The sequence below is a fragment of the Lactuca saligna genome, chromosome 4 (assembly GCF_052625555.1).
Source record: "Lactuca saligna cultivar CGN05327 chromosome 4, ASM5262555v1, whole genome shotgun sequence".
NCBI lineage: Eukaryota > Viridiplantae > Streptophyta > Magnoliopsida > Asterales > Asteraceae > Lactuca > Lactuca saligna.
In genome coordinates, this window is record NC_136420.1 from 239585793 (window position 1) to 239729971 (window position 144179).

Below are 144179 nucleotides of genomic sequence, written 5' to 3' on the forward strand. Positions count from 1 at the left end.
TTTAAACCCTTCCAAACCAACTTTGGGACTTAAATATGACTATATGGCTTACCAATTCGGACTTAGAACACCTTAATCATGGTTTTTGAGGAGTAAACATGACTTTAATACCCATGAACAAGCTTGGGCCGTAAACTCCTCATTCATGGAGAGTAAACTCAAAATCAAGTGTTTAAAAGCCATTTAAACACATCATTAGCCTTGGAATAAATCCTAGAATCAACCACAACCAGTTTGGAGGCCTTAAACATGATGAAATCCCCTCATTTGAGATTTTATGGCCATAACCCCCCAAGGAAAGGTTCCAGGGCCGTAAACTCATTTAGATGAGTCAAATGGTGCCCAAAATTCATCCTAAGGCTTGGAAAAATAGTTTGAATCACATGTGATTGTCCTAGCATCACCAAATAAATTAAGGACTGAGCATGGGGGAGTTTACGGTCATAAACTCCATGTTTACTACCGTAAACTCCAATAAATGGTACTTAAGTGAATTCAATCCATTCCAAGGCCCTAGAATTGATCCTAGCAAATTTTCCCAAGTCATATAAGGCCATTTAGCACCATAAAACCCACACCCACGAGTTCACGGCTGTGAACTCATATACAGATGGTCTTAGGGCCGAAAACTCCATAAGGGGCTTTAATCTCGAAGAGTAAACACATTATCCAAGCCATATGTGTCCTCAAATGCCACCCGGGTCCCTCCAAACGCTTGTAATGAAGTGTTTTCGCGATTAGAAGTGATTGTCCCTAACAAATAAATTATTCAAGTCCTAATTAGATAAAAATGTGTATCTTTTTATAATATATATAGGACTCTTGTGCATTTGCAAACCCAGAACTGACGTTTAGGATCCAAACCGACGCGTTCCTCAACCGGTGAGTTCATACCCCTACCGATTTTCAAATGTTTTCAGGAGGAATACAAGAAAACATACAAGGAAATCTTGTACTTAAACTTATTATTTTCTATTCAAATGTTTCGTATTTTGTATACTTTCAATACCGAAAATCATACTAATCGTTTGTTCGAATTGCAGAATGAATTGTCAAATTAAATGTGGATTCCTTTAATAGATGTTATAATCTAAGTTTCATTTTATGTTTTGTATAAGGAATCATACTAATCATAAACTAAGATTAATACTAATAGGATAGTACGAATACGAATACGAACATGAATATAACTAATAGGATAGAACGAACACGAATACGAATACGAATATAACCAATAGGATAGTACGAATACGAATACGAATACGAATACGAATATAACTAGTAGGATACAACGAATACGAATACGAATATGAATAAAACTAATAGTATAGAACGAATACAAATATGAATACGAATATAACCAATAGGATAGTACGAATACGAATACGAATATGAATACCAATATAACTAATAAGATAGAACGAATACGAATACGAACATGAATATAACTAATAGGATAGAATGAACACAAATATGAATACAAATAGACATACGAATACGAATACGAATGAGAATACGAATACGAATACAAATAGGATTAGGAATACGAATACGAATAGGAAATAACGCCTTTGGATGACGCCAAGACTTCGAATATATAGCTAGTGTACCCCTTGGGTGTCACCAGAGTTTCGAAATTAATTTGACAGTACGCCTCTGGACATTGACTGTCGACAGAGCTTCGAAAATACGTCTAAGGTACTCTTTTGGAAATCACCAGAACTTCGAAAATACTGTTAATGTATGCTTCTAAGTGAATCCAAATATTCGAAAATACCTCTAAGTATAGCAGATAATCAACAATCGAATGTAGGATAACTAAGATATCAGAATACTTAACTAATACTATAAGTAAGGTAGTTACCAGTACATCAAAATCTAAACTACTAATTAAGTATCAAATGGACAGCTAAACACTTAGGAAAATATGGGATTTTCCTGGAATAACGTAACAACTCGTAAACGAATTAAGTAAAAAAGTGATAACTAAACTGTTTTTACATAAGAAAATATGGGATTTTCTTGGATAACAACTTTTTCAGAAAACAAAGAAGGATCTCATTCTTTTCAAAACTAAATGGCTTATGAACTCACCAGCTTTATGTTGCTTTTCAAACTTCTTGTATTCTCAGGTCAGCATTAGACAGGTACACCGCCACCTTTTGGAGAAGACGGAGCATTAGAAGACTCATCTTTGTTTTTATTCATATGATATATGTATATAACACTTGTATAACTTTTCTTTCAAACAGATGTAAACAATTCTATGTAATGTAATGTTTTGTGTTTACTGTGTTACTATGTACATTGGATTTGATACTCAACGTGGAGTCCGCCCCGGAAATGTTTCCGCCTTCGGTTTTCAGGGTGTGACATACGTCCAGGAATATTCCAAGAATCTGTAACTTCCCAATGTATCTCCAGAAGACCTTCTGGGAATACCACCAGTACGCCGATTAAAGTTCAGAATCGACATGATTCCTGGAGCCAACCCTGTAGCCAAATCCCTATACCACTTAGCACCGACTGCAATTAAAGAAACCATCAGCTCTAAGTTATGGAGAAAGAGGTTTTTGAGAAAACCCAACGCTCGTGAGGTCCACTGCACCATGCATGACCTTGAATTAGGAGTAGTGGTGTTTGCCCTGAAGATCTGGAGACCATTACTTTTATGGCACCAAGTGTACCATCTTCATAAACCACAAGAACCTTCAACACACTCTCAAATCAAAGGAACTCCAAATGTGAAAATGACAATAGGTGGACTGCTAAATGAATATGGATGAAAAATCCATCATCATCCGGGCAAGGCCAATGTAGTAGTAGATGCCCTGAGACGGAAAGAATACTCGGTTCGCTGAGTAAAAATTGTTGACCATATCCATCCATTTACAATTGACCACACAAATCAAGGAGGCATGGCTAGAGGCCCTGAAACCCGAGAACATTGCAGGTGATGCATTGCGAGGAGTGGATAAAAACTTAGAAGTCAAGGGTGACAGAGCCCGTCACTTCATGGATCGAGTCTGGATACCGAGATTCATAAGATACATAGACGTTGTCATGAAAGAGGCCCCTAAGCCAAAAAACTTCATTCATCCCATTTTAGACAAGATGTATCTAGACCTAAAAATACTTTATTAGTGGCCAAACATGAAGGCAGAGATTGCCACCTATGTGGGAAAGTGCCTAACCTACGCCAAGGTCAAGGTAGAATACCAAAAGCCCTCGAGTTTGCTTCAGCAACCAGATATACCCGAGTGGAAGAGGCACGCGTAACCATGGACCTCATAACCAAGTTACCCAAGATGACGGGTAGACTAGACACCATATGGGTGATCGTTTATAGGTTAACCAAATCCGCACACTTCCTGCCACTAAAAGAGACCGATAAAATGGAAAAGCTAACAAGGACGTACTTTAAGGGAATTATGCAACTACATGGGGTGCCAATATCCATCATATCCGACCAGGATAGTAGGTTCACCTCACGGTTAGCCAATAACTCCAAAATTCCTTAGGAACTAGGTTCGACATGGGTATAGCTTACCACCCTCAAACAGATGGTCAAGGAGAAAAGGACTATCCAAACACTGGAAGACGTGCTTAGAGCTTGTGTGATAGACTTCGGTAAGGATGGGGGTACCCACTTACCACTCGTCGAATCCTTCTACATTGTCACCTATCACACTAGCATCAAGGTCTCACCCTGGAAGGGAATTGCACGTTTTGGCAAACGTGGAAAGCTAAAACATAGGTTTATCGGCCCATTCGAGATCCTTCATAGAACCAGCCCGATGGCATACAAACTATGACTACCACATGAACTCAACAACATATATCCCATCTTCCACGTGGCCAACCTGAAGAAGTCTCTATCCGACAAGACTCTTTTGGTCCCATTCGATGAGATCGAGATAAACGAGAGTCTACACTTTGTAGAGGAACTTGTTAAAATAATGGACAAGGAAATCAAGAGAAGAAACAAAGTCGTATACCAATAGTAAAGGTCCACTGGAACACCAAGTGAGGACCTGAATTCACTTGGGCACGGGAGGATTAGATGAAACAAAAGTACCCACATCTATTCCTCTAGTTGCAAGAACCCGTCCAAGATAAAAATTTCAGGATGAAATTTTCTCTAATGGGGGGATGATGTGACAACTGGAAAATTTTGGATTAAGCATGGTTTAAAATGTAGCTATATATAAGTACAACCACAATATGACCTTGTTGCAATAAAATTTTGAAAGCCAAAAGGGCATTAGTTGTATATATATATATATATATATATATATATATATATATATATATATATATATATATATATATATATATATATATATATATATATTCAAGAACTCATTTTTTCTTCAAGTGGTCCTTAGAATTTTGGTAACTTTATCCCACTAATCTGGTGTTTTGTTACACCTTCATGTTAGTTTCATATTATTTACACATATTATTATGTGTTAAACTTCTTAGGGTTAGATAATTTTCCCAGAAGTTCATCAACCTCATTCAAGTGTTTAGGCTTGGAATCTTCACATCATCTCTTCAAACAACCCACAAAGTCCACTCAATGTGAGTTCATACCCCCAAATTTTCAAGTTTTTCACGTTTTTAGGGTGGGGGATACAAGTAAAGTTTAGTTTTTTACAAATACTTGCGTATTTCATCTCTATGGTAAATATAAAACATTATTTGGATGAGATATGGTTACTACTCGATTTTATACAACTATTTGCGATATATTAGTTATGAAATGCAAAACTCACAAAAATAAAACATGATCTATGTTATAAAATCATTAGGAAAATTATGATATGCAAAACTAGATGGTTTTGAAGGTCTTTACCAAAAATATAGCTTTTCTAACAAAAAGGAGTACATTATACTTATTTCACCGTTTTGTGGGTGACAACCCAAAAATATAATGTTTTGACCTTACATTTTGAAACTAGACAAGATAATTACTATATATTTATATGAATGATATATATAAATGTTCTTGATAGACAAATATGATAAACTATAATAGATATAGTTTGGCAGTTAGAAAACTACATTATCATTTCAGAAGAAACGTATAATGAAGAGCCAATATATATGGTTTGGGCTAGGCATCAATGTATGGATGAGTTAGGGCATTTATCAATGTATTTTGGAGTCTTTTGTGTATGTTTGATGTTTTTGGTCTAGGAAGCTTTTGGTTAAGGTGTGACCGAAAACCAGTTTTTGGTCTGCTAACCGAAAACTGTTTTCAATCCTTGTCAGTATATATAGGTGTCAGGCTGTCAGGGTAGAACAACAGTTGTATTTTGCTAAGTTTTCGGTCCCTGAGTTGTATCAGACGGTTTCAAGTGTTTAATCGTCTGCAAGCTCAGTTTCATTCATCTTCTAGTCCATTTCTTCTTTGTTTTCTTATGCTTGATTAATCATTGGTGAAGATTCTTCCATCTACGACCTTACAATTGGTATCAGAGCTCAAACTGGTGTCAATCAAGTGTGTTTATTCAGTTTTCTGCTTCGCAATCATGTTCTTCACATTATTGGTCTCTTGAAGCCTATTTTTTTGCTCGATTTTTGAAGCTCAAATCACAGTTTGCATCGTGTGGAATTGATATCTGCTTGGATTTCAGCTTTTCAATTGCAATCTTATTGTTTTCGGTTTTACTTTCATCAACCAAAAATATATCCTCAATTGATTTTTGTTCAGATCTAAGTTGTTTGGAAGTTGTTTTTAAGGTTTCAAGTGTGTGGAAATCAAAATCGGATCAAAAATTTATGTTTTTCATTGAAAACTATTAGTTTTCGGTGCAATCTTTAGAAATCAAAAACTGTTCTTCGACCGAAATCCTTTGAATCTTTAGAAACCGAAAACTATTCTTCAACCAAAAACCTTTGAATCTTCAGAAACCAAAAAATGTTCTTCAACCGAAAACCTATGAATCTTTACAAACCGAAAACCCTTGATCCTTCATAAACCAAAAACCCCTTATCATTCAGAAACCGAAAACCTCCTTTTACTTCAGAAACCGAAAACCTTATTTTCAATTATCACCACTCAACCGAAAAACCTATTTACTTGATATTTGTATTTGTTTTTCAAGTTAATTTTTTTTAAATTAAAAAAAAAACAACAAAAAAATGGAATCACAAAGCATGTCAGCTCACCATGAATTAGATGCGATTATGGGAACCACTTCTCGAATTCCACGACTGTTATCTGCGGAAGGATTTCCAGAATGGAAATATCGGATCAACAAGTACATCAAAATGAAGGATTTCAAAATATGGCGAAGCATTCTTAGAGGTCCAATCCGCATTACAACTACATTGTAAGATGGAACCATAATTGATAAACAAGTTGAGAAGTACATCGATGATGATTTCGAGACAGTCGAGGAGTAGGAAAAGGCTCTTGTTACACTTACCATGGCATTATCTCCGGAAAGCGCTCAAGGTTTCCGTGAGTATACATCAGCAAAGGCCTTATGGGAAGCACTGATAGAAGTCTATGAAGGCAACAAAGACATGAAACAGAGTCGCCAAGACATGCTGCGACAAAAGTTCAATATGTTTAACTATGTCTTGGGAGAAACACTTGAGAACCAGTTGCAAAGGTTTATCACACTCACCACAGAAATGAGCTTTGCTGGTGTGATGGTTAAAAAATCGGAGATTACCAAAAAGTTGTTGAACTCTCTACTAAAATCCTGGGATATGAATGTCTCAGTGATTAAGAAAACCAAAGATTTGAACCGTTTGAGTTTGGCTGAAACGATGGCGATCATCAAGGCTTGTGATCTCGATGATAAGCAAAGGGAGATTAACCATGTCAATTCATACTCCACAGCAAATCTTGGGATCCAAACCACCAACAACACTGCTTTCTCAAGGTTTTCTACTCCTCAATCTCCTTAAGTTCATGTTCCTCAAGTTCAATCCTATGTGACTCATCAGCCCACTTCATACGTTACACCTCAAATGGAATACATTCAAGTTCCTCAACCTCAAACTTTAGCTCAACAAGTTGGTTCTAGTGTTGGTTCATCCACAACAGCACCAGTTCAATCCCATGAAATCAGTCCTCAAGCTTCATCTTTAAAAGAAAAGGAAGAAAATTTAGCCCCCGCCATTAGTTTGGTGAACTGCTACAATGCTTTTGTGGCCGAAGAACTCTCCCTACAACTCTCATTTGCTGACCTAGACCAGATCCATCCTGAGGATGTGCAAGAGATGGTCATTACATGGCAGATAGCCATGGCGGTTTTCAGGGCAAAGCAGTTCTCCAAGAAAATAGGAAAGAATAATTGGAGTGTGAATTCCGACAAGAAAGTGGGATTCAAAAAAGGAAAATTGCAATGTTAAAATTGCCATGAGCCTGGCCATTTTTCAAGGGAATGTCTAAAGCCAGATCAAAGAGAGAATTCTGATCGAACCATGGTGCCAATGACCTATGTCAATAAGGGATCTGCTTCAAGCAATCAGACTGCTAACTTGGAATTGGTGGCCCAATCCTTAAATTGGGAAGACCAAATTCAGGCTCTGAATATTTCAGGACTTGAAAATGCACATCTTGCCCAGATGAGGGATGGTGTGGAAGAAGAAACATAGAAGGATAATTAAGAAGAGATGATGAATCTTCAGTTTGCATTCAAGGTGCAAACCATTCCAGAGCTTGCTAAACCCAAGGTTAGTGAATTTGGTTGCTCTCATTCTTGTATTAAAACTGTTAAATTTTTGTGAGACCAAATTGAATTAATCCAGAGAGAGAACGAGGACATTAAATATGAGGGTTACATACTTAGGAAAAATCAAAAGCCTTTAAAGACACAATTAGAAAATAAAACAAAGGACTTTAAGAAACTACAAGAGGATTACAACAACAAATGCGAGAACTATGATCATCTCAAAAGAAAATTTGTTGTTGTAACCGCTGAACTTGACACATTGAAAAATCGCCTTGAAAAAGCTGAATTTATTTTTAAGAAATCCGATGGGTCAAGTGAAGTAGTTGCAAAAATAATAGAAGGACAAATGCAGTGGAAGGACATTACTTGTGGAAACCAAAAGAAAGTAGGATTAGATTTTGAGAGTGTTCCTCCTCCCTTTAATCATAATTACACTGCTATTCCTTTATTTCAAGAAGAAATTGACAGACAACCTTTCTTGGTTTATGGGAAGCCAACCTCTGAAAAAGCAACACAGTCTAATGATAAAATTTTGGATACTAAAATTTCTACGTTAAGTGCAGATGTGTTAGTAGCTCAGGGGGAGCTAGAAGCTGAAAAGTCTGAGTCGAATTATTCTTTGTCTTAATTTGGTGTTAAATTTTGTGATGAGTTTGTGTTAAACTCAAAAACTAATGTCTTTGTTTCTGTTGGTGTGTTGTTTTAGACTGATAATCTTGAAAATAATTATGTTTTTTCTGATAATGTTACTAAATTTGGTTCAGGTGTTTCTACATCTTCCACATTTTCTACACAATCTAGTGCTTGTTCTTGCAAATGTGAAAACGCTAGAAAAAATAATAAAAAACAGAAATTTGACAAGAACAGTACTCAATCTAATGATAATAAACAAATTTGCTTCAACTATGGTACTTCTGGTCATATTGCCAGAAATTGTTTAAACCGGATGTTTGTGCATCACATGACAAAAAGGGGAGAGAATGAGTCTAGAGGACGATCTTTAATTAGAAAATCCTCCAGAACTCGCTCTCGAGATGATGACTGGAAAACAAATCAAAACAAGAAAATGGTAGGTTTTCAAAAGAACAAACAGGTTTTCAATAAATTCACAAACAGTTTGCCGAAATCGATCCAAGCTAAGCCAAAGTCAATTTTGTCAAAGAATAGGTCTGGATATTCAAACTCTTCAAGTAGAAAATCCACCTGCTCAAAGCAAACTAAACAAAACTGTTTCAAAACCTAAATATCAATGGAAGCGAAAATTAAAATCTGATCAGTCATCATCCTCCTCTGTATTTGTTGAAAAAGAAAAATCAAAAGGAAAATTAAAATATATATATATATATGAAAGTTAAGGGTCAACCTAGGACTGTAATGACCTGTGTCCCCAAATCTAAATGATTCCGCTCATCGTGCAGGGACAATTGCGGAGGAATGTCGTCAGACCCTGGTCTGTCGACAGGGGCTGCTCCCGGCACATGACTGGAGACATATCGCAACTATTCAACATTCAGACATTTAATGGGGGGTATGTCTCCTTCACAGGCGGAGAAGGCGGAAAGATAAAGCAGAAGGGAACAGTGACCAATAGAGTGCTCAGTTTTGAGAATGTCAATTATGCTCCAGAGCTGAAGCACAGTCTACTGAGCGTCTCTCAAATTTGTGACAAGGGTTACTCAACACACTTCACCGATAAAGAATGTCTAATCTTAAAGTCGGGCATTGTCATCCCGGAAGAGTGGATTCTCGTAAAATCAAAGTGGGATGGGAATGCCTATATTATCGACATGAACAACAATGTACCCGATGAAGTCACTTGTCTCTTTTCCAAAGTCTCAGAACAAAATGCATTACTATGGCATCGCCGACTTGGCCATGCAAATGCAAAGAATCTAAACCATCTTGCTAAGAACGAAATGGCTCACGGTCTGCCTGTCAGAGATTTTATTACCTTTCAAAAATGTGTTTCCTGTGCTCAAGGAAAACATCATCGGAAACCACATCTGCCAAAGTAGGTCAACTCCATCAGTCAAGTGCTCCAATTGTTGCATATGGACTTGTTTGGTCCGGTCAACGTCCTAAGCATCAACCAAAATTGTTATTGTCTCGTTGTCATAGACAATTTCTCTCGTTTCACGTGGGTCTTCTTTCTGTCCAACAAAGTTGGGATCACCGATCTTATCAAGAAGTTCATTGTGATGATCTAGAACCAAACCAACAACCAAGTGAAAGCGCTTCATACAGACAATGTAACAGAGTTCAAGAACGCTGTTCTTGATCATTTTTGCGTTGAAAAAGGGATCGTGCATCAATTTAGCTCTGTTCGGACGCCACAACAGAACGGTGTTGCTGAGCGGAGGAATCGAACATTACAAGACGCCTCAAGGATGATGCTTTGTGATTCTAAACTTCTAGTTTTCTTTTGGATGGAGGCGATCAACACAGGTTGTTAAGTTCAAAATCGTGTCCTGATCAACAAAACCCAGATGAAAACACCGTATAAGATTCTCTATGGACACAAGCCATCTGTTAGCTATTTCTAAGTATTTGGCTGCCGTTGCACCCTTCTCCACTTGGAATCCAACCCAAAATTCAATGCCAAAGTTGATGATTGCTATTTTGTCGGATACACTGCTCGTACTGCTTACCGGGTATACAACTAGAAGACGAAGCTAATCGTGGAGTCTTTCTATGTTCGTTGGCTTGAAGAGAATGAGACGGATGCTAGGGTGGGTCCTGATTGGCTATTTGACTACACATCTCTATTCAGATTCTTTAGTGTGTTGTCTGATAATCAAGTTGGGTCTACCTCTATCTCGAAGACTATCTTTGAAGATGAAGATGAATAGGTTGTCTACAAACCACCATTGGTTTCTTCTGATCCTCTGGTGGTGTCTACTATTCTAATTGCTTCTCCTGAATCCTCAACAAAACAATTTGCTCTGAATGCTGATGCTACTCCTCTATCTCCAGTTGAAAGAGAGTTCATGAACCAAGATGCTTCCGCTGTCACTCAAAATCTAATGGAACTTCTCTTTCCCGAACAGATCGCAGATGAGTTTGTAGCAACTTCACCACACGAAGCCAGTACATCTACTGTGGATTCTTCAGCACATGACAGAGCTATTAATATTTATAATCTTCCCGTCTCATTCAATGACATCAGTCATGAAATCCCCTCTCGCATACAACATGATCATCCGATAGCAAACATCATTGGACAGCTGGGCGACGAAGTTCAAACGAGAAGCCAGAGTTGAGACGTCAACACATGTCTCTATTCTTGCTTCATTTCTCAAATAGAGCCCAAGAACGTCGAAATGGATTTGAATGAGCCTAGCTGGGTAGATTTCATGCATGACGAGCTCAATCAATTCCAAAGGCTCGGGGTTTGGAAGTTGGTGGAGCTGCCTAAAGGCAAGAAATCTCTCGACACTAGATGGGTGTTTCGGAACAAACAAGATGATTCGGGTTTAATTGTCTGTAATAAGGCGAGATTGGTGGTATGTGGGTTCAGAAAAATTGAGTGTCTTGATTATACAGAAGTCTATGCTTCAGTGGCGCGCTTGGAGGCTATTCGTATCTTCCTCGCTTATGCTTCTTACATGAACTTCACCGTATATCAAATGGACGTCAAGACGACTTTCTTGTATGGCAAGGTATATGAGAAGATTTATGTTGACCAAACTCCTGGGTTTGTTAACCCAAAACTCCCTAACCATGTCTACAAGTTAGACAAGGCTTTGTATGGACTGCATCAAGCTCCCAGAGCTTGGTATGCTACCCTCACATAGCACTTGCTCGACCATGGCTATTCCCACGACACTATCGATCAGACCCTATTTATCAAGCATGTCGGTGCAGACCAGATTCGTATCCAAATATACGTGGATGATATCATTTTCGGGTCGACGAAACCTCAACTATGCAAGGAGTTCGAGGACGTCATGAAAAAGTAGTTCGAGATTAGTTCATTGGGGGAAATGACCATGTTTTTGGGGATTCAGGTCAAACAATGTTCAGCCAGAATCCTGATTCATCAAGCCAAATATGTGGACGATATGCTCGAGAAGATCGGGTTTAGAGATGCTAAACCTGCTTTGACGCCCATGGCGGAGAGACCACTGCTGACTCTTGATCTTAAAAGCGAATATGTAGATCAAACATACTACATATCGATGATCGGATCACTGATGTATCTGACTGCAAGTCGCCCAAACATTATGTTTGCAGTCTGTCAACGTGTGTGTTACCAGGCTAATCCTAAACTGTCTCATCTTATTGTTATTAAAAGGATTTTTCAGTACCTCAAAGGCAGCCCAAAACTGGGTCATTGGTATCCGAAAAATTCCGAATTTGATCTTTATGCTTTTGCAGACAACAATTATGGAGGTTGCGAGCTTGACATGAAATCGACTTCAGGTGGATGTCAATTTCTCGGAGATAGGTTAATGTATTGGCAATGCAAGAAGCAGAATACTGTCTCGACCTCAACAGCAGAAGTAGAATACGTAGATGCGTTTGCCTGTTGTTCTCAAGTCATACGGATCCAACATCAGCTGTTGGATTACGGTTTGAATTTTTAAGAAACCCCTATATTCTGCGATAAGGAGGCTGCGATCCAAATTGCTAAAAATCCGGTCCATCACTCAAAAACCAAGCACATCGACATCAAAGTTCATTTTATCAGAGATTGTTATGAGCGTTCGCTCATTCGGCTAAAACAGGTTCACACTGATAATAATATGGCGGATCTGTTCACCAACCCATTTAACAAAGCTCGATTCGATGTGCTGGTAAACCTTTTGAAATTGATTCGCTTTGAGGATTAATTTTTGGTTAGGCTAGTTTAAATTTCCACATTTTAATTTTATTATCACCCATGCACAAAATTAGGGGGAGAAATAAACAAAAACAAAACAAACATTAGAAAATTAAAAAAATCCAAAATCAACAGAAAATCAGAAAATCTAAAAACATTACAAAAACAAAAAAAGTCAAAAATATTTATGAAAAATGATTTGATGGGAAGTGATATAAAACATGTGATAACGAGGAATCTGAATCTGTGTAAGGTACCAAAGCTAAACTATCTAGGCTCTGTGTTCAATGCACTGGTAGGCACGAAAAATTTAATGGTCATCACTAGGTGTAGATAAACTTAAGGAATCTAGAGAGTTGATAAATCTTGACCCAGATAGTTCCGTTTGGCCTAACAATATGATGCTTGGGTAGGTTGAGCAGGGAGATATACATGAGAATCCACAAGTCACATTAAAGAACCGGTACTAGAACTGTGGATTCACTCTTCATCGATGTACGGATTTTGTCCTTAATTCTGGTATTGATGGGGCGTCAGGGAATTCCGATAAAGTATGTTGGTAGGAAATTATTTTCTTTCTCTCCTACTATTAGTCATATGTTACCTCCTCTGTGTGATCGAAAGATCCGACCTGGATTGTAGCATATGCAATTCTATTTCTCTGCATCTTCTATCTATGCAATTCTTCCTATCTGTTAACCATATGATGTCTCCTTGCATGAGTAACAATCCGACCTGGTACACATCATATGCAACCTTCTTTTGAATAAGGTGTCTAAGTCCATAACTAATTCTGGTATGTACTTGACCCAACCCGGCATGGTCCATTTGGGTTGCATGGCACCATGCATTTGGATAGACTAAATGAGAGAAATAACACTTGTGATTTATTAATATATTATAAGTTCTAATATATTAATAGTATTATTTAATTAGTATTGATCAAGAATTATTTGGAATTAATTAAGTGATCATAAGATAACTAATTAAATATATGGGTTGATTATGTAAATCATCCGTAACTTGCATAGTGGGCTAAGAGGCTCCATGGATTATCAAGTTGGGTTAAACCCATAGGATGCTCCATGGATGCTCATGGGAGTTACAAAACCATGGGTCATGAAAATGAAGAGTCATGACACATTAGGGTTTACATGGTATAACCCTAGATGTGCCACACTATATAAGGAACTCATTCTCCACCAAAATCAGCGATACAAAGAGATAAGAGGGCTAGGCCGATTTTTCAAGTGTGTATATTCTCTCAAAATTCATTCCAAAAGCATTTGGTGTTGTGTGAAGCTTTTGAGGCATCACACTTAGGGTGCTAGGCTCACAAGGTTTCAAGGAATCTAACTCAACTACAAGGTATGTAATTCTAGCCATTCTTTTAGGATTCAAGTTCCCCATGTATGCTAGATAAGATTATGAACCTTGGAAACCAATTTTTCATGTATTTAGACAAACATAGTGTTGGACAAGGTGTCTAAGTCCATAACTATTTCTGGTATGTACTTGACCCGACCCGGCATGGTCCATTTGGGTTGCATGGCACCATGCAATTGGATAGACTAAATGAGAGAAATAACACTTGGAGATTATTAATATATTATAAGTTCTAATATATTAATAATATTATTTGATTAGTTTGATCAAGAATTAATTTAGAATTAATTAAGTGATCAAAAGATAACTAATTAAATATATGGGTTGGTTAAGTAAATCATCCATATCTTGTATAGTGGGCTAAAAGGCTCCATGGACCATCAAGTTGGGTTCCACCCATAGGATGCTCCATGGATGCTCCATGGGAGTTACAAACCCATGGATCATGGAAATGAAGAGTCATGACACATTAGGGTTTAACCCTAGATGTGTCAACACTATATAAGTAACATATTCTCCACCCAAAATCGGCTACACTAAGAATCAAGAGGGCTTGGCCGATTTTGAGAAGTGAGTATTCTCTCATAAGTTCTTCCAAGAGCATTTGGTGTTGTGTGAAGCATTTGAGGCATCACACTTGGGGTACTAGGCTCACAAGGTTTCAAGGAACACAAACAACAACAAGGTAAGTTATTCTATCTATGCTTTATGTTAAAATTGTTCCCCATGTATGCTAGATAGGAATATAACCTTGGAATTCAACTTTGCATGACAATTAGACAAACATAGATCCAAGGTTATTAGGGTTTCATGTACACTTAAGAAGTGTTAGAATGCTCAAAACCCATCAGTGGTATCAGAGCCTAGGCTTGTTTGTTCTTATTTGTGCTTAAAAGTTGAAAACAGAATCGGAAATTTTGTTGTCTGCGAATGGACTCGTCGAGTCTATAGGGGGGACTCGTCGAGTCCATGAGTGTCTTCAACCAACTCGGCGAGTCTGTTTATGCACTCGGCGAGTAGGGTCGAATGAGTGCAGAATTTCAATTCAGTTGCTGGAAAATGAATTAGAAACATTACCCTAAACTGTTTTGGTAATTGTAAACTTGTTTTTGGTGGTGTAATGTCTTTGCTAATTCATTTACAACAACTAGTTATCAAAATTACAAAGTTTTATGTAATTTTTGATTGTCTTCATATTCATGTTCTTGTTCTTATGATGTTTTAGGTGATCATAGGAATTATTTGTAACCTATTTGGTAGTTTAATTCTTGATCATAATGTGTTTTAATGGAGTCCACAACTTATCCTTAAGTTATGGAAAACCAAGAGTCACACTTGAGTTAAAACCATTAAGAAAACACAAGAGTTATAAAAATGAAGAGTCTTCATTTTATTACTCTATTAAACTCATAAGTTACAAGAAATGAAAAGTTTTGAAAGTTACAAAACTTGCCCTCAAGTTTTGGAACAAGTAAAGTTAAGTTAAAACTTTAAGTTCCAACCCCTAGAATTTTAAAAGTTCAAATTCAACCCTTATACTTATATTATGATGATTTAATAATATATATATATATATATATATATATATATATATATATATATATATATATATGTATAAGAATAAAGTCGTCTTACCGCTAGTACGCCTCATTCACGAAGCCGGTCTATAAGGTGGGTATAAGGTTGTTGCCTATAAAATGGTGACTTAATGGGTGTATATTCTCACCCACCGCTTGCTTGACTGGTGGAGGGTCGTTAGCCGAACGGGTAAGACAAGGACTTATAAATTCTCATTCAAATTATGATGAATATAATAAAGTAACTAAATGTTTATTAAATTCCCAATCTTAGTTACTTTAGGAAAAACGTGAATAAGGTGCTAATCCATGAAATTACACTTTACACTTTGTCTGAGTCGTTGGTGGAGCATGTGTGGTTAACCGGCACACTAACTTGGACTTAACAAGGTAGGTAAAGGGTGACTTAAGGTTTATTATAGTATCGGTGGAGCGTGTGTGGTTTACCGGCACATCGATTGAGTGATAAACTTTAAGGGTACCAAGTGATTTGCATGGTTACTTCACACCTCGTTTTGTGATCCTCGGCATCCCAATCACAAAAACATGGAGGGCACTCCCGAGATTGAAACATGCCTTTGAAAAGTTCATTGGATCTCAAAGAATCTAGGAATTTCTAAAACCAATAAAAACTAAATATTTAATATTTCGGTTTTCGTGGTGGAAATTGGTGAATCGTTATTCACTTACCTTTCAAATATGGTATAGCTTAGATTACGGCATACCTCTTCTAAGTTATATTATATTGTGATTGGATCCTAGCCTTAATATTACATTTGGGTGTTTTATTAAGGACTCTCTTAAATCTAAACTAAACTTGTTCTTCTTTTTCAGATGTCTTCAAATAATGCTTCTGGCTCGAATCCTAATGGCTCCTTTACTCTTATGAGTCTGTGTGGGAAAGTCACCTTTGATGGATCCAACTTCAATAAATGGATCAGAAACATCAGGATGATTACCCGCTACGAGGACAAAGAATATGTCCTTGACAAGGAGCTTAAGGAAATTGACGAGTCCACTGCAACTCCCCAGGAGATCGCTGACTTTCATACTCATGAAAGAGATGCAACCAAGGTGGCTTGCATCATGTTAGCCACCATGACAGCTGAACTCCAAAAGTCTTATGAAGATTTCTACCCTTATGAAATGCACCAAGATTTGATGGAAAGATACCATCAAAGTGCACGACAAGAGAGGTACGAAGTCATCTGCTCCATGATAACAACCATGATGAAGGACGGAGAGTCCGTCACGAGCCACATGCAGAAAATGCAAAGGTATGTGGATCGTTTGCTGAAGCTCAATGTGAACTTCCCTGAGGAGCTTGCAATAGATATCATTTTGCACTCCTTACCATCGTGCTATGATCAATTCCGCATGACATATCACATGAACAAGGAAGAGGTCACCCTCAGCAAACTTCAAGGACTTCTCAAGACCGCAGAAACAGGTCTTAAGGGGAAGTCGGTTGCTATCACTCCTACTCCAGACTCAACTCCGGTCTTGGCAATCGGGCAAAGTCGAGGGAGGAAGAGGAAGAGATCTTCGAAGGGTACCAAGGCTCGGACCCTTGATGGCTCTTCTTCAAGTGGAACCAAGAAAGGTTTCATTACTCCTTCTTCTGACCTAAAAGAGGCTGAATGCTTCTATTGCCATGAAAAAGCTCATTGGAAGCGGAACTGCCCAAAGTACCAGAAAGATGTGAAGGATGGGTAAGTCAAACCCAACCATGCAGGTATTTACACTATCATTTCTAATAACTCACCCCATTCGAAATCTTGGGTCCTTGATACAGGTTGCGGTATTCATATTTGTTGTGACTTGCAAGGACTAGGAAGAAGTGAGAATGTGGAGCAAGGAAGAATAAACTTAATCATGGGGAATAGGAAAGTTACACCTGTCACCAAGATTGGAGTTTATACTTTATCGCTAAGTAGTGGGTTAAATTTAGATTTGAATAAATGTTGTTATTCGCCAGAAATGGCAAGAAATATTATTTCCTTTCATGCATTGTACAAACAAGGTTTCACCTTTTCGTTTGATAATGAAGTTGGTTCGATTAATGCTTTCTTTAATAATGTACTTTATTTTAAAGCATTACCTTGTGATGGTGTGTATGAAGCTGTATCTATTGTAGATAACTTAGGAAATAATGTTTTGTGTATTGATTCTACTACTAATAATAACTTGGATAAAGCATCATTATGGCATTGTCGTCTTGGACATATAAGCAAGAAACGCATAGGCCAACTCCAAAAGGATGGAGTCTTGGAGTCGTTTGACCTAAAATCAAATGATAGTTGCGAATCATGCTTACTTGGAAAAATGACAAAGTCACCCTTCAAAGGCTCGTGTGAAAGGGGTGAAGGTTTGTTGGACCTTATACACACGGATGTGTGTGGACCATTCAACATGCCACAAGGGATGCTAATCGTTATTATTTGACTTTTACTGATGATTACAGTAGATATGGATATGTCTACTTAATCAAGCATAAGTCAGAGACTTTCGAGAAGTTTAAGGAATTTAAACAGGAATTCGAGAATCAATTGGGCAGGAACATTAAGATGCTTCGATCCGATCGAGGTGGTGAGTATCTTAGTTCAGAGTTCCTCGACTATCTAAAGGAATGTGGGATTGTCTCACAATTGACACCTCCCAGGACACCGTAGTTGAATGGTGTGGCTGAGAGGCGTAATCGAACCTTGTTGGACATGGTTCGTTCCATGATGAGTCGAGCTTCGCTACCAATCTCATTCTGGGGGTATGCCTTAGAGACTGCCGCCCATATCCTTAATCTAGTCCCTATAAAGAAAGTTGCCAAAACTCCTCACGAGATGTGGACTGGTAAAGTACCTAAACTAGACCACATCAAGATTTGGGGATGCGAGGCTTTCGTGAGACGCGAGACTCATGATAAGCTCGAACCCCGAAGCAAGAGGTGTATTTTCATCGGCTACCCACAGCAATCCTTTGGTTACCTCTTCTACAGACCTAGTGACAATGTGGTCTTTGTAGCAAGAAGAGGAGTCTTTCGAGAAAGAGAGTTTATAAGCCAAGGAGACAGTGGGAGGCAAGTTGATCTTGAAGAAATTCAAGAGTCAAGTGGTGATGGAACTTCAAACTCTAGCCCTCAACTTGAGGAGGAAACTCCTGTTGAGCCAATTGACGAATCTGTACCTCTGAGGCGTTCCACGAGAGTTAGGAGTGCACCTGAGCATTACTATGGATTCCATATTACTGCAGAAGGTGAGACACTTATTAGTGATGAGACACTAGTAAGTCAAGATGACCCTAACAGCTACGAGGAAGCCATGGCAGGCCCCGAGTCTGCTAAATGGAAAGAGGCTATGGATAGCGAGATACAATCCATGTATGGCAATCAAGTTTGGAACTTGGTTGAGAATGTACCAGGTCGAAACACTATAGGGTGCAAATGGGTCTTCAAGAAGAAGACCGACATGGATGGTAAAGTACACACTTGTAAGGCTAGACTGGTTGCAAAGGGCTTCTCTCAAATTCCTGGAGTGGATTATGATGAGACCTTTTCTCCGGTAGCCAAGATTAAGTCTATTCGGGTTCTGTTAGCCATAGCCGCATTTCATGACTATGAAATTTGGCAAATGGATGTCAAAACCGCTTTCCTTAATGGAAAGTTGGCTGAAGATGTTTACATGAGTCAGCCAGAGGGTTTTTTCAGTAACGAGTACCCTAATAGAGTGTGTAAGCTTGAGAAATCCATTTATGGATTAAAGCAAGCACCTCGCAGATGGAATCTTTGCTTTGATGAAAAGGTCAAGGAATTTGGCTTTTCTAGGAGTGAAGATGAATCTTGTGTATATGTCAAGGCTAGTGGGAGTATAGTTAGCTTTTTGGTATTGTATGTGGATGGCATACTACTCATAGGAAACGACATTCCAACCCTGCAGGAAGTAAAGTACTGGCTTGGAAAGTGTTTCGCTATGAAGGACCTTGGTGAAGCTGCCTATATTTTGGGGATAAGGATCTTGAGAGATCGGAGTAAAAGACTAATTGGACTTAGTCAAAGTACCTACTTGGAGAAGGTTCTGAAGAGATTCAGAATGCAAGACTCCAAGAAAGGAGAGTTGCCCATCCAGAGTAACGCCAAACTGAGTAAGACACAAAGCCCTAGCACTGAGGCTGAGATAGCAGAAATGAGTCGAATACCTTATGCTTCGGCTGTAGGTTCGATCATGTATGCTATGACGTGTACTCGACCTGATGTAGCCTTTGCCTTGAGCATGGTTAGCAGGTTTCAGGGGAACCCTGGCAAGGCACACTGGACTGCGGTAAAGACTATTCTCAAGTACCTACGAAGGACTAAGGACTGGGTCCTTACCCTCGGTGGGAGTGATGACTTGAGAGTTGTAGGGTATAGTGATGCTAGCTTCCAGACTGATAGGGATAACTTCCGCTCTCAGTCGGGCTGGGTCTTTACCCTAAATGGAGGAGCAATTTCTTGGAAGAGTTCCAAGCAAGAGACAGTGGCAGATTCTACTTGTGAATCAGAGTATATTGCAGCTAGTGAAGCGTCAAAGGAGGCGTTATGGCTGAGGAACTTCATTGGAGACCTTGGAGTTGTACCAACTATTAAAGAGCCAATGGAAATTTTCTGTGATAGTGTTGTTGCCTTAGCCAAGGAACCAAGGGATCACGGGAGATCCAGACACATCGACAGAAAATACCATTTCATCAGACATCGGATCGAAGAAGGACTCCTCGTGGCAAAGAGGGTATCATCAGATGAGAATCCGGCAGATCCCCTCACGAAGGGACTGACTCGGGTTAAGCATCTCCAGCATGCTCGGAGCATAGGGCTGAAGGATGATATTAGATTTAGTAGTTAGATAACCTCGAAATTTGTAAAGTGTAATTGACATTTGATGATGAATAAAAGTGTTTTATTTATGAGTAAAGTGTTGCTATCTCTTGTTGATCGTTTACTATATTTCTTTTGCATGTTTTGACTTCCAGAATAATTTTGTTTGGTATAACATATTATTCAAACCTCCACAGTCGGTCATATGTTGGAAGTAGGTATGAATCAAGATTGTCATGTTTGGTTGTAGAGGTCTTGGACAAGGCTACAACAATTATGAGTGCTCATAAGTTCTGAGCATTGGACTCAACCCACGCTCACTGGAATCACTTCATGGAATTCTATCTCGAGTGATCGTGAGACGGTAATATCATATAAGTCTTTAAACCTAGAGATATGATTTGTTACTTACAAGTTGGTTATGCATTGATTGTACGAAAAAAATGCATTGGTAACTCGATGTTATAAAATCGCGCTCTTATGTATAATTCAATAAGTAGTAGAACAAACATATGAGTCGAAGTTTATCTGTTCCTTCTTGGATTAGAAGCTGATATCTGGGCCCCTCGATGATTTTGTTTTGACCTATGTACCGGGCCCGGTCAGAACTAAATTGATGTGTTCAATAAAGTTCTTTGTCAAACAAATCGGAAATCGGGAAACAAATGTTGGACAATAAGTAAGACGTTGTTCCATGTATTTGTCCGACTGATATCTTGAACAGAGGATTATATGATCACTTATCTTAAATGGCGTACCATCATCTTCTCAGTTTCGAGAAATCTTGTAAAGAGCTACGATTGCCGATCGGTTCCTGAAGTCATACTTGCAGTAATAGTTATTAGACTTATCCAAGTGGGAGACTGTTGGATAAGGTGTCTAAGTCCATAACTATTTCTAGTATGTACTTGACCCGACCCGGCATGGTCCATTTGGGTTACATGGCACCATGTAATTGGATAGACTAAATGAGAGAAATAACACTTGGAGATTATTAATATATTATAAGTTCTAATATATTAATAATATTATTTGATTAGTTTGATCAAGAATTAATTTAGAATTAATTAAGTGATCAAAAGATAACTAATTAAATATATGGGTTGGTTAAGTAAATCATCCATATCTTGTATAGTGGGCTAAAAGGCTCCATGGACCATCAAGTTGGGTTCCACCCATAGGATGCTCCATGGGAGTTACAAACCCATGGATCATGGAAATGAAGAGTCATGACACATTAGGGTTTAACCCTAGATGTGTCAACACTATATAAGTAACATATTCTCCACCCAAAATCGGCTACACTAAGAATCAAGAGGGCTTGGCCGATTTTGAGAAGTGAGTATTCTCTCATAAGTTCTTCCAAGAGCATTTAGTGTTGTGTGAAGCATTTGAGGCATCACACTTGGGGTTCTAGGCTCACAAGGTTTCAAGGAACACAAACAACAACAAGGTAAGTTATTCTATCTATGCTTTATGTTAAAATTGTTCCCCATGTATGCTAGATAGGAATATAACCTTGGAATTCAACTTTGCATGACAATTAGACAAACATAGATCCAAGGTTATTAGGGTTGCATGTACACTTAGGAAGTGTTAGAATGCTCAAAACCCATCACATAGATCCAAGGTTTATTAGGGTTGCATGTACACTTAGGAAGTGTTAGAATGCTCTAAACCTATAAGTGGTATCAGGGCCTAGGCTTGTTTGTCAATACTTTATGGAAAATAGTGTTGAAAAATCATTTTTTTGTTGTCTGCTTGGGGGACTCGACGAGTCCGTTCGTGCACTCGACGAGCCGGTCATGCGGAATGCAGAAATTCGATTTGTGCTGCTGGAAATGGACTAGAAACATTACCCTAAACTGTTTTAGTGTTGTAAAACTTATTTTAGAAGGTGTAATGGTTGTTATAATCCATTTACAATGGCCAATATCAAGTTTTCATGATTATATGTGTTCATATGCACTTGAAATGTTGATATGAATATTCACGTTCTTATGAGTTCTTGATAGATCATAGGAGTTACTTGTTTATATGATTAGTTCATGATCTTTATGTGTTTTAATGGAGTCCGTAACTTTTCCTTATGCTTCGGTTGTAGGCTCAATCATGTACGTTATGACGTGTACTCAACCTGATGTATCAGGGGAACCCTGGCAAGGCTCACTGGACTGCGGTAAAGAATATCTTCAAGTACCTACAGAGGACTAAGGAATGGGTCCTTACCCTCGGTGGGAGTGATAACTTGAGAGTTGTAGGGTATAGTGATGCTAGCTTTCAGACTGATAGGGATAATTTCCGCTCTCAGTCAGGCTGGGTCTTTACCTTAAACGGGGGAGTAATTTCTTGGAAGAGTCCCAAGCAAGAGACAATAGTTGATTCAACTTGCGGATCAGAGTATATAGCAGCTAACGATGCAGCAAACGAGGCGATATGCGTGAAGAACTGTTGGATAAGGTGTCTAAGTCCATAACTTATTTGGTATATACTTGACCCGACCGGCATGGTCCATTTGGGTTGCATCTCATCCAAACTATTATGGATAATTTTATGAGAGTTATACACATATGTTTATTATTATATTATGAGTTATAATATATTAATATGAAGTTACGTTATTTAATTAGTTTTAGTCTTAAATTAATTATGAATTAACTTAGAGATTAAAAGGAAGACTAATTAGATTATGGGTTATTTGTTTTATATAGTGTGGGCTAATACTAATTTGTTAATAGGCTAGGCTTATGTGGGAGTCCATGGATGATCCATGGAGCTTTTAACCCATGGATCCTTGGAAAGGAAAAGACATGGGTTATTAGGGTTTCACCCTAACCATGCACACTATATAAGCATGCTTATGGAGCATGAAATGGAGCCTAAGAGAAAACTAGTGAACTAGTGTGTGTGTGTACATGTGTGTGGCCGATTTTATACAAGGCTGTATACTCTCTCAAAGTTTTCCAAGAGTTTGTGGTGTTTGTGATTCCATTTGAGGCACTCACACTATTGGTGCTTGGCCCTCAAACTCCTTAGAACCAAACTCACCAAAAGGTATGTAATCTCTTCTAACTCTTTTATGTTGAAATGTTCCCCATGCCATGTTAGATAGGTTATAAACCTTGGAAAATTATTATTTTGCATGTATTTAGACAAACATAGATCCAAGGTTTATTAGGGTTGCATGCACACTTAGGAAGTGTTAGATTGCTCAAAACCCAACAGTGGTATCAGAGCCTAGGCTTGCTTGTTTGATACTTGATACAAAATAGTGAAAAAAAAGTTAAAATCGTTGTTGTCTGCATGGTGGACTCGCCGAGTCCATTAGGGGGACTCGACGAGTCCAAGGCAAACTTCAACCTACTCGACGAGTCAGTTCATGCACTCGACGAGTAGGATCGGAAGAGTGCAGTTTTTTGACTTTTGCTGCTGGAAATGGACTAGAAACATTACCCTAAACTGTTTTGGTGTTATAAAACTTATTATAGTTGGTGTAATGGTTGTTCTAATCCATTTGCAATAGCATATATCAAAATTCCATGATTTTATGTGTTCATATAATTCTTGAATTTTTGATGATCATGTTCATGTTCTTATGAATTTAGAAAATGATAGGAATTATTTGCTGAATTGTTTAGAATTAATTCTAGATCATTGTATGTGTTTTAATGGAGTCCATAATTTGTCCTCAAGTTATGGATTTCCAAAGGTCACTCTTATTTAACACACACTTAAAACACATAAGTTACATGAAAATGAAGAGTCTTCATTTTATGAACCTTTAATTCATAAGTTATGAAATGAAGAGTTTTGCGAAGTTATAAAACTTGCCCTCAAGTTTTGGAATTTGTAAAGTTTCACACACTTTAATAAACTTTAATTCCAACCCTTAGAGTTTTAGTAGTTAAAATTCAACCCTTATACTATTTATAACATTAATGGTTAATTATTATATATATGTATAAGAATAAGTTGTTTTACCATTAGTAGGCCTCATTCACGAAGCCGGTCTATAAGGTGGGTATAAGGTTGTTGCCTATAAAATGGCGACTTAATGGGTGTATATTCTCACCCACCGCTTGCTTGACCGGTGGAGGGTCGTTAGCCGAACAGGTAGAACAATGACTTTAAATCCTCATTAAAAGTATAATGAATATTATAAAATAACTAAACTCTTTTAATTCCCAATCTTAGTTATTTTAGGAAAAATGTGAACATGGTGCTAGTCCATGGAATTCACACTTTGTACCTTACCAAGTCGTTCGTGGAGCGTGTGTGGTTAACCGGCACACTAACTAGGACTAGTAAGGATCACGAAGGGTGACTTAATGTTTGTCATAGATCAATGGAGCGTGTGTGGTTAACCGGCACATTGATTAGGTGATAATATTAAGGGTACCAAGTGAATTAGCATGGTTATTCACACCATGTTTTGTGATCCTCGACATCCCAGTCACAAAACTTGAAGGGCACAATCGAGATTGAAACATGCCATTGAAAATTTCAATGAATCTCAAAAGAATCTAGGAATTTCAAATCCAATTAAACCTAATAAATCATTTTGTTTTCATGGTGGAAATTGGTGAATCGTCATTCACGTACCTTTCAAATATATTATTACTTAGACTACGACATCCCTCTTCTAAGTGTAATATATTGTGATTGGATCCTAGCCTTAATATTACATTTGGGTGTCTTATTAAGGATCCTATATATATCTAATGTAAACTTACTCTCTTTTTAGATGTCTTCCAACATTAATGCTTCAGGCTCTAACCCAACTGGTTCTTTCTCTCTCATGAATCTTTGTGGGAGGGTCATCTTTGATGGTTCCAACTTCATGGATTGGATTAGGAACATCAGGATGGTTACTCGTTACGAGGACAAGGAATATGTCCTCGATAAGGAGTTAAAAGAACTTGATGAGTCTACTGCTACTCCTGAGGAGATCGCTGAATTCAGGACTCATGAGAGAGATGCTACTAAGGTGGCATGTATCATGATGGCCACGATGACAGCCGAGCTCCAAAAGTCATATAAAGATTTCTACCCTTTTGAGATGCACCAAGACCTGATGGAAAGGTACCATAAGAGTGCTCGTCAGGAGCGGTATGAAATAATCTCCTCCATAATAACTACCCCCATGAAGGACGGTGAATCCGTCACGGGCCACATGCAAAAGATGCAAAGGTATGTGGACTGTTTGCTGAAGTTGAATGTTAACATCCCCGAGGAGTTGGAAATTGACATCATTTTGCACTCCTTGCCTTCTTGTTATGATCATTTTCGAATGACATATCATATGAACAAGGAGGAAGTTACCCTCAGCAAGCTTCAAGGACTCTTGAGGACCGCGGAATCCGGTCTTAAGGGTAAGGCGGTTGTTACCTCTACTACTCCTACTCCAACATCTACCCCTGTTTTAGCTATTGGGCAAGGCAAAGGGAAGAAGAGGAAACACCCTTCGAAGGGTACCAAGGGAAAGTCTCTTGAAGGCTCCTCATCAAAGACCAAGTGCAGTTATGCCACTCCTTCTGCCATTCCCAAGGATGTTGAATGCTTTTATTTCCATGAAAAGGCACACTGGAAGCGAAATTGCCCTAAGTAATTGTAGGATCTAAAGGATGGGAAAGTGAAACCCACACATGTAGGGCCTAAGTAGAAGTGAGGATGTGGAGCACGGGAAGATAAACTTAATCATGGGGAATAGGAAGGCTTCACCTGTTTCCAAGATTGGAGTTTATACTTTGTTGCTTAATAATGGGTTAAAATTAGATTTGAATAAATGTGTGTACTCGTCTGAAATGGCGAGGAATATTATTTCTTTTCATGCTTTGTACAAACAAGGTTTTACCTTTTCGTTTGATAATGAATGTGGTGGTATTAATGGTTTCTTTAATAATGTGTTTTATTTTAAAACATTACCTTGTGATGGTGTTTATGAAACTGTGTCGATTGTAGACAACTTAGGAAATAATGTGTTGTATATTGATTCTTCTACTAGCCTAGATAAAGCATCATTGTGGCATTGTCGTCTTGGACATGTAAACAAGAAACGTATAGGCCAACTCCAAAAGAGTGGAGTCTTGGAATCATTTGACCTTAAATCGGATGATAATTGTGAATCTTGTCTACTTGGAAAGATGACAAAATCACCCTTCACTGGAACTTGTGAGAGGGGTGAAGGTTTGTTGGACCTAATACATACTGATGTATGTGGGCCATTCAAAACCGCCACAAGGGATGCTAATCGGTATTATGTGACTTTTATTGATGATTTTAGTAGATATGGGTATGTCTATTTAATCAAACATAAGTCAGAAACCTTTGAAAGGTTTAAGGAATTCAAACAGGAAGTAGAAAATCAATTGGGCAGGAACATTAAGATGCTTCGATCCGATCAAGGTGGTGAGTATCTTAGCACCGAGTTCCTTGACTATCTTAAGGAGTGTGGGATTGTCTCACAATTGACTCCTCCCAGGACACCACAGCTGAATGGTGTAGCTGAGAGGCGTAATCGACCTTTGTTGGACATGGTTCGCTCTATGATGAGTCGAGTTTCGTTACCAATCTCTTTTTGGGGGTATGCCTTAGAGACTGTCGCCCATATCCTTAATCTAGTCCCTACAAAGAAGGTTACCAAAACACTTCATGAGATGTGGACTGGGAAGGTTCCCAATTTGGACCACATCAAAATTTGGGGTTGCGAGGCTTTCGTGAGACGTGAGACTCATGATAAGCTTGAACCCCAAAGTGAAAGGTGTATTTTCATCGGCTACCCACAGAAATCCTTCGGCTACCTCTTCTACAGACCCAGTGAGAATGTGGTCTTTGTAGCACGAAGAGGGATCTTTCGCGAGAAAGAATTTATAATCCAAGGAGACAGTGGGAGGCAGATTGATCTTGAAGAAATTCAAGAATCAATTGGTGAAGGAACCTCAGACACTAGCAATCAACCTGAGGAGGAAACTTCTGTTGATCCAGCTGACGAGTCTGTACCTCCGAGGCGTTCCACACGGGTTAGGAACACACCTTCGTTTTATTATGGTTTTCATATTACTACGGAAGGTGATACGTTTATTAGTGATAGTACACTGGTAAATTTGGATGAACCCAGCAGTTTTAAGGATGCCATGGCAGGCCCGGAGTCTGCTAAATGGAAGGAGGCTATGGACAGCGAGATACAGTCCATGTATGACAATCAAGTTTGGAACTTAGTTGACAATGTACCAGGCCGTAAAATAGTCAGGTGCAAATGGATCTTCAAGAAGAAGACAAACATGGAAGGAAAAGTGCATACTTATAAGGCTCGACTGGTTGCGAAGGGTTTTACTCAAACTCAAGGTATTGATTATGATGAAACTGTTGGGTTATGAGCATTCTAACACTGCTAAGTGTACATGCAACCCTAAATACCTTGGATCTATGTTTTCTCTATTATACATGCAAATATGAACATCCAAGGTATTATCCTAATCTAGCATACAAAACTAACAATATAACAAGATAGAATACATACCTCTTTGATGTAGAATGTCTTCATGAAGCTTGAGTGCCTAGTGCCCTAAGTGTGACACCTCAAATGGTTCACACAACACCAAATACACTTGGAATAACTTGAGAGAATTCTACACTTCATGAAAATCGGCTAGCCCTCTCTAGAATAATACTAGCGGCCGATTTTGTCAAGAATAATATCTTTATATAGTGTTACAATTAGGGTAAACCCTAATTGTCATGACTTTCCATTTCCTTGGATCCATGGGTTCAAATACACCATGGAGCATCCATGGACCATCCTATGGGTTTTAGCCCAACTTGATTATCCATGGAGCATTAGCCCACTATACAAGTATGGATGATTTACACAATCAACCCATATATTTAATTAGTCTTCTTTTGATCACTTAATTAATCCTAGATTAATTCTTGATCAATACTAATTAAATAATCTCATTATTCTTATTATTAATATACTAGAACTTATAATATATTAATAACCATAAGTGTCTTATTTCTCTCATTTTAGTCTATCCAAGTGCGTGATGCCATGCAACCCAAATGGACCATGCCGGGTCGGGTCAAGTCTTACCAATTATAGTTACGGACTTAGACATTAATCCAACAGTCTCCCACTTGGATAAGTCTAAAACTATTATTGCGTATGACTTCAGGAACCAACTGGCAATCGTAGCTCTCAAAAGCTTCTGTCGAACTCTGACCTTGTCGATAAACGCTAACCTTTGTCAATGACTTGTCCATTAGATAAGGGATCATACATTCCTCCATTCTAGATATCATATGGACTGATACATGGATTATAATCATTCTCTCTGTCCATTTGTTGTTTCCCGATTTCCGATTTATGACGACTGACTAATTGAACAAATCAAATCAGTCCTGGCCCGGCCGAGCACTTCCATTTGTCATCATCAAATCAACGAGGGGCCCACAGATATCGCTTTTATCCCGAAGGTAAAAGGAATGGATAAACTTCGACTCATATGGCTTGTTCTACTACTTGTTGAATCATACACAAAGACACGTTTTATAACATCGAGTTACCAATGCGTTTTCGTGCAATCAATGTACTATCAACTCATAGTAACAACTCATATCTCTAGGTTTGAAGAATATAAGATATTATCGTCTCATGATCACTCGTGATAAAATCCATGAAGTGATTCCAATGAGCGCGGGTTGAATCCAATACTTAGAACTTATGAGCACTCATGAGTGTTGTAGCACTTTGTCCAACACCTTAGACCTCTACAAGCCAACCCATGACAGTCTTAATTCATATCTACTTCCAACATATGACCGACTGTGGATTGTTTGAATAACTTAGTCATTCTGGAAGAATAGCCTAGTTTATTCGGGAAGTCAAAACATGCAAAGTGAAACACAATAATAATTGAATCCAATATTGTATCAAAACCTATGAACATAAATAAAACACCTTTTATTTATCACCATATGATTACACATTATTCATTGTATACTGTTTCAGCTATCAACTTTATTCTTGAATTTAAAACAATAGTTGTCCCATGCTCCAAGCATGTACACTATGTTTTCTAAACACTAGTCATGCCATACACCAAGTATACATATTATGTTTTTCTATGATCTTTACTTTGTGAACTAGATCCATTGAACATAACTTCAATGATTCTCTTTTCACACTCCCAAATCCTTACTGCAAATGCAAGAATTCCAAATTCATGCCATTTACTGAAATCTGTTAGATTCTAAACTTATATGCATTGATCCTCTTGTAACGATTATGCACAAATTCACAAAGACTTGGCAACAATCATTACAGAGTATTCCAAAGGAGATTAATTCCTTCGAAACATCCTTCTTGCATTAAGTTACCTTAATCTTACACAGATTGAAATTTCTGACTTTGAAACATTTCCAGATTCATTTTGACTATCACTTCTGAACAAGAGTTGCCTCCTTATAGATTATGTCAATATGGTCCTTCCAGAATTATCACTATACTTCCAATTGTCCTTGAGCAACCAATCTTTGGTAAGCCTTAGATTGTCCTCGACAATTGTTTAATCCTTTTAGTCATATCCAGTTCTAAACCTTTTCCCTTCTTAATGCCCCAAGCATTTGGAAACTTTTAGAAAGGATGAATATAGCACATGTAATCGATCCTATATCCGAAGCATATGGGACACGATTCATGATGTCTCACATAAAGACTAAACCAGTCTTTTGCTATGACATTTCCATTTCTATATGCCAAGTTCTCATAATTCAGATTATGAAAAGGAATGCCGTAATCATAATCGAATTTAAGAACGCAAATAATGGACCCATATACAGAATTTCCTTCTCTTGAGCCATTCCAACATGAAATTCATATATATCCTTGACTAAATGATTAAAACCTCACGATCTAAGCTTATAGATTTGAGATAAAGTATAATTTCCTCTCCCTTAATTATAGCAAAACAACTTCTTCCCAATTGAAACCTTTTGTTTTCTATAATTAACATTGCTAACTTGCAATCTTTATCATAATTATCATGCTCCCACTAACATGATGATCATTAGCATAACACTTATGCTCCCACTAGCTTTGACATGTACTCAGAAATCAGTTGGACTTCTAGAAATCAATACTTTATTGACTTTCTTACCAAAGTTCAGATTTCTAATACTGGATTGTTTTGATAGAACTTTATCAAAATCATACACCTTCCCTTAGATAGCACACTTGTGTGTCTAAACAATTATGAAGAGGGATGTCATAATCATAATGGTTAGACCTTTTTGCCACTTCTCACAAGTCCAGGTTAGTGTGCCGGTAAACCACACACGCTCCACTAATGACTTTGAGAATGCAAATATCACAATTGTTATCTAACTAAAATCTACTTAGTGAAAGTGTTTCCTCACCATCATTTTCATGAATCGGAGAGAAACCTTATGACACTAAGATTTAATGGTGTATGTGTTCTTATCCATGTGAATTGTCATAACCATAGTCACAAGACAAGGATAATGACAAATCCAAATTCATATGGGCTGAACTCAATCTTAATTTCTTGCCACCTGGCAGCTCAAGGGCCTGCCATTGCTTCCAAGTTGTTGTGCAACAAACTGAGAACTCTAAGAACTCATATGCAAAGCCAACTTTAACTGGAATGGGCACAGATATGTCAACACGATAGGTTATAAACCTCAAGTCGTGTGCTAGTGAAGGACTTTAGGTTTTATTCTTGATTAGTTCTTGAGACTTTCAAGACCTTTAAGACTCCCATTGTCCTCTAGACCTATAAGACTCCCTTGTCAAACATCGAAGAGATAGTGTGGATTCTAACCAAGACAAAAACTTCACACAATTGGCCTAAGTTGGTCTTTGTTTTATCCAAAACATCACAACTTACCAACTTCAAATGAACAAGAGTAGGACACTTTTACTCTTACATTCGACACGTGTTTTAAACCTTCTTAAAGACATGTCACTCAAATTACAATCTTGGAGTATGACTCTAAGACTTGTATTGGAATGAAGTATGACTCATCTTCTTGATTTAACCATTTCAACAATTCAAGATCCCTTCTTCTTAGTCATAAGAATGCACTAAGACTTCCTTAGAGAACTAATTTTGATATGGTTTCTTAATCATTGAGATGATCACAAAGCTGATACTAAAGTACTCTCCCATCTTTTCAGATTTGAGAAACTTTTATCCTTCTGCCTAATTTGATTCTTCTTATCCGCTCTGCCATGCATTGGAACCTTTTCCAATGTCTCAAAGTTACACTTAAGCTTGTAAGTATAAGCATATTTACTGAGCTTTACTAAACTATGACGAATAGCCTTATATCTTTTGTGGTGGACTTAATCAGTGCACATGACTATGTACTCGATCCCTTAGTCCATTACTTGACTCACACATCCATGTGAACAAGTAATTAGTCTTAATTTTTCCAATACTTGAAAGTTCTCATTCATCATGATATACAACTTGCATGATTCCAAGTCCCGGTCCAATTGAGACTTTGGATGATGAGAATCTTTCCTTATTTGGTAAATTTAGACATTACCACAAATGAAGGAATCAATTTCATATTTCCACTCTTGCTATTAATGGAATCATATAAGCAACAATTTTTCCTCAAATGTCATTGTAAGGATATTTTAAAATAAATAAAATCAAACAATTTTCTTTTATTTTAAAACTATGCGGAAAAACTTATCCTTACAATCCATATGAAAACTTGTTGTTATCTATTCCTAAGCAATACCTCATAACTCCTAAGAAGTAGCTCAAGAATCCGATCTTCAAACTACGCGATAGAAATCCATCTATGCGATCAGATTCAGCATATTCTTTCTTTAAGTTCCTTCACTTTTCTTTGATTCTTAAAACATCACCATGTGACCCAGTCACATCATGTATCAAAAATCTCAGAATAGAAACTTAGCAGAGTTAGATAGTGGACTTTACCTGAAGTAGAGTCAAACTTATTGACTTTAACATCCTTAGGTAAATTTGGCAGTTCGCAACTAATGACCCTTTCTTTGGCAATATAAACATATGGACCCTTTGATAATGGTACACGGGACTATCACAGAATTAGCTTTTCTCTTTACCATTTGTTCAACCGAGTTGACTATGGCTGATCCCTTTCCATTGGGAAGAGAATGCTTTTCTGGATTTCCTGTGTCACTATTGTCAATGTCCATCAAGTTTTTGAGGAAGTTGATCTTAACAAATAAATAAGCTCATTAAGGGTCTTGTCATAGTCTGTTTCATAGGTGTTCCAAAAAGAACTCACTATGTGACTTAGAAAGTAGTTGAACCACCAACTTTCTCAATACTTTGACACCCAACTCTCCCAGCTTGTCAATATGTGACTTCATCTCCAAGATGTGATCACACCTAGACCTTGCCTTGCCAATAGGGCTTGAGTGACCTTAAACTTTTCAAGAACTTGTGGGGTAGGGAGAATAATTGGAGGAGATGAAAGAAGTATGATTTCCATTGGAACATCATCTTCATTTAGGAAAGATAGTTTCAAGAGATTTGGGAAGATCATAAATGTCTAAACCAGACATGTTTTGGTAGATATTCAAGATAGTTGATCTTAAAGTCCTTAATATGACACCCAATATGAAATATTAAGGCTAGGACCCAACAAACTATTTTATAACTTAGAAGAGGTATGCCGTAATCCAAGCTATAAAACAATTTGAAGGTAGGTGAATGACGATTCACCAATTTCCACCAAGATAAACGAAATGTATTATTAGGTTTTAATTGGTTTTGAAACTCCTAGATCTTTTGAGATTCATTGAACTGTTCAATGGCATGTTTCAATCTCGAGTGTGCCCTTCAGGTTTTGTGACTGGGATGCCGAGGATCACAAAACAAGGTGTGAAGTAACCATGCAAATTACTTGGTACCCTTAAGTGTTTACCCCTCAATCGATGTGCCGGTAAACCACACACGCTCCATCGATACTATGATAAACATTAAGTTACCCTTTGCCTACCTTGTTAAATACGAGTTAGTGTGCCAGTTAACCACACACGCTCCACTAACCGACTTAAACAAAGTGCAAAGTGTAATTTCATGGATTAGCACCTTATTCACATTTTCCTAAGTAACTAAGATTAGGTATTATTAAGAGTTTAGTTACTTAGTATTTATCATTAATACTTTTAATGAAGGGAGAATTATAGTCCTGTCAAACCCGTTCGGCTAACGACCCTCCACCAGTCAAGCAAGCGGTGGGTGAGAGTGGACACCCATTCAGTTGCCATTTTATAGGCAACAACCTTATACCCACCTTATAGACCGGCTTCGTGAATGAGGCGTACTAGCGGTAAGACTGACTTTACTCTTATACATATATATATATATATATATATATATATATATATATATATATTATTAACTTATAATATTATAAAGTATAAGGGTTGAATTTTAACTTTTAAAATTCTAAGGGCTAACTTGGAATTAAAGTATTCATAAGAGAAAACTTTACAAATTCCAAAACTTGAGGGCAAGTTTTGAAACTATTCAAAACTAATTAATTCCATAACTTATGTGTTTAAAGTAGTTTTAATCCAAAAAATCTTCAAGTTCCATAATTTGAGGACAAGTTATGGAAGACTTTAAACTAATAAAAGAATTAACTTTTCTTTATTTTATAACTTATGGAATTAATTAAGGTTACATTTTTTTTATTTAATGAAGAGACTCTTGGTCCTCCATAACTTGAGGACAAATTATGGAGTCATAACTCCAATTAATTAGAACTAGACTCTTCATTTTTTGTAACCTTTGCCAACTTTTATGAGTTTTATGAAACTTAAATGTGACTTTTCATATAACTTGAGGACAAGTTACAAAAACACATTTTAGAATCAACTCTTAGATTAATTTAGATTGAAAACAACTTTTTCACTCAACTTTTCTATTAATCTAAGCAACTCATAAGAACAAGATAATTCAAATCAAACTTTTTCATGTAATTAGTCTAACCCTTAAACTAATACAAAACATGAATCTATTGACAATTATCTTTGAAATTGGATTAGCATGAACATTACCACATCAAAAACAAGTTTATAAGTTCAAAAACCTCTTAGGGTAATGTTCCTAGTCCAATTCCAGCCAAAAGGATCGAATTTATGCTGTTTGGGGGTCCAACTCGTCGAGTGCACTAACCAACTCGGCGAGTTGGATGCTTTTTGCCTTGGACTCGTCGAGTCCCTTCGTGGACTCGGCGAGTCTGCTGGGTAGACAACAACAAAACTCGATTTTTCAGCTTCTATTGCAAGTATAACAAGAAAACAAACCAGGCTCTGATACCACTGTTGGGTTATGAGCATTCTAACACTCCTAAGTGTACATGCAACCCTAAATACCTTGGATCTATGTTTTCTCTATTATACATCCAAATATGAACATCCAAGGTATTATCCTAATCTAGCATACAAAACTAACAACATAACAAGATAGAATACATACCTCTTTGATGTAGAATGTCTTCATGAAGCTTGAGTGACTAGTGCCCCAAGTGTGACACCTCAAATGGTTCACACAACACCAAATACACTTGGAATAACTTGAGAGAATTCTACACTTCATGAAAATCGGCTAGCCCTCTCTAGAATAATACTAGCGGCCGATTTTGTCAAGAATAATATCTTTATATAGTGTTACAATTAGGGTAAACCCTAATTGTCATGACTTTCCATTTCCTTGGATCCATGGGTTCAAATACACCATGGATCATCCATGGACCATCCTATGGGTTTTAGCCCAACTTGATTATCCATGGAGCATTAGCCCACTATACAAGTATGGATGATTTACACAATCAACCCATATATTTAATTAGTCTTCTTTTGATCACTTAATTAATCCTAGATGAATTCTTGATCAATACTAATTAAATAATCTCATTATTCTTATTATTAATATACTAGAACTTATAATATATTAATAACCATAAGTGTCTTATTTCTCTCATTTTAGTCTATCCAAGTGCGTGATGCCATGCAACCCAAATGGACCATGCCGGGTCGGGTCAAGTCTTACCAATTATAGTTACGGACTTAGACATTAATCCAACAGAAACCTTCTTGCCGGTAGAAAAGATTAAGTCTATTAGGGTTATGTTAGCCATTGCAGCATTTCATGATTATGAAATATGGCAAATGGATGTCAAAACCGCTTTCCTTAATGGAAAGTTGGCTGAGGATGTGTACATGAATCAGCCAGAGGGTTTTGTAAGTGCAGAGTACCCTAATAGAGTATGCAAGCTTGAGAAATCCATTTATGGATTAAAACAAGCATCTCGTAGCTGGAATCTTTGTTCTGATGAGAAGGTAAAAGAGTTTGGCTTCTCGAGAAGCGAATATGAGTCTTGCGTGTACGTCAGAGCTAGTGGGAGTATAGTTAGCTTCTTGGTACTGTATGTGGATGACATACTACTCATAGGAAATGACATCCCAACCTTGCATGAGGTTAAGTCCTGGCTTGGGAAGTGCTTTGCTATGAAGGACCTAGGGGAGGCTACCTATATCCTAGAAATAAGGATATTAAGAGAAAGGAGTAGAAGACTAATTGGACTTAGTCAGAGTATCTACTTGGATAAGGTGTTGAAAAGGTTCAACATGGAGAATTCCAAGAAAGGAGATTTACCGATCCAAAGCAATACCAAACCAAGTAAGACTCAGAGTCCGAGTACAGAGGCAGAGATAGCTGAGATGAGCCAATTACAGTATGCTTCCGTTGTTGGCTCGATCATGTATGCTATGACTTGTACCTGTCCTGATGTGGCATTTGCTTTGCGCATGGTCGGCAGGTATCAGGGGAACCCTGGCAAGGCTCATTGGACTGCGGTAAAGAAAATTCTCAAGTACCTGCGAAGGACTAAGGATTGGGTCCTTACCCTTGGTGGCAGTGATGACTTGAGAGTATTAGGGTATAGTGATGCTAGTTTTCAAACTGATAGGGATAATTTCCGCTCTCAGTCAGGCTGGATCTTTACCTTAAATGGAGGGGCAATTTCATGGAAGAGTTCCAAGCAGGAGACGGTGGCTGATTCAACTTGTGAATCAGAGTATATAGCAGCGAGTGAAGCAGCGAAGGAGGCGATATGGCTAAAGAACTTCATCGGAGATCTTGGAGTTGTACCAGCTATTAAGGAACGTATAGAGATTTTCTGTGACAACAATGGTGCGGTTATCTTAGCCAAGGAACCAAGAGATCATGGCAGATCCCGACACATTGACAGAAAATATCACTTCATAAGACACAAGATTGAAGAAGGACTCCTTGTGACAAGGAGAATATCGTCGGATGAGAATCCTGCAGATCCCCTTACGATGGGACTGACGAGGGTTAAGCATTTTCAGCATGTAATACGCATCGGGCTGAGGGACGATATTAGTTTTACAGATTAGATAGTTTTCCTGAAACTTGTAAAATGTAATCGACGTTTGATGATGAATAAAATTTGTGATTTATTTATGAGTAAAGTGTTACTATCATTGTCAATTATTTACTATTGTTTCAGTTTTGCATGTTTTGACTTCCAGAATAATTAATTTATTCAAACCTCCACAATCGATCATACGTCGAAAGTAGGTATGAATCAAGATTGTCATGAATTGGGTTTGTAGATGCCTTAAAGGTGTTTAGACATGGCAATGGTTGCTGCAACATTCATGAGTACTCATAAGTTATGAGTATTGGTATAAACCCACGCTCACTTGTATCACTTCATGGAATTTATCTCGAGTGATCGTGAGACGATAACATCATATAAATCTTTAAACCTAGAGATATGAGTTGTTACCTATGAGTTGGTTGTGCATTGATTGCACGTAAACGCATCAGTAACTTGATGTTATAAAACGTGCCTTTGTGTACAATTCAATAAGTAGTAGAACAAGCATATCAGTCGAAGTTTATCTGTTCCTTCTAGAAATAGAAGCGATATCTGGGCCCTCGATGATTTTGTGTTGACCCATGTACCAGGCCTGGTCAGATGTAAACCGATGTGTTCAGTGAAGTTCTTCATCAAACAAATCGGAAAATCGAGAAACAACTGCTAGACAATAAGCAAGACATAGTTCCATGTGTTTGTCTGGCTGATATCATGACAACAGATGATTATGTGATCACTTATCTAAAATGGTGCTTCATAGTTCGACAGAGTCTTCATAGTTCGAGGGAGTTTTTGAGAGCTACGATTGCTGGTTGGTTCCTGAAGTTATAGGCAAATACAGTTATTAGACTTATCCAAGTGGGAGTCTGTTGGATAAGGTGTCTAAGTCCATAACTTATTTGGTATATACTTGACCCGACTGGCATGGTCCATTTGGGTTGCATCTCATCCAAACTATTATGGATAATTTTATGAGAGTTATACAAATATGTTTATTAAATTATTATGAGTTATAATATATTAATATGAAGTTACGTTATTTAATTAGTTTTATTCTTAAATTAATTATGAATTAATTTAGAGATTAAAAGGAAGACTAATTAATTATGGGCTATTTGTTTTATATAGTGTGAGCTAATACTCATTTGTTAATGGGCTAGGCTTATGTGGGAGTCCATGGATGATCAATGGAGCTTTTAACCCATGGATCCTTGGAAAGGAAAAGACATGGGTTATTAGGGTTTCACCCTAACCATGCACACTGTATAAGCATGCTTATGGAGCATGAAATGGAGCCGAAGAGAAAACTAGTGAACTAGTGTGTGTGTGTGTGCATGTGTGTGGCCGATTTTATACAAGGGTGTATACTCTCTCAAAGTTTTCCAAGAGTTTGTGGTGTTTGTGATTCCATTTGAGGCATTCACACTATTGGTGCTTGGCCCTCAAACTCCTTAGAACCAAACTCACCAAAAGGTATGTAATCTTTTCTAACTCTTTTATGTTGAAATGTTCCCCATGCCATGTTAGATAGTTTATAAACCTTGGAAAATTATTATTTTGCATGTATTTAGACAAACATAGATCCAAGGTTTATTAGGGTTGCATGCATACTTAGGAAGTGTTAGATTGCTCAAAGCCCAACAAGAACTTCATTGGAGACCTTGGAGTTGTACCAACTATTAAGGAGCCAATGGAAATTTTCTGTGATAGTGAAAGTGCGGTTGCCTTAGCCAAGGAACCAAGGGATCACAGGAGATTCAGACACATGGATAGAAAATACTATTTCATCAAACATCGAATAGAAGAAGGACTCCTTGTGGCGAAGAAGGTATCATCGGATGAGAATCCAGCAGATCCCCTCACGAAGGGACTGACTCGGGTTAAGCATCTCTAGCATGCTCGGAGCATATGGCTGAAGGATGATATTAGATTTAGTAGTTAGATAATTTTGATATGTGTAAAGTGTAATTGACATTAGATGATGAATAACAAGTGTTTTATTTATGAGTAAAGTGTTACAACCCATGGATGATCCATGGGGGTTTTAAACCTATGGAGCCTAAGGAATATGGAAGGTCATGCAGATTAGGGTTTACATGGTGTAACCTTAATCTTGCAACACTATATAAGAAGCCCCTTAGCATCCAAAATTGGTTACTACATACACAAGTGTTCTTGGAGAGCATGGAGTCGATTTTGGTGCAAGTACATTATCTCAAAAGTCACCCTTTGTCCAACGGTGTGTTGTGATTCCATTTGAGGAATTCATACTATTGGTGTTAAGTTCTTAAAGTCCAAACTCAAGAAGTTCTACAAGCTACAACAAAGAGGTAAATCTACAACTCTCTTTTATGTCGATTATGTCATTTCCATGATAGTTGTAGGCTTAATGCTTTGGAAACAATATTGCATGTATAATTAGAGAAAACCTAGATCCAAAGCATTTAGGGTTGTATGTGCACCATAGGATGTTGTAGTATACTAAAACTCATCGGTGGTATTAGAGCCTAGGGTTGGTTTCTATTATACTTGATGCTTATTGTTTTTTAAAGCAAGAAAATCATTTTTTTGGAATCCGCCTATTCACCACGAGGTGGTGAGTGTTCGGTGAAAAAAATCAGTTTTTTGGCCTGTTTTGTATTAGGATCATTACCACAAAATGTTTTTGTTCATAAAACTTGATTTTGTCACAATGGTAATGATTATCTGTCAAACCCCGAAACCGAAGGCGGAAACGTCTCGGGGCGGAGGTGACTTCATGTGTATATCATAACCAATGTACATAGTAAGCGAAGTAAAACACAAAACATTACATTACATAGATTTTGTTACATCAATTTAAAAGTAAAGTAGTACAAGTTTCATAGATACATAAGTTTAAACAAAAGAAAGATGTGACTTTCATTCGTTCCGTCTTCTGCAAAAGGACGCAGGGTACCTGTCTAAGTAGAACCTGAGAATACAAGCAGTTTGAAAATCAGCATAAAGCTGGTGAGTTCAAAGCAGTTTGTTTTTATGAAAATGTACAAGATTCCTTTTGGTTTCTGAAAATGTTACGACCCAAGAAAATCCCATATTTTCTTAAAAGTAAAGTTTAGTTGTTCTGTTATGTTACACGGTTCTGGTTACGAATTGTGATTACCCCAGGAAAATCCTATATTTTCCTAATCTGAAAGATGTGTACTGAAAACATGATTAACCTTGTGAAGTGTGTGTTAGTTTACCAACCCATAAATGTAATGTAAAAGATGTATACTGAAAACCTGATTATCATAGTAAACTAATTCTTATGGTTATTAATTTACTATATCCATTATTACTAAAGAGTAAATCTCTGTTATCCAAATTGCGAGTTCTATAACCATACTATAGACTAGATATGGCAAAGGAAGGCCAATATCACTATGACTTTTGTCACCCTAGAACCTTTTTGGTTCGGCTGTAGCTAGCAGCCAGGTGCAGGATAGTCAGTCCCGTATAGATCTATACACTCAAGTCACGCTCCGTATCTAAGAGATTCTGGTTACTCTGGCGGTCCTCCACTCGCGTATCTCTGTGGAGTGTTCTTCGAGGACGTGTCTCCAGTTTATAGGAATAAAAAATCTACAAGTAATAATGCGGAAAGTCCTATTGAAGTTCTACCTACAAAGACGATCCTCCACTCACGTATCTCTGTGGAGTGTTACCAAAGACAAAACGATATACTAAGTTTCTTGTTCAAAGTTCAAATATTATGCTTTTAACTATTTATAATATGGAAACCATTTGTGAAAATATAAAGTACAACAATTTATAACGTTTTTCACAAATACTATGATAATGAAATCTGCAAGTTCAAACGGTTATCTGTTATGATTATCAGTGTTAAAAACATATGTAATATGAAACACAGCACATATAAAATATGTTTTGAGTACAAGTATTACTTGTACTTTGCTTGTATCCCCCCCCCCTTAAAAACAGTGAAAAACATTGAAAAAAGGTAGGGGTATGAACTCACCAGACGAGGAAGGTGTCGACTAAGATGCTAAACATCACATCAAGGCTTGAAAACATGCGAGGTTCCTATGTAATGTTAAATGATAAACAAATGTATATAATTAGACTTTAAAACGCTAATCAGATACGATTATACACTCCAAGACATGAAAACACTTCAAATTAAGTGTTTGGAGTGACCCAGGTGACATTTATGGACATGAATGGCTTGGATATGGAGTTTACTCTTGAAGAGTAAACTCTTAGAAGAGTTCATGGCCCTAAGTAACATATCCCCATGAGCTTACGGCCGTAAACTCATGGTGGGTTGTTCGTATGTGTTAAACCGTCTTGAATCAATTGACGGGTGACGCTAGGTTTGGTTCTAGGGCATTCTAAAGGAATTAAATCAACTATGTGGAACAATTGATGAGTTTACGGTAGTAAACTAAGTGTTTATCGCCGTAAACTCTCACCCACATCATTCTTAAGTTTTTTGAAGGTCAATGATTAATCACAAGTGATTCTACTCAATTTTACAAGCCAAGGGGTGAGTTTAGGGCATCCTACAACCCATTTATAGGAGTTTACGGCCGAAAAACCCATTCTTGGGGGATTTACGGCCGTCAACTTCTTACAGAATTGTTTTAATCAAGTTTAAGGTCCCTAACTTGTTTGTGGTTGCTTCTAGACTTTATTTTAGGGCTTATGAGGTCTGTAAGTTGCATTTTAACACCCAAAAAGGAGTTTACTACCCATGGAAGGGTGTTTACAGCCCAAGCATGTTCTTGGGCAGTAAACTCATGTTTACTCCCCAAAAGTTGAGTTTAAGGTGTCCTAAGTCCAATCCAATAAGTCCTTAAGCCATATCTATGCTTCAATGGTGATTTGGAAGGGTTTTAAGGCTCAAATACACCATTTATTTGTGTTCACGACCCAAGAGTGTTCTAGGTCCATAAACACATGTTTGAGGTCCTAAATCATGATTTGAACTCGAATTTGAAGGCTAAGCATGTTGAACAAGAAGCTAGGATAGTCACTTTGGTTTTTTTAAGCTTGAAATGGATGAATTTTGGATCAAATTCTTGAGTTGAGGAGAGAGGTTAGAGAGAGAGTCAAAAGGCTCCAAATGAGTCTTAATTCACTTTAAATATGGTTTGAATTGGATACACGGTGGAATTCTACCCGATACTGATGTTAACCGAGGCTTTTGGTCGCACCCGATCAAGTTGTCGTCACCCGATATGGTCGAAACTAAAATTTTTCTAATTACTAGTTTGGCATGTTTTCACATGTTTCCAACATGTTTGGATACTTACAAGGTCAAATTAAATTCTTAACTTAAGTGACCTAATCCAAGAACAAAATCGGAATAATTCGATTAAGACGAGTTTTACGGTCGGAATGGGTTGCGGCGATGGAACAACTTCGGGTTGTCACATTATCCCCACGTTAGAGGGAATTTTGTCTCAAAATTCAAAGATTAACACTCAAGTTATGGAAAAGGATGCGGATATTTCTGCTGTATCGGGTCTTCGCGCTCCCAAGTGAATTCAGGTTCTAGCTTGGAATTCCAGCGAACCTTCACTATCGGGACGTGGCTTTGTTTCGTACGTTTGATCTCTCAGCCTATGGTCTCGATATGTTCAAGAGGGATTACTAAGGTTTCATTGGACAGGCACTTCTAAAGATTCGGGACGTGGAAGACAGGATGGGTGTTTCTAAGTTCTGTAGGTACTCGGAGTTCGAAGTCTACGGATTTGATCCTAATGAGGATCTCGAAGGGTCTATTGTACCACGAGTTAAGCTTTCCGTGCTTTCCATAGTGTGTCATGTCTCTCCAGGGCGAGACCATTAACAGGACACGATTTCCAACCTGGAATTCCATAGATTTCCATTGTACATTGGCGTAATTCTTCTATCGATCTAGTGAAGTTTTCAATTGTTCTCGCGTCTGGATGATCTTCTCGATGGTTTCGCGGATGATTCCCGAACCAGTGTGGGTACTACCGGGGAATCGACTCTTGGCTAGCTGCATGTCTTCTACCTTGACCTAACACAAGGGAATCTATACTTTTGACTGTAGAGGGTTCCAAATGGTGTAGTCTGGATACTGGTGCGATAACTGTTATTATACAAGGGCTTGATCAAAGGTAAAGGGGTATCCCAAGTCGTTCAGTAATTTATGACACATGCTCCCAGCGTGTATTCCATGACCTGAATAACTCTCTCAATCTGTCCAATTTTCCGAGTATGATAAGTTGTACTCATGTCTAGCTTGGTTTCGTGAGTTTTCTGAAGGAATCTGCCTAAATCTTGAGGTAAACTTACTATCTCAACCAAAGATAAAGGACACAGGTATACTATGCAGTCGGATTACTTCTTGGATGTGGGTTCGCGTGAGTCTTTCTATCTTGAATAATTCTTTGATCGGAAGGAAGTGAACGGATTTTATCGAAGGATTGGGCATTTCCAAATGGTATCGTAATCACTCGGAAAACTGGGTAACTTGATGTTGAAGTCCATGTAGGTCATCTTTTATTTCCATTTGGGTATCTCGGGCTACTGGAGCAATCCCGAGGGTTTCTAACAAGGCTTCTCAGGTCTGAGCGAGTAAACGGGTCTAGATGGTCATTGTCAATGTCTTAGTCTTGATTTCTAATCTTTCCTTTCAGCTAAGGGCGCCTCATGTTCATGTCTTTATGATCGAAGCTATGCTGTAGTCTCTCAAGGTTAGTGAAATTCGCGTACTTGGTTCCATTGAGATCATGTCTCTCATTCTTCAATGTAGGGACTGCTGCTCCAATTTCCAAGTCGTGAGTTGTGTAGTCAACTTCGTGTGCCTTTATTTTGTCTTTAAGCGTGAACGACAACTTTTCCTTCCTGCCTAAGCACATGATCTAAACTCTGATTGGACGTACTACAAAGGACAACAAAGTCCTCTGTTTCTTTTGGCAGGGACACGTTAGGTGTGATGCATAAGTCTTACTTCAATGCTTGGAATGATGTACCTTACTTTTTACTCCAAGATAAAAGGTACACCTTTCTGTGTAGGAGTGGTTAGGGGTTTGGTGATTCTGGAAGAATTTTCTGAATGGGTCTGCAATAATAGCCGGCGATACCCAAGAATTGACATGTTTTCTATAGGTGTCTTCGGTGCCGACCAATTCTCTATTTCTTCGACCTTATGATGATCCACACGTATGTCTTCATCGCTCATTACAAGACCAAGGGAAAAGGGTTTGACCAAATGGTATCAATACGAACTCTTAGTGATCATATCGAGTCCTTAATTTTGTCTTGGAAACATTATCCTCGTGAACTCGTAGCTGATGGTGTCTTGACCTAAGGTCTATCTTCGAGGAGTAGCTAGCTCCTGAATTCTATTGAAGAAGTCATCTACTCAGGAAAGAGGATATTGGTTTTGATGGTCAACTCATTAAGCCGACTGGATAACTACTGCATTTCTGTTGGATCAAAATGGTATGGAGATTTGGCTACGGAGGTAGTTCCAGGGATTAGATTGATACGAGACCCGACTTGACGTTCAGAAGGAATTCTCGGAAGCTCTTCGAGAAGATATCAGGAATATTACAGTTTGAGGGGATGCTCTAGAGGTCTTTAACTTCTTGTTTCTCATTGATTGCATGGACTAGGAATACCTAACACTCCTTTTTGCAGAAGTTTTCGAGCTTTGATACAGGGAATGATGCAGAGATTTGAGCTAAGCTTGACACCATATATCATGAGGATCCGGTCAGAGGGAAAATAATTGAGACGAATAGCTTTTTCATAACAAAGTGTATCATTATGATCAGGAGTCAACTGATACATGCCAAAGATAACATCAAAGCTCTTTATTGAAGCTGACATCAGGTCAATGAGGAAAGAATGATTACTCGAGGTAAGGATACAGTTTAGAGATAAGTCGTTAGTGCACTCATTCTCACTGGTAATCATATTGACGGAAAATGTTTCGGTTATTAGACTAGGGATATGTTTACGAAGATATTTTAATGAATGACTAATAAAACTTTCTTGACACTAAATTCGAAAAGGATACGAGCATAGGAATTATCGAGAAGAAATATACTCGCGTCAGTGGTGGGATCAGCGGCTGCATCATCTTGCTTCATAGCTAAAACCATCTTGACATTGTTGATGTTGTTGGTGGTTGCTGCTTTCGGGCAGTTTCGTTTGAAATGTGCGATTTCTCCACAACCATAGCAGGATTTTCCGGTACTCGATCCGGAAGCTTGATTGATTAGATAAAATGGTGTTCTACAGGTTCGAGCGGAGTGGCCCTTTTTGCCACATCTTTTGCAGATCCACTCACAGTATGGGCCAGGGATATGATGGTGATAACTGCACTTGTTGCACCAAGGGTGATTGCCAGCATACCCAGTGATAGGTGCTTGAGTTGTAGGCACAACAACTGGAGTAGTGGTAGCTTGAACTATAGACACGGCAACAGGAGTAGTGACAGCTTGAACTGCCACAGTTTCAAGCTTCTTGGAGGGTCCTTGTGAACTCTGACCCTTTCTCTTTTTACTCTTATCACCTTCATTTTCATGCTCCTGAACATTTTCATGGTTTTGGAGGTTGGTGTTACTTCTTGGTCCACTGAACCTGTCGGGGTAGAAATATGTCACTGCAGCAGAAATAGCCAACTGGAACATCACTGGGTCGAATCGAGAAGGAGTTGGCGACGGAGGGCTGTTGTTACTTGAACTGGATCCTTTCTTCGAAGACATTTCGATCTAAAGTGATTAGGTAAAAGAGGATGGTAAGTCCTCTACATTAAATCAAGAGATATGATACAAGGGATATCTCTTTATGACAAACATATAATTCTATTAAGCGATAAAGCAGGAATGAATTATCAAGGCAGATAAACTATCGCTAAAGGAATGATCAAGGGGCAACGCTTGAAGGAGAATTTTCTACAACAAAGTTGGATCTAGAAATACTCCCATAGTATTTCATGATTCGCTACGACGACGGCTCGTTGTTTGGGGTATTTGGGTAAGTTTTAGGCATGCTGAACACCACAGTCACTCCCAGGAACATGTTGGCCGTGTCTCGAATGAATACAGTTGATCAGGCTATATTGACCCTAGACATGATTACATAACTGCCCAGGTTTAACCGCAGCGTACAACACCCATTTACTTATGTTTTGTTCTACTTGTAGTTACGGATCTCGGCAGTTAGGTATACTTGTATGTTTTTGAAAATACTTATATTTTGAAGTATACTTTTAGTTCAGAGCACTTAGGCTCCTTAATGTTTATAGTCTTATACCACGTAACGTTTGGTATACTTAGTTCACTAAAAACAAGGGCTCTGATACCAATATGTCACACCCCGAAACCAAAGGCGGAAATGTCTCGGGGCGGAGGTGACTTCATGTGAATATCATAACCAATGTACATAGTAAGCGAAGTAAAACAAAAAACATTACATTACATATATTTCATTACATCAATTTAAAAGTAAAGTAGTACAAGTTTCATAGACACATAAGTTTAAACAAAAGAAAGACGTGACTTCCACTCGTTCCGTCTTCTGCAAAAGGACACGGGGCACCTGTCTAAGTACAACCTGAGAATACAAGCAGTTTGAAAATCAGCATAAAGCTAGTGAGTTCATAAGCAGATTGTTTTTATGAAAATGTCAAGATTCCTTTTGGTTTATGAAAATGTTACGACCCAAGAAAATCCCATATTTTCTTAAAAGTAAAGTTTAGTTGTTTTGTTATGTTACACGGTCCTGGTTATGAATTGTGATTACCCCAGGAAAATCCTATATTTTCCTAATGTGAAAGATGTTGGATTAGTGTCTAAGTCCATAACTGTTTTGGTATATACTTGACCCGATTATGAGCATGGTCCTTTTGGGTTGCCTTCACTATAGCAATATGTAGGATGATTTAAGGAGATAAAGGTTTAAATATGATTTATTAATATATTATGAGAATAATATATTAAAGGAGAAATCATATTGTTTAATTAATATTGGTCAAGAATTAATTAAGAATTAATTTTGTGGCTAAAAGAGATTAATTAAACTTAGGGGACTGAAGTTGTAATTATAAGATAATTATAATTGGGCTATGGATCACCTAATAATATATAGGTTGAACGAATTCTATGGGAAGCCCATTAGAAATCGTCCAAGGGATATGTTTAAGGAGTCCATGGGCTGCTTAGGGCCTAAGCAGTCAGATTAGGGTTTCCTAGTTGTAAACCCTAATAGCCTACATGTATAAAAGGGACCCTTAAGCCCCAAAAACGTGGACAACACTTACATTAGGGTTTCCAGCCGTTTTTGGTGCCTCCTTTTCTTCTCCTCTTCATCCAAGTTGCATATGGTGTTTGTGACTCCATTAGAGGTACTACACTTGTGGTACTTGCTTTCAAGAGCTAAGGAAATTCAAGGAACTAGTTGTTATTGCTATATAACAACAAAACGTATGTATTCTACTTTTATATATGAATTTCGAAAATTATAGTAGCATGCCAGGTTTCTTTTTGTGTTCATAAAGTTGTATAACTAATAGTGAAAACATAGATCCAATACTAGGGTTGCATGCACACATAGGATTGTTTGTATAAGACCCAACAAGTGGTATCAAAGCCATTGGTTTTTGTTTTCAATTAGCTTTTATTCAATTTTATGAACTTGACATATTAGGGTTTATGGCTAATGAACCCTAAAGGCTAGGCAATTTTCGCAATTAGGGTTGCAAAACCCTAGATGGCGATTTTTGCTAGGGTTTCCCAAATCCTTTCCTTAGCCTCCAAGATTTTGAAATCTAGGGTTATCCAACCCTTGGATTTCGAAATTACCTCCTTCCCCAAGGTTAGATCCTAAATTTTAGAGATTTGGATAATCCCATATCTTGTAATTATCTTTTAATTGTTAAATATGGTAGTTAAAGATCTTGAATTATCCCATCCCTTATTTTCGAGATTTAGAGAGGGATTCAAGGGATTAGGATATCTTAGATGTATAATTGGTAATTATCCTCATGATATAGATAATCCCTTGTGATTTAATAATTTAAATTAATTGTTTAATTTATGGTAATTATTAAATCAAGAGTTTTAATATTTAAAATTTTAATTTAAATGTCTTAAATTCAAAAAAAAAAAAATTTAAGTGAGATTAAAACCTAATTGTTTTGAAGAGTTTCAAAACTTGCCCTCAAGTTTTGGAATTTAAATTGTTGATTAAAAGTTAATTTTGAAAGTCTAAAATCCAAAACCCTGATCTTGAAAAGTTCAAATTAAACCCTTATGGTTTTATTAAATTAATTAAGTGTATAATTAAAAGAGATTTAATAAATCCATAATGATTTTGGTTAATTAAAAGTATAATTTAAACCACCTGGTATTTTAAAAGTGTAAAATACACCCTTATACTATATATAACATTAAAAGTTTAATATTATATATGTATAACTAAAAAGTCAGTCTTACCGTTAGTAGGCCTCATTCACGAAGCTAGTCTATAAGGGGTGTTTAAGGAAATTGCCTATAAAATGGCGATTGAATGAGTATCCACTCTTACCCACCGCACTCTTGACTAGTGGAGGGTCGTTAGCCGAACGGGTAGGATAGGACAGAAACCTTCCATTATAAGTATAATGAAGTACAAAGTAACTGAATGCTTTTTCAAATTCCCAAATCATAGTTACTTTAGGCAAAATGTGAAATTGTATGCTAACCCATGGAATTACACTTCGTACCCTTGTCAAACGTTAGTGGAGCGTGTGTGGTTAACCGGCACACTAATTTGGGGATGACATTGGTAGCGAAGGGTAACTCGATGTTTGTCATAGATCAATGGAGCGTGTGTGGTTAACCGGCACATTGATTAGGTGATAGTAACATTGGGTGCACCACGTGATTCGTATGGTTATTTACACCTTGTTTGTGATCCTCGGCATCCCAGTCACAAATAGTAGGGCATAATCGAGATTAAACATGCCATTGAAAAGTTCAATGAATCTCAAAAGATCTAGGAGTTTCAATTCATTTAAAACTTAAACTTCCTTTCGTTTTTCGTGGTGGAAATTGGTAAATCGTCATTTACCTACCTTCAGATATTCTGCAACTAGATTACGGCATCCCTCTTCTAGGTTGTAGAGTATTGTGTTGGATCCTAGCTTGATGTTTGATTTGGGTGTTGCATCAAGAATTCTAATAAACTTAACTTGAATTTTCTCCCGTTTTGTAGATGTCTGAATCTTACAATGGTCTTCCCAAATCCTTTGGAACAAGCTTTCCAAATGAAGATGACGTTCCAAGATACGATCAAGGAAATGAGAGTCATGCTTCACTTCCTCCACCTCCTCCAATTATTCTCCCTGACCCACAAGTTCAAAGGCTTGAAAAGTTCAAGCTCACTCAAGCCCTTTTGGCAAGTAAACATGAAGATGGGAAACCTGTGTGTGCGCACGTCTTAGAGATGAAGTCATACATTGATAGGTTAAACATGTTGGGTGTCGATATTTCAAGTGAGTTGGCTGTTGACTGGGTTCTTCAGTCACTTCTTGAATCATATAGTAAGTTCGTTAGAGAGTACTATATGATGGACCACGACGTGACCCTAATTGATCTCACCTATTTGCTTATAGCTGCTGAATCAGCAATGATTTGGCGTGCTGGTTAAGCAAATTTGTCTAGTGAATCAAACTCCCAAACTTCAATAGACACTGGCAACATTGGAAGTCCAGAAAGAACTAAGTCTGTGATTGTCTGATGTGTTGTGCCAAAGGAGTCTATCTGCTTTTATTGCCAAGAGAAGGGGCATTGGAGACGAAGCTGCCCTAATTACCTGAGAGATCTAAGAGATGGGAGAGTCAAGACGTATGGCTCTGCTTCAGGTAAAATCCATTAACTAACTCTTTTAAGCTCCTATTCTAGATTCTTAATACATGATGTGATAAGATTACATTTTGATGTTTTGTAGGATCGAAGAAAAGAGAGGAAGCTTGAGAAAAGAAGTGAGCTGAATCTAATCATGAAGAAATGGATTTCGATCGCATTACTTGAAGAATGGATCCTTGAGCTACTACTTGGAGTTAGAATAGATTGTTAAGAAATATGTAATAACATAGTTTTTCAATTGAATTACATTGTAAGGACAAATTTTTTCCGCAATAAAATGAATTTTGATTTTTATCTTATTTATTTATCCTTGCGATGGCATGTATGAAAAATTAATGTTTGAATGTTTCTATTATTAGCAATAATGGATTTGATTCTTAATTGTATTATTTGTGGAAGTGTCAAGAATTTACCAAGTATGGAGAGTTTCTCATCACCCAAGTTTCAATTTGACAGAAACTTGGAATCATGCAAACTAATTCTTTGGCAAAGTGTAAATTAAAGGACAAGGAGATCAAGTACACAAGGTTGTGTGTTGATCAAGTCCACCACAAGAGTGACAAAGATATTCGTCATGATTTACTAAAGCTTAGTAAATATGATTATACTTATAAGATTAAGTATAATTCTGAGTTGATTGAAAAAGTTTCAATGAATAGTAGAACGAATAAAGAAGAATCAAGTAGGCAGAAAGATAAAAGTTTCTCTATTCTAAGAAGAAGGGAGAGTACCTTTTATTGTGTTTTATGATAAGTCTTAAAGATTAAGAACCGTGTCTCAATAGATCCTCTAAGTGATTCTTAGTGCAATTACATGTCTAAGACGAGGTATCAAGTATTGTAGAAATGGTTAAATCAATAAGTCAATCATACTTCGTTCCAATATCAAGTCTTAAAGTCAAGATTGTAACATTGAGTGAAAAGTCTTAAGTAGGTTTATAACACTCATCAAATGTGGAATTTGGAAAAGTTTTCTTATTCTTGCACATTTGAAATTGGTAAGTTGTGCTGTCTTGGATAAGACAAAGACCAACTAGGACCAATTGTGTGAAGTGTTTTGTCTTGATAAATGCTTCACTAACTCTTGAATATTTGTTTGTCAAGAAATGTTTCTTGACAAGAGAATCTTATATGTCAAGAAGTCAGCGGGAGTCTTAATGGTCTTGAAAAGTTCAAGAACAAATCAAGAATAAACCTTATCGATCATCACTAGCACACGACTTGAGGTTTACAACCTATCGTGCTGACATTGTTTTGTTTCTGTGCCATTCCAATTGAGTTAATTGTGTATATGAGTTCTATGAGTTCTCATTTGAATACACACTAAAGCCTTAGTCGATGGAAAGTAAATTGATATGTAAGGACAAGTTACTAAACTACTTGGAAGGCATGGTGGGCACTCGTGTTACCATAGGGCAAGAAATCAAGATTAAGAAAGTTCAGTCCATATGAGTTTGGATTTGTCGCAAACCTTGGTTTTGGCAAATTCACATGGATAGGAACTCATACACCATAAAATCTAAGTGTCATAAGATTCCCTCCTTCATGAAAATGACTGTGAAGAAATGCTTTCACTAAGAGAGATTTTAAGAAGATAGCAATTGTGAAAATTGTATTCTCAAATTCGATTATGGTTACGGCATCCCTTTCCATAGTTCGAATTGTGAGATTTGGCAATTAGTTTCAACATTTGGAGCTTATTAACATAAGTTATGAATTGTTTAAACACACATATGAGCTATCTAAGGCAAAGGTGTATTAGGTTAAGAAGCTTAGATAAAGGCTTATCGAAGCATCTGGTATTAGAAATATGAATTTCAGAAATTCAATAGGCATTGTTTTCTGGAAGTTCATTTGTTTTCTGAATACATGTCAAAGCTAGTGGGAGCATAAATGTTATGCTTATATGATAATCATAATGATAGTAGGAGCATAAGTGTTATGCTTGTATGATTGTTATGGCGAGTATTGCAAGTTAGCAATATTAATTATAGAAAAACAAAGATTTCATTTGTAAAGTTGCATGGGTAGAAAAGTTGTTTTGCTATAATTAAGGGAGAGAATATTATACTCCATTTCAAAATCTAAAGCTTAGATTAAGAAATTTTAATATTTTCAGTCAAAGGATACATTGTGTGTTCTTAAAATTCGATTATGATTACGGCATCCCTCTTCATAGTTCGAATTGTGAGAACATGACACATAAAATATTATGGCAAAAGATTGGTAAAGTATCATATCTTTATGTAAGACATTATGCATCGTGTCCCATACGCTTCGGGTATAGGATCGATTGTAAATGCTATAGTATTTTACCATTCTAAAATTTTCCAAATGTCTAGCGCATTAAGAAGGAAAAAGGACTAGAATTGGTTTTGACTGAAAGAATTTAACAACTATCAAAGGACGATCCAAAGTTCGCTGAGGATTGATCGCTTGTAAGTAGTTGGAAGTATGGTATTGGATGGACCATATCGACATTATTATGAATAGATAAGATTCTATTAAGAATGAGTTGTCACATGGCAAATGTGGAAATGTTTCCATATTGGGAGTTGGATATTGAGAGTCTATGCCTAGATTAGAAACTTTTATGCAAGAAGGATGTTCAAAGGAATGTACTTTGAATGTGAGACTTCACATCTATGGAATTGTCTTGTAACAATTTCTAAGAAAGTACTTTGTAATTTCATTAGCTACGTCTTGGTGACTTTTGTGCTATGATTTTGCAAAGGGATCGTTGCATAAAATGTTAGAATCTAGCATATTCTAGTAGTGGCAAGAACCTTGTGTTCTTACACTAATAATTCGGATTAAGGAATTGTGAAATGAGCATCATTGGAAAAGTTTTCAGGTGATCTATTTCACAAAGCATGGACCATAGGAAACAAAGTGTGCATGTTCAGAGCATGGGACAATTGTTGGTATAATTCAAGTAATGAGTTGATTATCCGAAACATTAAATGATAAATAATGAGTAATCAATATGGTGGATAAATAGAAGGGTTTTATTTACTCTCAAAAGTTTGGGGCCATATAGGATTAAGTATTGTTGTTATGTTTCACTTTGCATGTTTTGACTTCCAGAATAACTAGGTTATTCAACATCCACAGTTGGTCATACGTTGGGAGTAGGTATGAATAAAGACTGTCATGAATCTGTCTGTAGATTGTCAGAAGTGTTTAGACATGGCACAAGTTTGCTGCAGAGTTCGTGAGTGCTTTGATAAGATTAAAGTATTGGATTAAACCCACACTCACTTGGATCACTTCACGGTTTTATCACGAGTGATTAGTGAGACGATAATATTGTATATTCTTGAAACCGAGACGTGTGAGTTGTTATTTGTTGGTCAGTTACACATTGATAATAATTAAACGCACCAGTAACTTGGTGTTATAAAACTTATTGTTGTGTGTGATTCGATCAGTAAATGCAAGCGAGCATTTGAGTCGAAGTTTATCCATTCCTTTTACCCAAAGTGGGATAAAAGCGATATATGTGGGCCTCTCGATGATTTAGTGATGACACCTAAGCGCTTGGCCAAGCCGGGACTAATTTGATGTGTTCAATTGTAGTCTGTTATCAGTCGTCATGAATCGGAAGTCGGGAAACAGTATAGAGAGAATGATTGAAATTCATGTCTTTTGTCTATACGATATCTTGAGAATGGAGGAATATATAATCCCTTATCTAGAGGACACGCTATCTGATAAGATCAGAGTTGACAGCGGCTTTTGAAAGCTACGATTGCTGATCAGGTTCTGAAGTCATACGGAAAATAGTTATTAGACTTATCCAAGTGGGAGACTGTTGGATTAGTGTCTAAGTCCATAACTGTTTTGGTATATACTTGACCCGATTATGAGCATGGTCCTTTTGGGTTGCCTTCACTATAGCAATATGTAGGATGATTTAAGGAGAGAAAGGTTTAAATATGATTTATTAATATATTATGAGAATAATATATTAAAGGAGAAATCATATTGTTTAATTAATATTGGTCAAGAATTAATTAAGAATTAATTTTGTGGCTAAAAGAAATTAATTAAACTTAGGGGACTGAAGTTGTAATTATAAGATAATTATAATTGGGCTATGGATCACCTAATAATATATAGGTTGAACGAATTCTATGGGAAGCCCATTAGAAATCGTCCAAGGGATATGTTTAAGGAGTCCATGGGCTGCTTAGGGCCTAAGCAGTCAGATTAAGGTTTCCTAGTTGTAAACCCTAATAGCCTACATGTATAAAAGGGACCCTTAAGCCCCAAAAACGTGGACAACACTTACATTAGGGTTTCCAGCCGTTTTTGGTGCCTCCTTTTCTTCTCCTCTTCATCCAAGTTGCATATGGTGTTTGTGACTCCATTAGAGGTACTACACTTGTGGTACTTGCTTTCAAGAGCTAAGGAAATTCAAGGAACTAGTTGTTATTGCTATATAACAACAAAAGGTATGTATTCTAGTTTTATATATGAATTTCGAAAATTATAGTAGCATGCCAGGTTTCTTTTTGTGTTCATAAAGTTGTATAACTAATAGTGAAAACATAGATCCAATACTGGGGTTGCATGCACACATAGAATTGTTTGTATAAGACCCAACAAAAGATGTGTACTAAAAACCTGATTAACCTTGTGAAGTGTGTGTTAGTTTACGAACCCATAAATGTAATGTAAAAGATGTATATTGAAAACCTGATTATCATAGTAAACTAATTCTTATGGTTATTAATTTACTAAATCCATTATTACTAAAAAGTAAATCTCTATTATCCAAATTGCGAGTTCTATAACCATACTATAGACTAGATATGGCAAAGGAATGCCAATATCACTATGACTTTTGTCACCCTTGAACCTTTTTGGTTCGGTTGTAGCTAGCAGCCAGGTGCAGGATAGTCAGTCCCATATAGATCCATACACTCAAGTCACACTCCCTATCTAAGAGATTCAGGTTACTGTGGCGATCCTCCACTTGCATATCTCTGTGGAGTGTTCTCCGAGGATGTGTCTCCAATTTATAGGAATTACAAATCTACAAGTAATAATGCGGAAAGTCCTGTTGAAGTTCTACCTACAAAGACGATCCTCCACTCGCGTATCTCTGTGGAGTGTTACCGAAGACAAAACGATATACTAAGTTTCTTGTTCAAAGTTCAAAGATTATGATTTTAACTATTTATAATATGGAAACCATTTGTGAAAACATGCAAGGTTCCTATGTAATGTTAAATGATAAACAAATGTATATAATTAGACTTTAAAACACTAATCAGATACGATTATACACTCCAAGATGCGAAAACACTTCAAATTAAGTGTTTGGAGTGACCCGGGTGATGTTTATGGACATGAATGGCTTGGATATGGAGTTTACTCTTCAAGAGTAAACTCTTAGAAGAGTTCATGGCCCTAAGTACCACATCCCCATGAGTTTACGGCTGTAAACTCATGGTGGGTTGTTCGTATGTGCTAAACGGTCTTAAATCAATTGAGGGGTGATGCAAGGTTTGGTTCTAGGGCATTATAAAGGAATTAAATCAACTATGTGGACCAATTGATGAGTTTACAGTAGTAAACTAGGTGTTTATCGCCGTAAACTCTCACCCACATCATTCTTAAGTGTTTTGAAGGTCAATGATTAATCACAAGTGATTCTACTAAATTTTACAAGCCAAGGGGTGAGTTTAGGGCATCCTACAACCCATTTATAGGAGTTTACGGCCCAGGAACCCATTCTTGGGGGATTTACAGCATCAACTTCTTACAGAATTGTTTTAATCAAGTTTAAGGTCCCTAACTTGTTTGTGGTTGCTTCTAGACTTTATTTTAGGGCTTATGAGGTCTGTAAGTTGCATTTTAACACCCAAAAAGGAGTTTACTACCCATGGAAGGGTGTTTACAGCCCAAGCATGTTCTTGGGCAGTAAACTCATGTTTACTCCCCAAAAGTTGAGTTTAAGGTGTCCTAAGTCCAATCCAATAAGTCCTTAAGCCATATCTATGCTTCAATGGTGATTTGGAAGGGTTTTAAGGCTCAAATACACCATTTATTTGTGTTCACGGCCCAAGAGTGTTATACATCCATAAACACATGTTTTAGGTCCTAAATCATGATTTGAACTCGAATTTGAAGGCTAAGCATGTTGAACAAGAAGTTAGGATAGTTACCTTGGTGTTTTGAAGCTTGAAATGGATGCTTTTTGGATCAAATTCTTGAGTTGAGGAGAGAGGTTAGAGAGAGAGTGAAAAGGCTCCAACTGAGTCTTAATTCACTTTAAATATGGTTTGAATTTGATACACGGTGGAATTCTACCCGATACTGATGTTAACCGAGGCTTTTGGTCGCACCCAATTAAGTTGTCGTCACCCGATATGGTCGAAACTAAGATTTTTCTAATTACTAGTTTGGGACATTTTCACATGTTTCCAACATGTTTGTATACTTACAAGGTCAAATTAAAGTCTTAACTTAATTGACCTAATCCAAAAACGAAATCAGAATAATTCGATTAAGACGAGTTTTACGGTCGGAATGGGTTGCGGCGATGGAACAACTTCGGGTTGTCACATTATCCTCATCCAAAAAAAAGATAATTGCAAAGATTCATTATTTGTATTAGTTTATATGATTAGGCTAATTTCTTGAAATTTTTTTGATATGAATTATCTTAATTTATGAGTTTAATTAGATCATAGATAAATTGTTTGATTTTGTTAGTTACAATTTTTGATCTAAATGTTTTTGATGACATCCGTAACTTGTCATCAATTTATGGAAAGTGGAAAGTTTCATTTTTAAATGACATCATAAGATGGTTTTAAGTCTTCCATAACTATCCTCATGTTATGGAACTTGAAGAGTCTTTTACATAAATGTTTTTATGAACTCCATAACTTGTCCTCAAGTTATGGAATGTCAAGAGTATTTTCATAAAACCTGTACTAAAATCATAAGTTATAGATTCCAAAAGTTTTTGAATAGTTCAAAACTTTCCCTCAAGTTTTGGAATTTGTAAATGCAAAGTCTCACTTTGAAACATTTAGTTCCAAACCCTAGAATTTTTAAAGTTTAAAATTCAACACTTATACTATTATAATATTATAGGTTTAATATTTATATATATGTATAAGAGTAAAGTCAGTCTTACCGTTAGTAGGCCTCATTCAAGAAGCCGGTCTATAAGGGCTATAAGGTTATTGCCTATAAAATGGCAGTTTAATGGGTGTCCACTCTCACCCACCACTTCCTTGACTGGTGGAGGGTCATTAGTCAAACGGGTTCGACAGGACATTTAAATTCTCATTAAAAGTATAATGAAATACTAAGTAACTAAACACTTATAACTTCCCAATCTTAGTTATGTAGGAAAATGTGAATTTGGTGCTAACCCATGACATTGCACTTTGCACCTTGTTAATTCGTTAGTGGAGTGTGTGTGGTTAACTGGCACACTAATATGGGACTGGCAGTGTGTGGCAAAGGGTAGCTTGATGTTAATCATAGATCAATGGAGCGTGTGTGGTTAACCGACGCATTGATTAGGTGGTTTGTAACATTAGTTGTACCAAGCTAATTTACATGGTTATTCACACCTTGTTTGTGATCCTCAACATCCCAGTCACAAACTTGAAGGGTAAAATCAAGATTTAAACATTCCATTGAATAGTTTAATGAATCTGAAAAGATTTAGGAATTTCAATCCATTTAAAACTTAATAATCAATTTCGTTTTTCATGGTGGAAATTGGTAAATCTTCATCTACCTACCTTCAAATATTTTGCATTCGGATTATGGCATCCCTCTTCCGAATTGTAAAATATTGTGTTGGGTCCTAGCCTTAATATTTCATGTTGGGTGTTATATTAAGGACTAAAATCTACTAAACTTGAATTTCTCTCATTATAGATGTCTAGTTCAGACAACTATGGTCTTCTCGAATCTTTTAAAAAAAACTTTCTTTATAAAGATGATTTTCCACAAGGCGATCAAGGTGAAAGATTAATCCCTTCTTTGTGCTGTAGTGGAACTTCACTTCCTACACCTCCTTCAACTATTATCCCTAACCCACAAGTTCAAGGTCACTTAAAGCCCTATTGGCGGGAAGCAAAGTCTGTATATGCTCACGTCTAGAGATGAAGTGTGACATCCCCATTTTCACGGCCAGAAAAGACCAATTTTGTGTATGCTTTATGAAAATTTGAGTAACTCTTTTAATAAAAAAATTTGCAGAATTTGTTCCCAGGAAAACATGATAAATACGTTATCAAAGCATTTCTGAAGAAATGTATTTTTATCCATTTAAAAACATTTGGGATGTCATCATCAATACAGAAACATAAGCATAAACATAACTTGTATTCATTTACACTAGTGATCTACATCTCTTTTAAATCCCTCAGTGTAAAGTAGCTTCATATCGACACCTATGATACAAATAAGCTTGAGTGGGTCAGTTTGGGAAACCTGGTAAGTACATAGGGTTGTCAACCCACAATAATATAATTATTATGTTAAACATCAAACAATCAACCCAATTACCCATCCCCATTATCTTCTTTACTCTTAAGGATCTACCCAAATATTCAGTTATTCCGCATTCATTCATTCCTAAGGAGTATCCTAAGGAATCAGCACTAAGTTTGCATAGTCGAGAGTCCACTCGCAATACATGTCAATGGGTTTTTCGAGTACATCGAGTGAACACATCGTTCATAACACCTACACGTTGCGAGCCCACTAGTGTTCCACTAGACTATCTAGAATAGTCCGTGGTTGTCATCCATACTCTGATAGATAACGGGGCCATCGCTTGGGTCATCGTTTGGATCATCGTTTTGGCTCATCATTTTGGCTCATCGCTTTGGCTCATCTTTTTGGCTCATCGCTTTGGCTCTTCGCTTCGCACCATATTTTATCACTACTATATCATCGCTCATCATTCATCTCATCTTTCATCGCTCATCATTTATCTCATCTTTCATCGGTCATCATATATCTCACCTCTAATCTACCCGTGTTTTTGTTGGATTAATGTCTAAGTCCATAACTATAATTGGTAAGACTTGACCCGACCCGGCATGGTCCATTTGGGTTGCATACCATCATGCACTTGGATAGACTATAATGAGAGAAATAAGACACTTATGGTTATTAATATATTATAAGTTCTAGTATATTAATAATAAGAATAATAAGATTATTTAATTAGTATTGATCAAGAATTAATCTAGGATTAATTAAGTGATCAAAAGAAGACTAATTAAATATATGGGTTGATTGTGTAAATCATCCATACTTGTATAGTGGGCTAATGCTCCATGGATTATCTAGTTGGGCCAAAACCCATATGATGCTCCATGGATGCTCCATGCTATATTTGAACCCATGGATCCAAGGAAATGGAAAGTCATGACAATTAGAGTTTACCCTAATTGTATAACTATATAAGCATCTTATTCTTGAGGAAAATCGGCCACTAGAGGGCCACTAGTGAGAATAAGAAAGGGCTAGCCGATTTCATGAAGTGTAGAATTCTCTCAAGCTATTCTAAGTGTTTTGATGATTGTGAACCATTTGAGGTGTCACACTTGGGTCACTAGGCACTCAAGCTTCATGAAGACATTCTACATCAAAGAGGTATGTATTCTATCTTGTTATATTGATAGTTTTGTATGCTAGATTAGGATAATACCTTGGATGTTCATATTTGCATGTATAATAGAGAAAACATAGATCCAAGGTATTTAGGGTTGCATGTACACTTAGGAGTGTTAGAATGCTCATAACCCAACAGTTTTACCCAACACATTTTGTAGATATAAAATACATATACAGGTTAGATCATTTAAAACATGTATAAAACGTGTCATCTAGCATAGACAGCAAGTATTCAGACAGTATAGACACATAACACGTAATTTATATAAAATACTTCATATCTATGTGTAAGATGAAAGTAACTATGCACTCAACTGCAAAGGTGGTGATTCGGTACTCGGACAATACTTTGTTTACTTTAAAACAAATTTCCGTTGAAAAAACCTAGTATCATTTCCACTAGATTTTAGTCTAATGTTCAACGAGACTAATTAATAGTCTAGCTATTATTAGTATTATATAAGCGTTAAGCAATAGTCTTCACCTACTATGTACAAACAGGGGCCAGACATGAAACACCGGAGGGCAGGATCATTTTGGCATATAGCACTTCTGAAATCAAACAACTCTGGCGGCCCTCAAACTGGATTCCCCGTACCGTGAGTGGTTAAAAAGATATTATAACGACACTTATATAACTCATAATAATAGCTCAAATAATTATTATAAGGTCCTAATAACGTTACTATATTTAAATAAAAGCTATATTAAAAATTAGGTAGGTGTATCTTACCTACGAGGGGGTTTGGCTAGAAGCCGGACTCTGCAGGGGCAGAACTTTCGAGCTGAAAACTCTTCTTCTCGGAGTCGTCGAGCGCTCCAGGGTTTTCTTCTAGCGTTAGGGGAGTTTTTGGGCGGTTTAGAGAGAGTGTAGAGAGAAGAAAGAATGGGAAGGTGTGAAGAAAATAAGGGTGGGAGAGGTTATATTTATAGGGTGAAATATGGCTGAACTTGGTGCCACATGTCACCATCTAGTGGCAATACTTGGGGAGAAAGCAATGGCCAAGATTGTGCCACATCACCCATTTTTGGCACAACACACTTCCGACTTCTAAAATCTGTAACTTTTGCATACGAGCTCCATTTTTTACTTTCTTTATATTACGCATAGGTAAAAATAATATCTACAACTTTCCTTTTGACTCTGTCAACTAATTCTCGACCGATCTTAAATTTAACAGTAGAAGGTGACTACACTATTAAATGTCCGCATAAAATTCATAACTTCTACATACGGACTTTGTTTTCGTCTGTCTTTCTATTGTTGAGTTCCTATTAATGAGATCTTCAATTCTCATTTAGATTGTGTTGGCCAAAAACCGCTCGATCTAGAATTCGAGTTTCGGGTCGTGCGCTGCTAGGCCTAATCTTAGAAAAATCATAAATTCCTCATACGAAGTTAGATTTGGGCGTTCTTTTTATGCACACTCTTGGTTTAAAGTATGCTACAACTTTTGTTTACATCACTAAGGCCAAAAAAGTCCTCTATTGTAAATTCATTATTTACGTCGCGTAGTGTCGTGCCGGTTTTGTCGCGAAACTTCGACGGGCCATAACTTCTTTGTTATAACTCAGATTTCAACATTCTTTATATGTACGGAACCCTTGTGACATATTCTACAACTTGGTTAAGATAACTCCTTCTAAATAATCTTCCATAAAAACTCATATTTGATGCTCATTGTCTCTAAATTGACTAGCTCGGATCTACGGGCGTTACATTAAGTTATATATTGACAAGGTGAGAGAGTTAGGTGTCAAAGTCTCAAGGAAGTTGGCTTTTGACTGGGTTCTTCAATCACCTATCTAGTCATATAGTGAGTTCATTAAGGACTACTATGTGGCAGACCACGACATGACCCTTATTGATCTTACCTATTTGTTTGTTGCTGCTAAATCAACAATGATTTGGCGCACTGGTAAAAGAAAATTTGATTGGAATATCTACTTCATAAACTTCCATGGACATTGACAACGGGAACATTGGAAGTCCAGAAAAGCTTTCTCTTCCCAATGGAAAGGGATCGACCATGGTCAAGTCATTTGACCAAATGGTATAGAGAAAGGTTAAGTCTGAGATACTCTTGTGTACCATTCCCAAAGAGTCCATATGTTTCTATTGTCAAGAGAAGGGGAATTGGTTGCAAAGCTGTCATATTTACCTGAAAGATCGCACAGATGGTAAAGTCAAAAAAAATTGACTCTACTTCAGGTAAAATCCACTATCTAACTCTATTAAGTTCCTATTTGGAGATTCTTAATACATGATGTAATGCAATTGCATTTTGATGTTTTGTAGAATCAAAGGAAGCTTAAAAGAAGAGTAAGCTAAGTCTGATCGTGAAGAAATGGATTTCGATCGCATGGTCCAATGATTAGATTCTTAAAGCTGTTGCTTAAGAGTTATGATACATTGCTTAGAAATATTTAGAAACATAGTTTTCATTTGTAACTGCATTGTAAGGAAAACTTTTCTGCATTTTATAAATAAATAAAAATTTGATTTTGTTTTATTTTATATCTCCTTACAACGGCTTTTGTGAAAATTGATGTTTATGTATATTCTAGCAATGTTCAACATGGATTTGATTCTTTCGTTTGTAGTAGTGTTAAAATTTACCAAATAAGGAAAGATTCTCATCACCCAAGTTTTAGTTGGATAGAAACTTGGAATCATGCAACTTGTATTGTGTGATGAATGAGAATTTTCATCTTTGAGATATGAAGACTAATTCCTTGTTCACATGTATATGTGAGTCAAGTGAAGGACTAGGGGATCGGGTACATTGGGTGTGCGCTGGTCAGGTCCACTACAAAGAAGGATGAGACTATTATTTATAATTTACTAAAAGTTTAGTAAATATGTTTATGCTTACAACTTTAAGTATAATTCTGAACATTGGAAAAGTTTCAATATATGACAGAACGAATGATAGGAATCAATTTTGGTAGAAAGGTAAAGGTTTCTCTAATCTGAAAAGATGGGAGAGTGCTTCAATATCATGTTTTATGATCATCTTTATGATTATGGAAAACCATGTCACAATTGATCCTCTATGTATGTCTTAGTGTATTTGTACGATAAAGAACAGGAATCGTGAATTTTTGAAATGGTTAAATCTAGAAGATGAGTCATACTTCGTTCCAAATCAAGTCTTAGAGTCATACTCCAAGATTGAACCTTAAGTGACATAATCTTAAGAAATGTTTATAACACTTATCAAATGTAGAGTAAAATGTTTTTTACTCTTGTACATTTGAAATTGGTAAGTTGTGATGTTTTGGATAAAACAAAGACCAACTAAGGCCAATTGTGTGAAGTGTTAGTTTTTATTAGAATCCACACTAACTCTCGAATATTTGTTTTTCAAGTAGTGTTCCTTAAAAAAGTGAATCTTATATGTCAAGAGGTCAGTGGGAGTCTTAAAGATCTTGAAAGTTTCAAGAACTAATCAAGAATAATCCTATTGTTAAACACTAGCACACGACTTGAGGTTTGAAACCTATCGTGTTGACATATTCTTGTTTTTGTGCCATTCCAGTTGGTTAACTATGCATATGAGTTTTATGAGTTCTCAGTTGTTTGCATAACAACCTTGGAAGCGATGGTAGGCCCTTGTGCTGCCAAGTGGCAAAAATTTATAATTGAACAAGTTCAGTCCATATGGGTTTGGATTTGTCATTAACTGTGTCTTGTAATTATGGTTATGACAAATTCACATGGATAGGAACGGATATACCATAAAACCTAAGTGTCATAAGGTTTCTCTCAAATTCATGAAAATGATTGTGAGGAAACACTTTCACTAAGTAGATTTTAAAGAGATAGCAGTTGTGATATTTTGCATTCTCAAAATTCGATTATGATTACGACATCCCTCTTCATAGTTCGAATTGTGAGAAATGGCATAGGTCTAAACATTTGAGACTTATTGTTGTAAGTTCTAAAATTGTTAAGACACATATGTCGGCTATATAAGGAAAGGTGTATGAGTTTGAGAAGCCTAGATAAAATATTATCGAAGCATCTTGTATCAGAAATCCGAACTTTGGTAATGAAAGTCAATAAGTATTGATTTCTAGAAGTCTAGCTGATTTCTGAATACATGTCAAAGCTAGTGGGAGCATAAGTGTTATGCGAGTAAGATAATAATTGTTATGCTAATGGGAACATAATTATTATGGAAAATGTTGCAAGTTAGCAATTTTAATTATAGAAAAACAAAAGGTTTCAAATCACAAAGTTGTAGGTTAAAAAAGTTGTTTTGCTATAATTAAGGGAGAGGATATTATACTTCATTGCAAATCTAAAACCTTAGATTGATTTTTTAATCAAATTTAGTCAAGGACATATATGAATGTTATGTTGAAAAGATTCTACATAAGGAAGTTCTATATGGAAATGTTAATTGCATCCTCAAAATTTGATTATGATTACGACATTCCTCTTCATAATTCGAATTATGAGAACATGGCAAATCGAAATATTGTAGCAAAAGACTGGTCAAGTATCATGTATTTATGAATCGTGTCCAATATGCTTCGGGTATAGGATCGATTGCATATGCTATAATATTCTCGTGTTCTAATTTTTCCAAATGCCTAGGGCATTAAGAGGGAAAAAGGAATAGAACTGGATATGACTAAAATGGTTAAGCAATTGTCGAGGACAATATGAGGTTTACCAAAAATTGGTTGCTCATGGACAATTGGAAGTGTATTTTAAACTTTGGAAAGGACCATTTTAACATACTCTAAGAAAAGGTAACTCTTGTTCAGAAGTGAAGGTCAAAATGGGAATATGGAAATGTTTCTATAAGTGGAAGTTATTCTTTAAATTTGTTTAAGACTAGAAAACCTAACGCAAGAAGGATGTTCAAAGGAACGTACTTTAAGACTGCATTTCCATGGAATTTCTCTCCATTGGAATACTTTGTAATGTATGTGTAACAGCCCGGATCCCCAGGTATCTTCATTTCTTATATATTTTTTTGACATTCTGTGAGGGGACTCGGCGAGTTGGTGGTTGAACTCGCCGAGTCGGGTCGCGGTTTTTAGCGGGGGTTCACGTCCGGACTCGGCGAGTCCAAGGGATGGACTCGACGAGTCCGCACTGTTTAATGAAACCCTAATTTCCCGGTCCTAAGCCCTATTTAAAGGACCTTATGGCCCTCATTTGCGGCCACCTTGAACCCTAAGAGCCTCCATACGTCTGTAAGCCCTTGTGAGTGTGCTTGAAGGCCATTTGTTCATGATTTTGTGGGATTTTGCAAGGAAAGGAGGGAGAGGAGCAAGCTTGAAGTGTTGGGGAGCTTAGATTTGTTGCTATTTCATCAAGGGAGTCTTCTTGAGGTAATTTTCAGAGCCAAACTTCGTGTTTTGTGTTGATGTCCCAAATCTAGGGTTTCTTCTTGCATTTCTTGGCTTGAATAAGAAGTATGAGAGGTCCCATGGGGATATGGGACCTAGATCTGGACTTTAGCAGGTCCAGGAGACCCCTTATGACAAGCTTTATGTCCATCCTTTTGAGTTAGAAGTTAAACTTGCCATATTAAAGGTTGTTTCTTCAAAATAAGCCTTGTATGCATTACATGGCAACCAAGACTGAGACTTTACGTGACAAATAAGCTTGGGAAGGCCAGATCTATGTATTTATGGAACGGATCTGACCGCAAAAGCCAGTTTTAGCTGGTGCATGGCATGGACTCGCCGAGTCTGAAGAACAGACTCGACGAGTCGCTTGAAGATTGTCCTTGAGACCATCCTGTGTGTAGACTGGACCGAGTTGTGGGCGACTCAGTGAGTCGCAGAGAGTTTGAAAGGTTTTGACAGGTGGACCGAGTCAGGATGGGACTCGCCGAGTTGACCTTCGACTCGGCGAGTTGAGTCGCGGTGGCCCTGTGATTCAGGCCCAGGTGGAACTCGTCGAGTCGGGGGAGTACTCGACGAGTCAAAGGGAAAATTCTTGAGAGTTGGTAAAAACGCGTAGACTCGCCGAGTCACTATTGTGCACTCGCCGAGTCTAGTCCAAATTGACTAAAGACTGTTGACCAGGTCAACCGTGTTGACTTGATTTGGATGATCCACCTTAGTGGTACAAGTAATAATTATAGATTTATAATATCATAGGAGGATTGCAGCTCGAGGGTTCGAGCCTGAGTGATTCCAGGATTCACGATTAGCAACTTAGCGAGGCATACGAGGTGAGTCTTCTCACAATACTGTGCCCGGAAGGGTTTTGACTGTGTGACCGGAAGGTCGAATGTGATATGAAATATATGCCTTATGCGTGTTAAGTTATTTGCTATATGTGTTATGTATGATATGTTTGATATGGGCTGGAAGGCGTGGTCATATGGACGGTAAGGGTTGACGTGGGTAGGACCGGAAGGTTTACCCAGTCGGGACGGAAGTCCCCTGAGACACATGGACCGGAAGGTCAAGGCCTGGAAAGGCGTATGTGTGCATGTTGTATTTTAGGAACTCACTAAGCTTTATGCTTACAATTGTTGCTTTATGTGTTTCAGGTACGAGTGAGGACCGTGGGAAGGCGCCAGCGTGACCGTACACACACTCGGGGAAACTATTTTATCTTTTGTTATGTAATCGTTGAGACTACGTTGTTATTTTGGGAATCTAAACGATTTACTCATGTCTTGATGGTTGTAAAAATGAAAATTTTTGGTTGGAAATTTTATGATGTTACAAGTTGGTATCAGAGCCTTGGTTTGAGGGATTCGGGTACACCTTCGGGCGTAACTGGACTCAAACCGGGGATTGGAGAAAAAATTTTTACAAAAACTTTAATTTAATTTATTAAAATTTAAATTTTTGATAAGTGAGACGACCAAAGAAGAAAAAGTGTGTACGGTCAGCCAGCGCCCGAACGGTAAAAATCCGCAAAATACTCTTATTATATGTGTTACGATATATGATATGATATGATACGCATGCTGGTAGACTAGGTATACATATTAGGGCTAGAGTGGCCTGATTTTGTGATGCCTTAGTCTAGGAAAACTTGCTTCTATGAGGTGCTCGAGAGTGAGTGAGTAACAAGAGTATGAAAAGAATAGAGTGCTCAGGATTCGAGGTTGGGGAGGATGACTTGGGTGAATACCGACGCGGTGTAACTGGTAGTATTGGGCCCGTACTACCAAGGACACCGGGTCAGTAGGCAGCCAAGTGGGAACCCCTGAATATCGAAAACTGAGCAGGACTGCGTTATCGAGTGCGATTTTTGCCCGATAAGGTCTCTGATATTCTTTTGTTGTATTTCAGAGACATCATGGTTGGACCACGACACAGACCTGGCACAAGTGGAGTGACTGACGAGGAGCTTCGTCAGATGATTCATGAGGAGGTAGCTGCAGCGATCCGGGTCGAGATCCCGGAGATGTTTGGGTCTATTAAGACCACGCTGATGGAGACATTTGATGAGCGGTATGCCGCGTTGTCTGAGGTTGCCGCTGCTGCAGCTACCGCAGCTGTGGCTGCTGCCAGACTACAGGGGGGTGACTCGTTGCTGTTCCGGGAGTTCAGCAACACGAAGCCACCAGAGTTCGACGGGACTCAGGATCCGATTGCTGCGATGAGGTGGATTGCCGATATTGAGGGATGCTTCTATACTTGTTCATGTCCAGAGCATCTGAGGGTGCGGTTCGCCCTGAACCAGCTCCGCCTGGGAGCAAAGGATTGGTGGAAGTTCGTGACGGCGAACTTCACTCTTGCGGAGGTTTCAGCCTTGACTTGGGAGAGATTTACTGCTATGTTCAGAGACGAGTATGTTCCCCCGGTAGAGAGGGAACGGTTGGTTCAGGAGTTCTTGACCCTCAAGCAGGGTAATGATTCGGTTGCAGTGATCACGCGGAAGTTTCGTGAGAGGGCGATGTTCTGCCCTGAGTAGGTGTCCACGGAGCAGGCTCGGATGAGCCGGTATTTGGGAGTGCTGAGGAGAGACATCCGGGAGTTCGTATCGAACTCATCATATCAGACTTTTGCTGAGCTTTAGGCGAATGCCAGGAAGCGAGAGATCGAGTTGGAGACCCAGGCCAGGGAGGAGGTCGAGTCTCAACGGATGGATCGGCGGCCGGCTCAGTCGCAGCCGGCAGCCAAGCGGACCAAGTCCGCTGATTTGAGATCCGGAGGACAGAAGAGCCGTACTTGTGGGAAGTGCGGCAAGGGTCACGAGGGGGCATGTCGATCGGGTGCTTGCTACAAGTGTGGCAAGGAGGGGCACATTGCGAGGGATTGCCCCAAGGGATTTATGGTCTGCTTCCATTGCAACCAGACTGGCCATCGGAAGGCCGAGTGCCCCCAGCTTCGCCAGGGATCTTCGCCTGCTGCCAGGGTTCCTGAGGTTCGGCCAGTGAAGACCGAGGCCCCGAAGGCTCGTGGGAGAGCTTTCCAGTTGACTGCGGAGGAGGTCCGCGCGGCGCCTGATGTAGTGGCCGGTATGTATTCTTTCACGTATTTACATTCATGCTGAGACATTATGCTTATATTCCTATATGCGTAGGTACTTTTCTTGTGAATCATGTGCCTGCTTTGGTATTATTCGACTCAGGTGCGAGTCGGTCCTTTGTTTCGCTGGCTTTTAGCCAGTACATCGATATCGATCGGGAGACGATGAGTCGTCCCCTGTGAGTTGCTATAGCAAACGAGAGAGCAGTATACACCACCGAGGTGATTCGAGGATGCGTGCTCGAGATTTTTGGGGTCGAGTTTCCTATAGACTTGGTCCCTATAGCTATGGGGGATGTTTGCATTATCGTGGGCATGGATTGGTTGAGTAAGTTTGGAGCAGTCATTGACTGCGAGAGACAGCTGGTGATGATTCGAGACCCTAGTGGGGGAGTGCTCACGGTTTATGGCGAAGGGACCCGGTGTGGGTCAGCGTTTTGTTCAGCGGCCAGGGCAAGGCAGAGTCTGCAGCAGGGCTGTGATGGATTCATAGCCTATGTGATGGATACTCGTGTGACCACGGAGAGGCCCAATTCGATTGATGACGTTCCGGTTGTATGCGAGTTTGCGGATGTGTTCCCCGAGGAGCTACCAGGCGTGCCTCCGGAGAGGCAAGTGGAGTTTCGTATCGATTTGGTTCCGGGGGCGGCGCCCATCGCCAAGGCGCCTTACCGTCTCGCTCCACCGGAAATGCAGGAATTATCCTCGCAGCTTCAGGAGCTGTTGGGGAAGGGATTCATTCGACCAAGTAGCTCTCCTTGGGGAGCGCCGATTTTGTTCGTCAAAAAGAAGGATGGTTCACATCGGATGTGTATCGATTATCGGGAGTTAAACAAGTTGACGATTAAGAACTGATACCCGTTACCTAGGATCGACGATCTATTCGATCAGTTGCAGGGGGCATCTTGGTTTTCCAAGATTAACTTGAGGTCGGGATATCATCAGATGAGGGTTCGCGAGGAGGATATCCAAAAGACTACCTTCAGGACTCGTTATGGACATTATGAGTTTGTAGTGATGCCTTTTGGGCTCACCAATGCCCCGGCCGCATTCATGGATCTCATGAACAGGGTGTGCCGACCGATGCTGGATCGGTCGGTGATCGTATTCATCGATGATATTTTGGTGTATTCGAGGACTAGGGACCAGCATGAGGAGCATTTGCGAGAGATCCTTCGGGTTTTGCGATCGGAGAGACTGTATGCCAAGTTCTCCAAGTGTGATTTCTGGTTACGAGAGGTCCAATTCCTCGGGCATCTTGTGAACCAGAAGGGGATATTGGTCGACCCGGCCAAGATTGAGGCGGTGTTGAGGTGGGAGGTGCCGAGATCGCCCAACGAGATCAGGAGTTTTCTGGGTTTGGCTGGATATTACCGCAGATTTATCAAGGATTTCTCCAAGATCGCTGTGCCACTTACTAGGATGACCCAGAAGGGTGTTGCGTTTTCATGGGGACCGGAGCAGCAGTCTTCGTTTGAGACGCTTCGTCAGAAATTGTGCGAGGCTCCAGTGCTTGCACTCCCGGAAGGGATGGAGGATTTTGTGGTATATTGTGATGCCTCTATATCGGGTTTGGGGGCGGTACTTATGCAGAGGGGTCATGTGATAGCGTACGCTTTGAGGCAGTTGAAGCCTCATGAGTCGAGATATCCCACGCACGACCTGGAATTGGGGGCGGTGGTGTTTGCCCTCTAGATCTGGCGACACTATTTGTACGGGGTTCGGTGTACGATTTACACGGACCATAAGAGCTTGAAATACTTGATGGATCAGCCAAATCTGAATATGCGACAGAGGAGGTGGTTGGATGTGGTGAAGGATTACGATTGTCAGATCCTGTACCAGCCGGGCAAGGCTAATGTGGTAGCCGACGCATTGAGCCGTAGGGCGGATAGCGCCCTGATCCGAGACATTTGTATGAGGTTGACGGTTTTGACCCCGATTCTGGACATTATTCGAGGGTCTCAGATGGAGGCTGCAAAGCCGGAACACCAGAAGAAAGAACGGGTGGTAGGTCAGGTATCAGGATTTGTTACGGATGGTCGGGGGCTTATGACTTTTCAGGGATGGATTTGGGTGCCGTTTGTGGGCGGTGCGCGCACTATTTTGATGGAGGAAGCACATCGATCGAAATTCTCGATTCACCCTGGTGCTACGAAAATGTATTTGGATCTCAAGAAGGAGTACTGGTGGCCATGTATGAAAAGGGATGTCGCTTGGTTCGTCGAGAGGTGCTTGACTTGTCGACAGGTCAAGGTCGAACACCAGCGACCGCACGGTAAGCTACAACCGCTAGAGATTCCCGAATGGAAGTGGGAACAAATCTCTATGGATTTCATTACCAAGTTACCACGAACGGCGAGAGGAGTCGATGCGATTTGGGTAATTGTGGATCGAGTGACAAAGAGCGCTCATTTTCTAGCTATTAGTGAGAGCTCTTCTGCGGAGAAGTTGGCTGAGTTATATGTGAGGGAAGTAGTATCTCGGCACGGGGTGCCAATCTTGATTATTTCGGACCGTGACGTGCGTTTCACTTCCAGGTTCTGGAAGAAATTCCATGAAGAGTTGGGTACTAGGTTACATTTCAGTACGGCATATCATCCTCAGACAGACGGCCAGAGTGAGCGGACCATTCAGACCCTCGAGGACATGCTTCGGGCATGTGTGTTGGACTTCGGAGGGTGCTGGGACACCTATCTACCTTTAGCAGAGTTCTCGTATAACAACAGCCATCATTCGAGCATTGGTATGCCGCCCTTTGAGCTGTTGTATGGGCGGAGGTGTCGCACCCCTATCTGTTGAGGTGAGGTGGGACAGCAGGTTATGGGTAGCACGGAGATCGTGCTTCAGACGACCGAGCAAATTCAGATGGTCAGGCAAAGGTTGCTGACCGCTCAGAGCCGGCAGAAGAGTTATGCAGACAGGCGACGGTCCGAGCTTGAGTTCCATGTTGGTGATCTCGTGCTCCTGAAGGTCTCTCCTTGGAAAGGAGTGATTCGATTCAGGAAGAGGGGCAAGTTGGGGCCCCGGTATATTGGTCCTTTCCGTGTGATCGCAAGGGTGGGTCGGGTAGCCTACCGTTTAGACTTGCCAGCAGAGTTGGGACAGATTCACGATACTTTCCATGTGTCGCAACTGCGGAAATGTATAGCCGACGAATCAGCGGTGGTTCCATTAGGGGATATTCAGGTGGATGCAAGTCTGAATTATGCTAAAAGACCTGTAGCCATCAAAGATCGGAAGATCAAGGTTTTGAGAAACAAGGAGGTGCCCCTGGTATTGGTTCAGTGGCAGCATCGGAAGGGATCAGAGATGACCTGGGAGCCGGAACGGGAGATGCGGGAGCAGCATCCGGAGCTTTTTGCTTAAGCGGGACTTCGAGGGCAAAGTCTTATTCTAGTGGGGGAGATTTGTAATAGCTCGGATCCCCAGGTATCTTCATTTCTTATATATTTTTTTGACATTTTGTGAGGGGACTCGGCGAGTTGGTGGTTGAACTCGCCGAGTCGGGTCGCGGTTTTTAGCGGGGGTTCGCGTCCGGACTCAGCGAGTCCAAGGGATGGACTCGACGAGTCCGCACTGTTTAATGAAACCCTAATTTCCTGGTCCTAAGCCCTATTTAAAGGACCTTATGGCCCTCATTTGCGGCCACCTTGAACCCTAAGAGCCTCCATACGTCTGTAAGCCCTTGTGAGTGTGCCTGAAGGCCATTTGTTCATCATTTTGTGGGATTTTGCAAGGAAAGGAGGGAGAGGAGCAAGCATGAAGTGTTGGGGAGCTTAGATTTGTTGCTATTTCATCAAGGGAGTCTTCTTGAGGTAATTTTCAGAGCCAAACTTCGTGTTTTGTGTTGATGTGCCAAATCTAGGGTTTCTTCTTGCATTTCTTGGCTTGAATAAGAAGTATGAGAGGTCCCATGGGGATATGGGACCTAGATCTGGACTTTAGCAGGTCCAGGAGACCCCTTATGACAAGCTTTATATCCATCCTTTTGAGTTAGAAGTTAAACTTGCCATATTAAAGGTTTTTTCTTCAAAATAAGCCTTGTATGCATTGCATGGCAACCAAGACTGAGACTTTACGTGACAAATAAGCTTGGGAAGGCCAGATCTATGTATTTATGGAACGGATCTGACCGCAAAAGCCAGTTTTAGCTGGTGCATGGCATGGACTCGCCGAGTCTGAAGAACAGACTCGATGAGTCGCTTGAAGATTGTCCTTGAGACCATCCTGTGTGTAGACTGGACCGAGTTGTGGGCAACTCAGTGAGTCGCAGAGAGTTGGAAAGGTTTTGACAGGTGGACCGAGTCAGGATGGGACTCGCCGAGTTGACCTTCGACTCGGCGAGTTGAGTCGCGGTGGCCCTGTGATTCAGGCCCAGGTGGAACTCGTCGAGTCAGGGGAGTACTCGACGAGTCAAAGGGAAAATTCTTGAGAGTTGGTAAAAACGCGTAGACTCGCCGAGTCACTATTGTGCACTCGCCGAGTCTAGTCCAAATTGACTAAAGACTGTTGACCAGGTCAACCGTATTGACTTGATTTGGATGATCCACCTTAGTGGTACAAGTAATAATTATAGATTTATAATATCATAGGAGGATTGCAGCTCGAGGGTTCGAGCCCGATTGATTCCAGGATTCACGATTAGCAACTTAGCGAGGCATACGAGGTGAGTCTTCTCACTATACTGTGCCCGGAAGGGTTTTGACTGTGTGACCGGAAGGTCGAATATGATATGAAATATATGCCTTATGCGTGTTAAGTTATTTGCTATATGTGTTATGTATGATATGTTTGATATGGGCCGGAAGGCGTGGTCATATGGACGGTAAGGGTTGACGTGGGTAGGACCGGAAGGTTTACCCAGTCGGGACGGAAGTCCCCTGAGACACATGGACCGGAAGGTCAAGGCCTGGAAAGGCGTATGTGTGCATGTTGTATTTTGGGAACTCACTAAGCTTTATGCTTACAATTGTTGCTTTATGTGTTTCAGGTACGAGTAAGGACCGTGGGAAGGCGCCAGCGTGACCGTACACACACTCGGGGAAACTATTTTATCTTTTGTTATGTAATCATTGAGACTACGTTGTTATTTTGGGAATCTAAACTATTTACTCATGTCTTGATGGTTGTAAAAATGAAAATTTTTGGTTGGAAATTTTATGATGTTACAGTATGTTGCCAAGTCTCTGTGATTTTTGTGCATAGTCATTACAAGAGGATCATTGCATATTGTAACATCCGGGTTCCCAGGTGAATTATATTATTCTTTTTTTTAAGAGTTGTGGAGGAACTCGGCGAGTTGATGCTTAGACTCACCGAGTAGGGTCGCGAGTTCTTATCCAGATTAATGACCGGACTCGACGAGTTGACTCATGGACTCGGCGAGTCCATGCTGTTAAGTGAAACCCTAATTTCCCGGGTTTGGGACCTATTTAAAGGCCCTTATGGCCATCATTTGCGGCCACTAACCCATGAGAAAACCCTAGAGAGTAGAGAGATCGTTGTGGTGCTAAAAGGAAGGCTAACTCACTAGTTCTTGTGTGCTTTAGCAAGAAGGAAGAAGATAGAGCAAGCTAAGCAGATTGAAGAGCATGTATCCACTCCTATTTGATCAGAGGAAGCGGTTGGAGGTAACCATCTACGACATTCTTGTGATTTTGTGATTCTAGTGGAATCTAGGGTTTCTTTATGCGTCTTTTAGCTTGAGCATGGAGTATGAGAGGTCCCAAGCCTAAATGGTTCATGGATTCAGACCTCAAGAGGCCTAGAGAGTTCTTATCACACGGATTTTTGCCATGGCTTTTGTGTTAGGAGTCTAGAAGTCCATTTTTGTGGTTATTTCGCCAAAAAGGAGCTTGGGGTGTTGCATGTGTGCCAAGATCCAACCTTTACGTGATTATCATGTTTGGAGAGGTCATATCTGACCTCAGGAGGTCATTTGAGTATGAGCATGGCATGAACTCGCCGAGTCTAAGGACAGACTCGACGAGTAGGGGTAGGTTTCCCCGAGAACCACATAGTTGGTGACTCACTGCGTTGGGGAAGTGACTCGGTGAGACATTAGGGATTTAGACGACTTGAGTTCATGAATGAACTCGCCGAGTCACAATTGTGCACTCGACAAGTCTGGTCAAGATTTTACCGTTGACTTTTGTTGACTTTTAGGGTTTGGTCAACAATTGGACTTGTGGACCGTTTGAAGGGTAAAATGATCTTTTATCCTTCTTAGAGGACATGGGAGAGTCTAGTCTAGCCTGGAGAGCTGTTATTGATTGAGATGATTGGTATGTGTTTAGGCAAATGCTAGATCAGTGTGTACGCGAGCGAGGTATTACCCAAGACATTCGAGGTGAGTCTTCTCACTATACTTTACCTTGAGTAGGTAACCAGAGTTATGTAATAGAGTATCTTGTATGATATCTATGTGATGTGTTGCATTGTATTATTTCTATGTGATTTATGTTGTGTGTATATCAGAGTTAGGACCAGAAGGTCCACAGAGCTAGGACCAAGGGGTCCACAGAGTTAGGACCCAAGGGCCCACAAGAGTTATAGCCTTGAGTGGCTAATATGTTTTATATGTGGTATTTTGGGGAACTCTCTAAGTTTCGTGCTTACAATGGTTTTGTGTTATGTGTTTCAGGTACTAGTGAGGATCGCAGGAAGGCGCCGGTATGATCAGTACACACACGCGGAGTTTTATTTATATGTTATGATCTTGGGATTTTTACTTATGTTTGAATATATGAAACAATTAGTTTTATAATATTGTGAAATAAAGTGTTTTTAAAATGTGAAAATTTGTTTGAAATTCTACGGCATTACAAGGTGGTATCAGAGCCTTCGTTTGAGGGATTCGGGTACACCTTCGGGCGTATCTGAACTCAAACTGAGGATTTGTGAGATATTTTTCAAAAAGTTAAACAAAGTTTTCTAAAAGAGTAAAAGAATTTGAAAAGAGTAGAGCAGAGTTGTGTGTAAGATCACTCAGCGCCCGAACGATGATTTCCCAAAATACCCTTATTGTGACAACCCGATATTTCGAGACAATATGATGGTTCACAAGTCCAATTTAGGTCAAAATTTAACTTTCCTAAAAACGTATTTGGGTTAAATAAAGTATTAGGAATCGTATCAAGGTTTTTGTACATATAAAGAACCCTGAAATCCGAGTTATAACGAAGAAGTTATGACCAACCAAAGATTCTCGGCAAAACCGACAACACTAATAGACGTAAAACGCGAAGTTTCAATATAATGATTTTTAGCTTTAGGTATCTAAACGAAAGTATTAGATATTATTGAACCGTAATCGTACATAAAAAGAATGCCCAAATCTGACTTCATATGAGGAAGTTATGATTTTTCGAAGTTTCAGACATAGCAGTAGACAGCTAAAAACTCGAAATCGAGATCGAACGACTTTTTGCCAACATGACCTAAACGAGAATCGAATATCTCATCAATGGTATTACAACGGTAAAAAGTCTGGCAAAAACAGACATCGAATGAAGGAGTTATGGAATTTTAACGGACTTGTCGTGCCCCGGCCTATTAAAAATTTAATATTAAAAATAAAAACAAAATTAGCCGATGGGGTCTAAATGAAAGTTGTAGATCGTAGTCTCAGCTACGTGTAGATATAAAGAACGTCGAAAACGGAGTTCGTATAAGGAAGATATGAATTTTTGAAATTTACTAAATAATTAAAATATAAATTTAATTCAAAATCCGGTATTATCCGAAGGAGGAGGAGTCGGACCAATCCAAGTTACGCCCAGCGTACCCTCGTACGCCCAGTGTACTCCGATGCTAGGATCCGGCTCGTCCACGTCGCTCCAATGCTTCGACCGAGGATCCGGTCATGCATGACGCATGAGTACGCCTCGCGTACTCTCGTACGCCTAGCGTACCGAGGTCCTCCAGCCACTATAAATAGAATGCGAGGGTGCCGGCCATTTTTTCTCATTTCTTCCCTTTCTAGTGTCGAAGCTCTGCGTTGAAACCCCCGAAGCCTTGGTTTTCATATCGAGGTTTGGAAGGAAGTTTTACGCTCCCGAGAATCCCGAGAAATCCGCTCTCTCGAGTACAAGTTCTGCTCGGTTTTCGTCTCGTTTTCTTCAATTTATCAAGTGAGTTCATACCCCTATAAACTACACTTTTAAATGTTTTATAAATGCTTTTATATGCTTTTAAGGGGGGGGACATACAAGTAAAACACATGATTATTATCGGGTGTATTATATAAAGTTTCGTTATACATTTTTTTTATCAATGGAATCATAGGTGATTTATATCTATTATAGGGAAACTTTCGTATGCAAAATATATCATGATAACATCATAACTTTTTAAATGAAAAATGAAGTTATATATATATATATATATATATATATATATATATATAAATCAAACACTCTGCTTATACGGTATGTATATGTGTCCATCTTTGGCACTACAAACATACGATTAACCTCGTACGAAAAACATCAATCTTTTGTTATACTTGCTGTTAATAAATCAATCATATGGGATTTATAACTTGTATACAAATGGATTTACTACAGGTTTAGCAGTTTTACCAAAAATATTACTTCAAATAACTTTCTTAAACGTTTTTACATGTTTAAAGCTCTTTATCAAACTGTCATACACAATGTAATTTCCTTTCAAACTCTGTTACAAAGGTGTTTTCAAACAAAGGTTTTCCTTATACTTAAACTGTCTTATCAAACAAAATGCTTTCAATCGTTTTATAAACGGACATCAAGTCGATCTTCTCTCAGATATTAATCTTTTTCAAAGGTTTTACAAAACTTCTTTTATGCTTTTATATTATCAAATGCATGCCCATATATGTATAGTTATATAAGTAATGTTTAAAGGACTTAGGGAGGTTAACTCACTCTATTTCCTTTTCCTCGTTGGGCTGTTACTATAGGATATTGGTTATCCATCCGAATATCGTCTAAATAGTAGTTACATATCATGTATACATATGTAGACATAAAAGTTTTCCCCAGTCAGTTCAGTACCTTTGGGTAGCAAAGGCATACTTCAGGTAATACACGTACATTACTAGTAACTATAATAGGTATAGTTAGGAGATACTATTCACCTTTCCAAGTACAAGGAATCACACAAGAGTCAGTTCATTCATGAGTCTATACAATACATTACATGCTACATGAATACGTTTGCATAGATGCGCTTACATGAATCCGTTTAGATAGATACGCTTACATGAATCCTCTTACATTGATACTTATACCTAGATACTATATGATGAGGTACTATTACATATTATACATGTAGATTAGATCTGTCTATCCTATTACAAATGGATACTTTACGGGGCTAACCATTCCTATAAACTCTGTTAGCTACAGAGGTAAATGCACATCTACGGATGTCTACGGTTGATACTATTATAGGTATACTTTAAGGGACTAACAATTCCTACACCCAGCTGTTAGCAACAGAGGTAAACGTACATCTTCGGATGACTACAGTTAATACTATTCGGTAATTCCTATGTCGTGTTTATCCTAGTACCAAAGGATAATATTTAAGTTATTAGTTCATTTCCTTTACTTTGTTATACATTCGCATAAAAGACGAGGTACAGTAATACCTATATAATTATATTACTACCTGTATTTTGTGACACGTTTACATAGTCGATGAGGTAGACTATAGTTTTATAACAATAGTTAAACACGGAAAAACCGTCACATGTACAGTGATGCATACTTTCGAAATAGTTAGGTCTTGGTAGAAGACTACTCTTTATACTAATAGAAATCATAGTGATTTGCTAGGGTATTCAAACATTTTCAACTACTTTCAAACAGTTCATACTTATACATACTTTTTCCAAATGTTTACAAGTCTTTACTTTCCAGTTTTTCAAATAAAAGACACATTAATACTTATGAATTCACCAGCTTTATTGCTGATACTCGCTTTCAAAATAACTTTTATTCTCAGGTCACAAATAAGACAGGTACGACGACTAGGTTTTGTGAAGACGGAACAGTCAATACTTGTCTTTTATTTTGAATATTCATTATGTAGATTTATACTATGAAAGAACTCACATGTACTTGAAACTTATACTATTAATGCAATGGATGATGTTGTTTCTTGTTTACAACTTTACATTGTTGTGATACATACATGACGTCCTCCACCCCAGAACGTTTCCGCCGTTCTAGGTTTTGGGGTGTGATAGATTGGTATCAGAGCATTGTTTATAGCGAATTAAGTATATCAACGCATAAGAGATATACTAACTATAAATACAATAGGATTAAAGATACTCTGACCAAGAGGTTGTACTTTTAAAATAATAAAATACTTGATTAAGTATACGTGCCTGCATTCATACTAAACTCCGTGTCACAATGACAAGAACAAAAGTATTACGATTGTTGAATATCACAGGTAAGCTCAGGGATGTATGGTCAGTCCAGGGAATGGCATAGCCTGATCAACTATACTGGTCCGAGGAGTGATTAGCACATGCCCAAGAATGGTTGTGATGTGTCAACAAGTCTAAAAACTTACCAACACTACCACAATGACAAAATTATAACAGAACCTAAGTCTAAAATACTATAAGAGTATTTTGTGATACTATAATTACTTACTTGAGAAATAAAAAGGATCTTCATTACTAAGTTGATGGTTGCTAAGTGGATACACTAAGGTTATATGTAACTAGGATGTCATAGACTTAGAATCGGTGAAATTTTTGCTTTAACCTTATTCCTTGTGAATTTGGAGTTAAGGTCACTTATTCGAAGGCCTATCCTTTTTTGATTACATATAACTGGTATGCACTTTACAAATAGTGATGTAACTAATGAAGTACTAATAATTATTTTCTTACCCCAATCCTCGCATAGATAACATGGCTGGACTCCATCCCCACGACAACCCATACTTCCCGAACCAAGGCAATGCTGGATGGTTCAAAGAAGAACCAAAGAATGATCATCCAATCCCTTTTGAATGATAACCATGCTGAAGACCCTTCGGATGATGATAACTCTCAACTCGAGGATGAGACCCTACCCCCGGTAGCTCCCAATTCAAACCCTAACCCTCGTCCAACTCTTCATGGCCCGACGCCTCCTTGGGTAGAATGCTTGGAAACATGGAGCGAAGAGCAAGATCAACCTATGTCGTTTAAAGGAGACCGAAGCTTCTACAACGTAAACGAAGGGAGCTCAGCAGACAGAGTTCTACAAATCCTAATCCGTAGAGTTGCCAGAAACGAAATTCAGGGTAGGATGACTTTTCAACGTATCGAAGAGGTTAATGCAAATGCAAGAATGCATACCATTCACACCAATCACCTTGATCACGAATGACAGATCTAAGAGAAACCATGAAACCCTGCTACAAACACTAGTTGAAACCCGAGACGAAGTCATAGAACTCCAAGTACGCTAGAAGGTTGTACAAGAGATACCTGCTTGATATGAAACGTCAACTAATCGAACTAAGGGTTCACCATAGGGGTGACGGTCACCAGTAGGAGATACCTTACTTCCTTCTTTGTTTTAAAGAACCGTGTTCCTGTCTATGTTATGTGTAGTATTTTCTATGTGACTATCTTGTACTGTAAGTACTTGTAGTTAGGACTTTATACTGTCAAGGGCTTTTCTACTCCGAATATGACGTAAGATCTACTACAAGGTCAATTTTCCCGAACTTATTACATTTTAAACATCAATGATATTGACAGCCGTCTAACTTCCGTGTTACTCTTTGTTCAAATACTTTCATTATACTATCGTTGGAGTCTATTTGAAACCCCATCTAGTCAAGTTATCGGACTATGGTAATTTAACTCCAGAATGATTTTCAAGCCTCTTTTAAAGGTTGGATCATACTATCCACCAACCAATAATACCTCGGCTTGAACGACAAATGTCTTAAGACCATTCTACAAACATACTTCTACTCTTTACTTAAGCGATCAAAGTCATCCAAGTTCTACTATACTCACTTACAAATTCATTTTCTTTCCATGTAACAGAATCATGTCACCGAAGAAAAACGATCAAACCATCAACCAAACACCAAATCTTCAGATTGATGCAGATACCTTTCAAGCTGCTGTCTCGGTTACCGTGTCAGCTGTTCTGACCCACCTTAACGCTAACAACGCGAGTGTTAGCGGGATTCTCAACAATAATTCCAATCCAAGTAACAATCAAATACCTCAACGAACAACAAACTACCACGACACCCCGAATCCCAAGCCCAAGAATAGCAAACGAAAGTTCTGGGCTAAAGCTAAAGGAAAATCACCCCAAGGGGCGAGCAAAAGACAACAAACTGTGGCAGCCTTCGCGGACACGACTTTTGTACCACCTACTACCATCCCTTCTAGTATCCCAGTTATCCGTAACCCGGTACCTTAACGCTAACAATGCGAGTGTTAGCGGGATTGTCAACAATAATTCCAATCCAAGTAACAATCAAATACCTCAACGAACAACAAACTACCACGACACCCCGAATCCCAAGCCCAAGAATAGCAAACGAAAGTTCTGGGCTAAAGCTAAAGGCAAATCACCCCAAGGGGCGAGCAAAAGACAACAAACTGTGGCAGCCTTCGCGGACACGACTTTTGTACCACCTACTACCATCCCTTCTAGTATCCCAGTTATCCGTAACCCGGTCAGAAAGTATGATGGCAATCTCCCAAAGTGCAACAAATGCAACTATCACCATCAAGGACCTTGTTGGAAAATGCAGTGCTTAAACTGCAATAAAAAGGGACACACCATCTGTTACTGCAAGACTCGGATCCAACAGATTACTTCAACCACCAACGTCGAAATTTCTAGTATATGCCATCTATGTGGCGTAATGGGACACTTCAAGAGGGACTGCCAAACAGAGAAGAATGACAGTGGAACAGGAGGAGCTTGACCTCAGAATGGAAAAAGGCAATGAAGGACTCGACAATAATAGGAGTTCACTTCCAATCATCAGTATTTTATATGTTGTTAAACACGTTTAAAACTAAGTCAACTCGAGTCTTATCTTTTGTGAGATCCCGTCAGTAAAGGGGACCCTTGTGCTGCGGATACTTGCCTTTTATAGTATACCTTGTTCGCAGTAATAGTCTTGTAGTAAAACTAAAGTATTGTAACTCTATTAAAAGTTGTACTATTGTGTTTTGTCTGTAACACCCTTATGATCAAATCAAATGCCTTTATTTCCAAGTAAGTCCGATATCATCATAGAACTTGACTCAATTCGATCCTCACAAAACCAGCTTTGTGCGCACATCTCTTTCTTCGAAATTACCTTTCTAAGCGGACCCATCATTCCAGAACTCCGAAGTACTCATGCATAGAGTACCTTATGTTTTGTAACCTTTACGAAGAAACCTCAGCAAACCTCCCCGAAGTACCACTTGAACATTACGTCAAGTTCAATCCAAATACCCATATGGTTGATCTATCGGTGAAGAATGTATACATAGGAGTGGTATATAATCAAGGTTCTACAGGTTTAGAATTGATGATTCCACTTTAACTTCTTTTCCTCGTTGGGATGTGAGCTTAAAGAAGAATCATTTATTCGACTAGCTTTTCAATATTAATGATATACGACTCGTATACCCGAAACTTTGATTTATGAACCAGGTGTGAGTTCTACTATGAACTTTAGGACGAAGACAGCCCAAGACTGCGAGTGATCATGATTCCGTGAGAATAAACTTAGAAATATCTATCCTTTTTCCTTAATTCAGGAGTAATCATACTTTCTTTTAGATCTTCATAATATCTAATCAACCACAAGGTTTTGACATCTTAATCAGTATGAATTGGTTGAGTCTACATCAAGTCGATATCAAATGCTTTGGGAAAGCAGATCATCTTAACCTCCCTATCAACGAACCTCTTGTTATTTGCGGAGACAAATCAAGTACGAACTTTCGCAGCAGTTCGTGTATTCAAGCTCAAAAGTGCTTACGAAAGGAATATCACACATTCCTTGCACCCATCATCACTACGAGCCAGGAAGTGAAAAGCATTCAACATACATTCTACCAAGAAGAGTTATCGTGTCAGTGAAGTCAAACGTAAAAAGCAAAGTCGCATCCCGATAGTGAAAGGTTCGTTGGAATGATAGGCGAGGACATGAGTTCACATGGGAATGTGAGGATCAAAAGGAAACTTCTGTCTGTAACATATTTATCAAGTCTTTCTTAAACTTTAATTTTGGGATGAAATTCCCTCTAACGGGGGGATCATGTGACAACCCGATATTTCGAGACAATATGATGGTTCACAAGTCCAATTTAGGTCAAATTTTAACTTTCATAAAATCTTTTTTAGGTTAAAAAAAAGTAGTAGGAATCGTATCAAGGTTTTTGTACATACAAAGAACCCTGAAATCCGAGTTATAACGAAGAAGTAATGACCAAACGAAGATTCTCGGCAAAACCGACAACACTAATAGACGTAAAACGTGAAGTTTCAATACAATGATTTTTAGATTTAGGTATCTAAACGAAAGTTTTAGATATCACTGAACCGTAATCGTACATAGCAGTAGACAGTTAAAAACTCGAAATCGAGATCGAACGGATTTTTGCCAACATGACCTAAATGAGAATAGAAGATCTCATCAATGGTATTACAACGGTAAAAAGTCTGGCAAAAACAGACATCGGATGAAGGAGTTATGGAATTTTAACGGACTTCTCGTTCCCCGACCTATTAAAAATTTAATATTAAAAATAAAGACAAAATTAGCTGATGGGGTCTAAATGAAAGTTGTAGATCGTAGTCTCACCTACTTGTGGATATAAAGAACGTCGAAAACGGAGTTCGTATAAGGAAGATATGAATTTTTGAAGTTTACTAAATAATTAAAATATAAATTTAATTCAAAATCCGGTATTATCCGAAGGAGGAGGAGTCGGACCAATCCAAGTTACGCCCAGCGTACCCTCGTACGCGCAGTGTACTCGGATGCTAGGATCCGGCTCGTCCACGTCGCTCCAATGCTTCGACTGAGGATGTGGTCATGGATGACGCATGAGTACGCCCCGCGTACTCTCGTACGCCTAGCGTACCGAGGTCCTCCAGCCACTATAAATAGAATGTGAGGGTCCATGCCGGCCATTTTTGCTCATTTCTTCCCTTTCTAGTGTCGAAGCTCTGCGTTTAAACCCTCGAAGCCTTGGTTTTCATATCGAGGTTTGGAAGGAAGTTTTACGCTCCCGAGATTCCCGAGAATTCCAATAAATCCGCTTTCTCGAGTAGAAGTTCTGCTCGGTTTTCGTCTCGTTATCTTCAATTTATCAAGTGAGTTCATACCCCTATAAACTACACTTTCAAATATTTTATAAATGCTTTTATATGCTTTTAATGGGGGGAAATACAAGTAAAACACACGATTATTATCGGGTGTATTATATAATGTTACGTTATACATTTTTTTTATCAATGGAATCATAGGTGATTTATATCTATTATAGGGAAACTTTCGTATGCAAAATATATCACGATAACATCATAACTTTTTAAATGAAAAATGTTATTATATATATATATATATATATATATATATATATATATATATATATATATATATATATATATATATATATATATATATATATATATATATATATATATATATATATATAAAAATCAAACACTCTGCTTATACGGTATGTATATGTGCCCATCTTTGGCACTAGAAACATACGATTAAACTCGTACGAAAAACATCAATATTTTACTATTCTTGCTGTTAACAAATCAATCATATGTGATTTAAACTAGTATACAAATGGATTTACTAGAGGTTTAGCAGTTTTACCAAAAATATTACTTCAAATAACTTTCTTAAACGTTTTTACATGTTTAAAGATCTTTATCAAACTGTCTTACACAATGTAATTTCCTTTCAAACTCTGTTACACTGGTGTTTTCAAACAAAGGTTTTCCTTATACTTAAATTGTCTTTTCAAACAAAATGCTTTCAATGATTTTATAAACGGACATCAAGTCGATCTTCTCTCAGATATTAATCTTTTTCAAAGGTTTTACAAAACTTCTTTTATGCTTTTATATTATCAAATGCATGCCTATATGTGTATAGTTATATAAGTAATGTTTAAAGTGTTGGTTTTTGAGCAATCTACACTTCCTAAGTGTGCATGCAACCCTAATAAACCTTGGATCTATGTTTGTCTAAATACATGCAAAATAATAAATTTTCCAAGGTTTATAACCTATCTAACATGGCATGGGGAACATTTCAACATAAAAGAGTTAGAAGAGATTACATACCTTTTGATGAGTTTGGTTCTAAGGAGTTTGAGGGCCAAGCACCAATAGTGTGAATGCCTCAAATAGGATCAGAAAACACCACAAACTCTTGGAAAACTTTGAGAGAGTATATACACTTGTATAATTTCAGCCACACACAAGCTTACACACACTAGTTCACTAGTTGCCATTTCATGCTTCATAAGCGTGCTTATATAGTGTGTATGGTTAGGGTGAAACCCTAATAACCCATGGCTTTTCCTTTCCAAGGATCCATGGGTTGAAAGCTCCATGGATCATCCATGGACTTCCATCCAAGCTTAGCCCATTAACAGATGAGTGTTAGCCCACACCATATAAAATCAATAGCCCATAATCTAATTAGTCTTCCTTTAATCTCTAAATTAATTCATAATTAATTTAAGACTAAAACTAATTAAATAACATAACTTCATATTAATATATTATAACTTATAATATATTAATAAACATATGTGTATAACTCTCATAAAATTATCCATAAATAGTTTGGATGAGATGCAACCCAAATGGACCATGTCGGTCGGGTCAAGTATATACCAAATAAGTTATGGACTTAGACACCTTATCCAACAGACTCCCACTTGGATAAGTCTAATAACTGTATTTGCCTATATAACCTCAGGAACCAACCAGCAATCGTAGCTCTTGAAAACTCCGTCGAACTATGAAGCGCCATTTTTAAGACAAGTGATCACATAATCCTCTTTTCTCATGATATCAGTCGGACAAACACATGGAACTATGTCTTGCTTATTGTCTAGCAGTTGTTTCTCGATTTTCCAATTTGTTTGACAAAGAACTTCACTAAACACATCGGTTTAGTTCTGACCGGGCCCGGTACATGGGTCAACACAAAATCATCGAGGGGCCCAGATATCGCTTCTATTTCTAGAAGGAACAGATAAACTTCGACTCATATGCTTGTTCTACTACTTGTTGAATTGTACACAAAGGCACATTTTATAACATCAAGTTACTAATGCGTTTGCATGCAATCAATGCACAACCAACTCATAGGTAACAACTCATATCTCTAGGTTTGAAGATTTATATGATATTATCGTCTCACGATCACTCGAGATAAATTCCATGAAGTGATACAAGTGAGTGAGGTTTTATACCAATACTCATAACTTATAAGTACTCGTGAATGTTGCAGCAACCATTGCCATGTCTAAACACCTTTAGCCATCTACAAACCCAATTCATGACAATCTTGATTCATACCTACTTCCGACGTATGATCGATTGTGTGGGTTTGAATAAATTAATTATTCTGGAAGTCAAAACATGCAAAACTGAAACAATAGTAAATAATTGACAACGACAATAACACTTTACTCATAAATAAATCACAAATTTTATTCATCATCAAACGTCGATTACATTTTACAAGTTTCAGGAAAACTATCTAATCTGTAAAACTAATATCGTCCCTCAGCCCGATGCGCCTCGCATGCTGAAAATGCTTAACCCTCGTCAGTCCCTTCATAAGGGGATCTGCAGGATTCTCATCTGACGATATCCTCCTTGCCACGAGGAGTCCTTCTTCAATCTTGTGTCTTATGAAGTGAAATTTTCTGTCAATGTGTCGGGATCTGCCATGATCTCTTGGTTCCTTGGCTAAGGCAACCGCACTATTGTTGTCACAGAAAATCTCTATAGGTTCCTTGATAGCTGGTACAACTCCAAGGTCTCTGATGAAGTTCTTTAGCCATATCGCCTCCTTCGCTGCTTCACACGCTGCTATATACTCTGATTCACAAGTCGAATCAGCCACCGTCTCCTGCTTGGAACTCTTCCAAGAGATTGCCCCTCCATTTAAGGTAAAGACCCAGCCTGACTGAGAGCGGAAGTTATCCCTATCAGTCTGAAAACTAGCATCACTATACCCTAATACTCTCAAGTCATCACTCCCACCAAGGGTAAGGATCCAATCCTTAGTCCTCCGCATGTACTTGAGAATGTTCTTTACCGCAGTCTAATGAGCCTTACCAGGGTTCCCCTGATACCTGCTAACCATGCTCAAAGCAAATGCCACATTAGGGCGGGTACAAGTCATAGCATACATGATCGAGCCAACAGCGGAAGCATACGGTAGTTGGCTCATCTCAGCTATCTCTGCCTCTGTACTCGGACTCTGAGTCTTACTAAGTTTGGTATTGCTTTGGATCGGTAAATCTCCTTTCTTGGAATTCTCCATGTTGAACCTTTTCAACACCTTATCCAAGTAGATACTCTGACTAAGTCCAATTAGTCTTTTACTCCTTTCTCTTAATATCCTTATCCCTAGGATACAGGCAGCCTCCCCTAGGTCCTTCATAGCAAAGCACTTCCCAAGCCATGACTTAACCTCCTGCAAGGTTGGGATGTCATTTCCTATAAGTAGTATGCCATCCACATACAGTACCAAGAAGCTAACTATACTCCCACTAGCTCTGACATACACGCAAGACTCATCTTCGCTTCTCGAGAAGCCAAACTCTTTTACCTTCTCATCGAAACAAAGATTCCAGCTACGAGATGCTTGTTTTAATCCATAAATGGATTTCTCAAGCTTGCATACTCTATTGGGGTACTCTGCACTGACAAAACCCTCTGGCTGATTCATGTACACATCCTTAGCCAACTTTCCGTTAAGGAAAGCGGTTTTGACATCCATTTGCCATATTTCATAATCATGAAATGCTGCAATGGCTAGCATAACCCTAATAGACTTAATCTTTGCTACCGGCGAGAAGGTTTCATCATAATCAATACCTTGAGTTTGAGTAAAACCCTTCGCAACCAGTCGAGCCTTATAAGTATGCACCTTTCCTTCCATGTTTGTCTTCTTCTTGAAGATCCATTTGCACCCGACTTTTTTACGGCCTGGTACATTGTCAACCAAGTTCCAAACTTGACTGTCATACATGGACTGCATCTCGCTGTCCATAGCCTCCTTCCATTTTGTAGACTCTGGGCCTGCCATGGCTTCCTTGACACTGCTAGGTTCATCCAAATTTACCAATGTACTATCACTGATAAACGTATCACCTTCCGTAGTAATATGAAAACCATAATAAAACGCAGGTGTGTTCTTAACCCGTGTGGAACGCCTCGGAGGTACAGACTCATCAGCTGGATCAACAGGAGTTTCCTCCTCAGGTTGATTGCTAGTGTTTGAGGTTCCTTCACCAATTGATTCTTGAATTTCTTCAAGATCAATTTGCCTCCCACTGTCTCCTTGGCTTATAAATTCTCTCTCACGAAAGACCCCTCTTCTTGCTACAAAGACCACATTCTCACTGGGTCTGTAGAAGAGGTAACTGAAGGATTTATGTGGGTAGCCGATGAAAATACACCTTTCGCTTCGGGGTTCAAGCTTATCATGAGTTTCACGCCTCACGAAAGCTTCGCAACCCCAAATTTTGATGTGGTCCAAATTAGGAACCTTCCCAGTCCACATATCATGAGGTGTTTTGGTAACCTTCTTTGTAGGGACTAGATTAAGGATATGGGCGGCAGTCTCTAAGCCATACCCCCAAAAATAGATTGGTAACGAAACTCGACTCATCATAGAGCGAACCATGTCCAACAAGGTTTGATTACGCCTCTCAGCTACACCATTCAGTTGTGGTGTCCTGGGAGGAGTCAATTGTGAGATAATCCCACACTCCTTAAGATAGTCAAGGAACTCAGTACTAAGATACTCACCACCTCGATCGGATCGAAGCATCTTAATGTTCCTGCCCAATTTTTTTTCTACTTCCTGTTTGAATTCCTTAAACCTTTCAAAGGTTTCTGACTTATGTTTGATTAAGTAGACATACCCATATCTACTAAAATCATCAATAAAAGTCACATAATACCGACTAGCATCCCTTGTGGCGGTTTTGAATGGCCCACATACATCAGTATATATTAGGTCCAACAAACCCTCACCCCTCTCACAAGTTCCAGTGAAGGGTGATTTTGTCATCTTTCCAAGTAGATAAGATTCACAACTATCATCCGATTTAAGGTCAAATGATTCCAAGACTCCACTCTTTTGGAGTTGGCATGTGCGTTTCTTGTTTACATGTCCAAGATGACAATGCCACAATGATGCTTTATCTAGGCTAGTAGAAGAATCAATATACAACACATTATTTCCAAAGTTTTTTACAATCGACACAGTTTCATACACACCATCACAAGGTAATGCTTTAAAATAAAACACATTATTAAAGAAAGCATTAATACCACCGCATTCATTATCAAACGAAAAGGTAAAACCTTGTTTGTACAAAGCATGAAAAGAAATAATATTCCTTGCCATATCAAACGATTACACACATTTATTCAAATGTAATTTTAACCCATTATTAAGAAACAAAGTATAAACTCCAATCTTGGAAACAGGTGAAGCCTTCCTATTCCCCATGATCAAGTTTATCTTCCCGTGCTCCACATTCTCACTTCTTCTTAGGCCCTGCAAATCAGAACATATGTGAATACCACATCCTGTATCAAGCACCCAAGAGTTAGAATATGATGAGTAATTAGACAATATAGTGTAAATACCTGCGTGGGTGGGTTTCACTTTCCCATCCTTTAGATCCTGCAAGTACTTAGGGCAGTTTCGCTTCTAGTGTGCCTTTTCATGGCAATAAAAGCATTCAGCATCCTTGGGAATGGCAGAAGGAGTGACAGAACCGCTCTTGATCTTCGATGAGGAGCCTTCAAGAGACTTTCCCTTGGTACCCTTCGAAGGGTGCTTCCTCTTTTTCCCTTTGCGTTGCCCGATAGCCAAAACAGGGGTAGATGTTGGAGTAGGAGTAGTAGAGGTAACAACTGCCTTACCCTTAAGACCGGATTCCGCGGTCTTCAAGAGTCCTTGAAGCTTGCTAAGGGTAACTTCCTCCTTGTTCATATGATATGTCATACGAAAATGGTCATAACAAGAAGGCAAGGAGTACAAAATGATGTCAATTGGCAACTCCTCAGGGATGTTTACATTCAGCTTCAACAAACGGTCCACATACCTTTGCATCTTTTGCATGTGGGCCGTGACGGATTCACCGTCCTTCATGCGGGTAGTTATTATGGAGGAGATTATTTCATACCGCTCCTGAAGAGCACTCTGATGGTACCTTCCCATCAGGTCTTCGTGCATCTCAAAAGGGTAGAAATCTTCATATGACTTTTGGAGCTTGGCTGTCATCGTAGCCATCATGATACATGCCACCTTAGTAGCATCTCTCTCATGAGTCCTGAATTCAGCGATCTCCTCAGGAGTAGCAGTAGACTCATCAAGCTCTTTTAACTCCTTATCGAGGACATATTCTTTGTCCTCATAACGAGTAACCATCCTGATGTTCCTAATCCAATCCATGAAGTTGGAACCATCAAAGATGACCCTCCCACAAAGATTCATGAGAGAGAAAGAACCACTTGGGTTAGAGCCCGAAGCATTAGTGTTGGAAGACATCTGAAAGAAGAAAGCAAGTTTAGATTAGATATATAGAATCCTTAATAAGACACCCAAATGTAATATTAAGGCTAGGACCCAATCACAATATATTATACTTAGAAGAGGGATGTCGTAATCTAAGTAATAATATATTTGAAAGGTAGGTGAATGACGATTCACCAATTTCCACCATGAAAACAAAATGAATTATTAGGTTTAATTGGATTTGAAATTCCTAGATTCTTTTGAGATTCATTGAACTTTTCAATGGCATGTTTCAATCTCGATTGTGCCCTTCATGTTTTGTGACTGGGATGCCGAGGATCACAAAACAAGGTGTGAATAACCATGCTAATTCACTTGGTACCCTTAATATTATCACCTAATCAATGTGTCGGTTAACCACACATGCTCCATTGATCTATGACAAACATTAAGTCACCTTCGTGATCCTTACTAGTCCAAGTTAGTGTGTCGGTTACCCACACACGCTCCACCAACGACTTGGTAAGGTACAAAGTGTGAATTCCATGGACTAGCACCATGTTCACATTTTTCCTAAAGTAACTAAGATTGGGAATTAAAAGGGGTTTAGTTACTTTATAATAATCATTATACTTTTAATGAGGATTTAAAGTCATTGTTCTACCCGTTCGGCTAACGACCCTCCACCGATCAAGCAAGCGGTGGGTGAGAATGGACACCCATTAAGTCACCATTTTATAGGCAACAACCTTATACCCACCTTATAGATCGGCTTCGTGAATGAGGCCTACTAACGGTAAAATGACTTATTCTTATACATATATATGATAATTAACCATTAATGTTATAAATAGTATAAGGGTTGAATTTTAACTATTAAAACTCTAAGGGTTGGAATTAAAGTTTATTAAAGTGTGTGAAACTTTATAATTTCCAAAACTTGAGGGCAAGTTTTGTAACTATGCAAAACTCTTCATTTCATAACTTATGAATTAAAGGTTCATAAAAATGAAGACTCTTCATTTTCATGTAACTTATGTGTTTTAAGTGTGTGTTAAATAAAAGTGACCTTTGGAAATCCATAACTTGAGGACAAATTATGGACTCCCTTAAATCACATAAATGATCAAAAATTAATTCTAAACAATTCAGCAAATAATTCCTATCATTTTCTAAATTCATAAGGACATGAACATGATCATCAAAATTTCAAGAATTATATGAACACATAAAATCATGGAATTTTGATATATGCTATTGTAAATGGATTAGAACAACCATTACACCAACTAAAATAAGTTTTAAAACACCAAAACAGTTTAGGGTAATGTTTCTAGTCCATTTCCAGTAGCAAAAGTCGAAAATATGCACTCTGTCGATCCTACTCGTCAAGTGCATGAACCTACTCGGTGAGTAGGTTGAAGATACACATAGACTCGGCGAGTCCCCCCATGGACTCGGCGAGTTCATCAGTCAGACAGCAAGTTTTTCGACTTTTCCAACTATTTTGCATCAAGTATCAAACAAGCAAGCCTAGGCTCTGATACCACTGTTGGTTTTTGAGCAATCTACACTTCCTAAGTGTGCATGCAACCCTAATAAACCTTGGATCTATGTTTGTCTAAATACATGCAAAATAATAAATTTTCCAAGGTTTATAACCTATCTAACATGGCATGGGGAACATTTCAACAAAAGTGAGTTAGAAGAGATTACATACCTTTTGATGAGTTTGGTTCTAAGGAGTTTGAGGGCCAAGCACCAATAGTGTGAATGCCTCAAATGGGATCACAAAACACCACAAACTCTTGGAAAACTTTGAGAGAGTATACACACTTGTATAATTTCGGCCACACACAAGCTTGCACACACTAGTTCACTAGTTGCCATTTCATGCTTCATAAGCGCGCTTATATAGTGCGCATGGTTAGGGTGAAACCCTAATAACCCATGTCTTTTCCTTTCCAAGGATCCATGGGTTGAAAGCTCCATGGATCATCCATGGACTTCCATCCAAGCTTAGCCCATTAACAAATGAGTACTGGCCCACACCATATAAAATCAATAGCCCATAATCTAGTTAGTCTTCCTTTTAATCTCTAAATTAATTCATAATTAATTTAAGACTAAAACTATTTAAATAACATAACTTCATATTAATATATTATAACTTATAATATATTAATAAACATATGTGTATAACTCTCATAAAATTATCCATAAATAGTTTGGATGAGATGCAACCCAAATGGACCATGCCGGTCAGGTCAAGTATATACCAAATAAGTTATGGACTTAGACACCTTATCCAACATAAAGGACTTAGGGAGGTTAACTCACTCTATTTCCTTTTCCTCGTTGGGTTTTGGCTATGGGATATCAGTTATCCGTCCGAATATCGTCTAAATATTAGTTACATATCATGTATACATATGTAGACATAAAAGTTTTCCCCAGTCAGTTCAGTACCTTTGGGTAGCAAAGGCATACTTCTGGTTATACACATACATTAATAGTAACTATAATACGTATAGTTAGGAGATACTATTCAACTTTCCAAGTACAAGGAATCACACAAGAGTCAGTTCGTTCATGAGTCTATACAATACATTACATGCTACATGAATACGTTTACAAAGATGCGCTTACATGAATACGTTTAGATAGATACGCTTACATGAATCTTCTTACATGGATACTTATACCTAGATACTATATGATGAGGTACTATTACATATTATACATGTAGATTAGACCTGTCTACCCTAGTACAAATGGAAACTTTACGGGGATAACCATTCCTATAACCTCTGTTAGCTACAGAGGTAAATGCACATCTACGGATGTCTATGGTTCATACTATTATAGGTATACTTTAAGGGACTAACTATTCCTACACCCAGCTATTAGCAACAGAGGTAAATGTACATCTTCGGATGACTACAGTTAATACTATTCGGTAATTCCTATGTCGTGTTTATCCTAGTACCAAAGGATAATATTTAAGTTATTAGTTCATTTCCTTTACTTTGTTATACATTCGCATAAACGACAAGGTAGACTAATACTTATATAATTATATTAATACCTTTATTTTGTGACACATTGACATAGTCGATGAGGTAGACTATAATTTTATAACAATAGTTAAACACGGAAAAACCGTCACATGTACAGTGATGCGTACTTTCAAAATAGTTAGGTCTTCATAGAAGACTACTCTTTATACTAATAGAAATCATAGTGATTTGCTAGGGTGTTCAAACGTTTTCAACTACTTTCAAACAGTTCATACTTATACATACTTTTTCCAAATGTTTACTAGTCTTTACTTTCCAGTTTTTCAAATGAAAGACACATTAATACTTATGAATTCACCAGCTTTATTGCTGATACTCGCTTTCAAAATAACTTGTATTCTCAGGTCACAAATAAGATAGGTACGATGACCAGGTTTTGTGAGGACGGAGCAGTCAAGACTCGTCTTTTATTTTGAATATTCATTATGTAGATTTATACTATGAAGGAACTCACATGTACTTGAAACTTATACTAGTAATGCAATGGATGATGTTGTTGCTTGTTTACTACTTTACATTGTTGTGATACATACATGACGTCCTCCACCCCAGAACGTTTCCGTCGTTCTCGGTTTTGGGGTGTGACAGATTGGTATCAGAGCATTGTTTATAGCGAATTAAGTATATCAACCCATAAGAGATATACTAACTATAAATACAATGGGATTAAAAGTACTCTGACCAAGAGGTTGTACTTTTAAAATAATAAAATACTTGATTACGTATACATACCTACATTCATACTAAACTCAGTGTCACAATGACAAGAACAAAAGTATTACGATTGTTGAATATCATAGGTAAGCTCAGGGATGTATGGTCAGTCCTGGGAATGGCATAGCCTGGTCAACTATGCTGGTCCAAGGATTGATTAGCACATGCCCAAGAATGGTTGTGATGTGTCAACAAGTCTAAAAACTTACCAACACTACCACAATGAGAACATTATAACATAACCTAAGTCTAAAATACTATAAGAGTATTTTGTCTTACTATAACTACTTACTTGAGAAATAAAAAGCATCTTCATTACTAAGTTGATGGTTGCTAAGTGGATACACTAAGGTTATATGTAACTAGGATGTTATAGACTTAGAATCGGTGAAATTTTTGCTTTAACCCTATTCCTTGTCAATTTGGAGTTAAGGTCACTTATTCGAAGGCCTATCCTGTTTTGATTACATATAACTGGTATGCACTTTACAAATAGTGATGTAAATAATGAAGTACTAATAATTATTTTCTTACCCCAATCCTCGCATAGATAACATGGCTGGACTCCATCCCCACGACAACCCGTACTTCCCGAACCAAGGCAATGATGGATGGTTCAAAGAAGAACCAAAGAGTGATCATCCAATCCCTTTTGAAGGATCACCATGCTGAAGACCCTTCGGATGATGATAACTCCGAACTCGAGGATGAGAACCTACCCCCGGTAGCTTCCAATTCAAACCCTAACCCTCGTCCAACTCTTCATGGCCCGACGCCTCCTTGGGTATAATGCTTGGAAACATGGAGCGAAGAGCAAGATCAACCTATGCCGTTTAAAGGAGACCGAAGCTTCTACAACGTAAACGAAGGGAAATCAGCAGACAGAGTTCTACAAATCCTAATCCGTAGAGTTGCCAGAAACGAAATTCAGGGCAGGATGACTTTTCAACGTATCGAAGAGGTTAATGCAAATGCAAGAATGCATACCATTCGCACCAATTGCCTTGATCACGAATGAGAGATCTAAGAGAAACCATGAAACACTGCTACGAACACTAGTTGAAACCCGAGACGAAGTCATAGAACTCCAAGTACGCTAGAAGGTTGTACAAGAGATACCTGCTTGATATGAAACGTCAACTAATCGAACAAAGGGTTCACCATAGGGGTGACCGTCACCAGTAGGAGATACCTTACTTCCTTCTTTATTTTAAAGAACCGTGTTCCTGTCTATGTTATGTGTAGTATTTTCTATGTGACTAACTTGTACTGTAAGTACTTTTAGTTAGGACTTTATACTGTCAAGGGCTTTTCTACTCCGAATATGACGTAAGACCTACTACAAGGTCAATTTTCCCGAACTTATTACATTTTAAACATCAATGATATTGACAGCCGTCTAACTTCCGTGTTACTCTTTGTTTAAATACTTTCATTATACTGTCGTTGGAGTCTATCTGAAACCCCATCTAGTCAAGTTATCGGACTATGGTAATTTAACTCCAGAATCATTTTCAAGCCTCTTTTAAAGGTTGGATTATATTATCCACCAACCAATAATACCTCGGCTTGAACGACAAATGTCTTAAGACCATTCTACAAACATACTTCTACTCTTTACTTAAGCGATCAAAGTCATCCAAGTTCAACTATACTCACTCACAAATTCATTTTCTTTCCATGTAACAGAATCATGTCGCTGAAGAAAAACGATCAAACCATCAACCAAACACCAAATCTTCATATTGATGCGGCTACCTTTCAAGTTGCAGTCTCGGTTGCCGTGTCAACTGTTCTGACCCACCTTAACGCTAACAACGCGAGTGTTAGCGGGATTGTCAACAATAATTCCAATCCAAGTAACAATCAAATACCTCAACGAACAACAACCTACCACGACACCCCGAATCCCAAGCCCAAGAATAGCAAATGAAAGTTCTAGGCTAAAGCTAAAGGCAAATCACCCCAAGGGGCGAGCAAAAGACAACAAACTGTGGCAGCCTTCGCGGCCACGACTTTTGTACCACCTACTACCATCCCTTCTAGTATCCCAGTTATCCCTAACCCGGTCAGAAAGTATGCTGGCAATCTCCCAAAGTGCAACAAATGCAAGTATCACCATCAAGCACCTTGTTAGAAGATGCAGTGCTTAAACTGTAATAAAAAGGGACACACAATCCGTTACTGCAAGACTTGGATCCAACACATTACTTCAACCACCAACGTCGAAATTTCTAGTATATGCCATCTATGTGGCGTAATGGGACACTTCAAGAGGGACTGCCAAACAGAGAAGAATGACAGTGGAACAGGAGGAGCTTGACCTCAGAATGGAAAAAGGCAATGAAGGACCAGACTATAATAGGAGTTCACTTCCAATCATTAGTATTAAGTATGTTGTTAAACTCGTTTAAAACAAGTGCAACTCGAGTCTTATCTTTTGTGAGATCCCGTCAGTAAAGGGGACCCTCGTGCTGCGGATACTTGCCTTTTGTAGTATACCTTGTTCGCAGCAATAGTCTTGTAGTAAAACTAAAGTATTGTAACTCTATTAAAAGTTGCATTGTTGTGTTTTGTCTGTAACACCCTTATGATCAAATCAAATGCCTTTATTTCCAAGTAAGTCTGGTATCATCATAGAACTTGACTCAATTCGATCCTCACAAAACCAGCTTCGTGCGCACATCTCTTTCTTCGAAATTACCTTTCTAAGCGGAGCCGTCATTCCAGAACTCCGAAGTACTCATGCATAGAGTACCTTATGTTTTGTAACCTTTACGAAGAAACCTCAACAAACCTCCCCGAAGTACCACTTGTACAGTACATCAAGTTCAATCCAAAGACCCATATGGTTGATCTATCGGTGAAGAATGTATACATAGGAGTGGTATATAATCAAGGTTCTACAGGTTTAGAATTGATGATTCCACTTTAACTTCTTTTCCTCGTTGGGATGTGGGCTTAAAGAAGAATCATTTATTCGACTACCTTTTCAATCTTAATGATATACGACTCGTATACCCGAAACTTTGATTTATGAACCAGGTGTGAGTTCTACTATGAACTTTAGGATGAAGACAGCCCAAGACTGCGAGTGATCGTGATTCCGTGAGAATAAACTTAGGAATATCTATCCTTTTTCCTTAATTCAGGAGTAATCATACTTTCTTTTAGATCTTCATGACATCTAATCAACCACAAGGTTTTGACATCTTAATCAATATGAATTGGTTGAGTCTACATCAAGTCGATATCAAATGCTTTGGGAAAGCAGATCATCTTAACCTCCCTATCAACGAACCTCTTGTTATTTGCGGAGACAAATCAAGTACGAACTTTCGCATCAGTTCATGTATTCAAGCTCAAAAGCGCTTACGAAAGGAATATCACACATTCCTTGCACCCATCATCACTACGAGCCAGGAAGTGAAAAGCATTCAACATACATTCTACCAAGAAGAGTTATCGTGCTAGTGAAGTCAAACGTAAGAAGAAAAGTCGCATCCCGATAGTGAAAGATTCGTTGGAATGATAGGCGAGGACATGAGTTCACTTGGGAATGTGAGGATCAAAAGGAAACTTCTGTTTGTAACATATTTATCAAGTCTTGCTTAAACTCTAATTTCAGGATGAAATTCCCTCTAACGGGGGGATGATGTGACAACCCGATATTTCGAGACAATATGATGGTTCAAAAGTCCAATTTAGGTCAAATTTTAACTTTCCTAAAATCTTATTTGGGTTAAATAAAGTAGTAGGAATTGTATCAAGGTTTTTGTACATATAAAGAACCCTTAAATCCGAGTTATAACGTAGAAGTTATGACCAAACAAAGATTCTCGGCAAAACCGACAACACTAATAGACGTAAAACGTGAAGTTTCAATACAATGATTTTTAGATTTAGGTATCTAAACGAAAGTTTTAGATATCATTAAACCGTAATCGTACACAAAAAGAATGCCCAAATCTGACTTCATATGAGGAAGTTATGATTTTTCAAAGTTTCAGACATAGCAGTACACAGCTAAAAACTCGAAATCGAGATCGAACGAATTTTTGCCAACATGACCTAAACGAGAATCGAAGATCTCATCAATGGTGTTACAACGGTAAAAAGTCTGGCAAAAACAGACATCAGATGAAGGAGTTATGGAATTTTAACGGACTTCTCGTGCCCCGGCCTATTAAAAATTTAATATTAAAAATAAAAACAAAATTAGCCGATGGGGTCTAAATGAAAGTTGTAGATCGTAGTCTGACCTACGCATGGATATAAAGAACGTCGAAAACGGAGTTCATATGAGGAAGATGTGAAGTTTTGAATTTTACTAAATAATTAAAATATAAATTTAATTCAAAATCTGGTATTATCCGAAGGAGGATTCATCAGACCAATCCAAGTTACGCCCAGCGTACCCTCGTACGCCCAGCGTACTCGGATGTGTTAGGCTAGAAATTATTTTTGAAGATTGCGTCTTTTGGGCTCGTTAAGCATAGGCCTTTTAGTATTCCGGTTGGGGCCTGTCCAGCCGTGAACCTTTTATGTTTTGTATATAAGTTTACGCTTGCATGCATATTAGGTCAAGGTTTTTAGAGATCTGAAAATAGCGATACATCTAGACGATAATAGGTTTCTTTGATCGTTCCTGTAACCTTCCAATCCTCTACAGTTGATGTTCATAATCGAGCTCTTCTGAGGATTTTGTTTAATCATTCAACACGTTTGATTCCATCTTGACTTATTCTTTTTATTGCATTCCTATTGTTTATGGTTATATACTTGTTCAAGATCTAATCGATCTTTATAGATTAAAGGTAAGTTTAATCTCATCAATTGGTATTAGAGCAGGAGGCAGTGTAATCGATACACATCTTTTCTGTGAAAAAGATTTCCATTAGGGTTTTTCCGCAATTATCAATATTTATTGAGCCGTCATCTCTCTATTGACGTATTTTGATATTTATTGTTTTGCCCTAATCTGCTTTATTACAAGTCTGATCTTTGAACAGGTTTTTACGATCATAATGGACGCGACGCAATCAAACCTTATTAATATTTCCAACAGCATTGGTTCGACGACAAAGATTCCTATCTTATACACCCATGACTATGAAGTATGGGCGCATCACTCTGAAGACTACGTGATTGGATTGGAGGATAATGGGTATCTCATATGGGAAGCCATCACCAATGGACCGTTTTCTCATTCTGCATCGTCCAGAATCATCAAGACACAAAAGGAGTACAATGATCTGCTAAAGGACGTGAAGGATATTGCACAAGATGAAAAGGATAAATTCCAGTGCAATATCAAGGCATTAAGGTTGATCAGAGTCGCCCTTCAGTCCGACACATTCAGGTTGGTTAGCTCATGCACGACGGAAAAGGAAGTTTGGGATAGACTTCGTGAACTGTATTCTACAGACGAGGATCTTGAACATTCTATTCAAACTTTGCTTTTAGCTGAGTTTGGAGAATTCAGGCGAGGAGCCGAAGAAACGGTGACCCAGACGTTTGATCGTTTTAATCATCTTCTCAGCAAGATGATTAAACACAATATTGAAAGGAAGCTTATCGAACAGAAGGTTACTTTCTTGAACGGATTGAGGTCTGAATGGAGAGCAGTAGTTTCCACAGTCAAAGCTCATGAGCAGTTTAAATCATACTCTTTGGCGAAACTGGTGGGTATTCTTAAGTCCCAAGAGAAGATTGTGGTGCAAGAAAAGAACGTCGTTACTAGTCTTGGTTCGTTGGCTCTCCTATCTAAAAGTAAAGTTGTGATGGAGGATGAAGACCTCAACCTGGAGGAATATGATCTCACGTCTGAGGATTATGCCATGATGGTGTCCAATCCCAAGAGGTTCATAAAGAAGAGATTCCCCAGCAACAAAAACCGAAACTGGCAGGGGAGTTACAGCTCTGAAAAGGTGAACAATGAACCGAAGGCTGAGGAGCACAAGAAGGAACCGAAGGTGGATGGCGATTCCGGAGTAAGCTGTTTCTACTGTGGTGGGAAAAACCACTATGCCAAGGACTGTGTCCTTAAGAAGATGGCTGAAAAAGATGATGGAAATGATGAGGAAGCTGTGTTGCAGAAAATATTGGACGAGTTGAGAAAGAAGAAGTCTACTGCTAACCCTTCTGTTAATGCTCTTATTGTGCGGGGTTCGGTTAAAGGTGACGAGTTCGGTAGCACGGAAGTTTGGTCTACCGACTCAGAAGACGATGAAGTGAGGAAGCCTACCCATGGAAAGGCTTATGTGGCTAAGGAGGAAAGCAGTGGAGGAAGATGCTTCATGGTGACTGACGAATCTCAAATAAGGGGATACAACACCGATGGAGGAAGCGATCGACCGAACGTACAGGAGGATATGTGTTTTGCGGCCAAACCACTTAGCCAACAGTTCAGTGAGCTCGATGAACTGATAAAGAAGGTACAATCTGTTTTTGTTTCATCCAAAGTACCATCAACCTCATATGAGAAAGAACTAAAAAATGTTAATACAAGAATTTCTCATCTAGATAGTAGCTTAACCCAAACTCGAGTCACCAATTCTAACCTAACTGATCAATTGAGCAGGGTGGCATCGAAAAGTGAGGAGCAGAGAATGTGGATCGAGTTAAAGGAGTCAGAATTAGTTAAAGTTAGAGACGAAAACATTTATTTGCAAAGAGACAATTTAAAATTGTTAAAACAGCAGAATGTTTTTTGTTTAATTGCTAAACGTTTATACTCAAATATTACTCAGCTTCACTTGGATTGTGAAATAGGCCAAAAGATCCACCGCATGATTTTGCCCTTCCTAGAGTTTAAGGAAGATGAAATCGATGCCGAAGCCTACAATTGTGAGAGTGTGATATCGTCTGATGATGTCAATCCGACCTACATGTATAGACTGGACAAAATTGAGTCCTTCATTAAATCCAAAGATCACAAGGACATGCTTAAAAATCTTTTGGATGAAAATGACAGACTTAAACTGAGAACCGAAACCATGCAAAAATTTGACTCTTCAAACGCCAACGTAAGCTCAGAAAACAAAATTGATGTTGAAAATGCATCTGAGCTTAACGAAGACGAAAACATGAGTGAAATTTCTGTAGAGGACACGGTTGACTGCTCAGAATTCATTAAAAACGAACCTGAAAACCACAAGAATCTTATTTCTGAAAATTCAGTAGAGTTCGCTCGTTTGCCCATCAAAAGTCCCCAATATTAGTTGAGAAAGCAGTTGTGTATCAAAAGGTCAGGACCACTCCGAATCAAGTGTACAAGGCAACAGGATTAACCGAACATCAAACAGCTGAACTTGTAGCCATTGCAAACGAAGACAATGTTGATGGCTGCGATGAGTACTTCTGGGAAGCTCCAATTGATAATTCAGACGAAACCATTGGTTTATCTGAAAGAACTTCCTAGAAGAGCAAAGGAAGATACATACCTGAACCCTTGAATAAGCTGGATAATTTCGATAAGCCAAGCACCAGTGGTACAAAAGATATTCCTCAGGAGGATGATTGTTCGGTAAAAGAACACGCTACATCTACTCCCTCAGCTCAAAGTAAAACTCCTGCAGTTCAAAAGGAACCAGCCAAGGAGACACTGAAACCGAAAGCAGATGTTCATCATCAACCTACACAGATGAGGAATAGGAAGAGAGAAAGGAACAATAGATACAGGAAGAACCTTTCTGAAAGGAAACAATTTTGGCATTCCCAGAATGCATATTTCTCACACCAAGACAAGAATATGAAGTATGAAAACAATCTTGTAGGGAAGCTTGAAAGTCACAAAAACCGAAAGCCAAGGTTCGGTTCACAAGAAGATATCAACCGAAGGAAAAAGTTCGGTTCTGAAAAAGACTTCAACCGAAACCAAAGGTTCGGTTCCAAAGACAGCTCCAACCGAACGCAAAGGTTCGGTTCTGAAGTCAAAAGAGAACAAAACTCTAAGGTCAGTCCCTCCAACGATCAAAAGCAAAAGGGTCACCTAGAGTCTCCAGCCAGGAAATCCTCTCAATCCAAACCCTCTCATTCTAATTCTTCTCATTCTTCGAATTCCTCTACTTCCATCGATTTACCTCCATCTTATTCTAAAACTGATTCCTCTTGTTCTCAAAAATCTCATTCATCAGCTGAACAAAAGGGAAAGCAGAAGGTCAATGAATCCAAACCAGAGTCTAAACCGAACACACCCAATCCTAACAAAATAAAAGTTTTTACCATTAAAAGGAAAGATGAAACAACTCTTATAAAATGAACTTATCTTGTTGACGTCTCTCTTACTGTTCCCGTTCCCATGCAAAGCTCACATGGACCCAAGAAACTGTGGGTTCCTAAATCTGCCTAATTTTTGCAGGTTATAAGTGACGAGCAGTTCGACAAAGAATGGTACATCGATAGTGGCTGCTCACGTCACATGACAGGGAGGAAAGATGAGCTTAGGGAATACAGATCTCTTGCAAATGGTGGCAACGTCAAATTTGGAAATAATTCTTTCAGCACCATAAAGGGATACGGGATGATAACAAATGGGGACTTTACTATAAGGAAGGTGGCTTATGTGGAAGGACTCCAACACAACCTCATTAGTGTATCTCAGCTTGTTGGATGTACAGGTCTCAAAGTCTCGTTCGATGATGAAGGTTCTGAAATCATAGAGAAAAAGACAAAGAAAGTGATTCTCAAGTCAGAGCGAAAGGCTGAAATGTTTCCCTTAAACCTTAAACCCATCAAAGGAAACCCAGCTATATGCTTGTTGTCAAAAGCTCAATCCGACGAAAGCTGGTTGTGGCACCGAAGATTATCTCATCTCAATTTTAAAGATATCAACCGACTTGTCACTGGAGGTCATGTTAGGGGCCTTCCATTGCTCAAGTACGACAGAGATCATTTGTGTGCTGCATGCGAAATGGGGAAGCAGAGTCGTCAAAGTCACCCATCTATAATCAACACAAAAGTTGTTGAATCACTCGAATTACTTCATATCGATTTGTGTGGTCCTTCATCTATCGAAAGCATCGGTGGTAGCAAGTATATTCTTGTTATTGTTGATGACTTTTCACGATTTACATGGGTGTTCTTTCTAAAGCTCAAATCTGAAGCGACTCAAAAGCTGAAAGTATTTATCAAGAAAATTGAAGTACAGCTCAAGAAGGTTGTTCGCAACATCAGAAGCGAAAATGGTCTCGAATTCAAGAACAGGGAGTTTGAAGAGTTTCTTGCAGAAAAGGGAATAAGTCACAAATTCTCAGCTCCCTACACACCGCAACAGAACGGAATAGTCGAAAGACGAAACCGATCTTTGTGTGAAGCTGCCCGAACCATGCTAAGTTTCACTTCCTTACCTCTTTATTTTTGGGCTGACGCTATTTCGGCTGCTTGTTTTACACAGAACAGGTCCTATCTCAACAAGAGGTTCAAGCTCACTCCATATGAGATACTGAACAACAGAAAGCCCAATGTGAAATTTTTCCATGTGTTCGGCTTAAGGTGTTTCATCTTTAATTCTAAAGAACACCGCAACAAGTTTGATGTCAAAGCCGACGAGGGAATTTTTCTGGGTTACTCTCTCACATCCAAGGCGTACAGGGTCCTAAACAAGCGTTCGAGAAGGATTGAAGAAACATACTATGTGACCTTTGACGATACCTATGTCAAGAAGCTACAGGCCAAAGAAGACACTGCAGGGGAAATCTTTCCTCTAACTAACAAGTTCACAGTTTCGGTCGCCAATTTATATGAGACATTTCTAGAGCTCTTTGACGAACCAGAGAAAGCTTCACTCTCCGAAGCAGGTGCAGCAGACAACAAAGTTGATCATATGAAGCAGATTGTCGAAGATGCTGCAAGAAGAATGCATGAAGAAGGATCAACCACTAATGACTCGCCTTCCAACAACGCTCAAGTCGAGGGGGAGCCAAGCTCTCAAGTCGAGGGGGAGCCAAGCTCTCAAGTCGAGGGGGAGCCAAGCTCACAAGTCGAGGGGGAGCCAAGCTCACAAGTCCAAGGGAAACTAAATTCTACCACTCCAACCGAAGGTCTTTCACCAACCGAAGATGATTCTCCAACAGAAGATACCTCTCCAACCGAAGATGCCTCAACGCCTGGCAGCTCAGTACCACAAGAAACACCTGAACCTCATGCCTCTCAAAGCTCAACAATTGAGGACGAACATGATGATCTGACACTCGATTACGATAGCCAATCTGAGCCAGAAGAAATGATCAATGCTGAACTAGATCCAACCTTTAATCCGAATTACCCTCCTCTTATCAAATGGACCAGAGATCATCCTGTCTCTCAAGTTGTTGGCGATGTTTCTGAAAAGGTTCTGACCCGATCACAACTGAAGGCAAAACAGACATCCTTATTTTCAAAGGTTGATTTTTGTATGTTTAACTCATTCGTATCAAAGGTTGAACCAAAGACAGTTAATACTACCTAGATCACTCTGATTGGGTTCAAGCAATGCAAGACGAACTGAACGAATTTGAAAGGAACAAAGTCTGGCGCCTCATTCCAACTCCTCCAAATGCTTCGGTTGTTGGTCTCAAATGGGTTTTTAGGAACAAAATGGACAAGGAAGGTAATGTTATAAGGAACAAGGCTCGTCTGGTGGTAAAGGGATACTGTCAGGAGGAAGGGATAGACTATGAAGAGACTTTCGCTCCAGTAGCTAGGCTAGAATCTGTTAGAATATTTCTGGCTTATGCTGCTCACAAGAACTTTGAGGTTTTCCAAATGGACGTCAAGTGTGCATTTCTCAATGGAGAACTCGAAGAAACTGTGTACGTGGAGCAACCTCCTGGGTTCGTGAACGAAAAGCATCCAAATCATTGCTATATTCTGGATAAAGCTGTGTACGGCCTCAAGCAAGCTCCGAGGGCCTGGTATGAAACGCTTACAAAATTTTTAAAGATGTCTAAATTTAAACAAGGTTCGGTTGACCCAACCTTCTTTCGCAAAAAGGAAGGTAACCACCTTATGATAGTTTAAATTTATGTCGATGACATCATCTTTGGCTCCATGAATCCCAGCTTAACAGCTGAATTCAGAAAGCTGATGGAGACTAAATTTGAAATGAGCTCAATGGGTCCTATTAACTTTTTCCTTGGTTTAAACATAAGACAGGGACCCGAAGGCATCTTTATTAATCAGGAAGCTTACACGAAGACTCTCCTAGCAAAGTTTGGTATGATGGGAGACACAAAAGTCAAAGTCCCAATGGCATTCGGCACCAAGCTTACCCTATCCCTAGACAAACCGGCTGTCGATATCACGCTCTATCGTCAAATGATTGGCTCACTGATGTATCTAACTGCTAGCAGACCTGATATCATGTTTTCTGTGTGTTATTGTGCTCGATTTCAGGCAAACCCACGCGAACCTCACATGCTTGCAGTGAAGAACATCTTACGCTATCTCAAGCGAACCACCTCCTTAGGTCTATGGTATCCATCCAACTCAGGCTTCTTTGTTCAAGCCTATTCTGATGCTGACCTTGGAGGATGTGGACTCGACCGTAAAAGCACAACTGGTGGTTGTCAATTTCTTAACGGGAAGTTAGTCAGCTGGCAATCCAAGAAACAAACGTGCGTGTCGTTGTCTACTGCCAAAGCGGAATACATTGCAGCTGCATCCTGCACATCACAAGTGATTTGGATCCAAAGTCAACTTCGAGACTATGGACTCAATATGAAGAAGATCCCACTATATTGTGACTCTGAAAGTGCAATTAGGATCTGTCATAACCCAGTGCAACACTCCAAAACCAAACACATAGCACTGAGGTATCACTTCATCAAAGATCACGTGGAAGATGAAAACATCGAAGTTCACTTCGTAAGAACCACTGATCAACTGGCTGACGTCTTTACAAAAGCTCTTCTTGAAGCATCATTCTATAAAATATTGCAAGGACTAGGTATGATGGAATCAGAGTCAGTACCTCACACTAACTCTCAAACTCAAACGTAAGAACCGAAACCAACCGAACGTTCGGGTTCGGTTCAACTATCTGACTCACTCATTACTTCAAAGGTAATTTTTCTATGTTGTATATTTCTTGTACAATTTTTGTTTTTCCTCGTGTTAAAATTACTTTTTCTTGTTTGCCTAAATTTCTTGGTTCCTCAAAATTTTATTGAACCGAAACCAACCGAAGGTTCGGGTTCGGTTATTCAAAATTTTCTAGAACCGAAACCAACCGAAGGTTCGGGTTCGGTTTTTCAAAATTTTCAACAACCGAAACCAACTGAATGTTCGGGTTCGGTTTTCCTTTTGTCTAATTTTAAAGTTTTTTTTATGTCTAATTTTTTTTTATGTCTTATTCTTTTTCTTTTCCTCTTTCAAATTTTTTTTAATCTCAAAAACTCCAAAAATATTTTTTTTATTTTATTTTTTGTGTGTTCGTGTTCGTTTATGGGGATAAATTTGATGAAATACCTAAGTGTCCCTAGAAGCATGCTGTTGTATGTGTCTCAAGCCTCATAAGATTTTGAATAATGGCCTTCATGACCTGGTATACACAAACCTTGTCTTCCCAATAAGGCCAACTCATTTATTCTAATCGTGAGCTACCTCACTCTTTTCTCACATGAGTTAAGAGTTTCCTGCTTGGTCCTTCTTTTCGCAGCAGAGGTACTTCGTTCTCTTACACCATCTCCACATTACTTCTCCACTACACTCATTCCATCATAGTAACCCTTGAGACTCTCAGAAATTACCACTGAGGTTTATGGTTACACAACATCTGTGTTTATGATCTTAGTATTGTGTCACTACGAGCTAAGTGAAACCCAAAATTCCACACCTAATGAATTGACGGTGAACAATTAAGTTGCTCAAGTTTTCACTAAAGGATTAACGAAAGTACCCTGTTAAAATCTCCAATTTTATGTGATTCCTATGAAATTGTTAAACCCCATAACATTTCTTCCCTTGGGATCTAGTTCTTATTTTTTTTCTGAGATTTTATTTTCAAGCCACTCTTCTTTAGCCTAATTAAAAGAAGCCTTTCAACATTTCTTAATAAATGGTTGATCGTAATTTAACGGGAATCCTTTTAAACCTTAAGTTCTCTCTTGTCCTGTGGCATTAAATGCGCGTGTGGAAATAGAAACGGCTTGTCCCTATGAAACGGCGCTTGTTGGGCGGCGTGATCCTAGGAACCTGACACTCTCTCTCCTACGTGATCATCGCACGCCCCAACTGTCATCCATCTGTCACTCAACAACTCGGTTCAAATTTCCATAAGAGATTTGAAATGATTTTTCTCTCTCCTATCACCCACTATAAATAGCCCACTACACCACCTTTTACCTCTTTACCACCTTCAAAATTTCCAGAGCGCAAATACTCCCAAACAGTTTCCAGTTCATCATCTTCTTCATACCTGCAAAACAAATGGCTGATTCCTCTTCTGTTCATGCTACCTCACAGATCCTTCCCATTCACCCACAACAATGTCTGGTCATTGATCTTAACCCACTAGCGTACGACTCCTATATGTCGCCGGTCATAGAGTGTTTTAAGTATTCCCAACTTGTTCCGGCTCTCTCCAGAATCGAATATGTGCCGATGGTGGCCCTATCGCAGGTCTACGCGACTGCACACTACGACAAGGCCGTCGATCGGGTCTTTTTCGAGATTGGAGAACACAAAACCTCAGTCTCTCGCCAACGTTTCTGCACCTTGCTAGGGTTTGCTGTTGACCCATCAAGAGTTCATCCGGAGTCGATTCAGATTGGTCATCTGTATAACATGTTTTACAACATGGGATACATAGAAGTTCTTACCTCTGTCGCAAGGTTCAAAAAGTCATGCTTGCCGCTACAGTGGAACGGTCTATTTACAGTCCTTTTCAAGGGCTTGTCGGAAAGAAGCTCAGGATCAGATGGTGCAAGTCGTCTCTTCCTCACCATCATGTACGGGGTTTACAATGGGATTAACCTGGACTATGGGTTTGTCCTATGGCAATAACTTATTCAAAGCCTCTCCTCTTCATCCTGACACTCTGAGGTATCTTTGGCCCGATTCTGGATCCTGATTACAAAATGGGCCATGGATAGATTTGATGTTTCAACTGCTGATGGTGCATCGATGTCTTCTGTTGGTACTTTCCATACCAAGAAGATCATCGTCTCAGATGCATCAAAATTCTCCTTCATTGGCTCTATCCCGGAGTCAATGTATGGCGACGTGCCCTCTGACAGCAGGTTGATTCGGAAGCTCAAGGAGCTAAGTCCATCTGGTCCAATGGAAATTACCCCGGATATGCTCAGGTCAATTCACGATGCAGACAAACCGGTAAGCAGGGGCAAAAAGGCAGAAAAAGGGAAGCAAACGTCCAAAGCTCCAAAGGGACCTTCTCTTAAAAAGAGAAAACAATCGAAAGCCGCACAATCCCTACCGCCGAAGAGCAGGAAGACCCAACCGAAGCGAAATCTTGTAATTCCCTCTTCTTCGAGTGACTCTGAGGGTGAGAGTTCGGGTTCTGACGACTCTCAAGGAGACGCATCTCCTCAACGAGGCAACACACCACCTCGGTCCCCTACCCCAGAGATGGAACTTCCAATTTCCCCAATTCCTTCCCCTCCACCAATCTTTACAACTACAACCGAATCACCACACGTAACCGAACCACCTCAAACCAAAACCCAAACAACCGAAACTACCCATACTCAACCACCAACCAAAATTCTACCAACACCCACTCAACCTGATCCTTCCAAACCCACAACACCCCCAACTTCACCACCCCCTTCATCTCCTGAAAATGCCTCTGAGAGCGAAAACCCTTATCTTGGTGGTGAAAATATGATCTTTGATTCGGTCTACTATAGTCTGTTTCAAGTTCAAAGTGACGAGAAGGATGATGCTCCAGTAACAAAGAAGCATCTCAAAGAGCTCAACGAGAAGATTGACCTACTTCTCGCCTCCTCTTCCAACCAGCAGTCCTCCCTTTCTGAAGCTACCCTTCAGAAAATTGTTGATGCCTTCTCCAGGGCTCAACATGATTCGGTGGCCTCAGCAACTGCTGCGATTGAAGCCTCTTCCAGATCCTGTGAGGCTGCGACCGAAAAAGTCGATAAACTATTTTCTGACGCTTCTACCATGCTGCAGTCCCTGCAGGAAAGTGCCAATGCCACCAAGACATCTTTGGAACCAATTGTTCAACAATTGGCCAACTTTGTCTCATCGGAGTTGCCTTCGTTCGCTACTCTCCGCCAAAACATATGCGACGACAACTCGGCCCTTCGTGCCTCCATTGATGCTCGCCTCGCCAAGCTACAAGAGGATCTTGCAACCGAGCGTTCGTTAATGGACGATCTGGCAACCAAAACAACCGCCCTTGAGGTCAAGACAACTCAACTCTCCCAATCCCAACAATAACTGGAAGATCTTCGATCCGAAAGGGAGGTGATCAAGACGTGTGTTTCGGATGTCCACGCTGCTATATCCAACATTCTGGAAGCACACGATCCCATCTTAAACTTTTCGGTGAGGCGTTCCCTTGCTGAAAAACTCTCTCCAGCCATCGATCTTCTTATCAAAGTAGAACGGCTCTCAAGTTTCGTGTCCATTCCGAAACAAGGGGGGGATGAGAAGACAGGATCAAAACCACCTCCTTCCTCCAAAGCTACTCACACGACCGAACCATCTCCGACTGATCAAGCTTTAGGCTCAGGTGTGAAGGACAAAGGCAAAAACATAGCTGAGGAAGAAGATGAAGAAGGTGACAAGGAGACCATTGCTGACATTTTAAAAAGAAAGAAAGTCGCAAGGTTGATGAAAATGCCAGTCATGTGGCGCGAGAGGCTGAAGAAGCCGAACGCAAACAAAAAGAAGCCCACGATCTCCTTGAGAGCCGAAAGACTCTCTTCCCTGCCTGGACCAGGGAACGTTTGATTAAAGAGGCCATTGAAACTCCTAGCATTTTATGGCTCGAGCTGGTTATCTCGTTCGACTGCAACAACACTGTCGATTCGCAGTTCGATATGTCGCCGACTCAAAAGGCGTTCATCTTCCACGTCTTCTCAAACATCTTTGAAGTCCCTCACCCGAACGCTGAGCTTGACAGGGAGCTCATTGACTTCTATCTGGCGGCTGCTCGTCCACAATTCCTTACTTGGAGCGCCCAGAAGATTGTAAACGTTTGGGTGCTGAAACCTTATACTGAAGGTCGTTTTATAAATGTTCGGTTCAAGTTGATTCGGGGATCTGCAAGAACTGCTCATCTTATCTCCCTTGCAGATGTACCGAATCTAAATCCTCATGATTGGATTGTCCTGTATAATATCCTTTTGACTAATGAAGCTGAATATGGTCCCATTCTAGACCATGTCAAAAGGATGTTAGCCTGCTACATCATGGAGGTTGCCCTAATGGATCAGGAGGTCGCCACAGTCTTCAAGAAGAAAACAAAGATTGCTCCTGTGGGATCGGCCAGTGATCTCAACCAAATGCTATTGGGTAGGATTGACCCGAGACGTAACTCGGTTATGTTCACTAGAGCGGAAGGACAGAAATGTCTCTTCGCTTTCGCTGACAAGCATCTTTACACCACAACTTGTTTGGAGCATGTGTTGTTCATTATCAAACGGTGTAAAGAGAACTCGACTGATGACATCAAGTACTTTGAAGATATGATTAATTGGTACATCCGGTTTAGACAGACCATTCTCTCAATCACCAAATGTCTGTTTAGTACCGTGAAGAAGAAGGTGCCTGCTTCAGCTGCTGGCCCAAGTAACTAATGAAGGTCTCACTCCAAATTGACGCAAAGGGGGAGATTGTTGGGCTAGAAATTATTTTTGAAGATTGCGTCTTTTGGGCTCGTTAAGCATAAGCCTTTTAGTATTCCGGTTGGGGCCTGTCCAGCCGTGAACCTTTTATGTTTTGTATATAAGTTTACGCTTGCATGCATATTAGGTCAAGGTTTTTAGAGATCTGAAAATAGCGATACATCTAGACGATAACAGGTTTCTTTGATCGTTCCTGTAACCTTCCAATCCTCTACAGTTGATGTTCATAATCGAGCTCTTCTGAGGATTTTTTTTAATCATTCGACACGTTTGATTCCATCTTGACTTATTCTTTTTATTGCATTCATATTGTTTATGTTTATATACTTGTTCAAGATCTAATCGATCTTTATAGATTAAAGGTAAGTTTAATCTCATCAGGATGCTAGGCTCCGGCTCGTCCATGTCGCACCAATGCTTCGACCGACAATGCGGTCATGCATGACGCATAAGTACGCCCTGCGTACTCTCGTACGCCTAGCGTACCGAGGTCCTCCAGCCACTATAAATAGAATGCAAGGGTGCCGACCATTTTTGCTCATTTCTTCCCTTTCTAGTGTCGAAGCTCTACATTTAAACCACCGAAGCCTTGGTTTTCATATCGATGTTTGGAAGGAAGTTTTACGCTCCCGAGATTCCCAAGAAACCCGAGAAATCCGCTTTCTCGAGTAGAAGTTCTGCTCGGTTTTTGTCTCGCTTTCTTCAATTTATCGAGTGAGTTCATACCCCTATAAACTACACTTTTAAATGTTTTATAAATGTTTTTATATGATTTTAAAGGGGGGGGGGGATACAAGTAAAACACACGATTATTATCGGGTGTATTATATAAAGTTTCGTTATACATTTTTTTTATCAATGGAATCATAGGTGATTTATATCTATTATAGGGAAACTTTCGTATGCAAAATATATCACGATAACATCATAACTTTTTAAATGAAAAATGTTATTATATATATATATATATATATATATATATATATATATATATCAAATACTCTGCTTATACGGTACGTATATGTGTCAATCTTTGGTACTACAAACATACGATTAACCTCGTACGAAAAACATCAATATTTTGCTATACTTGCTGTTAATAAATCAATCATGTGGGATTTATAACTAGTATACAAATGGATTTACTACAGGTTTAGCAGTTTTACCAAAAATATTACTTCAAATAACTTTCTTAAACGTTCTTACATGTTTAAAGCTCTTTATCAAACTGTCTTACACAATGTAATTTCCTTTCAAACTCTATTACAAAGGTGTTTTCAAACAAAGGTTTTCCTTATACTTAGACTGTCTTATCAAACAAAATGCTTTCAATCGTTTTATCAACGGACATCAAGTCGATCTTCTCTCAGATGTTAATCTTTTTCAAAGGATTTACAAAACTTCTTTTATGCTTTTATATTATCAAATGCATGCCCATATATGTATAGTTATATAAGTAATGTTTAAAGGACTTGGGGAGGTTAACTCACTCTATTTCCTTTTCCTCGTTGGGTTGTGGCTATGGGATATTGGTTATCTGTCCAAATATCGTCTAAATATTAGTTACATATCATGTATACATATGTAGACATAAAAGTTTTCCCCAGTCAGTTCAGTACCTTTGGGTAGCAAAGGCATACTTCAGGTTATACACGTACATTACTAGTAACTATAATAGGTATAGTTAGGAGATACTATTCACCTTTCCAAGTACAAGGAATCACACAAGAATCAGTTCATTCATGAGTCTATACAATACATTACATGCTACATGAATACGTTTACATAGATGCCCTTACATGAATACATTTAGATAGATACGCTTACATGAATCCTCTTACATGGATACTTATACCTAGATACTATATGATGAGGTACTATTACATATTATACATGCAGATTAGATCTGTCTATCCTAGTACAAATGGATACTTTACGGGGCTAACCATTCCTATAGACTCTGTTAGCTACAGAGGTAAATGCACATCTACGGATGTCTACGGTTGATACTATTATAGGTATACTTTAAGGGACTAACTATTCCTACACCCAGCTGTTAGCAACAGAGGTAAATGTACATCTTCGGATGACTACAGTTAATACTATTCGGTAATTCCTATGCCGTGTTTATCCTAGTACCAAAGGATAATATTTAAGTTATTAGTTCATTTCCTTTACTTTGTTATACATTCGCATAAACGACAAGGTAGACTAATACTTATATAATTATATTACTACCTGTATTTTGTGACACGTTTACATAGTCGATGAGGTAGACTATAGTTTTATAACAATAGTTAAACATGGAAAAACCGTCACATGTACAGTGATGCGTACTTTCGAAATAGTTAGGTCTTGGTAGAAGACTACTCTTTATACTAATAGAAATCATAGTGATTTGCTAGGGTGTTCAAACGTTTTCAACTACTTTCAAACAGTTCAGACTTATACATTCTTTTTCCAAATGTTTACAAGTCTTTACTTTCCAGTTTTGCAAATCAAAGACACATTAATACTTATGAATTCACCAGCTTTATTGCTGATACTCGCTTTCAAAATAACTTGTATTCTCAGGTCACAAATAAGACAAGTACGACGACCAGGTTTTGTGAAGACGGAGCAGTCAAGACTCGTCTTTTATTTTGAATATTCATTATGTAGATTTATACTATGAAAGAACTCATATGTACTTGAAACTTATAATATTAATGCAATGGATGATGTTGTTGCTTGTTTACTACTTTACATTGTTGTGATACATACATGACATCCTTCGCCCCAGAACGTTTCCGCCGTTCTCAGTTTTGGGGTGTGACACTTATGTTATATGTTTATGAAACGATATGATATGTTTTGCATGCTAGAGCAGGCTAGGTATTTCTATTATGACTAGAGTCGCCTGATTTGTGATGCCTTAACCTAGGGGTTGCAGCTAGGAGATGCTTGAGATGAGGTAGATAGCAGCAAGAGGCTTATGAGAGATCTGCTGGAGAGTAGACTATGCTTAGTGAGAGTAGAGTACTTGGAATTTGGGATCCTAGGAGGAGGACTTGGGGTGTATATTGATGCGGTGTGGACAGTAGTATTGGAGGGTTCGGTTCGCGCTGAACCAACTTCGCTTGGGAGCAAAGGACTGTTGGAAGTTTATGACGTCACACTATTCGCCTACTGAGCTTGCTGCAGTGACCTGGGAGAGGTTCATCGCTATGTTCCGAGAGGAGTATGTTCCTCAGGTGGAGAGGGAGCGTTTGGCCTAGGAGTTTTTGACCCTCAAGCAGGGTACTGAGTCTGTTACAGTGATTACCAGGATGTTCCATTAGAGGGCGATGTTCTGACAGACCACGTGTCTTCCGAGCAGGCACGTATGAGCCGATATCTGAGCATTTTGAGGAGGGATATACGAGAGTTTGAAGCGAACTCATCATACCGGACATTTGTCGAGCTTCAGGAAAATGCTCGGAAGAGGGAGATAGAGCTGGAGACTCAGGCTAAGGAGGAGGCGGAGTCTCAGGGGAGCGACAGGAGACCGACACAGTCTCAGCCGGAAGCCAAGCGGTCCAAGCCTGATGATTCGAGGATAGGGAATTAGAAGGGTTGCACTTACGGCAAGTGCGGAAAAAGTCATGATGGGGTGTGCAGAGTAGGGTCTTGCTACAAATGTGGCAAGGAGGGGCATATGGCCAAGGATTTCCCCAAGGGGTTTGCAATCTGTTTCCACTGCAACCAGACCGGACACCAGAAGGCAGAGTGTCCGCAGTTGAGAGGGTCAACGCAGGGAGCATCTTAGGGATCTACCCCTACTACTATCAGAGCTACAGAGAGCCAGCCGGTGAAGGCCGAGGCACCGAATGCACGAGGGAGAGCCTTCCAGTTGACTGGGAGGAGGTCCGCGCAGCACCCGACGTTGTGGATGGTATGTATACTTTCATGTATCTATTTTTAATGTTGAGATATTGTGCTTATATTATGATATGCGTAGGTACTTTTCATGTGAATTATGTACCTGCCTTGGTATTATTTGAATCGGGTGCGAGTCAGTCTTTTGTATCTTTAGCCTTTAGTCAGCACATCAGTATTAGTCGAGAGGCGTTGAGTTGACCTCTGAGAGTTTCCATAGCTGACGAGAGAGCAGTGTATGCCACTGAGGTGATTCAAGGATGTGTACTCGAGATCTTCGGCGTTGCGTTTCCTATTGATTTGGTCCCTATTGCGATGGGGGACGTCTGTGTTATCGTCGGCATGGATTGGTTGAGCAGGTTCGGAGCGGTTATTGACTACGAGTGATAGCTAGTGACCATACAAGACCCTAGTGGGGGAGTTCTTACGGTGTATGTTGAGGGTACCCGTACTGGTTCAACGTTTTGTTCGGCTGTTAGAGGGAGGCAGAGTCTACAGCAGGGATGTAGTGGGTTTGTGGCTTACATGATGGATACGAGAGTTGATTTAGAGAGACTAAATTCAGTCGATGAGGTGCCGATAGTGCGCGAGTTCTCGGATATTTTCCCCGAGGAGTTTCCGGGTGTGCCTCCCGAGTGGCAGGTAGAGTTTCGCATTGATTTGATTTCCAGGGGCGGAACCTATCGCCAAAGCTCCCTATCGCCTTGCACCTCCAGAGATGTAGGATTTATCCTCGCAACTTCAGGAGCTGCTAGGGAAGGGGTTTATTCGGCCGAGTAGCTCACCGTGGGGAGCTCCGATCCTTTTTGTCAAGAAAAAGGATGGTTCACACCGGATGTGCATTGACTACCGAGAGTTGAACAAGTTGACGGTCAAGAAGCGTTACCCCTTGCCGAGGATCGACGATTTGTTCAACCAGTTACATGGAGCATCTTGGTTCTCCAAGATCCATCTGAGGTCTGGATATCATCAGGTGAGAGTGCGAGATGATGATATTCAAAAGACGACATTCAGAGCTTATTATGGGCATTACGAGTTCGTGGTGATGCCTTTCGGGCTCACCAATACACCAACAGCATTCATGGATCTCATGAACAGAGTGTGCAGGCCGATGTTGGATCGTTCGGTTATCGTGTTCATTGACAACATATTGGTGTACTCGAAATCCAGAGGGCAGCATGAGGAGCATTTGAGGGAGATCCTCGGAGTTCTGAGATCGGAGAGGCTTTATGCCAAATTCTCCGAGTGCGATTTTTGGTTACAAGAGGTTCAGTTCCTAGGATACCTCGTTAACCAGAATGGGATATTGGTCGATCCGGCCAAGATTGAGGCAGTGATGAGTTAGGAGGTGCCGAGATCTGTCACACCCCCAAACCAAGGATGGCGGAAACGTCCGGGGGTGGAGGACTTCATGTATAGTATCATAACCACAATTGCAATAGTAATTTAAGAAAACACAACCAACATATATATAATTGAAAGAGTTACATCATTGTATGAGTTACATGTTTCCAAATCAATTAGAATATGCTAACAAAACATGAAATGTTGACGCCTTAATGTCCCATCCTCAAAATGCACTTTGATACCTGTTTAGTGAATCCCTGAAAATACAAGTAGTTTGAAAAAGTGTCAACACAAAGGTTGGTGAGTTCATAAGATTTTGTTTTCAACTTGATAAAAGTCTTTCTTTTCTAAATGTCATGTTTGTTTCAGAAAAATCTAATATTTTCCTTAAAATGAGTAATGTAGTCTTATATCTGAAAACCGAAATGTATAAGTAACCTTTCTTACTTATAGAAAATGATGTAAGTTTAAATCGACATAAACGCATTTGGATTCAATGAAATTCCTGTAAATTCTTATGTTTGCTAATACTTTCTGTGAGTTGATTATAGTCATGCTATGACCAAGTTGGCCTGAAACGACGTTCTTCAGGTGTCGGAAATGTTTATGACATTTGTCACCCCAGACCTGTCGGTCTAACTGTTGCATGCAGTTAAGGTGTGGGTTTGTCAAACCCAATATACATCTATACACAATTATCACACTCTCCCTCCAGGAGACTCCGGTTACAATACAGGACTTAATGGTAAGTGTGAAGCGAATGTCTTACAAAGTCTTTAACAAATTTACGTGTAATGTAATGACAATCCCTTATTGTATAAATGTAGAATTTTTGTATGAGTGTTTTATGTAATGTATCATAAACCATACCTATTATAGTTTATCAAAACAAGGGTAGTAATGGTAACTTACGTAAACTATATTCAACGTAGTTCGTTCAATTGTTTGAGTAAAATGGATATACTTTGATTATAACAATCGTGTTATCCTTTATATTTCATATGTATATATGTATCAAAATCCATTTATTAACTGATGCATCTTCATATACAAGATAAAATATCATTCATTTGTAATAACATACATTCACATAAGGATATACACCTTGCTCAACATGTTACAAGGTGATAATAATATGTTAGCATTTTTCTGTTAGTAACAACTTCGATCACTGTTATTAGAAAATTTATAAAAACTTCATAAAAGATCCAAATCAGAATCCGTAAATTGTGGAAGTTTGGCTAATGAGTCTAGTTTGTTCATATATTTTTCCATGATTTTTAGTGACCTTCAACTTAGGTGAAAACGTCCATAAACACAGACTGGTGCGGTTTGGTTCTTGAAATGATAGGCAGTTTTGCAAAAATCACCATAAATTGTAGAAACGTTGTATGGAGATCTGTAAGTAGCCATTTTAAAGCTAAGAGCTTGAGCTACTTGTACCTTGTACAGTTTTGAAAAAAAAATGTTTTAGTTGATCAAAACAGTCCGTGAATGTAGTCCAACTTTTCTGATGTAAGCTATTAGAAGCATTTAGTTGTGTTCTTGATGATTTAACTTGTATTCTCCCCCCTTAAAACATAGGAAAATATGAAAATGTAGGGGTATGAACTCACCTTGAGTGATTTCTGTGGATGGATGATGGATAAATGTAGTATTCCACTCAAGAACACTAAGAAGATGCCTTGAAGGTTTGAAGATGTATCACTAATGTGATGGAATTTGTGTAAGAAATCTATGATTTGGAGTAAGAAAAAAGTGAAATAATTATGTGGTGGATGAATATACTTACCAAAAGTGGGAGAAAACTGAGAAGAAGTCCCTTGCATCTCGAAATCTTGGTGAGAGGATTGAGAGAGAAAAGTGTTTAATTTTTGGTGAAATGAAAGCAAGTGAGTGAGAATGAGGAGAGAGGATGAATGTCCAACTATAAAAATTTGGGAATGACTTGTGAGAGAGGTAAAAAGGACAAGGAAGTGACAAGGTATGGTGGGGAGGAGTGTGGGTTAGTCATGGAGTGGGTATGGTGCTTACTTGTGTTATAATACAAAGAAAAGTCAACACTCAACCTTTGTACTTCACCCAATCTTCTTGGACAAGGTTTTATCCCCAAAAACGTGATTAATTATTAATTAGGGGGCCTTATATGATCAAATAAAGTTTTGGGTGAAAATCCCGCGTTAAAACGATGAAAAATGAAGCTAAAATGATGTCGTAGTCGAAAACTAGAAAGAAATGGACTTCTAGCGAGACCTCTCCGTCCTGGCCGGAGGTTCAGTCCTCCTAAGGCTAGGCGTGAGGCAAAATGAAGCGAAATAGCAAGAAGCGAAGAGCATGTTCGGTCCGAAAGTAGCAGGAGTGAAATGGACCGAAAGGCGAAATGGAGCGAAATGGACCGAGACTTCGGGTTCGGGCCTTGTACAAGGTTCGGGCCTAAAAGGGAGGGTTCGGGTCTGCGAGGTTCGGTCCCGAGAGGGGGGTTTTGGTTCCGAGAGGACTTTCGGTTCAGCAGCTTGGTTCGGTCCTCTTGGTTTTTGTCCCTAAGAGGCTTCGGCCCTATATAGAGGGTTTCAGGTCTTTTAGGGTATTTTACCTGTTCTAACTCCGTTTTAAGCGATTTTTTACCCGGTTAAGGGTCGGAATGACCCGAATGACTTCAAAAAGCTACGGGAACCATTGAGAGAGATTTGGGAGAGATTTAGGAGAGATTTCAAATAGAAAGACATAGACTGAAAACGATTGAGTGAGGTTTCGTTTGTGACCTTTTTGAGTGTCCGGCTGCGCAATGCAAGGTCCGTAAACCCCATTAAGCCATGTTTTAGTGTCTTACACACTCCCAATGAGTGTGCATTAGTGTTTTATCACTTTGGTTCATTGTTTACCGCATTTAAGGCTTAGGAAAAATTCAATCACACGGATTTTTCAAATGATGTTTTCTCATTAAAATAGCGGATTGTTTAGTAATACACAACGTAAACCCTAATACGCAAGGGCTAATTGAGTCGTCCGGTTTGACTTATTGACTTTGTTTGACTTTGACTTGACCCGAATTTAACTATTGTCACATCATCTCCCCGTTAGAGGGAATTTCATCCTGAAATTTACGTTTTGACTGGGACTTCAAAAGTTAGGAAAAAGATGCAGGTATTTTTGTTTCATTTTATCTTCATGTTCCCAGGTGAACTCAGGTCCCCGTATAGCATTCCAGTAGACCTTTACAATGGGAATAAGACTCTGTTTTGTTCGCTTGATCTCTCGATCCATGATTTCGATTGGTTCCTCCACGAAGTGGAGATTTTCGTTAACTTCGATTTCGTTGAGAGGTATTACAAGTGTCTCATCCACTAGGAACTTTTTCAAGTTTGATACGTGGAAGGTAGGGTGTACGTTACTAAATTCTTTTGGTAATCAGAGTTTGTACGCTATAGGACCAATCCTGGCAAGGATTTCAAACGGTCCGATGTACCTCGGGTTTAGTTTCCCACGCTTACCGAAACGTATCATTCCTTTCCAAGGGGAAACTTTCAGTAGTACCCGATCTCCGACTTGGAATTCCAAGGGTTTGCGTCGCTTGTCTGCGTAACTCTTTTGTCGCTCACGAGATGCCTTCAGTCTTTCCCGAATTTGAACAATCTTTTATGTGGTCTCCCTTATGATTTCAGGCCCGGTAAGGGTGCTATCAGGGACTTGCCCCCTAGCTAGTAGAGTATCCCCCACTTCGGCCCAACATAGAGGTGATGTACACTTGCGACCTTATAGAGCTTCGAATGGAGCGACTCCAATGCTAGTGTGATAGCTGTTATTATAGGAAAATTCAATAAGCGTTAAATGAGTATCCCACTCCTTACCAAAGTCTATCACACAGGCTCTCAACATGTCTTCTAACGTCTGTATAGTGCGCTCGCTCTGCCCGTCGGTTTGCGGATGGTAGGTCGTACTCATATCTAGCCTAGTTCCCAGAGATTTCTGTAAGGACTGCCAAAATCGCGAGGTGAATCTACTATCTGGGTGAGAGATAATGGATATTGGTACACCATGTAGTCGCACAATCTCCTTGATGTATGTCTTGGTTAACTTCTCCATCTTATCGGTTTCCTTTATTGGTAGGAAGTGTGCATACTTGGTCAATCTGTCTACGATTACCCATATGGTGTCAAGTCCACTCGATGTCTTAGGCAGCTTGGTTATGAAGTCCATGGTTATCCATTCCCACTTCTACTCAGGTATATCCAGATGTTGTAGTAGTCCTGATGGCTTCTGGTATTCTACTTTGACCTTGGCGCAAGTCAGACACTTGCCCACATAGGTAACAATCTCAGCTTTCATGTTCAGTCACTAGTACAACTTCTTGAGGTCTAGATACATCTTATCTGAACCTGGATGGATGGAATATCATGTCTTGTGTGCTTCGTTCATGACAACGTCTCGGAACCCACCAAACTTCGGTGTCCAGATCCGGTTCATGAGGTAGCGAGCTCCACCCTCCTTGACTTCTAGGTTTTTATGCATCCCTCTCAATGCCTCACCCGTCATGTTTTCTGGTTTCAAGGTTTCACATTGAACTTCCTTGATTTGTGTGAACAGGTGCGAATGGATCGTCATCGTTAGTGACTTCACCCGGCGACCCGAGTATTCTTTTCTGCTTAGGGCATCGGCTACAACATTAGCCTTTCCCGGATGATAACGGATTTCAGACTCATAATCGTTTAGTAGCTCTACCCATCTTCTTTGTCGCATGTTGAGCTCTTTTTGATTGAGGATATGATGAAGACTTTTGTGATCGGTGAAGATGGTGCACTTTGTGCCGTAGAGGTAGTGTCTCCAGATCTTCAAGGCAAACACTACTGATCCCAATTCAAGGTCGTGGGTGGTATAGTTAACTTCGTGGGTCTTAAGTTGCCTTGACACGTAAGCGATAACCTCCCCCCTTTGCATGAACACACAACTGAGACCTTGATTCAAAGCATCGCAATACACCACGAAATCATTAGTTCCTTCTGGAATAGACAAGATCGGTGCGCTGCATAGGGCTTGTTTTAGTGTCTGGAAGGCGGCTTCTTTTTTATCTTCCCATTTGAACACCACACCTTTCTGAGTCAGGGTGGTGAGGGGCTTAGCAAACTTGGAGAAGTTCTGTATGAATCTTCGGTAGTAGCCTGCGAGTCCCAAAAATTGTCGGATTTCTGTTGGTGTTGTAGGTGCTGACCAATTTTCAATCTCCTTGATCTTTGAGGGATCCACGTGTATTCCTTTCTTGCTTACCACGTGGCCAAGGAATCCCACTTCTGTGAGCCAAAATTCTCACTTTGAAAACTTAGCGTAAAGCTTCTCGGCTCTTAGGGTCTCCAGAACTAGTCGTAGGTGTTGCCTGTGCTCTTCTTCGCTCCTCGAATAGACCAAGATATCGTCAATGAAAACGATCACGAATTTATCTAGGAAGGGTCGGTACACTCGGTTCATCAAATCCATGAACACCGCAGGCGCGTTGGTTAATCCGAATTGCATCACTACAAACTCGTAGTGCCCATAGCGAGTTCTGAATGCTATATTGGGGACATCTTCTTCTTGAACTCGCAGTTGATGATAACCCGACCTCAAGTCGATTTTTGAAAAATAACTTGCTCCCTGAAGTTGATCGAAGAGGTCGTCGATTCGGGGTAGGGGATATCAGTTCTTGATGGTAAGTTTGTTTAATTCCCGATAGTCGATGCACATGCGAAATAATCCATCCTTCTTTTTCACAAAAAGGACTGGTGCACCCCAGGGTGAAAAGCTCGGTCTAATGAACCCTTTGCTCAACAGTTCATTCAACTGGCTGGACAGTTCTTGCATCTTTGACCGGTTCCAGGCGGTATGGAGCTTTGGCAACGGGAGTAGCTCCAGGAATTAAGTCGATTCGGAATTCGACTTGTCGTGCAAGTGGTACACCTGGCAGGTCTTCTGGGAATACGTCAGGGAAGTTGCATACTTCTGGAATTTCTTTGATGTCCTTTACCTCCTGTTTATTATCTACGACGTGTTCGGAGGTACTTTTGGGCTTTAACGCAAGAGATGATTTGCAAATTTGCACTAGGTTTATCGCCATAGATGAGAAGGGTTTCGCCGTTTGGCGGATTAAGGCGAACGGCCCTTTCGTAACATAGGATGTCGGCATGACGAGAGCTTAACCAATCCATACCAATGATGATGTCGAAACTTTTTATGGTGACTGGCATTAGATTGATTTTGAATGAGTGGTTATCTAGAGTGAGGCTACACCGTATGTATATATCGTTAGTGCGCTCAACCTTTCCGTTTGCCATTTCTACAACATATGAATCTTCTAATGACTTGGGGTTTTGTTTTAGTAATTGTTTGAATTGGTGGCTCACGAAACTCCTCTTTGCTCCACTATCAAATAGTACTCACGCATAAGAGTTATTGAGGATAAACGTACCGGTAACCACTGTAGGATCCTCGACTGCTTCCCCATGTCCTATCGCCAGGACTCTCCCTACACCTCCAACATTAGGGGCTTGTGCCTTGGGGTAGTTCCTCCTGAAGTTCCCCGCTTCACTACATCCATATCAGGTTTGGCTTGACCCCGCATTAGCAACTTGGTTGATCGGTTGTGCTGGCGCTTTACAAAAACGAGCAGTGTGCCCTTTCCTGTCACAGTTTTTGCAGTGCATTTCCCGACAAGCACCATTGTGGTGGAAGTTGCACTTGTTGCACTTAGGGAGATTCCCTTCATATTGCTTTGGTGATGTCGAAGTGGTAACAGTGGTGGCAGCACGGATAGCAACAGTCTGTTGCTTCTTGGTGGGGTCCTATGCCGGTTGCTTCTTTTTATTGCTCCAGAAAATTCTCTTGTTGTTCCCTCCCTTTGCTTAATCGGAGGTGGTTGACACTGTGACACGGCTGGCCCGATGATTTATGAGTTGGTGTGCCAACTCCTTGGCACTGTCAAAAGTGGTTGTCTTAGAGGCCAGCACGCTATCTTGAATCTGGGGTGACAGGCCCCAGAGATATCCTTCAACCTTCTTGTTTTCCGGGGTAACCATCTCAGGACAGAAGAGTGCTAGATCATTGAACCGGGCAGTGTAAGCTGCAAGGTCAGAGTCCGTCATCTTGAGGTTCCATAATTCTTGTTCTAACTTTTGCACCTCACCCCTTTGGCAATATTCCTTCGTCATCATAGTTTTCAAGTCCTCCTAACTTAACAAATTAGCCACGGGGAGTGTCAGCGACTTTACGTGGCCGTTCCACCAAGTGAGGGACCTGCCGGAGAATGTGCAAGCTGCAAATTTGACATTGTCTGATTCGGGGCATGCGCAGATCTCGAAGACGGATTCAGTCTTCTCAAACCACTGCATCAACGCGATGATGCCCCCGCTTCCATTGAAAGAATCGGGTTTGCCATTTGTGAAGTCTTTATAAGAACATTCTTTCGAACACCCTTGGCTATCCCCTTGAGTAAAGATGTTAATTCCGCTCCCTGTCCTCCTGTCACCGTCAGTGCTAATTTGAGACATAGCAGCTGCCACTGTGGCTGTAACCGCAGCCTGGAACATAACGGGATCAAACTGGGGAGGCGGCGGGGGTGAATTTGTTTGTGTTCTCTCGGTGCGTCTGGCAGATCTATAAGGTGGGCAGATCTATAAGGTGGCATTTTTCTGTCATAGAATTTTCAAATATAAAAGGGACATCTTTTAGTAATTGGATGTAAGTCGAGTGTCGTGAAATTAGTTCATTGGTTTTTCAAGTATAGTATTTCCCAACTTCCATATGTTTGCATTAGCAAGTAATTCATAGAAAAAGTTTATGCAATTAAACTTATGAATTAAATAGTGGTGACTCAAACGGAGTCATGTGTTTGATTCCGTGTCTGACTTATTCCTAAGATTCATTTGATGTGCCTCAGTTATGTGTGATTAAAATTTTAATAAACTGTCAATGCTAATGAGTCTGCCCTAAGTCCACAACGAAACAAGGAACATGTCCTAAGGCGGACTCATCATTTCTAGGTCGATTATTGCTTTAATTACACATAACAACGAGGTACACTTAAAATATTAGAATTATCAGTTGTAAATTGTTTGTAATACCACATAGTAAATCTCATGTCAACATTCAATGAAGTAAAATGCATGTCAAATTCATTGATAACTTTTTAGTACATATTGTTTTGAGAAAATTTGACCTCATAAGGGTCTACATTACATCAATACAAAAGATAGTTTTGACAGCACAAAAGCCCTTTGAATAGTGTAATCACTTAGTCGCAGGGCCAACCTACCTACAAAAGAGTAGCACCAATGCAAGCTAAGAAACCTATACTATGTAGATGTGTGAGTAGTATTGAGTCCTACTCACGACGATCCTTCCCTGCTGGAGCTTGGGATGATGTCGATGCACCTTGTAGTTCCGCCAGTCTCCGCTCGGTTGCAACCATTCTCTCCTCGAGCACCCTGTATCTCTCCTGATACTCCCTTGTTTCTGCTCGAGCAGCAAGAAGGTCCTAAATAAGTTGGTCTCGGTGGTGGGAGTCTCGTTCTATGTCCCTGGTGAGAGCATTGGTAGATTCTACGATGACACTCAGCTCTCAGACCTGATCGGTCGTCATCGTACCACGATCATCCTTACTCGCTATCCGCTGAGTCATGATGGGGAAGGCTCTATCAGCCGGTCCACCGTGGATGAGGTCGTAATAACCTCGTTGGTCGCCATATGGTGACCGCTGGCGTTGTTGTCGGCTCCACCTTTCGATCGTTGTTACCCAACGGGGCTCATGTCCGTTGTATCCAAAGTGGTGTGTGGGCACCCTCACGATGTAAGGAGGGTTGAATACTTCCGTTTCTTCTTCAATTTCATTCTCAACCATGACTATATCATCTTCTTCCTCTTTTTCTTCGTCGTCTTCCTCTTCTTCTTGTTCTTCATCTTCCTCCTCTTCTTCTTGTTCTTCCTCGGATTCCTCCTTGGGATCCTCCTTGGGGGTCCTCTTCGATTTTTTGCTCGGGGTCTTCCTCAATCCATCCAGCATTTCCCTGATTGGGAAAGTACGGGTCCCCGGGTAGGTGAAATCCTACCATGTTGTCTGTATAAGAATAGGGGTGTAAGTAGCATGTAACGGTTTATAATAATAATATTGTGCTATAGCAATCATACAAATATTCCTATATGATTTTGAATGTTTAGATTCGGTTCTTAATGCATTCCTTGTAAGGTGAAGTTAGGTTATTAGATTTGTTGCCCACCATGACTATCCCCTAGTATACGTAAATCACTCCTCGGATAGATATAATTGATGAGGCTATATCCCTCCCAGACTTGATTTACATATACCAAGGTATACTCATGGTACACAACTCCTCTTCTTTTAATTTATGTTATTCTAGTTATGACACAACGCGGGTATATAATGCATGTAGGTATACTTTTAAATGAGAAAACTATTTATTTTCTAAAAGTATTCCCCCGTTATAATGTTTTAAAATCAGAGACTTGCGTCCCAAATGAGTTTATGGTTTGTATATCTTATGTGGTTTGACATACTTAATTCACTATAAACCGTGCTCTGATACCAATCTATCACACCCCCAAACCAAGGATGGCGGAAACGTCCGGAGGTGAAGGGCTTCATGTATAGTATCATAACCACAATTGCAATAGTAATTTAAGCAAACACAACCAACATATATATAATTGAAAGAGTTACATCATTGTATTAGTTACATGTTTCCAGATCAATTAGAATATGTTAACAAAACATGAAATGTTGACGCCTTAATGTCCCATCCTCAAAATGCTCTTTGATACCTACTTACTGATTCCCTGAGAATACAAGTAGTTTGAAAAGGTGTCAACACAAAGGTTGGTGAGTTCATAAGCTATTGTTTTCAACTTGATAAAAGTCTTTCTTTTGTAAATGTCATGTTTGTTTCAGAAAAATCTAATATTTTCCTTAAAATGTGTAATGTAGTCTTATATCCGAAAACCGAAATGTATAAGTAACCTTTCTTACTTATAGAAAATGATGTAAGTTTAAATCGACATAAACGCATTTGGATTCAATGAAATTCCCGTAAATTCTTATGTTTGTTAATACTTTTGTGAGTTCATTATAACCATGCTATGACCTAGTTGGCATGAAACGACGTTCTTCAGACGTCGGAAATGTTTATGACATTTGTCACCCCAGACCTACCGGTCTAACTGTTGCATGCAGTTAAGGTGTGGGTTTGTCAAACCCAATATAGATCTATATACAGCTATCACACTCTCCCTCCAGGAGACTCTGGTTACAATACATGACTTAATGGTAAGTGTGAAGCGACTGTCTTACAAAGTCTTTAACAAATTTACGTGTAATGTAATGAAAATCCCTTATTGTATAAATGTACAATTTTTGTATGAGTGTGTTATGTAATGTATCATAAACCATATCTATTATAGTTTATAAAAAAACAAGGGTAGTAATGGTAACTTACGTAAACTATATTCAACGTAGTTCGTTCAATTGTTTGAGTAAAATGGATATACTTTGATTATAACAATCGTGTTATCCTTTATATTTCATATGTATATCTATATCAAAATCCATTTATTAACTGATGCATCTTCATATACCAAGATAAAATATCATTCATTTGTAATAACATACATTCACATAAGGATATACACCTTGCTCAACATGTTACAAGGTGATAACAATATGTTAGCATTTTTCTGTTAGTAACAACTTCGATCACTGTTATTAGAAAATTTATAAAAACTTCATAAAATATCCAAATCAGAATCCATAAATTCTGGGAGTTTGGCTAATTTGTATAGTTTGTTAATATATTTTTCCATGATTTTAGTGACCTTCAACTTAGGTGAAAACGTCCATAAACACAGACTGGTCCGGTTTGGTTCTTGAAATGATATGCAGTTTTGCAAAAATCACCATAAATTGTAGAAAAGTTGTATGGAGATGTGCAAGTAGCAATTTTAAAGCTAAGAACTTGAGCTACTAGCACCTTGTACAGTTTTAAAAAAAAATGTTTTAGTTGACCAAAACAGTACGTGAATGGAGCATAACTTTTTTGATGTAAGCTGTTAGAAACATTTAGTTGTGTTCTTGATGATTTAACTTGTATTCTCCCGCCTTAAAACATAGGAAAATATGAAAATGTAGGGGTATGAACTCACCTTGAGTGATTTCTATGGATGGATGATGGATAAATGTAGTATTCCACTCAAGAACACTAAGAAGATGCCTTGAAGGTTTGAAGATGTATCACTAATGTGATGGAATTTGTGTACGAAATCTATGATTTGGAGTAAGAAAAAAGTGAAATAATTATGTGGTTGATGAATATACTTACCAAAAGTGGGAGAAAACTGAGAAGAAGTCCCTTGCATCTCGAAATCTTGGTGAGAGGATTGAGAGAGAAAAGTGTTTAATTTTTGGTGAAATGAAAGCAAGTGAGTGAGAATGAGGAGAGAGGATGAATGTCCAACTATAAAAATGTGGGAATGACTTCTGAGAGAGGTAAAAAGGACAAGGAAGTGACAAGGTATGGTGGGGAGGAGTGTGGGTTAGTCATGGAGTGGGTATGGTGGTTGCTTGTGTCATAATACAAAGAAAAGTCAACACTCAACCTTTGTACTTCACCCACTCTTCTTGGATAAGGTTTTATCCCCCAAAACGTGATTAATCATTAATTAGGGGGCCTTATATGTTAAAATAAAGTTTTGGGTGAAATCCCGCGTTAAAACGATGAAAAATGAAGCTAAAATGAAGTCGTAGTCGAAAACCAAAAAGAAATGGAGTTCTAGCGAGACCTCTTCATCCTGGCCGGAGGTTCGGTCCTCCTGAGGCTAGGCACGAGGCAAAATGAAGTGAAATAGCAAGAAGCGAAGAGCAGGTTCGGTCCGAAAGCAGTAGGAGCGAAATGGACCAAAAGGCGAAATGGAGCGAAATGGATCGAGACTTCGGGTTCGGGCCTTGTGCAAGGTTCGGGCCCGAAAGGGAGGGTTCGGGTCTACGAGGTTCGGTCCCGAGAGGGGGGTTTCAGTTCCAAGAGGACTTTCAGTTCAGCAGCTTGGTTCGGTCCTCTTGGTTTCGGTCCTTAAGAGGCTTCGGCCCTATATAGAGGGTTTCGGGTCTTTTAGGGTATTTTACCTATTCTAACTCTGTTTTAAGCGATTTTTGACCCGGTTAAGGGTCGGAATGACCCGAATGACTTCAAAAAGTTACGGGAACCATTGAGAGAGATTTGGGAGAGATTTCAAATAGAAAGAGATAGAGTGAAAACGATTGATAGAGGTTTCGTTTGTCACCTTTTTGAGTGTCCGGCTTCGCAATGCAACGTCCATAAACCCCATTAAGCCATGTTTTAGTGTCTTACACACTCCCGATGAGTGTGCATTAGTGTTTTATCGCTTTGGTTCATTGTTTACCGCATTTAACGCTTAGGAAAAATTCAATCACACGGATTTTACATATGATGTTTTCTCATTAAAATAGCGGATTGTTTAGTAAATACACAATGTAAACCCTAATATGCAAGGGCTAATTGAGTCGTCCATTTTGAATTATTGACTTTCTTTGACTTTGACTTGACCCGAATTTGACTATTGTCACAAGATCCTCCACCAAGATCAGGAGTTTACTAGGGTTGGCCGGCTACTATATGAGATTCATCAGGGATTTCCCCCAGATTGTTGTGCCTCTCATCAGGTTAACCCGGAAGGGTGTTGCTTTTACGTGGCGTCCGGAGCAGCAGACCTCGTTTGAGACTCTTCACCAGAGATTATGCGAAGCTCCAGTGTTAGCCCTTCCGGAGGGGATGGAGGATTTTGTGGTGTACTGTGACGCATCGATATCGGGATTGGGAGCGGTGCTGATGTAGAGAGGGCATGTGATTGCATACGCATCGAGGCGGCTGAAGCCTCATGAGATGAGGTATCCCACCCACAATCTGGAGTTTGGGGTTGTAGTGTTCACACTCAAGATCTGGCGTTACTATTTATATGGGTTCCAGTGTACTATATACACGGACCACAGGAGTTTGAAGTACTTGATGGATCAGCCCAACCTAAATATGCGCCCGAGAAGATGGTTGGATGTGGTAAAAGATTATGACTACGAGATCCTGTACCACCCAAGCAAGGCTAATGTTGTAGCCGATGCCCTGAGTCATAGGGCGGAGAGTGCCCCGATATGAGACACTTGCATGAGATTGACAGTGATGACTCTAGTGTTGGACACCATTCGAGAGGCCCAGGGTGAGGCTGGGAGACCATAGAACCGCAAGACAGAGCAGGTAGTCGGGCAGGTGACCGAGTTTGTCGCTGACAGTCGAGGGCTTTTGACCTTTTAGGGTCGGATTTGGGTACCGTTTGAGGGTGGAGAATGCACCATTCTGATGGAGGAGGCGCATAGGTCGCGGTTCTCGATCCATCACAGGGCCACTAAGATGTACTTGGAACTGGAGAGAGAATATTGGTGGCCCTGTATGAAATGAGATGTCACATGGTTTATAGAGAGGTGCCTAACATGTCGTAGAGTCAAGGCTAAGCATCAGCATCCGCATGGCAAGTTGCAGCCATTAGAGATTCCCGAGTGGAAGTAGGAACAGATTTCCATGGACTTTATCACCAAATTGTCGAGGACTACAAGAGGTGTCGATGAAATTCGGGTGATTGTGGACAGGTTGACGAAGAGCACTCACTTTATTGCTATCAGTGAGAGCTCTTCTGCTGAGAGGCTGGCAGAGTTGTACGTGAGAGAGGTGGTATCGCGACATGGAGTACCGATCTCGATCATCTCAGATCGAGATGTGTGTTTCACTTCCAGGTTCTGGAATAAATTTCCTGAGGAGTTGGGGACGAGGCTACATTTTAGTACCGTATACCACCCACAGATTGATGGGCAGAGCGAGCGGACGATTCAAATGCTCGAGGACATGCTTTGGGCATGTGTTTTGGATTTCGGAGGGAGTTGGGACACATATTACCCTTGGCTGAGTTTTCCTATAACAACAGCCACATTTGAGCATTGGTATGCCACCCTTTGAGCTGTTGTATGGGAGGAGGTGTCAGACTCCTATTTGTTGGGGTGAGGTCGGGCAGCGTTTGATGGGCAGCACGGAGATAGTGCTTCAGAATTGCTCAGAGTTTGAGTTTCAGGTTGGTGACTTCGTACTCCTGAAGGTATCTCCTTGGAAAGGAGTGATCCGGTTCAGGAAGAGGGGCAAGCTGGGGCCCCGATATATTGGTCCATTCTGAGTGATTGCGAGGGTAGGCAGGGTAGCCTACCGGTTGGAACTACCTACGAAGTTAGAGCAGATTCATGACACCTTTCACGTATCGCAGCTGAGGAAGTGTGTGGTCGATGAGTCAGCGGTGGTACCATTAGAGGATGTTCAGGTGGATGCGAGACTTAACTATGTTGAGAGACCAGTTGCGATTATGGATCGGAAGATCAAGGTTCTTAGGAACAAGGAAGTGCCCCTGGTTCAGGTCCAGTGGCAACATCAGAGGGGGTCTGAGCTGACTTGGGAGCCGGAGCGAGAGATGCGTGAGCAGCATCCAAAGTTGTTTGCGGAGTACGACTTCGAGGGCGAAGTATGATTCTAGTAGGTGAGAATTGTAACATCCGGGTTCCCAGGTGAATTATATTATTCTTTTATTTTAAGTTTTATGAAGGAACTTGGTGAGTTGATGCTTAGACTCACCGAGTAGGATCGCGAGTTCTTATCTGGATTAATGACCGGACTCGACGAGTTGACTCATGGACTCGGCGAGTCCACGCTATTAAGTGAAACCCTAATTTCTCGGGTTCGGAACGTATTTAAAGGCCCTTATGGCCATCATTTGCGGTCACTACCCCCCTGAGAAAACCCTAGAGAGTAGAGAGATCGTTATCGTGCAAAAGGAAGGCTAACACAATAGTTCTTGTGTGTTTTAGCAAGAAGGAAGAAGATAGTGTTGGGTTTTGAGCAATCTAACACTTCCTAAGTGTGCATGCAACCCTAATAAACCTTGGATCTATGTTTGTCTAAATACATGCAAAATAATAATTTTCCAAGGTTTATAACCTATCTAACATGGCATGGGGAACATTTCAACATAAAGAGTTAAAAGAGATTACATACCTTTTTGATGAGTTTGGTTCTTGAGGAGTTTGAGGGCCAAGCACCAATAGTGTGAATGCCTCAAATGGACTCACAAAACACCACAAACTCTTGGAAAACTTTGAGAGAGTGTATACACTTGTATATTTCGTCCACACACAAGCTCACACACACTAGTTCACTAGTTACACTAAGGCCCCATTTCATGCTCCATAAGCATGCTTATGTAGTGTGCATGGTTAGGGTGAAACCCTAATAACCCATGACCTTTCCTTTCCAAGGATCCATGGGTTAAAAGCTCCATGGATCATCCATGGACTTCCATATAAGCATAGCCCATTAACAAAAGAGCATTAGCCCACACTATATAAAACCAATAGCCCATAATCTAATTAGTCTTCCTTTTAATCTCTAAATTAATTCATAATTAATTTAAGACGAAAACTAATTAAATAACATAATCTCATATTAATATATTATAACTTATAATATATTAATAAACATATGTGTATAACTCTCATAAAATTATCCATAAATAGTTTGGATGAGATGCAACCCAAATGGACCATGCCGGGTCGGGTCAAGTATATACCAAATAATTTATGGACTTAGACACCTTATCCAACAGACTCCCACTTGGATAAGTCTAATAACTATATTTGCGTATGTTACTTCAGGAACCAACCAGAAATCATAGCTCTCGAAAACTCCGTTGAACTATGAAGACTCTGTTGAACTATGAAGCCCCATTTTAGATAAGTGATCATATAATCCTCTATTCTCATGATATCAGCCGGACAAATACATGGAACAACGTCGTACTTATTGTCTAGCAGTTTGTTTCCCGATTTCCGATTTGTTTGACAAAGAACTTAATCGAACACATCACTTTAGTTCTGACCGGCCGGTACAAAGGTCACAACAAAATCATCGAGGGGCCCAGATATCGCTTCTATTTCTAGAAGGAACAAATAAACTTAGACTCATATACTTGTTCTACTACTTGTTGAATTGTACACAAAGGCACGTTTTATAACATCAAGTTACTGATGCGTTTGCGTGCAATCAATGCACAACCAACTCATAGGTAACAACTCATATCTCTAGGTTTGAAGATTTATATGATATTACCGTCTCACGATCACTCGAGATAAATTCCATGAAGTGATACAAGTGAGCGTGGGTTTATTCCAATACTCATAACTTATGAGCACTCATGAATGTTGTAGCAACCATTGCTATGACTAAACCCATTTAGCCATCTACAAACCCGATTCATGACAGTCTTGATTCATACCTACTTCTAACATATGAACGACTGTGGAGTGTTTAAATAACTTAGTCATTCGAAAAGAATAACCTAGTTATTGCGGAAGTCAAAACATGCAAAGTGAAACACAATAATAATCGAATCCAATATGGTCTCAGAACCCTTTTGAATATAAATAAAACCACCTTTTATTTATCACCATATTGATTACACATTATTCAATGTTTCAAATAATCAACTTAAGACTTGAATAAAAACAACAGTCGTCCCATGCTCCTAGCATGTACACTTTGTTTTCTAAACAATAGTTATGCCATACCCCAAGTATGCACACTATGTTTGTCTATGATCTTTACTTTGTGATGTAGATCAATGAAACATGATTCCAATGATACTCATTTCACAAACCCAAATCCTTATTGTGAGAATCCACGATTCCTATCATTTACCAAAAAATCTGTTAGATTTTAAACTTTTATGCAATGTTCCTCTTGTAATGATTATTCACAAAGTAACCAGAACCTTGTCACCAGTCATTATAGAGTATTCCAAAGAAGGTCAACTTCTATGGAACGGAAGTCTCATATTCAAAGTACATTGCTTTGAACATCCTTCTTGCATTAAGGTTTTCTAATCTTACATAGATTGAATAACTTCCACCTATGAAGACATTTCCATAGTTCCATTTTGACTATCACTTCCGAACAAGAGTTACTTCTTTTCAGAACATGTCAATACAGTCCTTTCTGACAACTTACATCATACTTCCAACTTTCCCTGAGCATTCAATCTTTGGCGAACCTCAGATTGTCCTCGACAATTGCTTGATCACTTTAGTCATATCCAGTTCTAGACTTTTCCCTTCTCTATGCCTTAAGCATTTGGAAAAATTTAGACAAGATGAATATTATAGCACATGCAATCGATCCTATATCCGAAGCATATGGGACACGATTCATGATGTTTCACATAAAGACATGATACTAGACCAGTCTTTTGCTACAATATTTTTTATTTACCATGTTTTCAAAAGTTAACTATGAAGAGGGATGCCGTAATCATAATTGAATTTTGAAAACGCAATATATACAGAATTTCCTTAAGTCGAACCATTCCAACACAAAGTTCATATATATTCTTGACTAAAGATGATTAAAATCTCAATCTAAGCTTTAGAATTGAAAAGAAGTATAATTTCCTCTCCCTTAATTATAGCAAAACGACTTTTTCAACCCCTGCAACCTCACGAATTGAAACTTTTGCTTTTCTATAATTAACATTGCTAGCTTGCAATACTAATCATAATTATCATGCTCCCACTAACATGATGATTATTAGCATAACACTTATGCTCCCACTAGCTCTGACATATTTCCAGAAATCTGCTGGACTTCTGAAATTTAGATTCATACACCCTTTCTTAGATAGCTCATATGTGTGTCTAAACAATTTTCAGAACTATGAAAAGGGACGCCGTAATGATAGTCTCAATTGCTTAGGCATTTGCCATTTCTCACAAGTCCATGTTAGTGTGCCGGTTAACCACACACGCTCCACTAACGACTTTTGAAAATGCAAATAACACAATTGCTATCTACTTAAAATCTACTTAGTGAAAGCTTTTCCTCACCATCATTCTCATGAATCGGAGAGAAACCTTATGACACTTAGATTTTATAGTGTATGAGTTCCTATCCATGTGAATTTGTCAAAACCATAATCACAAGATAAGGTTAGTGACAAATTCAGCCTTTCATGGATTAAACTTGTTTAATCTTAGTTTCTTGTCACCTTGGTAGCACAAGGCCCACCAATGCTTCCAAGTTGAACTCTGATAACTCACATGCAAATTCAACTTATTTGAAGTAGGTACAGAAATAAGAATTATGTCAACACGATAGGTTGCAAACCTTAAGTCGTGTGCTAGTGATATATTACAGGTTTTACTCTTGATTAAATCTTGAAACTCTTTCAGGATCTTTAAGGCTCCCACTGTCCCCTTGACATATAAGTTTCCCCAGTCAAGAACCATTCCTTGACAAAAACAAATATTCAAGGGATAGTGCGGATTCTTATCAAGACTAACACTTCACACAATTGGTCTTAGTTGGTCTTTGTCTCATCTAAGACATCACAACTTACCAATCTCAAATGTACAAGAGTAGAAAACATTTTACTCTTACATTTGACTAGTGTTAATAAATCTTCCTTTATGTCACTCAAGGTTACAATCTTGGAGTATGACTCTAAGAATTTTTTTGGAACGAAGTATGACTCATCTTCTTGATTTTAACCAATCCAACAATTCATGACCTCTCTTCTTAGCCATAACAATGCACTAAGACGTCCTTAGAGTATGAATTTGTGATATGGTTTCATAATCATTAAGATGATCATGAAATATGATACTAAAGTACTCTCCCATCCTTTCAGATTTGAGAAACTTTTATCTTTCTGCCTAATTTGATTCTTCTCATTTGTTTTGTCATACATTGTAACCTTTCCAATGTTACAGAATTATACTTAACCTTATAAGTATAATCATATTTACTAATCTTTAGTAAATCATGACAAATCAATCTTTGTGGTGGACCTTGACCAGCGCACACCCAGTGTACCTAATTCCTTTGTCCTTCAATTAACTCACACATACATGTGATCAAAGAATTAGTCTTAATTTTCAAAGATGAAAATTCTCATTCATCATACAATACAACTTGTATGATTCCAAGTTTCTGTCCAATTGAAACTTGGGTGATGAAAAACTTTCTTCATTTGGTAAATTCAGACACTACCACAAATGAAAGAATCAAATCCTCTTTCCAATATTGCTATTACTGGAAACATATAAGCAACATTTTTCCACATATGCCATTTTAAGGATATTTTTAAAATAAATAAAATTAAAACCCTTTTTTTTCTTTTATTTTAAAACTTTGCGGAAAAACTTATCCTTACAATCCACATGAAAACCTTGTTATTATCTATTCATAAGCAATATATTATAACTCTTAAGCAACAGCTCAAAATTCTGATTACCGAACCATGCGATCGAAACCCACCTTCGCAATCAGAATCAGCATATACTTACTTTAAGCTTCCTATCTTTTCTTTTGATTCATAAAACATCAACATGTGACCCATTCACATTATGTAATAAGAATCTCTAAATAGGAACTTAATAGAGTTAGATATTGGACTTTAACTGAAGTAGAGTCAAACTTTTTGACTTGATCAATCTTATGATCTTTCAGGTAAATATGGCAGCTTTGCAATCAATGTCCCTCCCTTTGGCAATAAAACATATAGACCCTTTGGTAATGGCACATGAGACTATCTTAGACTTAGCCTTTCTCTTTACCATTTGGTCAACCGAGTTGACTATGGCCGATCCCTTTCCATTGGGAAGAGAAATGTTTTTCTAGATATCCAATGCTACCATTGCCAATGTCCATTTAAGGTTTGGGAAGTTGATCTTCTAACAAAATTTTCTTTACTAGTGTTCCAAATCATTGCTGATTCCGCAGCACAAAGCAAATAGATAACATCATTAAGGGTCATGTCATAGTCTGTCTCATAGTAGTCCCAAAGAGACTCACTATGTTACTAAGAAAGTAATTGAACATCCAACTTTCACAAGACTTTGACACCCAACTCTCCCGGCTTGTCAATATGTGACTTTATCTCCAAGATGTGAGCACACATAGACTATGCTTGCCAATAGGGATTGAGTGACTTTAAACTTTTCAAGAACTTGTGGGTGAGGGAGAATAATTGGAGGAGGTGGAGGAAGTGAAGCATGATGTTGAGGGACACCATCTTCAAGAGATTTGGGAAGATCATAGTTGTCTGAACCATACATCTATAATGGGAGAAAATCAAGTTAGTTGATTCAAAGTCCTTAATATAACACCCAATATGAAATATTAAGGCTAGGACCCAACACGATATTTTATAACTTGGAAGAGGGATGCCGTAATCCAAGCTATAGAATATTTGAAGGTAGGCGAATGACGATTCACCAATTTCCACCATGAAAAACAAAATAATTTATTAGGTTTTAATTGGATTTGAAATTCCTAGATCTTTTGAGATTCATTGAACTTTTCAATGGCATGTTTCAATCTCGAGTGTGCCCTCTCAAATTTTGTGATTGGGATGCCGAGGATCACAAAACAAGGTGTGAATAACCATACCAATTCACTTGGTACCCTTAATATTATCACCTAATCAATGTGCCGATTAACCATACACGCTCCATTGATCTATGACAAACATTAAGTCACCCTTCATGATCCTTACTAGTCCAAGTTAGTGTGCCGGTTACCCACACACGCTCCACCAACGACTTGGTAAGGTACAAAGTGTGAATTCCATGGGCTAGCACCAAATTCACATTTTTCCTAAAGTAACTAAGATTGGGAATTAAATAAAAAATATTTAGTTACTTTATAATAATCATTATAATTTTAATGAGAATTTAAAGTCATTGTCCTACCCGTTCGGCTAATGACCCTCCACCGATCAAGCAAGCGGTGGGTGAGAGTGGACACCCATTAAGTCGCCATTTCATAGGCAACAACCTTATACCCACCTTATAGACCGGCTTCGTGAATGAGGCCTACTAACGGTAAAACGACTTGTTCTTATACATATATATAATAATTAACCATTAATGTTATAAATAGTATAAGTGTTGAATTTTAACTTTTAAAATTCTAAGTGTTGGAATTAAAGTTTATTAAAGTGTGTGAAACTTTTCCAAATTCCAAAACTTGGGCAAGTTTTGAACAATTCATAAACTTTTGGATATTCATAACTTATGAGTTTTAATTAAGTGTTTAATAATTTTAATGAAGAGTCTCTTGGAAATCCATAACTTGAGGACAAGTTATGAAGTCCATAAAAGCATTTATTAGAAAAACTCTTCAAAAATGTAACTTATGATTTCTTAAAAAAAACATTTAAAAGAAAAACTTTAGGAATTCCATAACCTGAGGACAAATTATGAATTCCATTAAAACACATTAAGATCAAGAATTAACTAACAAACAATTTGCAAATAATTCCTATGATCTAACAAAACTCATATGAACATGAACATCCACATCAACAATTTCAAGAATCATATGAACACATATAAACTTGAAATTTTGATTATAACTTTGAAATTGGTCCACCATCATCATTACCACATCAAAAATAGGTTTTATGAGTCCAAAACAGTTTAAGGTAATGATTCTAGACCAATTCCAGCACCAAAACTCGAAGATATGTTGTCTGGGGGTCCAACTCGTCGAGTGCATGAACCAACTCGCCGAGTTGGATGAGTTTTGCCTTGGACTCGTTGAGTCCCTACATGGACTCGGCGAGTCAGCTGTGCAGACAGCATAAAATCTTCGATTTCCAGCAATTTGCATCAAGTATTCAAACAAGCAAGCCTAGGATTTGATACCACTGTTGGGTTTTGAGCAATCTAACACTTCCTAAGTGTGCATGCAACCCTAATAAACCTTGGATCTATGTTTGTCTAAATACATGCAAAATAATAATTTTCCAAGGTTTATAACCTATCTAACATGGCATGGGGAACATTTCAACATAAAGAGTTAGAAGAGATTACATACCTTTTTGATGAGTTTGGTTCTTGAGGAGTTTGAGGGCCAAGCACCAATAGTGTGAATGCCTCAAATGGAATCACAAAACACCACAAACTCTTGGAAAAATTTGAGAGAGTGTATACACTTGTATATTTCGGCCACACACAGGCTCACACACACTAGTTCACTAGTTACACTAAGGCCCCATTTCATGCTCCATAAGCATGCTTATATAGTGTGCATGGTTAGGGTGAAACCCTAATAACCCATGACCTTTCCTTTCCAAGGATCCATGGGTTAAAAACTCCATGGATCATCCATGGACTTCCATATAAGCTTAGCCCATTAACAAAAGAGCATTAGCCCACACTATATAAACCCAATAGCCCATAATCTAATTAGTCTTCCTTTTAATCTCTAAATTAATTCATAATTAATTTAAGACTAAAACTAATTAAATAACATAATCTCATATTAATATATTATAACTTATAATATATTAATAAACATATGTGTATAGCTCTTATAAAATTATCCATAAATAGTTTGGGATGAGATGCAACCCAAATGGACCATGTCGGGTCGGGTCAAGTATATACCAAATAAGTTATGGACTTAGACACCTTATCCAATAGATAGAGCAAGCTAAGCAGATTGAAGAGCTTGGATCCACTCCTATTTGATCAGAGGAAGCGGTTGGAGGTAACCATCTATGACATTCTTGTGAGTTTATGATTCTAGTGGAATCTATGGTTTCTTGATGCATCTTTTAGCTTGAGCATGGAGTATGAGAGGTCCCAAGCCTAAATGGTTCATGGATTCGGACCATAAGAGGCCTAGAGAGTTCTTATCAGACTGCTTTTTTCCATGCCTTTTGTGTTAGGAGTCTAAAAGTCCATTTTTGGGGTTATTTCGCCAAAAAGGGCGCTTGGGAGCGTTGCACGTGTGCCAAGATCCAACCTTTACGTGATTATCATGCTTGGGGAGGTCAGATCTATAGATTAGAGTAACAGATCTGAGCGCAGGAGGTCATTTGAGTATGAGCATGGCATGAACTCGCCGAGTCCAAGGACAGACTCGACGAGTATGGATACATTTTCCCCGAGAACCACATAGTTGGTGACTCACTAAGTTGGGGAAGTGACTCGGTGAGTCATTAGGCATTTAGAGGACTTAAGTTCATGACTGAACTCGCCGAGTCACAATTGTGCACTCGACGAGTCTGGTCAAGATTTGACCGTTGACTTTTGTTGACTTTTAGGGTTTGGTCAATAATTGGACTTGTGGACCGTTTGAAGGGTAAAATGGTCTTTTAGCCTTCTTAGAGGACATGTGTGAGTCTAGTCTATCCTGGAGAGCTGTTATTGATTGATATGACTATTATGTGTTTAGGCAGAGGCTAGATCAGTGTATACGCGAGCGAGGTATTACCTGAGACATCCGAGGTGAGTCTTCTCACTATACTTTACCTTGAGTAGGTAACCAGAGTTATGTAATAGAGTATCTTGTATGATATCTATGTGATGTGTTGCATTGTATTATTTCTATGTGATTTATGTTGTGTGTATATCAGAGTTAGGACCAGAAGGTCCACAGAGCTAGGACCAGGGGGTCCACAGAGTTAGGACCCAAGGGCCCACAAGAGTTATAGCCTTGAGTGGCTAATATGTTTTATATGTGGTATTTTGGCGAACTCGCTAAGCTTCATGCTTATAGTGTTTTTGTGTTATGTGTTTCAGGTACTAGTGAGGATCGCAGGAAGGCACCGACATGATCAGTGCACACACACGGAGGTTTATTTATATGTTATGATCTTCGGATTTTTACTTATGTTCGAATATATGAAACAATCAGTTTTATAATATTGTGAAATAAAGTGTTTTTAAAATGTGAAAATTTGTTTGAAATTTTACGGCATTACACATATAAGTTTAGAATCTAACAGATTACAGTTAATGACAAGAATTTTATATTCTTACATTTATGATAAATATTTGGAATTGTGAAATGAGCATCATTGAAATGTTTTTCAATTGATCTATTTCATAAATTCAGGACCATAGACAAACATAGTGTGCATGCTTGGAGCATGGTATTGCTATTGTTTTAATTCAAGTATTCAGTTGATAAATCGAAACATTATATAATGAATAATGAGTAATCAATATGGGACTCATAAGTTTTGGGGCCATATAGAATTAGTATTATTCTTCTGTTTCACTTTGCATGTTTTGACTTCCCAAATAACTAGGTTATTCAAACCATCCACAGTCGATCATACTTTGCAAGTAGGTATTGATGCAAGACTGTCATGAATGGGTTTGTAGTTTGTCTAGGATAAGGTGGTTGCAGTGATCATGAGTACTCTTCGAATAAGATTCGAGTATTAAATTTAACCCACGCTTATCTGAATCACTTCAAGGATTTTATCATGAGTGATTGTGAGACGATAATATCTTATATTCTTGACACAGAGACATGTGAGTTGTTGTTGCGAGTCGGTTGCACATTGACATATGTAAACGCACCAGTAACTTGGTCTTATAAAACATATTGGTGTGTGTAATTTGATGAGTATGTACAAGCAATCATTTGGATCGAAGTTTATCTGTTCCTTTTACCCCATGTGGATAAAAGCGATATTTGTGGGCCCCTTGATGCTTTAGTGATGACACCCAAAAGTGTTTGGCCAAACCTGGACTAATTTGATTTGTTCAATTAGTCAGTCGTCATAAATCGGAAATCAGGAAACAACAGATGGATAGAGAGAATGATCATAATCCATGTCTCATTCCATATGATATCTAGAATGGAGGAATATATGATCCTTTATATAATGGACACTTTATTGACTACGTCAGAGTTCGACAATGACTTTTAAGAGCTACGATTGCTAGTCGGGTTGTGGAGTCATACTTGCAATAATAGTTATTAGACTTATCCAAGTGGGAGACTGTTGGATTAGGTGTCTAAGCCCATAACTATAATTGGTATGTACTTGACCCGAGAGTAGCATGGTCCATTTGGGTTTCATATCACCAGGACAATTTAATAGGATGGACTTTTGAGAAGAGGTTATTTATGATTTGTTAATATATTATAAGTTCTATTATATTAATATTAAATCATATTATTTAATTAGTATTAATCAAGAATTAATTTGGAATTAATTTTGTGATCAAAAGAGACTAATTAAATATATGAGGATTGATTTGGTAAATCATTCATTCTTATGGTGTGGGGCAATGATCCATGATTCTTTAGGTTGGGCTAAACCAATGTTACAACCCATGGATCCTAAGGAATATGGAAGGTCATGCACATTAGGGTTTACATGGTGTAACCTTAATCTTGCAACACTAAATAAGAATCCCCTTAGCATCTAAAATTGGTTACTACATACACTAGTGTTCTTGGAGAGCATGGAGTCGATTTTGGTGCAAGTATATTATCTCAAAAGTCACCCTTTGTCCGAAGGTGTGTTGTGATTCCATTTAAGGCATTCATACTATTGGTGCTAAGTTCTTAAAGGCCAAACTCAAGAAGCTCTATAAGCTACAACAAAGAGGTAATTATATGACTCTCTTTTATGTTGATTATGTCATTTCCATGCTAGTTGTAGGCTTAATGCTTTGGAAACAATATTGCATGTATAATTAGAGAAAACCTAGATCCAAATCATTTAGGGTTGTATGTGCACCATAGGATGTTCTAGTATACTAAAACCCATCAAAAACACGACTTAAACATGTCCGAAAATCACTCCAGGTCATCGCATCAAGAGCGACATCATCTCAAATAGCATGTCCAACCTCCTCCCACCAATCACGCGCCCTGTCCTTCAGAAGGCAGGAAGCAAGTCGAACCTTGTCCCCCTTGGGACAATGGCTGTTGTGGAACACGTTAGCGACATCAACCAACCACCTGCTGCTAGCAATTGGGTCCCAAGCCCCATGATATTCTGGAGCTCCGCAAGCTCGAAACTCCTTGAATGTCATCGTGCGTGCCCCTATCATGGTCGCCATCTCGGTGCAGAATGCAGCCAACCTCTCGTCAAGAATCTCCAGAATACCCTCCTTGACCATGTCGAAGATTCGAGGATTTTGATCAATGATACTACGCATAATCTCAGATGAGATGAACTCCCTCATCTGATCTTCAAGCTGCCTAGCTCCAGAGCCCAAGCTGGATCCCTCCCCGGCACCAAAGCTGCCAACTGGTCTAGTGCGTAGCGTCACCATACTGAAAATACACCATATCAAACATTAGAATACTCATCATAACTTAAGGGATCTTAGATACTACAAGTTTCCTGGGTTCGTCTTAGCCTTCCTTGATTCGAGTACGGATCTTATGCTTTTAGTAGTACGGGCCCATAATACCTTCCACATCTATCCGTACTTTCCTCAAGAAGTAAATTGACTCCACCAAGTCCCTTTCACCACTACTTCTCTCTACTAATATCATCCTAGGCTTGCCCTAGGGTAATCTACAACCCACTCTCCGCCATCAGCTCCATAAGAAGTCCCTACTATGTCCCCCTAACTAGCTCATGAATACCATTACATATCACTAAGACCAAATAATTCTTCGAATGAGAGGTCCAACCCTACAACGGTTAGACTCAAACAAGAGCTTCGAAATAGAGCTAAACCTAACCTTCTAAAATTATTTAGTCCTCGTAATATGTAACTTAACATATTCGTTTACTAGTTAATTAAAGATAACTAGGACTCATAAAAGTATAAAGCAAGAAACATCGACCATTGAGTACACAAAACCAAACATATCCTAATCAGGCCATCATATCACTGACTAATTAGTACTAGCACGCAGTTCAATAAGCACATACAATAGGCATACAAGGCATCCTTCCTAGATCCTTAGCCCTAATCTAGCATCCAATTCTCATACACATATAACAGGCATACAAGGAATCCTTCCTAGATCCTTAACCCTAACCTAGCATGCAGTTCTCATAATCATAGCATATCATAACAAACATGTATGGGTAATTTGGTAGAACTTACTTGAGCTTAGCTGATTGCATGCATCACACCCATTTCTCTTTTCAAAATCCTTTTTATAAAAATGGTTTTATTTTGAAATTTTTTATACCAAGTCCTCTGTTTGAGTTCAGACATACCCGAGAGTATGCTCAGATCCCTCAAACCAAGGCTTTGATACCAACTTGTAACATCCCAAAAATCATGACCAAAAATTTCGTTTTTAATTATTAAATAAACCATAGTTATCAAAATCATTCCACCAAAAAAATGAGTTATAGTATCCAATCAGAGTATCATATCAAAACACATGTCAATATATATATATATATATATATATATATATATATATATATATATATATATATATATATATATATCAGATTAAACCATCCCACACTAAACATAATGGTGTGTGTACTCCAGTCATCCCGAGCTCTTCCCTTTGCTACTGGAAGTACCTGAAACCAAAACTGAAAACTATAAGCATGAAGCATAGTGAATTTCCACCAAACTACCACATACCATACACATAATCATGCTACTAAGAGATACGAGCCCTCCTACACTCAAGGAGATACGTGCCCTACCCACTCTCAGCTAACTAGGAGATACGAGTCTCGCCCACACTCCGTTACTATGAGATACGGGCCTTACCCACACTCAACTAACTATGAGATACGAGCCTCGCCCACACTAAGCTATCTATGAGATATGGGCCACGCCCACACTTAGCTACTAAGCACACATACAAGTACCATACAGACAACAAGTATAAACATATATATCAGTCAGTTCTATATCCATACCCAAATAATGCTATTAGATATGGGCCTCAACCACACTTCGTTATCTATGAGATACCAGCCTCGCCCAAACTCAACTACTTATCAATACAAATAACATATACGGATTGGACTTGGTGCCTTCGACCCGTTCAAACCAGGAGGAAACTCACCTCACTATCGGATGTTAGTTGTAACCTCTCGTCGAGTACTCATGAACCACAAAATCGTGAAATTGCGATCTAACTCGTTGAGTTTTCCTCCAACTCGCCGAGTTCCTCCTTCTCAACTGAAATGGGACTTTCCCAGTACAACTCGTCAAGTGCCCTTGTGGACTCGCCAAGTTCCATTAACAGGATCGGGGACCTTTCAGACCAACTCGCAGAGTTTCCTTATGGGCTCGTCGAGTTTATCAGTCTGTCAACTCTTCTTAATGCATTAAGTCCTTATTCTTCAGATCTACCTTTAAACTTTGGATCCAAACTGGAAATATGCCTAGAAGGGTAAAGTTTCCATATTTACCCGCTAAGTCCTTCTCCAAATGCATAAGACTCAAACCCTAACTCAAAATGGCTTAGATCCTACTCCTAAGGCTATTAAAACTTCAAGATAAACTTTGAGATCTTAGATCTGAATTCAAGGGACAAGATAATCACGTAAAGTCTGAAACTTTATCCACATGCATGGTCATAGGAGCTTCAAAACACCAAAATAATGGTCCAAATGTTGCATGGGGCTTCCGTGGCCATAAAGTTAGCACCTTTATGCCATGAAAACCCTTCAAGGTCCTAGATCTGAAGTATTCCCCACTTGGGACGTCCAAATCCCAAGGATCATGTCATTTTGACCAACACTAGCAAAATAAACCCATAAAGGAGATCTACGTAACTACAAGGAAAGGTTTAAGCATTATACCAGCAAAATGTCATGGATAAGGCAAGGATTCTAGATCTATATGCTCCATCTTGTGTCTCTAAGCTATTCTTCTTCCAATAGCTTCAAATACACACCAAGCTC